At 31.8% G+C, this 133,272-nt stretch overlaps 2 protein-coding genes across 3 annotated transcripts; both read right to left on the minus strand.

Annotated features, from left to right (window-relative positions):
* Positions 1 to 61,511: 61,511 nt before the first annotated feature.
* On the minus strand, positions 61,512 to 65,973 carry LOC127711440 (uncharacterized). Its single transcript, XM_052217490.1, has 2 exons — positions 65,269 to 65,973; positions 61,512 to 62,708 (listed from the first exon to the last, which is right to left on the minus strand). Exons 1-2 carry the CDS (start codon positions 65,351 to 65,353, stop codon positions 62,194 to 62,196), a joined length of 600 nt encoding a protein of 199 aa, XP_052073450.1. The 5' UTR covers positions 65,354 to 65,973; the 3' UTR covers positions 61,512 to 62,193.
* Positions 65,974 to 69,287: 3,314 nt separating this feature from the next.
* Positions 69,288 to 120,357, minus strand: LOC127710471 (sorting nexin-14-like). 2 transcript variants are annotated; one of them, XM_052216345.1, is made up of 33 exons: positions 120,194 to 120,357; positions 114,533 to 114,601; positions 112,561 to 112,612; positions 111,323 to 111,405; positions 108,902 to 108,980; positions 108,314 to 108,357; positions 107,755 to 107,842; positions 106,743 to 106,827; positions 106,319 to 106,475; positions 105,019 to 105,094; positions 104,646 to 104,690; positions 103,547 to 103,627; positions 102,212 to 102,323; positions 98,694 to 98,849; positions 98,069 to 98,126; positions 96,947 to 97,013; positions 96,073 to 96,131; positions 95,137 to 95,172; positions 92,939 to 93,006; positions 92,059 to 92,120; positions 84,150 to 84,345; positions 82,254 to 82,287; positions 81,815 to 81,864; positions 80,004 to 80,107; positions 79,379 to 79,481; positions 78,860 to 78,891; positions 77,930 to 78,000; positions 76,885 to 77,102; positions 76,125 to 76,289; positions 74,963 to 74,993; positions 74,557 to 74,621; positions 71,374 to 71,465; positions 69,288 to 69,625 (listed from the first exon to the last, which is right to left on the minus strand). In XM_052216345.1, exons 1-33 carry the CDS (start codon positions 120,289 to 120,291, stop codon positions 69,566 to 69,568), a joined length of 2,796 nt encoding a protein of 931 aa, XP_052072305.1. In that variant the 5' UTR covers positions 120,292 to 120,357; the 3' UTR covers positions 69,288 to 69,565. The 2 variants fall into 2 exon arrangements, with proteins under 2 accessions (XP_052072305.1, XP_052072306.1); XM_052216346.1 differs by lacking the exon at positions 95,137 to 95,172.
* Positions 120,358 to 133,272: the final 12,915 nt, after the last annotated feature.

The raw sequence follows: 133,272 nt of genomic DNA on the forward strand, positions 1-133,272 counted from the left end.
TTAAATTGACTTCTAAAATTAACAACGGGCTTTAGCTGACAAGGACAAGGGACACGTAGTGTTATAACATATATATTGCATATTTTAACCCAAATATATCATTTCGGGAATTAGGTTACCTTTTACCAACATTGAAATCGGCCAGACCTTAACAACAATGCACATGACATTGTTAATCAAAAGTTAATCAGTTTGTTTTATAAAATCTTTCTTTGCGAAACCGCATCGTCACTAAAACAATATACCAAAAGATTAACAATCAATATCTTGCAACACCTCTGAATAGGGAAAACGGAAGATAAGTTTATTTAAGAACTTGGAAATGCGACACCATATGATTGCATTGACAAAATTAAAGGAATAGGCATAAGGAAGAGGCTAGTAGTCCTTCCTGCAGCAATGTAAATGTGATGAATATTTATATGGTCAACTATGTTCCTCTACATAGACCTAGATGTGTACATTGTCATTATACAACACAAACTGGTCATGCTGTTAAATACATCTTTCATTGATACAGAAGCTGTTGGGAATTCATCACATCTATTTAAGCTTTATTTACTACTCCTTCAGAATATTCATTTTCTATACAATTTATGGCTAGAAACAACTGTTACAAATTCACATTTGAACCATAAAAACAGACAGCTATCATTACAGTTATTGCCAAACTTATCCTTTGCCTACAAAAGTCTAAGTGCCAACAATTAAGGCTTTATCCTTCATTAGAATCAGTTCAATCGAAAATACATCCCTACTTTAAAGTTCAGTCTATTTTTTATGATAATTTTTATCTATACCACACTAATTGCGACTAATATTTTCAAAAATTATTATAAAAACGTTCTGCAGGATCATAATATTCACAACTCCAAGTCTAAACTTGCTGATTGCACATTTGATAGTGATCCAAATTCATATATAATCCGGCTGGACACTTTATTTCGTGTGACCTGACCATTGTCAAAAGCACCAAAAACCCTAAATCAATAAATCTGAAACCCAACTTCAGTGTCATACGATAAAGTAGACGTGAGTATCCTGCCTTTATTTGGGGGTAAAGCTGTGAAGTTGTTGATACAAATTGTAATACAAAAACGAAATGGGTCTGTATACACGCATGTTTCATCTGTCTTGAAAGACATAACTGTTGCTAAGTCAAATATATGTCCTACCTCAATGAGAAATATGTGGTTGTCCCCTCAGTTATAGCCCATATCAACATCCTGTATGTGAATCACATTACAAAAATATATCTGATAACCGTATGAAATATTAACAGTTAGATTCAGAAACTTTAAATATACTCCCATTAACACTTACAAAGAGGAAATTTTGATTAATCAAAGGTCTGTATCCATTTGACGTGGTTCTGTACTTATACATCCCGTCATTGTGTTATTGTGCCATGGTAAATTTTTGTATTCTTGTCTTTCATTTGTGCTTTGTCTATATGCCTTTTTGTGCTTCTTTGTTACATATTTGTTTGTTTTCATAGTGATTAAGATTATAACACAATGTTGACTGATGTACCCCTATTTTTGACATTTTTACCTCTTATGTCTGTTTGTTTTGTTCATACATCGTTGTCAATATAATGGAATTTTATGCGACTGTCATACAAGTAAGAGGTTTAGCTAGCTATAAAACCAGGTTTAATCCACCATTTTCTACATAAGAAAATGTATGTACCAAGTCAGAAATATTACAGTTGTTATCCATTCGTTAGACGTGTTTGAGCTTTTGATTTTGCCATTTGATTTTGGACTTTCTGTTCTGATTTTTTCTAAGAGTTCAGTAATTTTGCGATTTTACTTTTTTCTATGTTTCTTTTAAATTTCAACCAGAGATAAGGAAGTGGATCTTCCTTGACTGTACTGGATACCATAATTACACAAGTGTCCTTACAAACAACGTTATGTTGCTGGTCTGGCAAGTGCTCACAAAACCTCATTCCAAACCACAAAGTCGTAGCAGAGCTTCAAAGTTACTGTGACACAACTTCTTTAGGGGCGGTATGAATTACATATGGATATTGAATACAAAAACGATCTGTTAGAGTACAACAATGTAAGCCTCTTTCCTCTAAACATTATAATAAAAAAAAATGTGGTATTAGTGCAAATGAGACAACCTTCCATCCAAATCACAATGTGTAAACAGTAAACAATTATAAGTCAGAGCACGGCCTTCAACATGGAGCCTTAAGCCTTATCAAGCTTGCAAGGGCCCTAGACTCCAGATTTTTTAGTTTTGTTGTTTAGTGGACTTTTTTTGTCTTTTCGTCGTCTTTTTTCTTGTCATTGCCTTATCAGTTTTCGTTCGACTTATGAGTATAGAAACGTCATGTGAAAGTCCCCTTGGTATATGCCGCCTATTTTTAATGGAATGTGATCTGCTGAAAGGAAACTGTATAGAAATGTGCCCAGAAAAACACACCCGTTATGATTGGAATTATTATGTTTGCAAAAATGTATGTGATTTTTTTAAAAGATTTGTTGACAGTGTTTTTTGTAAAATTATCAAAAACTTTAAAAACTATGTTATGAGGACGAATTATCAAAAGATAAAATTGAGAATGGAAAAAAGAGACAACAACCCGACCAAAGAGCAGACAACAATCTTTATTGTTCCAATCTTTATAAAACCGATCATTGAATATTACATCATACTATATTTTAAGAAAGAAGGTGTTTGTAGATTATCCGGTACTACAGAACAAACAAAGCAATTTTCCAAAAGAATTAAACATAACATATGATAGATGATGAACCTTTTGTCATGATATATTATTATTTTTGGTACGTTTATTTATTTGAAAAAATAAATAGTTGAATTGATATAATTTTATACGTCATGACATATCAAACAGTTTTTTTTTATGTTCCAGACTATATTGAGTTTTGGTTTGATACTATCCACTGCCATCGATCAGTCGACCTACCCATGAATGAATCATACAACAAGCATATTGATCCTCCAATTATTATAGTTTTTACTGGAATGGATAAATACGAAATGGTAATCTGAAAATGTTGAAATATTTTTCTTAATTTATATCAGATAAATGATATAGGCAACATATTTCGATAACAGCGGATATGTTCCAAAAATCGTAACTACAAATCTGTCCCCTTTTCCCCCGAATGTGACCTGCCGAATTAGAATTATTGCCGGATTTGTAATAACATAAGCAACACGACGGCTGCCACATGCGGAGTAGGATCTGTTTACCCTTCCAGAGCACCTGAGATCGTCCCCGGTTTTTTAGGGGGGATCGTGTTGCTCAGTCTATAGTTTTCTATGTTGTTTTTTTGTTTACTATTGTGTGTCTTTTGGTCTTTTTCTTTTTTAGCCACAACCTTATCAGTTTATTTTCGTCTTTTAGATATATTCAGCAATGCATAAATTTGCCTCAGCAATAATTACATCAAAAAACATGTTACATTGGGAAATAATAAAAATTATGATGTCCAATCATCAGAAGAAGCGATTGAACGTAGCCCTTTTTTATGTGTCAGAATTGACCAACATAAAATGGCTTTTAACATTAGAAAAATGCATATCTATATTACAGTTTGAACATTAGAGGATGTTGTATGATTTATTAAAAACTAAACTACTGCCACTACCAATTAAAACAGTATTCCAAAATCTTACTGAAATATTATTAACCGAAATTAACATTTCTTCATATGCGTTTGTTGTAATTATCTTTCTTAATAAGAATTCAATAAAAACGAACATACGATATCTCTCTCGAAAACACAGAGTTAATTGTTTCTCCGCTCGTATATTTCGACTTTATTCACTGGTTTTCAATTAATACGCAAAATCGACAAGACGCTGAGATGTTAAAAGTTTAAAAAGAAAACACATTTATGTTACAGACAAGTGCATGTTATTGTAGTGCTTTTATCATTTGTATCCAATATAGCAAAATCTGATTAGAAATCACATTGTCAGTCAAATATTATGTTACATATTCATTTAAATATGTAGCCTTATCAAACACATATAAAAATAATTGTATATCTGCTATCATTTAAACAAGCATTTACATTTTTTCCGACAGAAGTTTTCTCCATTTTGTTAGGAAGTTCGTCTGCACAATTTGCATGTATCACCCAGTTTGTAGATACAATTAATACATTAAAAGGTCATTACAAAAACCTGACATACATACTAATTATATTGTTGTATTGTTACTTTGTAGAACAATTTGGAAAAGAAGACTATAGAGGAAAGGAAAAGGGAACTACAAGACCAAATAGGCATGGTGTTTCGGAAAAAAAGCAAATATCATCACTTACGGAAAATATTTTTTTTATCAAATAAGACGAGTCTTGACGAAAAATTTGAAGAATTACAACTGGAAATATCAAATAGAGCAATGGAAATGCGTAACTGGGGCGAACGTATGCCGTTAAAATGGATTCTATTAGAGCATTTGATTGAAATTAATAAGAAAAATGGAAAGAATTTTATTAACATTTCTGACATGGTCAGTATGGCTACACATCAGGATATCAAAATACCAGATATTGAGGACGTAGTTGTGTTTCTGCGTTTTCAGCATGAGGTAGGAAACATTATTGTCTTTGTAGATATGCTGGATTTCATAATACTTAATCCACAATGGATAGTTGATGCTTTTCGATGTATAGTGTCACACGAATTTGATAGTAAACTGCAGCACCGTGGGGATTGGGAAGACTTTCAACGTAAGGGGCAAATAACTGAATCCTTGATAATGGAACTCTTTGGATCAAAAAGTGAGTTTTTAGCACAAAAAGAACATTTACTTAAAGTAATGCAAAATTTTGACATTTTGGTGAAAATAGATGAAACAGATATATATATAATACCAAGCATGATGCAGTCGTCAACGTTTGAGAAAGTGTGCAATATGAATGGCGTTTATGAGCCAAACTGTAAAAGGAGTTCCTGGCTCTGTCTTAAATTTGCATTCCTTCCTCCTGCTTTTTATAACCATTTTACTGTATGGTTTATCAAAAAGTACATACAAGTAGCGTTATTCCGTGGAATTTGTATATTTGACATTGATAAGTCTGGTTGTGAAAAGCTTTTGGTTGCCATGTCTACTGATACAATAGCACTTCAGTTCTTGTCTTTTTCCACAATTGAGAAAGAATTCGGAGGCATTCTTAGCAATATCCGCAAAGACTTGATCGAAAGAACTGAAGCAATAAAAAGTAGATACAAGTTGACAATATCGTATGAACTTCATTTCAAATGTAGCACAGGACATTATTATAAAGATACTAAGTCATTTGAAGATTTAAAAAAATTCAAAGAGTATCAATGTATGCAGCATATTGCAACACATAAATCTGAAGACTTGTATTTGACTTGGATGATGAATGTCGATGAGGTAAGTTTATGAAAATAAACTGAAAAAATACTGTGGTTAAAATTTTATCAATCATCAGACAAAACTAATTGTTCGTCACTTAAAAACTATTTAATATTATCAATTATTTGCTCACATTGTTCACTAATATTTCTTACATTGGTACCGGTGAGTTATCTGATTTATCCAATCGAGATAGTTAAATTGGCGATGACTTTTTAATTGACAATTTAATTATCGAAATTGGATATAGCTATAAGAAGATGTGGTATGAGTGCCAATGAGACATCTCTCCATACAAGTCACAATTTGTAAAAGTAAACCATTATAGGTCAAAGTACGGTCTTCAACACGGAACATTGGATACATCCGTTAATTCCCAAGTAACTATGTAAGAACTTGTTTCTCTACTGAATATCAAATAAATTTTGAGTGCCTTCCAAATTCTACAAAATTGTCGATTTCATTAACACCTGTTAGCACATTTTGATTCATCAAGTGAGCTAATAAAGTTAATGACCCTTAAACTCATCCAATCATCTTCTGAGATCATCGGCAACCACACGTTGATTAATGGTTTAGATTGCCAGAGAATTAGAAATTATCAAAGAACACTGTGGTATGAATTTATTTTTAACATCAGATTGATGATTGTTGATTGTTACTTAACGTTTATTCTCGAGTGTTTCATGGATAATCAAATCTTTAATAAATTAAAACATCGTAGTCTTCAAACTGAGACGCCAGGATAAAATTTAGATAACCATGGTATTCAATTTATATATATGATTTTTATAATGCCAAGACTTGAGCACTAGCAAACTTGCAATTGGCAATCTTTACGACTGATAGTCCACTAGGAACGTTCACAATACCGACTAAAGGTAGTACCAAACATATACTTGTAATGATTTCAGCTTTTAAAACACGTGTCTCACGAATAAAACATAAAAGGGATGCTTTAGTATAATAATTGATATGGTTCGAAATCTAATATTACACAGCCTTAAAAGGCATTATCTTTTTCCCTCACTTCATTTAAGCTAAAACTTTACAGTTAAATAATAAAAAATGGATGCTTAATTTGCCTCCTGTCTATAGGCTATGCGGGAAAATTCAAGCAAGGGAGTGCTCCGTCATCTTGGATCGCAAATCGTTGAATATGATTGATTGCAATTGAAATGCGCAAAATTTGATGCAGTAGTGCAATCTATTTGTATGACTCTGAATATTATTTCAAAGCAACATATTTGTATAAAGATAAAATTAACAAAAATACAGAAAACGTTTTGGTTACTTTTAAAAAATAAGTATATTGATGAAATGGATATTTATGAATCGATTTACAAATCAGGTCGGAGTAAGGACGTTAAATCAGACGAATCATGTTGACATACTTCTGTGCTGTCGTCAAGTTAAAGAACCCTTAAGACAACTTTCTGAGATGTCCATTGATGCCCTGGTTTTCGGTAAAATTTATCTCCCCATTTAAATATTTAATCATTGTCAATTTGTTCTTATGAACATGCATGCAATATGTTATACATGTTATATGTAAGTAAACAACAATTAATCAATCAGTAATATGTATTGTACATGTACAGTGTAGTTACACTATGTTCAACCATTGTTTATTTGTACATTTATGCTTATTTTGTATTGGATAAAAATATCTTTCGTTTTCAGGATAAAAAGATTCCAAACGATAAAGCGAGCAAAAACAGTCAAAGGAATACCATGGGTAATAATTAATTTTTATTTACACTCAAAATCTACTTATCTATCTTTCCTCTCGTAAATCCATTAAGTATATAACAATCAAGAGAGAGAAAAAAGAGAAAATAAAACATTACTAAAAGCGAAACCAAGAGCGTCTTCTGCTATCAATGTCTCATCCGGCTTGAAAATCCACACTCAGTTATAAAATTTCATAACAGGGAAGAGCGCGGTAAATACACAGGGATTTTCGAGTAAATAATACTCATTAATAAAAATCCCATGTGAGTTGACACGCTATCAAATTTTATCTCTCAACGAATTCTTTCTGTTCACCGGCATACTGGTTTCGTGACGTTTGCAGTTGTTCTTCAGAATCCTTCTGAAGCAGTTGTTGATACAACGAAAAGATCATGTTAAGGAGGCACTAAAATGGCCACATACATGCACGTAACGTATTAGTTGATATATGAAAAAGCCATAAAATGAGATCAAGGGTATTTTAATGCTGAGAAATGGGAAGTTGACCATTTGAAAGTTAATATTGTCAGTTTTGTCTTGTTCGAACCCTGTCATCTGTGTCAACATCAGGGTAAAGATCCAAGTATGAAACATACTTTCTATTTTCTATGGTATAACCATAATGGTAAGTAAAAATTAATATATCAGATATAATCTCTCAATGATATGTGTGTTACATCACTGTTGATATATTTTAAAGTGAAGTAAAATAATTTGGCAGGAGGGTTTTTCTATTAGTGGTTTAGAAGATTTTGTTTGAAATCAGCTTTAAACAGGAGGCGGCAACTTTCGGTGCATCATAAGTACCAATTGAAAAAAGGACTATTGTCTATTGAAATGTCAACTCATCAAATATGTTGTCAATATAGTCCAGCATTTTGATGGTTTCGTGGTCGGTAAATTTTTTTTGTCACCTTAATCAAGAAACTAATTTCTACATGAAAAACAAGGGGCACATAGTATAGAATGACGAGGCATTTGGTGTAGGAATTACAGGTGAAGTTTGATCTGGACGTAAATTGATAATGTCTTTGTACATACATTTGATAGAATATATTGCTAATTTTGTTTCATATACATATTCATATTAGCATAAAAAAAGTGAATAAAACAACACCAATATTAAAAAGCGAAAATAGTAAATACAAGTACCAATACATATTAAAGATAACCGATATCCTTCATCAATATAATAATGATGATGTTAAATGAATCTTCTCTTATGGTTGTGGCCTGTTATCTATTTCTTGCATGTAGTAATAATTCAATTCTCGTATCACTTTGCACGGAGTGTGATATGAAAAAGTGATACGAAAACTGCTTTGATTTGATTGGATTATCTACGTTTATGATACGATTTAAGGCATTTCTATTGGCCATTCGTAAGGTCATTGATAACTTTCAAAGGTTAATGTAAATTTATCTTAGAACATTTCGTCCATCGCAATGGACATGATGTGATTTCTGCAATAATATAAAAAACACTCAAACTTTTCACCAGGAAACCTTCTTATTATCAAATTTAATTACATTCTGAAGCGTACAAAAAGTTTTAAATTGTTTGATATTAAAATTTGACGCCGAGAAATTAAATATGACGTCATACTATTATGTGCAAAAGACTAGATCAACGGTTCGCGGATTTTTTTATTTAACACAATAGAGTGTTGACCATAAGAGAAGTAGGTTTAACAACTCTTGAAAATGGATATCGCTTGATATTAACTGTCGTTATTTAATTTAGATAGTAATAATAAACTCGCCGAAGGCTCGTTTATTAGAATATTGACACTCAATAACGCGAGTTGATATGAAGCGTTATATATTTTATCACTCGTACTGAAACGTATAAATATCAATCTATTCTGATTTAACTAAAACAATCTTTATCGTTCTATAAATCTAATACCGAACCACGCTTCTATAGTTCAAAAATTGTAATATAAGCCTGACAATTCTAACATTTCACAGGAGACGAAATTTAAGTTAATACAACAGAGACTGCGTAGACATACATCCTAAATGAATATCACTTTACGAATTGAACTGGTATAACTTTATATTTCAAAGATTACAAAGGTTACATAATTCCAACAGAAATTATGTACATGTTCAGGACCATACGCGTATATAATTTTAATAGTATGGTCCGGGTAATTAAAACGATAATCGTTGGTTAACTACAAACGTACCTTAAAAGTTAATTGAACCATTCATAGTGTCATAAATTAAGAAGCATTTAAATGATTCATAAGGTTCTTTAAACATTTAACACAAAAGTTAAATTATAGCAAACACATTTGTGCATGGTCATGATTAATTTTTCCTGAACAGTTAAACCATAAATCAACTGTTCTACGCAATAAACATGCATATATGTTTTGGAGTTTAGTGTGACATCCATTTTCACTGAACTAGTACACAATTTTATTTAGGGGCCAGCTGAGGACCACCTCCGGGTGTGGGATTTTCTCGCTGCATTGAAGACCCATTGCTGGCCTCCGGCTATTGTTTGCTCTTTGGTCGGGTTGTTGTCTCTTTGACATATTCCCCATTGTCATTCTCAATTTTGTATGCGTTTATGTCATTGAACCATATTTTTATTTTTCTGATTTGTGTGTTTCAATTTTATATATTAGTAAATGAAAATTTCTTAAATATTTCATATGAATTCTAGTTCAATGATTTAATTAGTGTACTCTCCTATTTCAATTACACGATTTTACAGTTACAGTAGTTTTGAACCTGCAACCCTTTTATTCTTGCGTTGACAATAATTTGTATAAATAAGAATATGAACACATTAGTAAAGTGAGAATAAGTGGAATCAGAAGAAATAAAATAAAAACTAATCTAAACGCCAGGGAAAAAAGACACATGTGCATGCTCCAAACGCATGACCGAAATTGTCGACAGCGTAAAGAAGCTTTAGAAAACAAAACAACATATTAAGATTCAGACAATATGTCAAAGGCAAAGAATTTCAGTTAGTAACTTGTATCGATTTGGGTTAAAAGAACGAGTCATGTGTGCCTGTGAAAGAAGTTAGAATTTATTACTAGTATAAAAATATCTATATGGTCTATAAACTCATATGGTCCTTCAATACGTGTATGGTCAGACCATGTGAGTATAATCATATGATTATGACCATACGTGTATGGTCCAAGTACTCATATTGTCCGGAACATATACATCCCAAATGAAAAACTCTGTTCGATTTTAACTGGTATTATTTCCACAATTTCATAGTTGACGAAGTTAAGGTAGATATTTATATATATATATATATATATATATATATGACTCCAAAATGCAATGTTCAAGAAAAATATAATTGTTTTTGCTAAAGTAAGAGGGAATAATAATAACCAGTTACTAGTCTTTGGTTATTAATGTATCACATATGTCTAAACCTGCAGTATATTTAATGGAGAATATAAGTTTACTAAGTTAACGGTTAACCTTAAAGGGGCACTAGCTATGAGATATATAGAAAAATTAAAATACGATTTGTTTGGTGCAATCATTAATGAAAGTGAAATAGTGAAATAATTCGCTTTCAGCAGCCTTACGGTTTAATTTTGGCAAAACCTCATTGAATCCGTATTCATGTGACTTTCAATTAAACCCCTTAGCTAGAGATGAATTTCACATAAATTGTGCATATTCAGTTATTAAAAGGAAAAGAATGTCAACATTGAAAGTGAAAAAAACTGTGATTTGATTTACTGATTCGATCCACTAAAACTCATTCTTATACAGGTACAAACACCGATTAACATATATTTTTTTACATATGATTTGAAATTAAACAGACATAAAAAAAATTTCCAATTGCACATTGATTGATTGATTGATTGGTGGTGTTTTAACGCCACTTTTAAGCGCCACTTTTGGGCTATTTCGTGGCGGCCAGTTTTTATTGGTGGAGGAAGCCGGAGTGCCCGGAGAAAACCACCGACCTTCGATTTGAAAACTGAAATCCTAGTCAATTAAGATTGGAGTCGAGTGCACCCGCACGAGCGGGGTTCGAACTCACAACCTCAGTGTTGACTGGCTAGTGATTACAGTAGTAGAACTACTTAGACCACTTGGCCACCGAGGCCCCTCCAATTGCACAATTTTGCTATCTATTTATATCTATATTTATGTTTATATCGCGTATATGACCGTCGACAATCTTCGGTGTCAACTCGATAGTTAATTAGAAGACGTCTAGATTGAATAACACACGATACAATGATACATATTATCGAGCACATGCCTTATGAATTGTTTATTTTGGACTTTTTATAATTTAGTTATACGTTTTAGTATGTTATAAATCAAATATGAGAATTTGTGTCAAATCCGTGAACATGAATTTCACAACTAATGCCCTTTTAAGACATAAGTATAAGCGAATATTGCATTATGTCAAGACTTGTTTTTTTTTTCATTTCGATTTTTGTCTCGCCTTGACGGAGTTAAAAAGCGAGACATAGGTATGCTGTTTCCGGCGGCGGCGGCGGCGGCGGCGGCGGCGTCAACAATGTATTAGTTTGTGATTAGGTCTAGTTCATGGTGAACCACTAGTGATAGGTCAATTATATTTGGTATGCAGTTATATTAGCATTAGCACATCTCATTACCATGGAGATAATTTGGCCCCGTACCCTCAGTTAAGGTCTATTGACTTTGAAACTTTTCATAGTTAACATGTATTAGTTTGTGATTAGGTCAATTTATAGGGAACCACTAGTGGTAGGTCAATGATATTTGGTATGCAGTTGTATAAGCATGGGCATATCTCATTTCCATGGAGATTATTTGGCTCCGCCCCCTTAGTCATGGTCTATAGACTTTGAAAATGTTGCTAAGTTTACATGTATTAGTTTGTGATTAGGTCAGTTCAAGGGGAACCATTAGTGGTAGGCCAATGTTAATTGGTGTTCAGTTGTATAAGCATTAGCACATCTCATTTCCATGGAGAATATTTGGCCCCGCCCCTCAGTCATGGTCTATTTACTTTGAAACTTTTGCTTAGTTTACATGTATTAGTTTGTGATTAGATCAGTTTAAGATGAACTGCTGATGTTAAGTCATTGATATTTGGTATGCAAATTTATTGGCATTTGCAAGTATCGTTTCCATGGAGATTATAAAGCCCCACCCCTGATCATTGTTCATTGACTTTGAAACTTTTACATAGTTTACAAGTAAATGTTTGTGTTTAGGTTTGTTTAAAGGGAACGACTTATAATAAGTCCATGGTATTTGGTATGCAGTTGTATTAGCATTGGCACATCTTATTCCATAGAGATTGTTTAGCCATGTACCTTCAGTCATGGTTCATCGACTTTAAATATTTGCATTACTAACATGTTAAAGTATTGCAATTTCAAATTTCAACATTTGCATTATCAAAATTACAAAAAGGCGAGACATATCTCTGTGATAACAGTTTATCTAAATATGTACAATGTCATAGCCCTTCACATATTGAAAAGAAAATATCATATGCTGTTCGGTGTGAGCCAAGGCTCCGTATTGAAGACCGTACTTTGAACTATAATGGTTTACTTTTATAAATTGGGATTTGGATGGAGAGTTGTCTCATTGGCACTCATACCACATCTTCTTATATCTATAGATCTGAAAGGATCTATTTATTTTGGTACATGTGGTTTAATAACTCACAAATCTCTGTCCTACAATATTAATTCTTTGTAGATGCTTTGGTATGTCATTGTAAGGAAAAAAAACATAAACGTTAAAATACTCCTTTCATCGTACATTTTGAACCTCAATTGTCAAATTTAAACGGAAAGACTCAATATTGGAAACGTCGGCATGTACAGCTTTTCTTACCTTTAACTGTGCATATTCGAAATTACTCCATCCTGCAAAGTTTATCACTGAAACAATCCATTTATCAGATGCTGGGCATAACATTTGAATTATCTTTTTTCTTATATAATTGTAATTACTTATTCATCTTTGGTTTTCAAACATTTGGATTTGACTCTTCCTGATGAAGGTTGGTCGAATCAAATACAATATCGCCCCGGACGCATACAATTTGAAGGTATCATAAGCACAATAGTCAGCACTTCGGTACCAACACGTTTTGTTTTACATACATTTCTTAAATTGTCTGTTTATGAAAAATAAACTATTAGGAAACTACGGTTCCAAACTCCCTCAGGCAAAGTTGAATTTAGATGGAGTTTGCTCTCATTTTAAGTTTTTGTGTCATAAAGCTCTTCACGTAGTACTAAATAGATATAAGAAGATGTGGTATGAGTGCCAATGAGACAACTCTCCATCCAAGTCACAATTTAAAAAAGTAAACCATTATAGGTCATAGTACGGTCTTCAACAGGGAGCCTTGGCTCACACCGAACAGTAAGCTATAAAGGGCCCCAAAAATTACTAGTGTAAAACCATTCAACCGGGAAAACCAACGGTCTAATCTATATAAAAAACGAGAAACGAGAAACACTTATGAACCACATCAACAAGCGACAACTACTGAACATCAGATTCCTGACTAGGACAGGTGCAAACAAATGCAGCGGGTTTAAACGTTTTAATGGTACCACACCTTCACCCTTTTTCTGAAACAGTAGTGCAACATCACAATATAGAAAGACTAAATCAGCCGTTCTTATCACAATGTCAAAGATCGTGAAATCGTAATTCTTACAAGTAATACAAAAAAGTAAAAAAAAAAAAAATAGCGAACTCCATGGAAAATTCAAAACGGAAAGTCCCTTCTCAAATGTCACATCAACAGCTCAAACGCATCAAACGAATGGAAAACAACTCTCATATTCCTGTCTTGATACAAACATTCCCTTATATAAAAGATGTTGGATTAAAATTGGTTTTATAAACCTCTCGCATAAAATTTCATTATATTGACAACAATGTGTGAACAAAACAAACAGACATAATACAGCAATACCACCCTCTTAAACACATGTCGTGTGGTCAGCGTCAAACTTTGAGAAGGTGGCAAAAGCCGTTAGATTTATGACTTTTGTTGAGGAAATCCTCTTAAAAAGAACTGGTGTCAATTGTAAGATCATTTCGTTTCTTGATATATACGCATTGGTCTTTGAAGCCGTAAGATACATACATGTTTTCATGGAGAACATTTACAGCGTTAATAATCCTATCACACATTTTAAGTAACAATATTTATTATACATCACGTTGAAAATGCAAGATTTTGATTGGCTAATACGAGGGAGACAATTTACTCTATTCCATGGCTCAGCGAGACACAATTTTTTGAATGTCACCTTATCATGCAGACAAAGCGATAATTTAAAGGACAATGAATTGATTTTACATCGACAAATAAAAAATAATGCTCAATTTCTACGTTATGGCCCCGGTGTCATATGGTATTTTGAACCCCATGGTAAATTGACCCCGGGGTCAAAATACCGCTATGGTCAATTGAAACCCCCCCCCCTGGTAAATTGAACCCCCCCCCCCTGTATGGAAAATTGACCCCCCATGGTAAATTGAACCCCCCTGTTTTTCATTTTAGATGATTATTAGAACATTATACATTATTCTAAAGCTTACCATAGATTAAAAATCATTCATACAAGAAGGGGAGGTCAATTTTCCATGATTGGTTAAAAGAAATATCTTTGCTTGGTATAAGTGCTCTGAAGTCCATGAAGTCTTTACCAACAAAATTACATTCAAAAAACTTCTTGAGGCATTATAACTAGACCATGTAGCTTGAACGCTTTAATTATTTGAAATTATAACATATACAAATATATATATAAGGATAGTTTTAATTTTCCATGGTAAAAAAGGGGGAGGGGATCAAATTACCATGGGTCAGTTAAATTTCAAAAGTAAAATTTTCAAAACATCTTTTCCAGCATGTTAAATACATACAACTTCTTATTGGGAGTATTATAACAATTTAAATGAGTAACAATAGCTAGAATTTTGAAATTGGAAGTGTAAAGGGTGGGGGGTCCAACATACCATGGCAGGGGGGCCAATATACCATAACTTAATTAAATTTTTATAAACATCTTTTCAAGCATGTAAAATACATACAAACTACATATTGGAGTATTATTACTATGTTAATGAGTTAGAATACCTAGAATTTTTGAAATTATAGGTCTATAGTAGGAGGTTCAATATACCGCAGGGGGGCGGATCAAAATACCATGGCTAAGTAAAATTTTCAAAACATCTTTTTCAGCATGTTAAATACATACAAACTACTTATTAGGAGTATAATTACTACATTAAGGAGAAATTTTCAAAACATCTTTTCAAGCATGTAAAATATATAAAAACTACATTTTATTACTATGTTAATGATTTAGAATAGCTAGATTTTTTTAAAATTAAAGGTTTATAGTAGGGGGTTCAATATACCGCAGAGGGGTCAAAATACCATGGCTAAGTTATATTTTCAAGCATGTAAAATACATACGGGGGGTAAATATACTATAGCTAAGTAAAATTTTCAAAACATCTTTTCCAGCATGTTAAATACAAACAAACTACTTATTGGAGTATAATAACCATATAAAGGAGTTAAAATGGCTAGAATTTTTTTAATTAAAGGTCTATAGTAGGGGGTTCAATATACTGCAGGGGGGTCAAAATACCATGGCTAAGAAAAATTTTCAAAATATCTTTTCTAGCATGTTAAATACATACAAACTACTTATAAGGAGTATAATTACAATTTAAATGAGTTACAATTGCTAGAATTTTGAAATTGTAGGTGTAAATGTGGGGGGTTCAACATACCATGGCAGGGGGGTCAAAATAGCATACCTAAGTAAAATTTTCAAAACATCTTTTCAAGCATTTAAAATACATACAAACTGCTTATTGGAGTATTATTACTAAGTTAATGAGTTTAGAATAGCTAGAATTTTTGAAATTAGAGGTCTATAGTAGGGGTTCAATATACCGCAGGGGGGGTCAAAATACCATTGCGAGTAAGAATTGCCAGATATTTGAAATTGAAAGTGTAAAAAGGTGGGGGGTCAATATAACATGGCTAAATAAAAATTTTATGGTATTTTGACCCCCCTGCGGAATAAATAAAACAAAATACCACGGCTAAGTGAAATTTTACTTAGCCATGGTATTTTGACCCCCCCCCCCCCCCCCCCCTCTGTGGTTTATTGAATCCCTACTATAGACCTATAATTTCAAAAATTCTAGCTATTCTAACTCCTTTACATAGTTATAATACTCTAATAAGTAGTTTGTATGTATTTTAAATGCTTGAAAAGATGTTTTGAAAATTTCACTTAGCCATTGAATTTTGACCCCCCTGTGGTATATTGAACCCCCTACCATAGACCTCTAATTAAAAAAATCTAGCTATTCTAACTCATTAACATAGTGATAATACTCCAATAAGTAGTTTGTATGTATTTTACATGCTTGAAAAGATGTTTTGAAAATTTTAGTTAACCATGGTATTATGACTTCCCTGCCATGGTATATTGAATCCCCCCCTTTTTGCACCTCCAATTTCAAAATTCTAGCTATTCTAACTCATTAACATAGTAATAATACTCCAATAAGTAGTTTGTATGTATTTTACCTGCTTGAAAAGATTTTACTTAGCCATGGTATTTTGACCCCCCTGCGGTATATTGAACCCCCTACTATAGACCTTTAATTGAAAAAGTTCTAGCTCTTCTGACTACTTAATATAGTAATAATACTCCAATTAGTAGTTTGTAAGTATTTAACATGCTGGAAAAGATGTGTTGAAAATTTTACTTAGCCATGGTATTTTGACCCCCTTGCGGTATATCGAACCCCCTACTATAGACCTATAATTTCAAAAATTCTAGCTATTCTAACTCCTTTACATAGTAATAATACTCCAATAAGTAGTTTGTACGTATTTAACATGCTGGAAAAGATGTGTTGAAAATTTCACTTAGCCATGGTATTTTGACCCCCCCTGAGTTATATTGAACCCCCTACAATAGACCTATAATTTCAAAAGTTCTAGCTATTCTAACTCTTTTACATGGTAATTTTACTCCAGTAAGTAGTTTGTATGTATTTTACATGCTTGAAAAGATGTTTTGACAATTTTACTAAACCATAGTATTATCCCCCTGTCATGGTATATTGAACCTCTCCACCCCCCCCCCCCTCCCCCCCCCCCCCCCTTTGCACCTCCAATTTCGGAATTCTAGCTATTCTAGCTCCTTTACATAGTAATAATACTCCAATAAGTGGATTATATGTATTTTAAATGCTTGAAAAGATGTGTTGAAAATTTCACTTAGCCATATGGTATTTTGACCCCCCTGCGGTATATGGAACCCCTATTATAGACCTCTAATTTCAAAACATCTAGCTATTCTAACTCATTAACATAGTAATAATACACCAATAAGTAGTTTGTACGTATTTTACATGCTTTCAAAGATGTTTTGAAAATTTTACTTAGCCATGGTATTTTGACCCCCCTGCGGAATATTGAATCCCCTACTAAAGACCTCTAATTTCAAAAATTCTAGCTATTCTAACTCCTTTACATAGTAATAATACTCCAATTATATATTGTATGTATTTTAAATGCTTGAAAAGAAGTTTTGAAAATTTCACTTAGCCATGGTATTTTGATCCCCCTGCGGTATATTGAACCCCCTATTATAGACCTCTAATTTCAAAAATTCTAGCTATTCTAACTCATTTACATAGTAATAATATTCCAATTATATATTGTATGTATTTTAAATGCTTGAAAAGATGTTTTGAAAATTTCACTTAGGCATGGTATTTTGACCCCCCTGCGGTAAATTGAATCCCCTACTATAGACCTCTAATTAAAAAAATCTAGCTATTCTAACTCATTAACATAGTAATAATATTCCAATAAGTAGTTTGTATGTATTTTACATGCTTGAAAAGATGTTTTGAAAATTTTACCTAACCATGGTATGATGAACCACCTGTCATGGTATATTGAACCCCCCCCCCCCTTTTTGCACCTCTATTTTCAAAATTCTAGCTGTTTTAGCTCCTTTACATAGTATTAATACTCCAATAAAGAGATTGTATCTATTTTACATGCTTGAAATGATGTTTTGAAAATTTTACTTAGCCATGGTATTTTGGCCCCCCCTGCGGTATATTGAACCCCCTACTATATATAGACCTTTAATTTAAAAAATTCTAGCTATTCTGTCTCCTTAATATAATATTAATACTCAAATAAGTAGTTTGTACATATTTAACATGCTGGAAAAGATGTGTTGAAAATTTTACTTAGCCATGGTATTTTGACCCCCCTGCGGTATATTGAACCCCCTACTAAAAACCTCCAATTAAAAAAAAATGATAGCCAACAAATTGTAAATTAGATAATCTGCAATACTATTTATCTAAAACAGGGGGTTTAATTTTCCATGGTGGGGTTCAAAATACCATATGTGAAAAATGACCCCGGGGGCAAAATACCATGCGGTATAATGACCCCGGGGTCAATTTTCCATATGGTATTTTGACCCCGGGTTCACTTTTCAGGGGGTTCAAAATACCATATGACACCGCAATCGTCTCAAAGAATGTTAAATAAAATAATACATTCATCTGTTGTTTTTGTAATAACTATTAGGTTGTTATGTACGTGACGTCATATTTAAGTACTTATTTTAAAATTAACAGTAAAAGATAATAATGGTAGAAAATTCAGTAAAATGAATTAAATAATACATAGATTAGAGGGTGATAGAGCAAATTATTTATTTATTTAAAAAAAAAAATGTTGAACACAATATTGTAAATTAAACTATGCAAAATTAAAAATCAGTTCTTATCAATATTTTGCATAGTTTTAAATGTCGTACACCATTCATTTACACCACTCCCGATCGCACGTTGCACCATTACATCATTCCACCATTCCCCTTACACCATACACCATAGCACCATACACCTAGCTACCAATGCACCATATGCCATACACTATTACACCATACACGTTTTTTTGGGAAGTTTACACCATCCAAGGGCTGTATCTGAATACGTCACACAACACTTGCCAGTGTTTCAAGCATGGTCCAGCTATAAATTATGCCATTTCTATCTCTGTTTACAGACCCCTCTCCGTCCAACCAATCAAGCATGTTGATATCATATAACCCAGTGTCGTCCATTTGCATTTTAACCATTTGTTAGTAGTCGCACATGGCATGGAAAATCCATATAGTTACTATAAGGTTTCATACTTGAGTGAATGACTCAAAATGAGAGTAAACGCATGCATTAAGGAACCAGGATCACATAATTGGACCACAAACACCTGAACAGCTTGTTTGCACTCTCTCTTAACATGATTAATACCTTAGAATTTTATGGATAGCTAATTGGTTGACAGTAATAGGATGGTGGATAGCTGAATAATAATCATGCAGTGACGACTGTCACCACATTTGATTTAACACCCATATAACCGTAAACACCTTATTCTGCGATAAAAGCTCTTGGTAATCCTGGTAATCAAGATTTTAAAGCAAAATCCCATGATATGTATGAATAGATGCCACACCGCAGGTATCATTGAATAGCTTAACAAAATTGTAAAAGTTGGGGTGAATGTGAAATGATACATCTGGATGTCTTCAAATCTGCAGTGACAACAAGATTCAAATGTATTCTACTGCCTTTTTTATGCCCTCATTTGTAGGTGCGCTCGAGTCTATTCGGATTGACAGTTTTCCGGTCCTCCTTAAGTTACAAATGTCCAACTCATGCAAACTTAAAAGGCGATAATTTTAGGAACTGCGCATATGACTCTTTCCTTAAAAAAGTTAACATTCCAATCTCCGGTATAATATGTCCTTCCTTTAAATGCAGTGAACTGTTGGTAGCAACCTCTTGGGTTAGCATATTTAGTCGTTATTAGAACCTTCTTAAATGTTATTTTATGAACAGCTTCCTTTTAGGTCTACTGTTTCTTTTAGTCATTATATTTTACGTCTCAAAAGGACATTCATTTATATATTTTGCACCTCTTATTCGAATTAAAGGGTCATATTTTTTCTTTCACCTTCATAATAGTTATCCCGTCACCTTACCCGAACGTATGTTTTGATTTTGTTTTTGTTGCCCAAGCATCTTTATTCATAACGTCTTTTATGCCTTCCTTTCCACAAGAGATGCAGTCTAAAAAAAACAAAAACGCAGTGTATCCTTGGAACTTTAGCGCTTGCTATCCAATTATACGGCCACAGACGAATTAATATCTGCTTTCCTAGCCCGTAGTCAGTTCTTACTTATCGTAAACTTTTGATTACAGTCACTGTTGTATGTATAGTATTAAAAAAGAGCTTTTAACCTTTTCGTGCTGATGAGCGCTACAATATAACTTTCATCTTTTAGAAAGATTGTAATAAAAAACACTTACGTTACCCATTATTTGAATTATCTGAACGAATTATATATAATGGGTCTCTCCACCTGTGTCCTAAATTCAAAAAATATGCTTTCTCTTATAAAAAAAATCAACAGTTCCAATATTTCAAACATATTACACTATTAGAGTACAAATTGAAAAAAAAAACTTCAATGAAAACGAACAACTCAATTTGGAAATGTAGATATTTGTCTAAACGCTTATCATCAGTAAAAACAAATTCAAACAATAATGATATTAGAAATGTATCGCTGTATAATGATGCCCAAATCGACACATAGCAGATTATGTTAAGAAACTGCACCATATAACAAAAATGTTATTTCTAAAATGGTAAAAATTAGAATAAGTAATAGCAAATTACTAATAGAAGTTGGTAGATATACTAGAACAATTTTAGAACAGAGAATTTGTCCACTTTGCAAGGATGGAATTGAAGATGAATTTCATTTCCTCATTAAATGTAAAGCTTTAGAATTTAATAGAAATATACTCTTTTGTAATTTAAGTGATATAGTTCTTTTGTTAATATGTCTGACCAAGATAAATTTAGTTTCATTTTGAAAAGTAATGATACTGACATTTGTACTGTATGTGTAGCTGGAATAAGCGATATGTATGATTCGAACATTCATTTAAAGCAAACATAATGTTGTTAAGAACTGTTGTAGTATTAAAGCTTATTGTAATAGCTTGAAGTGATAATATAGTATGAATAACACCTCCACGCAATGTAGATATAAAATATGTGTATCTTATCATTGAGAAAACATATCTCTGTATATTTGTTTTTTGTTTATTTTTGTCTGTTTTTGTATTTGTGTTTTGTAAATGTCAGCTGGTATCATTCCTGTATTGGAATTTACACCAATAAAATTATTTGATTTGATTTGATTTATCACAGTTCAGAGTTTTGCAAGGCAACACATTTCAAATTTTACATTTTTATACACATGAATTTCGTTATTGTTTTTATTACAAATCATGCTTTTAAACAATATTACATAAAAGATGTCAATTCTGATTTCCGTACATTTTTAGGGATAACGTATTCAAACATTATGTTTCTATTAACTTATCAAAATAAAAACAGCTAAAAAAGATTCATAATGGTACCATTAACAATCGATAATTTTCTACCCATGTTGGATAGTATCTTTTTCCATAAGCTTGTTTAATGTTACGACTGAAAAGGTTGAATGTATAGTGGTTGGTATGCATTGATAGCCATTGAAGCCCATAGTCTAATTATTTGCTCAAGAACACAGACGCATTGCACATATCATTTACCATAAATTTTTTAAAGGAAATGATAGTGACTTCATAATCTCTTATTGATATAATGAATTTCTCAATGCAGATAACATCGGCTTGGACCACAAACAGTCCGAATTAGAGTAAGTACAACCTTTAATTATTATAATTAATATAATAATATTAATATTGTTTTGTTATCTCTTTTTCTTTGTAATGTTAGCCCCAAATGATATAATATTGATTAATTGAGTTTTAAGCATGAGAAGCTAAGCACATCAATAATGATATAACTTTATTTAGCTTAACCTTGACCAACACACTATTGTAAACATTAGTAGTTCGCAATGAACTATGAGGATTTGGATGGGGTTTACAGAATAAAGAATAATGGCAAAAAATACCTACTAGTAATAAAATGGAGAATAATAGGGTGCTAAAATATTTAGAATAACTATGTAAAAATAAAAAAAATAAATACAGATTACAGAAATAAATGATTAACAGAATAATGCGTTTTTGTGCATAACATTTATTATCGATAATTGACAATTGACTATTAGATCATTTGGTATATAATGTCAAAATGATCATAGTCGGATTGATCTAAGCAATGCCAGATCTATACATTCTTGAGCACTGGAATGTGTCCTCCGAAAACACGATCTTACACAAGTTAAAAAATATCAAAGTATCCTTCCGTCTGCTAGTGCATATGAAGTTATTCCTTCATCACATCCTTCTCCTGTATTGTGTCAACAATGATATACATATTGCAACACCGATAGAACTGTATGTGAAAAGGTTCAGACACGGATAACTGGATAACCATTGAAAACAGAAACCACTGCAATTAAGGGAACATGATTCCTCCGTCTGAGTTTCAAAAAATAAAAAGCAACAACAAAAAACCGCAAAATCCCTCACTGATTGTGACTTAAGGGGAACCCATCACTTTGACTAAAATATATTTGGACAGATGAATTTGGAATAACCCTAGGTTTTTGTTTGGTTTTGTTTTGCTTAGTCTTTATTTGCCTATGTGGTGTTTTGTAAACTTGTTTGTTAATTTTTTTTTCCCATGGCAGTTTTAGTTCGTTTCGACTTATGAGTTAGAATTTCTCTTTGAAACTTCTACCTCTCTATCATAATGACTATGAGGGAAGGATTTAACCAAAAATATTGTATGAAAAGAGAACCTGATTTGTTGTTACAAATATCAAAATATACCCCCAAAAATAAAAAAAAAATATCCTAAAATATTTCAGGGCCTTCATATTTAGATTTCATGGTATCATGCAGTATTTCAGGACATTCATTATTCCTGAAATTGGATTTCTGTGGTCCTGAAATTGAATAATGGAGGTTGGGAAATATTTCGGAAGGTCAATAATGATATATGGATTTCCTAAATTAGAATTATGGAGGCCTTAAAATATTTAAGAATCTCCTTGAATAGAATACTTTTGACCAAATCTGTGCCTCATGAATAATTAAGCAAAACATTTTTTTTCACTTCCAATAAATGTTAAATATATTTTAATCTTCTCCCAAACAACTGATTGATAAACATCAATTGGATATTTTTTTGACTTTTAGATTTTCAAGGATAAAATCTAGTTCAGATGATCGATTTCTACTTTCAGAACAGATATAAAAATTCTCAATGCAAACTTGTGTGTGTGTGGTTCTTTTAAATCGGTGAAAAGTTAGCCTTTTTAATTTTGAAATCTCTAACTATCAGATTCCACATTTCTCTTAAGTCGTATGTCGGTTTACTACTGTCTGTTATAAAATGACATAGTTAGGATGTTCAGCTTCACAAAACTATAACCTCGTATCACTAACCAAATATGATCAAATATACCTAATTATGCTTATGTAATTTACTCTACTGCTTGTTATCCCGGACATCCAAATAATTACAAAGAAATTAAAATAATTTTAATTATGTCCGTCTTTCGTTTGAATCAGATATGAATCAAAATGGATAAACGGTGTTCTTGTTTAGTGCAATGACGGATATTTAGGGATGAAGGTAGGTTCGCCATGCAAGAAATTGACTAGAAAATTACAGAATAAAGAAACCGTTAAAAGTCATCTTTTAGAACACAAAGCATAATTTAAAGAGAAATTCTGACAGAGAATTCTCAGAAACTATATCATCAGAATGCGTTATTTTGTTTATCACCAACATTTTGATAGTTTCATGGACCTTGTTTTCAATGAACATATGAATTTTTCTTCTCTACTATTTGTTCAATCATCCGTATGAGGCTGATCTCACATAGTGGTTTCTTAAAGAGCATTTTATTACGATTCGTCGATTTATATATCGTGGCAGGGTATTCATAAATCCCAACAGCATAAAAACCACTGAGTACACATCTGAGAGTACTCGCAGTGACTGACAACTCGTTCAAAGCAAATAGCAACTAATAAAACAATCATTTACTTGCATGTGATTACCATTTAATAGATTTTCCATGGCTTGCATTCAAATAAAGGTAAATTAAAAGAGGGTTGCTGGTCGTTAGGAAGCTATCGAATACGAATACGGTTTTGAACATACGCATTCGTAAGACTATAGACATTTTCAAGTGTTCCTCAATTATGATATCCCAATAGTGACTTATGATTATATATATATATGCCAATATCGTAACGGCTACCACAATAAATACAAACACTTGCTACTTTTACGGAGCACATGGGTTAGCCCTTGGTTTGTTCCTCAATCTTTGGTTTTCTGTGCACTGTTGTGTTCTACTGTTGTTTGCCTTTTTGTCGTTTTTTGCTGATAAGTTGAATGTGTTCTCTTGTATTTTTGTTTTTGCCGCTTGGAATCTTTATCGCTTTAAATGCGGAGCGAAAAATAACAGTGGGACATTCAAATTTATATGTCGAAAATAAACAGACTACGCCATGGCTAAAAGAAAAAGACCAATATATAAGCAATAGTACACAAAACACAACATAGGAAAATAAAGACTGAGCAACACGAACCCCACCAAAAACTGCAGGTCCTGCTCCACATGTGGCACTCCTCGAGTTGCTCATGTTATTACAAACCCGGTAGCAAGTCTAATCCGATATGTCTCATTCGGGAAAAGGGTACGGGATTGTTGTTACAACATTAAGAACATATCCGTTATCCTCTGTGAAACGAACATTCACTAGCGGTCAACCAAGTGGTGATGGCGTCCATAAAACTTACGAAAGGATGATTTCAAATAGGTATTGACATTGAATTGAATTAATTGGATACTCAACATATACTCTTTTTATTTAAAAAAAATTGTCGACGAAGATACAAGTCTGTGGGATGGGTAAATCGTACTCTGTAAAAATCATTCTTAATCAAACAGAAAATTCTGGAAAACTGACATTAACAAGATGCTTGATTTCTTGAACGACAACATATGTATTACGTTTGGATGATGTGATTTTCCAAAAGCAATCGGCATTCCCATGGGAACCAAATGTGCTTCTCTTGTATCGACTTGTTCCTTTATTCATATGAGGCTGACTACGTACAGGAAATTGTTAGGAAAAAGAAAAGAAGTAAATAATATCCTTTTATATAAAACTATTGGCAACTCAAGGCCTTCATCAATAAGAAAAAAAAACCCATACTGTATAGTCGGCTTTACAAGGCATCGACATGAACAATATGAAACAATTCAATTCCAAAAGCTAACGTCCTAATTCATACAAAACAATTTACGAAAAACAAATATGACAGACATTAACCAACGACAACCACAGAACTACAGGATTCTGACTTGTGACAGGCACAAAAAGTGTTGTTTGTCTATTGGTCTTTTCCTTTTTTAGCCATGGCGATGTCAGTTTATTTTCGACTTATGAGTTTGAATGTTTATTTGGAATCCTTTGCCACGCTTTTGAAAATTAGCCTAACACTAAAGATCTTTACAATATATCCCATTTAGATAAAGAAGTTTATCTTAGATGGTCTAATTTAAAATCTAAGTTTTTAAAGAAAGTAGAAATGAATAAAAAAAAATCTAAATATTATTTTTTTAATTGTCCTAAGAAAGTTAAAAGCATTAAGTTTTATTCTTATATATCTTTGCATAACAATTGCCTCCAATTAAATCTTTTTACAAGGAATCGTCAATTTAAGGAGTATACTGTCAAAAGTGGCAAAAAAGGGAGTAACTCGAGTTTTTTTGTCAAACATCTTTAAAATATACAAAATATTTATGACCTTAGACTTAGGTAATTGGTGTTTATTTAACGTTGTGTTTGACTCCAAAGCTGTCAAATGAAGCCATGCACTTAAAAGTTTACTAATTTTGACAATTACCACTGCTAGTTAAACTTCATGTCCAGCAGGAATTACGAATTTGCAAGTGTTACAAATGAAAATCCCTTTTGAAATCTATCATTTCATACTTTGAAAAACTCAATTCACAAAAATACAGATAAAAACGGGTCAAATGCTGAAATCCGGATTATTTGACCCTCGCAACTAAAGAAAAATTTTGGGTGAGCTCATAAAAATACCTGGGCAACAAAATCCGGTTCAAATATAGATAAAGTCAACTAGTGCGGGAGTTCGTGTGTTCAAACGCCGGTCGGGTGATACAAAAGACTTTCAAAATGGTATTTGCTGCTTCCCTACTAAATTGTTGACATTGAAGATTAAGAACAAAGACTTGCTGGTCATAATATATCCTGATAGGGTGACATGTTTTTATGTAGACTATTACCTCGTGAATAAGCACGTTACAAATCCAACACAGCGTGTCAGTCTAGAACAACGCAGGGTTGATATTCGCATACATTTACATTTTCTCGCCCTAAATATGTATTTAATTTGTCGTTGGACATTAAACAGGCCTTTATCATCATTTATATTAGGTATTTTGATAATTACAGGTTTTGATTAGGAACGATTATGTAGTTTGCTTTTGAATAGTTTATTTAACTTAGCTATATATATTGTATCATTATGTAAAGATTTTATTCAATAAAGTATTGTTTAAATAAATAAATTACCAAAGAAAAAAGTAAAAAGAAATATTACTTAAAAAATGAAAGATTGAAAATCCAACATAAAATCAGGGATGAATTTGGCTTGGCTATCCACCACATTACCATATTGGTATCCTTTATAATACTTAAAATATATACTTGTTCTTTGTTCCCCAATAACAGTAGACTTAAATTAGTTACTTTAGATTTATATCTTCAACATTCAGACTGTTTTAGTAAACTGAAGATTACATCGTTCTGTTTTGCTATGTGTTACAATAAAGTTATTATCACTGATATTCAAAAGTTTCTGTTCTGGTAGCAGGTTTACAATGAGCACTTTAAGTAAAAATGAACTTAATCTCTAACAAATGTAATCATGTGATGGTAGTGTTTTCAATTGCCATGTGATGGTATTGTATTTCACTGGCCATACTTTTTCCTATCACACATTTTTTTGTATTTTTGAAATAAATTTTGTTTTGATACTTTTTCAGCATAATCATTAGATGTCTTCAACCATTCCAAAAGCAAATACGTGTTTCTATTCTAATCATACATTTTGCTTTAAAATGAAAAAAGAAGCTTTTCAGAAACCCATCATTTTTATATAAGCAGCATTATCCATGTTACAGGATGTTTTTGCGTTGTTATACATCTTGTTCTTTGACACAATGACCCTCAAGTCCAATATACACAGTCAAATCTGCCTCTTATCTTGACTTTTATCTAGAATCTGACATCTACAATGTAGGGTCAGTTGGGAACAATATACGACAAATAAGGATTTCAAATTCCCAATTGTAAACTTACTATGTGTATGAAAGATTATTCCAGCAGTGATTGCGATTGTATATGGAGTATATATCTCTTAGTTTACTAGTATTCGATATTACAGGACATATGCATGTGTGTCTTATCATGACTGGCTGCAAAGAAGGTTGCAGCTTACAAGAAACCAATTGAACCAAGGATTCTAAGTGGTTACTTTAAAACTTATACGGACGTCAACAAGAGATTATTATTAAGCCTTCTGCATTAATTCACAGAACTGTTTTACCCTAGAAGAGATTCTGACAGCTCTATCGTAAACCATATATGGAGAGTTATACTAACAATATAACCAAGAGACAAAACAGTGGTAATTCTTAACAGGTTTATTTGTTAAGAATCACTAGTATTCCTCTTTGTCGAAATATATTGTCAAAGCAACATAACTGAAAAAAGACACCGATTTCCTGCTTGATAGTTTATATATTTTCTTTAATTACAGTAAAGTTCTCCATTTTTTTGGGCACAAAGCTTTGAGGAGTAACAGAGTGAAAATTCTGAAGAATTTAGACAACCCAATCAATGTGGCGGAATATCTTTTCAGTGATGGCATATTTACCTGGGAGATGCTAGAAATAGTACTGGTATGTTTTACTGTCACAAAAACTATTTTTTAATTAAAAAAGATGAAATATGAATTTCAAAAGATGTTTTAAAATAGGAGATGTCAGTCATATAAACATGAACAAGAAATTAACCAAACGACAAAAATAAACAAAAATACATCAAAAGGGCAACATACAGCCATAAAAAATGGTGTTTATACATTTAATATGTGAAGCTCTATATCAAAGTATATAAAAGTGTTTTTCTTTGTTTAATAAATCATTAGATTTAGCGTGTGTCCTCTTTAAAACATGAACCTACCAATACAAAAGTATGATAAGAATATTGCCAGTATGATAAGTACGTTCAACGTTTGAGGAAATGAAACATTGTGAAACATTCGTTTGCAATTTATTGAAAGATGTTTGACAAGTTGGATATCAATCTGATATCACTATTCTAAAAATTAAACACATGTAGTATATGTAATGTCTCTATAAATCCATATCATTTTCACTATTCACACGGAAAATAATATACATAGTTAGTAGTGTGATGTATGTCGATTGTTTACTGTTTGTGATGGGACGGGTTGAACTCCTTTGAACGTTGATAAACGGAGTCTGCAGTCCAAGATGGTCAAGTGATTTTGTTGCAAATTCAGGTTTTCAAGCTACCCACATTGTCAGTTTCTGGAAGTGATCCTTGGTATGATAAGAATTAGATGATTTTTTATGCATTCTTTATTTCCTGTTCAATTTGTTAGATTCAACAATGTAGTCAACTTTTAATTATTCAACGGGAGGGTATTGTCTATTACTGCAGCATTTAAAGTTAAAGGGTAATGCGAGATTCAATATTGAGAATATCCTGTATAAAGTATGTCTCTGAGATATGTTTGAAGAATGCGAGTAGAATTGGGTAGTGAATAGGATAATTATACATAATAAGTATAACAGAAATAAATCAAAAATATTTGAAACTACAATTAACCACTATATATCTGTTTTATAGTTGAGTTGTAGCTTTCTTACATTTTTTTCTAGGATGAACATGAGAAAGAAAAGAAAACTCGACTTATTTTGGATACCCTTGATCGTCTGGGCCACCGCAGTGTTAAATGTCTTTACAATGCTTTCCAAGAAACTGAAAATGGTACATTAGCCGATCTGTTAGCACCGTATGCTCGAACTATTTACAATAAAGAGGATTTTAATGACCCGACAGGTACATATGATATGATTAGATCGGACTATAATTACGAGTCCATATTTGCCTTGTAAAATCCCTATGATCAGAGAGAACAATGTCATCACACTTTGTCTGTTTTTGATTTACCTTGTTATAACTAAAGTATATCAGACGTATAGGTCCTTTAGAACTAATATTAACCGAACCATCTTTAAGATGAGTTGCTATAAATCTTTCCACATGTTTGTTGTGTCTTACAAACATAGCAAGTGTAACGGAAAATAGAACATAGCATACTAAAATATATTTTTTTTTGTGTTAATCTTATTGAAATTTATTATTGTTTTTGTTTTTTGTTTTACTGGGTTTGTTCAAATCCTTCTGTGACATTAACAGAAAAAAAACAGTGTACAAATATTCCCTTTGTTCGTATTGCGGCATTTACCAAATACTATTTGTGTAAAAAAAAACATCAAGTATGAACATTATTTAAGATTTAGATAATGTTTGCAAATACACAGTTGCTCTAAAAAGGACAGCCTAAATCAATAAACCCAATCACAATCCCTTATATGAACTTGTCTTCATTACAACCAATACACAAATGCTAAAACATATGAGTGAATATAATGCAAAATACATACCAATGATTATTCCAATGAAAAACTCATATTTTACATAAATGATCTGTAATAATTGATAATTGACATATTCTATTCAAGAATGGCCACCTAGTGAAACCGAACAACAGCAAATGGAGAATGACAAAGTTTTCAACATAAAAAACACAAAGAGTGGTGTAATGCATGATTATCTTAAAGAAGTAAGTCATAGTATTTGCTCAAAAGTTAATAATTGTTATTTATAAATTGAAAATCAAAATGAAATTATGAAGAGATGTTGTCTTATTTTGTATTTTTCTTATAATCACACGTCAATAAGAAATATTTTATTTAGAAAAAGTCACCAGCTGTCGACCAAACACTGCAAACAAATTAAAAAAACGAGGTCATGTTGTTTATATGACTGACTGATAATAACGTCTTTATACTAAATTCATTGGATGTTTTATGTGTACTGATTGATATTTTAGTCTTAGATGTATGTTTTTTTTTATTAGTTGTTTTTGGCTTTGAAACAGCTGTCTGAAACAGGAACTACCCTCAGATCTGTACTTATTCTCTGTTTATTGTGGGGATGTAAAGGTACCCTGCAACGTTCGCTCTATTTGTGTTGGATATATTTCTGCTTTGTATCGATCTAATAAGTTGAGCCCTTTTCAACTGATTTTTATAGTTTCTTTTTATGTTGTACTGTTACACCACTGTCACAAGATAGATAGAGGGTTGGCGCGCCTTCAAACTAGTATAAGCCCGCCGCATTCTTTATGTGCCTGCTCCAAGTAAGGTGCCTGTAACTCAGTGGTTATCGTTTGTAGCTGTATAACATATTTGTTTTTCGTTCATTATTTTGCGTATAAATTAGGCTGTTAGTTTTCTTAATTGAATTGTTTTACATTTGTCAATATATGGCCTTTTATAGCTGACCATGCGCTATGGGTTTTACTCATTGTTGAGGCCATATGGTGACCTACAATTGTTAATTTATGTGTCATTTGGTCGCTTGTGAGAGTTGTCTCATTAGCAATCATACCACGTCTTGTTATAGTTATAAGTGTGATTGTTTCGAAACTTTATATCTTTCACCGATGAGAGAAAAAGAGGAGATAAATGCAAAAAATACTCCAAAAATATAAGCTGTTAGATTTTGTAGTTGCTGTTACTTAGGATGACAAGTTTTGTTCATTGTTCGAATTTAAAAATGAAGATATGTTTTCAAAAATTTCTTTTTAATGTGTCATGTGTTGTTGCTATTATTTCGATTTATTTTGCTATCTTTGTAGAATTTTTAATAATAAATTGTGCCCAGGACCAATTTTTAATTTAATATAAAGTAAAGAAGTGATATGATTAATGGGACTTAGACGTGAAGAATAACAATTTGAAGAGATAACAAAATGTAAAAAAAATACAATTTAAAGAGATAACAAAATGTAAAAAAAAACAATCTAAAGGGATAACAAAATGTGAATAAAAAATTGAAAGAAAACACCCAAATGTCTGATGTATACTACAACAATAAACAAAACAAAAAAGCAATTATGACAGGCAACAACTATCCCCTCACATGATTGTATACATGCTTGTGACAAGAACATAAAGAAGTTAGCAGGTTGTTATATGTTTTACCATGTTTCAACTCCTCTTATCTAGGACTATAAGATATAAAAACAATTTTTTACAGGATGTGTATAGACTTGATGGTGAAAAACGTGGGAAAGTATTTATGATAAACAATACTTTTTCACACACAAAACACCAGAGTAGAGAAGACTCGGTCTTTAATGTAAAAACGTTGACAGATTTGTTTCAGCAACTGCATTTTGATGTTGTGCAAAAAAACGATTTACCAGCAGAGGTAACAAAACCATTTGATATTTTTTACTGTTATTCTAAAATTTCTTTTGGAATTAGGAATGCAGAGTTTAAATGAATCTTCTGTTGTATTATATGAATTTGAATGCTGTAACAGAGTATTTACGCACTTTTTTAGTACGATTTTTAACAATTCTGATGTAATGATCATCTTCAATTTAGCGTAAATGTACTATAAACATGATAAATTTTAATATTGTAAAGACATTAATGTCGATAATCGATATATTTTGTAGACAATGGTGAGATTTTTAGAGAAAGAACGGGATTCTATAGTCGACTGGGCGAAAATTGGTTGTATAGTTCTTACTATAATCAGTCATGTAGAAGGTCAATACATTTACGGCAACGACAACTTCCCAATTAAGTTAACAGACATCATAGAAGTGTTTGATTCTGCGCATTGTCCCGGTTTAGATAAAAAAACCCAGATTGGTATTTGTACAAGCTGGTGGAATAGGTAGGTATTAAAACTAATAGGTCATTCAATATACAGGTTTACTGTTATGAATGAATTTATTATTAATATCGTTTAATATCTATATTGTATTTGTGTGTTCTCCGGGGGGAATTTTCAGACTCCGTTTATGATTGTTCTTCCTACAAAAATGAGAGTCATGTTTATTTTTGTTATGACCTCGTACGTCCATTACAACTCTAAAGGTACGCTTCAATGGTCGAAATACGCATCTGGTGCATTAAAAATTGGTATCGTGTATGGTATTACTACTACTGCGTCGAAACCTCTGCTGGTAAGACTGTTAGTCCCAGTTGGTATCACCAGCCCAGTAACCAGTACTACTTCGGTATTAGCATGAAAATTTGAATATTGTTCAAATTGAGGAATATATATCCTGCTTTCAAAACTTTGATTCCTTGTCTGGATTTAGCTATAATACTTTGAATCCATTTCAGCACTTCAACATTTTTTAGAGTTATAAAATATTTTTGCCTCGAGTATCATTGAAGATACATTAATTGTCGAAATACGCACCTGGTGCAATAAAATTGGTACCATTCATATTATTAGAGTATATTTTTTAGAATGCATTATATTTTGAATTGTTTTGTTGAAGTGTTATTTTCGTTTACATTAACTATCTATGGTTCGATAATGCTGTTTTGGACTCAGAGGGGTTAATCACTTCATAAGAAGTCAGATCTCGGTACTGATATGGTTCATGCATTATTTTTGACTCCAATCCTAATTGACTAGGAGTGTGAGTTTCCCTTCAGGGGACCGGTGATTCTCTACGGGCACTCTGATTTCCTACAAAAATAAAAACTGACAGCCACGAAAAAGCACATAAGGCAAATAAATGGGATTAAACACTAATCAATCAATACATCTTTAGGTTTTTTAGTGAAAAAATAAGGTAGTTATAAGGAATCTAAGGTTCCAAACTCCCTCAAAAAAAGATGACCAGCGATGATTTTTGACTAATCTGTAAAGTTACAATGCTCTCCATGTATGTATGTATTTATACTACTTTGGCTTTCAAATGTTAGGTTTTTTAAAAGTGTTTCTGATGGAGGTCAATCCAGTAAAACGCGTCGGACGAACGGCATTTATATTATTATAACATGTTATTTTCATTTAAGATAACTCAGGCTGAATTGCATAATTTATTTTACTTACTTATTTATAAGAAAGGTCATTGATCAGGAAATTGGGAAGTACATGATTAATTTGGGATGAACAGTTTTAGCAGATGCAATTAATTTTTATAATTTGAAAAACAGACATTTTTTAAAGCTGCGGGAAATATGATTGCAAATGAAAAAGCCATAGAATTTTAGAAAAATTAAAACAATCAAATTTTATTAAACACCTATTAGTTTCGCCTCTAAAGTTGTTCGTGCGATTTGTCGAAATTTCCATGGTATCTGTTTAAAATTTGACACAAAAAAATCACATGCGTTACTTCTTATTAATGCTTTCTGTTAAAAAAATTTAAACGAACTTCTTTGACTTTGTGTGCAATAAAAACGGACAAAAGAAATGGGTGGTGTTGGTATTACGATTAGTTTTTTTTTTTTTTTTTTTTTTTATATATAGTTTTACGAGATTTAACTGTGATTTAAAGTATATACGGCTGCCTATATAATGTTTCCTTATTGAAATCAAAATATCGAGATCCAAATACAAATTAAATATCATAATTTTTGCTCTTTACCGGAAAAAACAGGCGGTTTTTGGTATCATCTTCCTACATCTATACAAAGACAGTAAGTTCTGTTTTAAAAAACAGTATCTAATATACTGCACTATAATAACTAATCAGATAGATTCGGCAAAATGTCTGATACCTGTTATCGTTGAAATAATGGCATGCTGATTTATCATGTTGAGAGCCTTTTCTAAAAAAAATAAATGAAAATAAATGGATTTTATATTGAAACAATGCCATTTTTTGTCGATTATACAACTTGACCAAAACAAAGAAACTACTATGGGGATTTTTCAAATTCTGTTAAATAGTCTTTTTCTTTTCTTTAAAATACTGTTGAAATGTTCATTTTTATCACCAGCTCAAAATCCATTTGAAAAGCAGGAAGTTCATCCAAAACCTGGTGATCAACTCGAATTAGCTGATTGCTCGAATACAAAACCAATAGAAGTAAAAAACCCACCAGTAGACTTTTTAGTTGTGTGTTCAACACGGGAAGGTAATGTTGAATATTTAACATACCTTAAAAAGGATCATTCAGTTTGTGATATGATTTATATAAATTGAATTTTAATATATATTAGATTGGAATATGGGCAAGTTATTAGACATTACTATAAATTATTAATTTTCATAGTGTAAATAATATCAAGGAAATATTACGCATCATTGCATGTGTGGAAGACATAAAATATGCTTGCAAGTTTGTGTTGAGGTCGTCTATGGTTAAGTTAACCATCCGGTTTTTGGTAGGGTTCGTGTTGCTTAGTCTTTGGTGTTCTATGTTATGTTTTGTATACTGTTTTTCAGTTTTTGCCATTTCGGTGTCAGTTTGTCATCGACTTATGAGTTTGAATATCCCTTTGGTATATATTCCGCCTCCCTCTCAAAACCTGTTCATAATATAATGTTCTCATATACGATCATATATCAAACACAATTCAAACGAGATAGGATATTATTTTATTGCTAATGTGTACTCGCTGATAATGTAAGTTACAACAATTTGTCTTCCGTTTAGTCATCAGAGAGAGTAAATTATCTCTCACGTATTAACCAATCAAAACTTGGCATTTTACGTAATATATAATAATAGAACATAGAACTAAAAAAAATCGCAATACATACTTATTTATTAATGGTTATTTCAGACTTAGTGTAGACCAGACTGTTCTCTGTTAGTCAGTACCGTCTGTAAAAGTGGTCAATGTGAAACATGTGTAACACTTTTAAAATCAGATTAAATATGACATATTCACACAAAGATATACTTCTTATGAACTCAATTTGGACAACAAACGATACAACATAACAAATTATTCAATCAAAATGATAATTAAAAACACCAAAAATAAATACATAAAAGCTGGATGTACAAAATATCGAGACACGTCCTATAGTAGTGTAAATTCACTGTCCGTATAACAGTGATATTCGGGTATAGGTCATGTTCGGTACTTAGCAGACAGCTGAGTCAGCTGTTTTTCAGTGGTTGTCGTTTTGTTATTTTATCCTTTTTGATATAACCATTATATCAAACATTTGTACAAATATTATCTTATTATCTTAAAGTTATTACAGATTAGACCCGAGTACGTCAGTACCTGGAATCTATACTTCAAGGCCATCGTGTAGTATTTATCAAGCTGATACGGAACATTTATCAACAAGGTCTTGATATCTTCCGATGATCTATTTTAGAAAAAAGAACTAGACGTTCTTTGACATATCATTGGTCCTTCAGCTTGTGCTCAGATAATTGTGAACAAAATTGTAAATGTGTAGTAAGCAAATTTGAAAAGCTTACTTAACTGATAAAAGTTCATTTGAGCTACTACAGATTGAAATCTACATACTTGTATATGTTGGTTCATTAAGATCCATCTTTAACATATTGAAACAAAAAAAAAAGTTGAATGTCTTTTTGCGAGTTATTTGTTGTTTTATCTTATCAGGGACAAATCCGTACAGCAATAATCACACAGAAGCTTGGTTCCTCAATGCAGTTGTTTGGACGTTCAAATATCATGCTAAACATGAGGAGTTACATCATTTGCTTACAAGAGTAAGTATAGTATACTCTTTGATTTCCTTAGTTCATTCTTTTTAAATAAGCCCTAAAGAGAATTTTAATTGCACTGTTTGTAATTTACCTTATAGAAATAATAAGCACCTATGATGCCTCTTCATGCAAAGTTACAATGAACGCTCTGTTCACGCCTTTAGGTTTTAATGATCGTAAACGTTTAAATGGGCGCTTGAAGGATATTCATGAAAAACCACTAGTCGTATACACTTAGTCGTATACCGACCATGGTATATGCTTTTAAACTTGTAAATTACCAAACGTTCCCGTTTTGATAAATTACTTATCAATATTTGCGCATTTTTTATATTTGACTGTGTAGCTTTTTTAATGAATTTTAAAATCCTTGTCGTGCAATTTCCGTAGAGTAGATACCAAATAATGGTATGAATTACTGCACAAGTTACATGTTTATGACTGCGATGTCACTTTTTGGTTAATAAATCATATTTTATCTTCATTTTGTTTTTTCTTCAAATGTGCACATCCACTGTTTCCTGTCTTGGATGTTTCTCTAGTGGTCTCATAGGATGAAAACTTATGCCAATACAAACATCAAAACACAAATGTATCAAAAGGCATAATAAATGGGATAATGTATCTTTGAGGTGACCTTTCAAATGTTTTGATTCAAGCGCCACTGAAGACTTTTGTGTAGACAAAACGCACATCTGCCGTACAATATTATAAGCATGGTATATTTAAGAGATTTATCAAACACTCTGCTGTCGCTAGTTAGCACTTTCTATTGAAGGTTTGAACATATGCTAAATAAAAAATGGGAAAAGATTTTAAGAAGTCGATGTTTTTGTATAATCATCGAATGCGTTCAATGCAAATAAATAAATGTTTACATTCATTGTTTTCAGGTTAACAGGTTAGCTGCAGGAGGAAGAAAACAAAATACGAATGGCAAAAAAATCACCGTATCAGAGGTTTATTCAAATCTTAGAAAGAGGTTGTACTTCTTTCCTGGTGTTTATGGTGAACCTCCAAAGCTTTTTTAAGAATAGAAGAAATGTACATGTTGGATGGCTTCTTGAAGTAGACAGTGAAGTTTCAAATTTTGATTGGTTTCGAGAAGCGGATAGCTGATGTATATCCTAATGTACTTAAATGTCAGATAACATACTTTCTATGACATGAATGAGTTATTGCATCAGACAACCTTTCAACAGTATAAATAGGTGTCATGTACTTCTGATACTTATGTATCAAATCAACATGATGATGAACTAGTTATGCGTCATGAGAGGGTATGAAGAACTTAAATATTAGCAATGTAAAGATTTTAAATATCAGATAGTATTAATCAACGTTTTTGGATATATGATCTGCAGTTGTTTGTAGCTGAAATGTATTATCCTTATACAGATTCTTAGTTCACCCTTTAATTTTGTCCTCTTTTGTGATGCTTCGTTCTAACGTTTTCTGTATAATGTTTAGGGAATTGCTGTTTCTTTTATGTTAAATTTAATCTTTTATTTGTCATTGTTCGATTGATGGATTTTATCCCACTTTATATATCTTCTTATTTTTTTCACAATTTAAATACAATATTTTGTTTATGAAATGTAACCTTAGAGTCAAGCACGGCATGGTTTCATTTCATCTAATTAGTTTCTATGCAATTCATGTTGCTTTCAATAACTGTGCATTAAATTGAGCTCTAGTATTTTAAGCCTTTTATATATGTTATTACAACATACATGTATATCAAATCTAAAATAAGCAATAAGTTTTTGATTAAAATTTACTGTTATTGACACAGGAAAAGCAGGTTTCGTGTATGAACATGACATAATAAATACGCATGATAAGATAGACGGGGCAATCGAAAATCAAATAAAGTCAAATAAAGCATGGACAACATCACAATCAAGTATAAAAATCCACAAAAAACATACAACCTTTGAAAAACATTACACAGAAAACAATAGGTTGAACAACACGAATCCAATCAACATCCAGAGATTTTGAGGAAACGTTAGTTTTCGCTTCATATTTGTCAGCCGTCATGTTGCTCATGCAATTTTTATTCCAATTAAATGTTAAACTGAGTAAATATAGTATAACTTAAATTATATGTTTTTCTGTTCTGTTATATAGTTTTGTATTGCTATGTTTTGGTGAATTACCTTTTATATTTTAAGGATTTCTACCACAAAACCAGGTTCAACCCACCTTTTTTTTTAAATGTCCTGTACCAAGTCAGAAAAATGGCCATTGTTATATTATAGTTCGTTTCTGTGTGTGTTGCATTTAAGTGTTGTGTCGTTGTTCTCCTCTTATATTTGATGAGTTTCCCTCAGTTTTAGTTTGTAACCCGGATTTGTTTTTCCTCAATCGATTTATGAATTTCGAATAGCGGTATACTACTGTTGCCTTTATTTTGGACCATTTAGCTATTTTCATTTTTGAATTTCAACTTTTTACAAAATAGTTTCTGGTGGACATCTTAAAAAATCATTTTAGTGCATGTGATGTTAAAAATATTTACAATAATTTACAGACATTTTTATGTATATGTTGTATACAAGATGTAAGTTTGTAAAAATTATAATTTCTACAGGGTCCTTGTTCAAGTTATAAGTTTTTGAAACATATCTTTTTGCACCAGGTGATAAAAGCTCCTAAAAAGTATCATTTTACTGTCTATAATTCAAATTTATTTACTTCAATCTTACTTTTAGTGAAATTCTCCTTGTCTTCAAACTGAAAATAAGGATACCTGAATGGTTTAAAATCTATTTTTGTCGAGCCTGCGACTTTTTTCGCAAAAGCAAGACTTAGCGATCCTACATTCCGTCGGCGTCGGCGGCGGCGGCCACAAATATTCACTCTGTGGTTAAAGTTTTTGAAATTTTAATAACTTTCTTAAACTATCCTGCATTTCAACCAAACTTGGACAGAAGCTTGTTTATGATCATAAGATAGTATCCAGAAGTAAATTTTGTAAAACAAAATCCTGTTTATCTGTATTTTACTCATAAATGGACTTAGTTTTGCTGCTAGTTAACATTACATTCACTCTGTGGTTAAAGTTTTTCAAATTTTAATAACTTTCTTAAACTATCCTAGATTTGTACCAAACTAGGACAGAAGCTTGTTAATAATCATAAGATAGTATCCATAAGAAAATTTTGTAAAAAAAAAATCCTGTTTATCCGTATTTTACTCATATATGGACTTAGTTTTTCTGCCAGTTAACATAACATTCACTCTGTGGTTAAAGTTTTTCAAATTTTAATAACTTTCTTAAACTATCCTGGATTTGTACCACACTTGGACAGAAGCTTGTTTATGATCAAAAGCTAGTATCTAGAAGGAAATTTAAAAAAAATTTATTTCCTGTTTTTCCGTATATTACTTATAATTGGACTTAGTTTTATTCCAGTTAACATTACGTACAGTCTGCAGTTAAAGTTTTTAAAAAATTTATAAGATTCATAAACCTTCTTGGATTTTTACCAAACTTGAACAGAACTTCTTACAATCAAAAGATAGAATCTAGAGGAAAATTTTTAATAATTTTTCCCCCATGTTTGTTGAGCCTGCGACTAACAGCAAAAGTAGGCGAGACACTGGGTTCCGTGGAACCCTTACGAATTTTTATTTTTCTCCATTTATCAAAATCATATCCATAAAAAGTCTTGTGTTCTTATAATATTTTTTGTATCAATGTTCAGTATCAAACTGTATCACGTAGTCATGGAAATATGACATAAATATGCAAAACAAAAGACTTTTTGCTTGCATCATCCATTTGTGTTAAGCAGTTCAATAAACAATTATAACTTGTACAACAAATCTGTACAAATTATTATTTGTACAACATTACAATTTGTACACAATATATATATCGCATCTAATATTTACGACCAATTTGTAGTTGAATATTAACTTAAGTAGGTTAAATTGTGATTTATCGTACAGATTGGTTATCTTATCCGATATCCAATTGTTAAATCTACATTTATTTGTACTTCCAATTTGCTTAAATGGTTATAAATTCGACCCAGTTAAATACAATTTATTCACAAATATGATTCAATAGCTAGTAAATATAGAATGTGACCAAACAACAGTGTAACAATGATAATAAAAAGCGAAATAATTTGCTAATCATAAAACAAGGTTCAACCCACCATTATAAAATACATTGTTTAAGTCTCAAAAGTAAATTGTAAAACATAACCTTCATACATTACAGGATTATCGGAGTTTGGTGCTTTTCCAATTATCACCTCTAATTGATGCCATTTCCAGATAATTACTAGATTTCATTTGAAGTTATACTGAATGATGTCCTTATTGTCAGACTAGGTATAGGAGGAAAACAATATTTCTGAGAGAATCATATTTTATTTGTTAGAATTAGAAAAAAAGAGTACTGAAATTCCTAAAATTCCTAAAATTGTCAAATCGAAATCTGGAAATATATAATCACAAGGAATACAGTTTTGATACTGTTGTCAAGTAATTAAAAATGACATTGTTTGAAATTAATATTTATTCACATCTAGGGTCTTTGCATTGGAAATAAACACATTTATTCGAAAACCAGTTGTTGACCTGATACGGATTATGTTCTTCTTGTATAATTTATGATAGTATGATACTTAACCCCGAACGGGATGGATTGTGATGGATTTTCATATATATGATGAAGACATACTCTTTTTTAGTCAGTTTAATTGAAGTTTTGAGTCATGTGTGTTTGCTTATTCCACATTGGCTAGAGGTTTAGGGGAGAATTGAGATCTCACAAAACATGTTTAAACCCGAAGCATTTATGTGCCTGTCACAAGTTAGGAACCTCTAACCTTGGTTGGTCTTTTTTTTTTTTTTTTTTTTGATTTATTTCATTTCGTTTGTATGTTTCAAAGTTTAGTTTAGTGTCCATTTTGCTTTACTAATATACATTATTGTTTAGGGGCAAGCTGAAGCCTGCCTTTGGGTGCGGGAATTTCTCGTTGTGTTGAAGACCCGTTGGTTGCCTTAGGCTATGTTATGTTCTTTGGTCGACTTGTTGTCATTTTGACATATTCCCCGTTTCCTTTCTCTATGTTAATACCCGTATGAAAATTTCAACAGGAGTTCAACTGGACTCTAGCTGGACTTGAGACGTATTCCAGTCTGACTTTGAAAAGTCCAGTCTGACATGAGCCGTACACGTACTTTTTCTTATACTTGGGTTATTTGCCAGCCGGTATTTTCTTAAAAGTCCAACCGCACTTTTTGTAATGCTTACAAGAAAATAAACACGGCTGGACTTTTGAGGAAATTTATTCCTTTCTGTAGAATGATCAGCAGGATTTTTGTCTTAGAAAATTTTACATTCATTTATGAGCAGGAATTTAGACATAGAAAATTTTCATCAGCCAAATCTACCCTTACAGAAATAAAAAGTTTGCCTCAATAGATTCTGTTCTTTGAAAGGAACAATTTTTTCAAAATGTAAAACAGTTAAAAATGAAAGTTTGCAAGTAATTAATAATAATGATAAAATATTTTTTGGCAATATACTTTTAGTTCAAACTATAAGATGTGATACTTTCCCTAGATTTTCAATTCCATTATGAAATATTTAACATAGACTGTTGATGGAAAGTTAAAATTTAATTTTGGTGACTTTTGATTGAATTGTATCCAAGTTAATATGTTTAATATACAGCAATTATTTAACATTTCTACTTTTTTCATAAAAAAAAAAAACACTAGCAACATCTGTTACAGGTCAAATTTATACATTTTTTAGTATATTTATATTTAATTAGATGAATGCATAAAACTAATAATTATCATTCATTCTTTAACATCAATTAGAAACTTGAGCAATATAACAGTGATTTAATAGCAGTTAGTCTTGTAGAAATGTGCCATCTGTTTTCAATTAACCTCAGTCTGGACAGGTCACAGGAAGTACTATCTCCACAGATATTGAGGCCATATGTGGGATAACACATTTCAAAATACATATTTCTGCAATCACTATCACTTTTATTAAAAATTTCATAATTAAACAAATTAATAATTGATTTTCTTTTTTTAATATATCACATATTGAAAATTAAGGCACATGCAATTAGTCATAAGAGGAACATATTTAAAACAACTCCTTAACATGTTAAACAACCTCATGTATTGCAATACAACAACATTTGAATTTGGAATAAACAGGAAGATGTGTCTTCTTTCTTGAACAAAATGAGAATTTTACATATCATTGGATGTAAAGCAAATGTTTGGAAGTAGTTCTTTTCACATTAAATAGAGAAGATGGATCCTTCTGACTGGCATCAATGACAATTTAGGAAGATTGCTGTTTGCATGTGTTTTGGATTGCATAATTCTGGTAAGTACAATAAATTAAATTCCACCATTTTGGTGATATTATCTGATATGCTCTTTTTATTCAACATATTAATAAAATAATTACAACTTTATAAATAGCTTAATTATTTTTGAAGAGTAAAAAGAATAAAAAACCTACATCAAATATTTATATTCATGCAATAATTTTCATCTTGTCTGTTATGTCACTGTCACTTCCTGTTTTGAATTGTTGTGTAAAAAAAAGTATTGTTATATATAATTTTGTATTCCCTCTGTATTAAGGAATGGTTATTATTTGAGTTGTTTTGAAAGTTTTTTGATTTCTACACTTTAAGTGATTTTCAAAGCCAACTTTATTTTATTTTTAGCCACTTTAAAATTATTTAGGCTATTTAATAACCACAAATTTTTAGAAGTTATCATTTAGCTTCTCAATTCCCCATTTCTTGGTTTTGCCAGTAAAACAGTACAAAAAAGAAAAAGAAATAACCAGTATATATGCATAATGTCATCTGTTTTTTTTTCTATTTTCAGATTATAGCAAGGGATGCATGATGCAAATTAAATCAGAAGAATCAACCATCTAAAGAAAAACTGAGCAGTGGCGGATCCAGGGGGAGGGTTCCAGGGGTTGGAACCCCCCATTATTTTGACGATCAATGCATTTGAATGAGGACATATGGTTGGACCCCCTATCCTGAGTTAGGAACCCCCCCCCCCCCCCCTTTTGAAAATAGCTGGATTCACCCCTGCTGAGATCATCTTTAAAAGTCAAACCACACTTTTTGAAGTCCAGCTGGACTTTATAGAGTTCAGCTGGACTTTTTAAAGTTCAGCCGGACTGTTTAAAGTCCGGCTGAACTTTATAGAGTCCATATTTTTGCCAGAAATGCCGGCTGGATTTTTTTTCAGACGTACTTTTATTAAAGTCCAGCTGAACTTTATGAACCGGACTACTGCTAATTTAAATATTTCGAGCCGGTTTACGGCTAATTTCGCTGAAAGTCCAGCCGGGGTATCTATTATAAGCAATTCAAAGAAAAGTCTAAATGAATATTATAAGTACGGTTCTCAGTACGGCTACAGTACGGCTCCTGTCCGACTGGAGTACGTGTCATGTTTTTCATACGGGCTGAAACTCATCATAGATACCAGGATTAAATTTTGTATTTACGCCAGACGCGTGTTTCGTCTACAAAAGATTCATCAGTGACGCTCGAATCCAAAAAAGTTAAAAAGGCCAAATAAAGTACGAAGTTGAAGAGCATTGCATGATGAGAAACAATCCCGTAAGGTATAAAAGCTTCTGACATATTATTTCTGATGAGTAGCATTTTTAGGGCGTCATTATCTTACAACACGGAAGAAAAAAAAAAGTCCAATATATTACTCCTGTGAAACTTGCCATACTTAAATAGTTGTATGACATATTCAGGTGCACATTATGTTTACCAATCCCACAAATATGAAACTTTTGTTAGTTATTAAAAAGAGGTACAAACTCTTTGATTTAAAAGAAACAGAAATATGTACGGTTTGCACTGAAACCAAGGAAAGAAAGCTAAATTCATATCTTTAGGGAAAGATATTTGATTGCATTTCAAAACATATTATTAAATGATTAAATTGTGGACTTATCCTGAAACAAATAGATATAACATAAACAAGGAATGATAATTTTTGTACTAGGAAAAAGTTTTACCCATATAATACAGTTCAACATATATATGATTTTGAAACATCATATATATACATGTAGCTAATATAAAAACTCAGAAGAAATAACTGCTGTAAAAGGTAGTACTGAATATCTTAAATATTATATAAGAATTGAACTAGTTGCGACTGATAATTCATCCCCTACAGAAGAATACATATATAAAAAAAATGTTTGTCACTAGAAACTGTCCTTTTTGGTTTAAATATTACATAACTGGTTTTTAAGAAGTTCTGTTATATTTTGTATTGGTTACTAGAGTTGATGTTATAAAATTCTACTTTCATGAAATATTTTAAATACCATACTTGAAATTGTAGACATGTAATCAAGATCGATGTACGTATATCTGTATTTATATAAAAAAAATAAACAAATAACAAAAACAATGAAACTTCAATTCGAATTGTTACTGGGAAATGGTGTGCTAGAGACGACAGATATAGTTATAGAATATAACATATACACAAAACATACATATAAGATTGCATTCATAAATATAGCAATGAAAATCAAATACTATTTCTGCCAAAGACAATAACTAATTTTACAACGAATCACAGTGTGGCAACAGTCAATTTTTATTTGATAATATAAGCTGTTCAACTCAAACAACATACATATAATAAGATTCTAAAAATCAAACTTTTTTAAAAATACTAAAGTATCTTTATTTAAGGAAATTGATGATATTATTGTGTATCAAATATTACCATACCGAAATTCCAATTTAATAAAACTAAGGAGATGTGGTATGATTGCCAATGAGACAACTATCCACCAAAGTTCAATAGAGAATTTATTTTAGTATACTAGTATTGAATATTCAACAAATTCCTCTTATACACATGGGTCTGATTCAATTCAAAAGCACCAATGCCTAGTCCCAATTTAAAACAATGTTATCAATCTTGAAAAGTTGCTGATACAATGTGATACTGAAAGAAGTCTTATATAACACATACAAATAAACAAAATAACGAATGTGGTGTCATGCTACGCATATCTGCACTATTTGTGTCATTTAACAAGAAGTAGGTGTCTGACAGATCCCAAAAGTGCTCACATCTAACAATTCATCTATGTAGAGAAATGACAAATCATAAAGTAGCTGTGTTCAGTAGTAACGTCCCTGCAGGCACACTTTGTTGAATCAACGTTGAATCTTTGTTGATTTTAGGTTATACATTGATCAACAAATATTCAACATTGATTCAACGTTGACAATGCAACGTTGAAATTAGTACATTGTTTCAACGTTGAATTAACGTTGTGTTGAAATACCAACACTGAATCAACGTTGGCTAAACAATATATAAAACCCAGTAGTTGTGGATACCAGAATTGTCAAAAAAGAAGTATTGGGCGCATCACAATTCTTTTTAAATTGACAACGATATTCACATAAAATAGAATATTTAGTAGATTTATCACTGATTGTCGTGGTGATTATAGAATTATATATAAAACAATCGCAGTGTATATATAGTCTATATAAGCATTCAATTAATCGTGAACTTTGCACCCCAAATAATAGAAATTCCAAAATTACACCCCAACCCAAAACATAATAATAGAACCAGCTTGTATACAGGATCATACAGTAAATATAAATATTTGTGAATAACCCCTTTCCCTTAAAATATGCCCCCCCCCCCCCCCCCCCCCCCCCCCCCCCCCCCCCCCCTTTTCCGTGACTGCTGATGTCAAATATCTTGTTTTCATTCCTTTTTTTTTTTCTTTGCTATTCTTTTTATCAATCCAAAGAGAAAGACGTATACATCAGTACATAAACAATGGTTGACAACTTGTAATATAAACAACCGATAGATCTATTGGAATAGTGATTTAAATTTTCGCGGCATTTTTAACATTTCTATTTTAAGAAAATTCAGATATGCGCATGCGCAGTTGTTTTGTTGCCAAAGTTTGAATATCCGCTAACGAGACCACAGGGTGATTCTACAGAGTTTTTATCAATATCTTTCCTGTATACAGCTTTTAATTTTTATCGTAAGTATTTATAGTAATTGTTGTGATTACGGTATCGTATTTTAAAAATGTGAGCATATCATGTTCATGTTGTTATGAAATCTGTACTGAAAAGTGAAATTTTACACGAGAAACAAAGGGAGATGTTACCATAATTTCCCAAGATATCTTGCAACGTCTCATGAATTTTTATCATTGACTATTTGAAATCATCATATGATTGAATCAAAAGTAAAAAGAAATTTTAATCGTTATTTACCTGATCAATTCAGTTACACGAAATCTCATAAAAAGGGGGGCTTGTTTACAAAATTGGGATGGAAAGGTCAGAAGCTATATGACTTAACCAAGTTGGACCTTTAATATTTTACTGTCAAAATTGAAGTAGAGTTTTGGCAAGGTAATTAAATATGAAGGGTATATGAGGGTGGTAAAGTGTTATTTGCGTTTTTGGCCTTTTTATTTCACGTGTTTTGTGTGTTGACATTTTATTTCTCGTTTTCTTGTATTTGGTTGACGTGCGTTATTTTTGTTTCCCCTTATTCATTTTACATGTTTCGTGTTGGTACTCTAAATTTCTCGTGCTTGTCCCACATTCAAGATAAAAAAAGTAAACCGGGACTGAATTCGAAGTCAGTCTGAAGATTGTTTTAACTTATGTGTTCCCAGGATATTAATTGCGATCAAGTTATGAATAAATTTTTTTTTCCTGAATCCGATGCAACTAGTGGACGCGAAAAGGTGACCGCAGGGTCTTCGTGTCCATTATCATGAATGTGTGATCTCCAAGAACGACTGATTAATTACTTCTAGTACTTTTTTCCTTAATATTTACGATTTTATTTCTCGTGTTTCGTTTACCCCAATTTGTATTTCACATGTTTCCCTATTAAGAACCCCCCTTTACCACCCTCATATATGTCAGCTAGACAGTTATCCATGCAGCAGCACAAGTAATACAGAATAAGACATAAGTGGATAAACCTTCAATTTGTTTAAATTAAAATGTAGTATTTAGGATTTTCTTGCAGATTATACCTTCTGGTCTATATAAAAGGAAATGTAGTTGAGGCTTCGAAGGAAATTTAACTGTCATTTAGTTTTCACAGGTTCTTATGCTTTTGATTTATACTTTAAAATAATATCATTATGAAGTTATTAATAGTTAAATGTGTTGAACAGAATTAAACTTGACAATGTTATAACTTTTGATTTTGTAGATGTCATCATGAAGACCTAGATGGAATCACTGAACAACAAGTGTTTGACAAAACTACAAACTTTCTAAAATGGGCTCCAAAAAGACAAGGTGTGAGAAGAAAGAAGTTGAAGTTTTCACTATTAACATGATTAATAAATAAATTTATTTTAATTTTATGGTATTGAATATTTCTCTATAATCAGTGGTTGGACATTAGAATACATGGGGTAGGAACAGCAAACTTTGTTTTATATTTTGATCACTCAGACATTTCAAATAGACATTTGGCAAAAAAAATGTGTTTTAAGGATTTTGTGCTTTCGAAAATTAGGATAGTTCAATATCGGAAATTATTTTTTTGCTGATTTTTTCAATAATTCTCTTGGATGATAATTTGTGTTGTTATATGCATACCGTTGAATGTTAAAAAAATCCGGAAAGGGTAATCAGATCCTGCTCCAAATGTGGCACCCTTCGTGTTCCTGAAGTTAGTACAAACCCGGTAATAAGTTTAATTTGGTAGGTCATATTCGGGGAAAAGGGGACGGGAGTTGCTGACCAAATATGAAGTCATTCTGCTTTGCTGAGCACAAAAGAATGTGATGAAAATATTTGGACAAACGAACTAACGACGGAAAAATGAACGGTCAAACAAAGTGTATGCAAAATAGCACCCACTCCTAGAGTGCGGATATTTTGGAGTAAAAGAATGATCATATGGTTTTCACCAGAGACATGTGTATATATGTCTCTGTTTTCACATATCTTTTTCTACAAAAAAATGTATTTATACATGTTATATACTATACTCTTTAGATGGTGTTGGTATCTGTTTCAAAATCACAAACAATATCTACATTCACATCTAAAATATACTTAACTACATTAGAAACATTGAAAGAGTTATTGATTTGCCAAGGCAAAGACATACATGGCAACCGTGGTATGGGTAACATTAGTGTAAAATGTATAAATTATCTTAATATCTTAAAAGCTAAAAAAAATGCTCATCAGAAAGTAACGAATTACCTACATCTTATTTCCGCAACAATTATTATAAAGGACAAAAAAAAACCATTATATTATATGCCCTTCGGATAAATCAGTTTAAATTAAGTTGAAATTGGTACAATGGTTTGATGGGAGATTTTTCAATAGGTTTAGAACGATGACGGACACCAAGTGAGGTCAATAGTTCAAGGACTCATTGGGACATGTGAGCTATATTTGATTGATTAATGAATGGATGCATCAGATCCAGCTGAAACCATTACATATATATCCAGAACAATTATATGTAGAAAGGCATGTCACCTTACAACGACATCTTTTCTAACTCTAAATTCTGACTTGTAAATTGAAATAACGTATGTGTGAAATACATTCTCCAAAGCCGCCCATCACATCATCATGGCGGTTAATGTACGAATAAAAACAGACCTCTTTTCTCTGTTTGATTAATAATTTTAAAATAAAATAAAATAGAATAAAGAGTTCCACAGAACCTTATGTTTCGCCTGCAATTGCTGCTGTCAGTTTACAAGTGTATTGTCGGCTGCAAAAAAACTAAGTCAAATTATGAGTAAAATTCAGAAATGTAAAAATAAATCAGGGTTTTTATTCATATGCTAAGTTAACAGCCAAGGTGTTTCAATTAATTCGTAAAGTGTTCACTAGAACCCTGTGTCTAACCTTCATTTGCTGCCGTCAGGATAATAGTTCCAAGAAATAATATAAAATAGGAAGATATAGTATCATTGCCAATGAGACATGTACAGCTTTCCACAAGAGACCAAATGACATAGATGTTAGCAACTGTGGATCACCGTACTGCATTGAAAGCTATAAAAGGTCCTGACATGACGAACGTAAAATAATGCAACAAGAAAACTAGCGGCCTTTATAATTATGTATACACGAAACAAAAAATGAATTAAAAAAAATGAATTACAGGCTATTGATTTTAGACAGGCGCATGCGGGATATAAAAAAAAAATGATGGCGCCAAACCCTCCCCCTGACCTAGGACAGTGGTGTAACCTCACAACATAAGAACAAACTATAACAATTAGTTGAAATGGGCTTGACTAATTAGATCGATACAAAGCACAACAACAACTAATAAAAACACGAACGACACAAAGTACTGAGCTGAAAGTACTCGAAGTTACTGAAAGCTAGTTTAAAGCCGATAACATACTAATGAAAATATCATCTATCAAAAAAAATATCAACCAGTACACATTCAATGGATTTCGAATAAAGACTTCATTAATAGTCTAGGAAAACATGACATTGGGCAGTGTCTAAATATAAGAATCACCAGGGAGTAAACCCGTAAGTGTTCATAACTGAATGGCAATACATATTTAGTGATGTTTTAATTTATTGATTGATAGCAAAATCAATGTTAGTAACGATAAAAACAACATTCAAAGATTACAATGCTGAATTGTTAACCTTTTAGAATTGTTTTATCAAAAAGATCGAAAAGCTTACATGGATCGTATCTAAGTTTACATGCTCTATAAATAACATCGCCTTAAAAATAAGGATATAACATCCCGTTTGTAACAAGCTTTCTACTGGTAGAGCTAAACTTCCAAACCAAATATTTGTATTATTTCTTGGTGGCTTTACTTAAGTAATTTGTGGTAACGGAATCATTTGGGTAAATTTCGGCAGTATATTTAGAGTATGTTTGATTATTCAACGGCAAATGTTGTTGAATTTATCAATCAAATGGAATTTAGACGGGTCTTTACTGAGTTTGGTCATAAATAGGTAGGGAACTACTAGTAGTTAAAATCTGACCAAATCTGACGTATTTGTTTTTTACATCTACCGGGTTTATTGTATGTATATGTTACAAGCATTTTCTAAATTTAAACATTTTGTAAAATGACTGAACTTTCAGGCAATTTATAAAATGCCTAACCTTGACAGGCATTATATAAAATGACTAAAAATACCTAGTCATTTTGTAAAATGACTGAAATTTTGAAACAAAATTCAACAAACTGCCTGTTCAGTTTCAGGCAATTTGTAGAAAAAGGGTGTCATTGAGATGCATATGACAAAATGTGGACAAAAACACAACATCTTGCAAAGAAAATAACTAATGGTTCGGTAGAATTGATTTATTCTTCAGAAACCAGCTGGGAAGGTTTGTATGTCATATGATATGTTCTTTTTAGTGAAACTATGTTAGGTATGTACTCAGACATAAGACATAAAGCTTTATTAAGAGTCGGTATGTGCAAATACAAGTATAAAACATAAGCTCTGAAGAGCTTTTAAAACCGACAGAGCAACAAATAAGACAAAACATACATATCTAGTCATGCACACATAAATTAAACATATAAAGCAAGAGTTCATATCAGTATATAAACATGCAGCACAAACGTTCTTAAAAGCATCTTACAAGTTAAACACACACTGAAACATGCACTTGTGAGATAAAAGCACAAAAGCAAAAATAAATTGGTTTGCACATTAAAAGCACATATAGATTAGTTAGTTACTAAAACTAGCACAAAGCAGCAGAAGCACTATAGTAAAGATAATAAAATAAAATTGCCATGCTGAAGATAAAGCATTACCAAAAAAAAATGAACAGAAATTAACTGGTTTTGTAGGCAAAACATTGGCATGAGCTGCCAGACCAAGAATTTATCAACTTCTTGAATTGATTTAAAGATGATTGCTTACGTAGCACATCTGGCAGCTCATTCCAAAGCTTAGCACCTGCATACCTTAAAGATTGTAGGCCGTATGCAGTTGTTCTTACATGTGGTATGTCGGCTGTATTCTGGTATCTGAAAGAGTAAGTGTTTTCCTTTAAGTGTATTAAATCATGGAGATAAACAGGACAATCTTTATTAATAATATTGAAAACTTCAATAGCCAATGATCGCATTCTTCTTATTTTTAAAGATGGTAATTTTGATTTGCAGAGTAGATCTTCATAGATAAACCTTAGTGCTCTCTCTTGAATTTTCTCTATCTTTTTTGTATTAACCTCCCCACAAAAGTGCCAAACCAGTGGGCAGTAATTAAAGTTGGACATTATGAAAGAATAATATATTGTTAATTTTCCGAGTTTAGTCAGGTGTTTTCCTATTCTTTTTAATACATTTAACTGTTTGGATGCTTTTTTACATATTATAGAGACATGTTCATTGAAATTTAGTTTAAAATCTATTGTTACGCCTAGAAGTTTAACGTTATCTTCACATTCTATTTCATTAACTTCTAATTTCAATTTTAGGTTTTTGTCTTTAGTTTTTTTACCTACAGCTATTGCTTGAAATTTTTCTGGATTTGCTTTCATTTTATTTATTGAGAACCAATTTATCAAAATTTTGCTTTCATCTTCTAGAGTATTAATTAATTTATCTAAATCTTTATCTGCGTATGAAAGGGTGTTGTCGTCTGCATAATTATAGAGTTCGCTTTACTCACTCTGTAATTCAGATAGTACTAGTACTAGTAGTAAATTTATGATTATTTTGTCAAAATGGCAGAAGGACAAATAGTTCTTTTAATAGAACAAAATTTACAAACAAATTTTTAGAAAATCTAGATGAAACAGTGAAGTGAAACACATGAGGCAGAGAAAAAGAAGTTTGTTTTAAATTTACTGATTGCTGTTTGGTTGCTTTCAGTAGCAAATATTTCATGCATTTTTAAGACGAGAACAATTTGGTTATAATTCATATAGGTTATTTTTGCAGTGGATTGACCTGGATGAAGGACAGGAATTTCGACTGCCGCTTGCAATCACGGAAAATGCGGCAATATATACTGGCGGACTTTAAAAACGCAACACTAGATTATTCTTCTTTATTCCCAATTTAAAATAGGCAGTTTTTGTAAAATAAATGTATAAACATAAATTTTATCCATTTCTGAAGTGTCTGTAAAAGTAAAAAGTTTGCAGTTTAAAAGTTGAACTGATGACGTCATTTTTAAAGTTCAAATCATGTGGTATGCACTAAAACCCTGGATTTCCCCTTATCAATGGATGTGTCACCGTCGAAGGCAATGACTGCCTGCAACCAACTCCAAAATGATTGTTAGAAAGGTCAACCGATTCTGTTGGGCATGTTGTGAGTTCTGTTTTGTACCTTCTGATTTTGCCTCTGTCCCATGCATTACAGTGTGTTTTAGCAATTAAGTGGTTTAAACTTTAGTGCTTCAAATGTTTTTCTGCAGTCGATTCTTTGGCATTTCAGTATATGGGAAACATTTTTGGCATGAATCTGTCTGCCATGGCATTCGTCGACTTGATTAGTAGTTGACGTTTGGGCCTTAAACATGTTTCACGAATGACGTTAAATAATCGAATTTTATTGATGTTACGTTGACACTACATATTGATTTGGTCATGGATGGTCATCAACAAATCCCGTCTGCCTGTACCGTTGTCGCAAGGACAGTAAAACAAGTTTCTGACGTGAAATTGTCTGAAAACAACACATTCATGAAATCCTGCCTGCAATATTCGTATGGCCTGATTCAGATTTTCATTACTTAGTCTCGGCAATATGGAGGTGCATCATTTTTTAATGATTCAAGTGTGGGTATGGATTGAACGAATTGTTTCACGAAAAAAAAATCCTTAAAAAAATCATTAATGGGTTTCAAATTTTCGCTTTCAGAAATTCGTGCGACTTCAATAATCCGGTATGTTCAATAACCTCAGGTAAGTCATGTATTGGATTTTTCAAACCATAAAGAAGTATGTAAAGCATGAATAGTAGTTCTATGGGGATCAATCATGATTTGGTAAAAAAAATCACCAAAATGTGTGTTGGATTTCTAAAGTCCGTCAGTATATTTAATGTCCCCATTCAGAATTAATCAGAATTAATACATCCTCATCCAAACAAATTTCCTTCTATAGCATGGGTTTGGTTGTGATTCAAAGATATGAGTATCTTCATCTTCACTACCTCAAAGGAATTCCTGGGTCTTTGGAATCTGATGAATTAATGAGACAGTAGTTAACTGTGGTTAAAATCTCGAAAATCGACCAAAAAGAGACAAATAACGGTGCATTGACAGGGCAAGCGTCTCCTGCTTTAGATGCTTCACACGTCATAGGCAGATCTGCTTCATTCCGTTAGAAGCTATAAGCCAAAAGATAAAAGTAAAACTAATCATGATAATGTACTTTGAATCTTTTGGGAGCACATGAAAAAGAAGATATTCCTATGTGACGTGTGTGCTTATTGCGACACCCATGTTGTCGAACGTTAAGTGTTTTATCAGAAAAGGTAATGAAAGAGCTAAATGTGTCATGATCCAAGTTTCTCCGAATGTGGTCGAAGTGCTAAAACCAGATTTTTCGCCAAACAATGTATTTGCAAAAAATCAAGACAAATGTTGTGTAACAGTTCTAGATCTGTCATCCAAACATTTTAAGAAACAAAAAATAATTGTCGAGTTCTGTGCTTGTGTGAATTTGGAATAACTCAGTAACATTTACTTTTGATTATTAAAACTCCTAAAATGCAAGCTTTAACATTCAGTAATTATCATAAATAAAAATGCGCTGTTGTTCAAAGCTTTCAATTATTTTTTTTAACATTTCATTCTATAAAATAATTTCAAATATTAAAATAATTTAAATTACATAATGAATAATTTTTCTATTCATTATGTAAAATGACTGAATCTAGCAGGTATTTTAGAAAATGCCTAAATTTAGAAAATGCCTGTTATATATACAAAACAGAAGGGGGTTCATAATGAGGAATAAAGTGTTGAATGGAAGAGTCTTTAAATATATTAGTAAATAAATTGACAAAATCAATATCTCTGTTAATAAATCTAATTTTCAGAAAAATGCCGTTCATGATCTTCAGGTTTATCGATACGCGGGAAATGCCTACGGCCGGACAAAACGCTGTAATTATTCAGCTAGTTGAAATCGAAATTGTTTTACACTATACATGAAAATATCATGTAATTTATTAATTAGTATTTGACCAAGTTGGCATAATTGATGACTATGCCATTGTTTTTCAACATAGATAAGAGATCATCAAGTGTATATGTTGCACTTTGTAAATACAGCTGTTTCACAAGCCACGCTTCTTTTGGGGAGATATATTATATTCATAGATATTTGGTTTTGTTTACGTACTGCCCTCTATGTTTCATCTCATAGAGAAATAACTTGGGAATGATACCAGTATAAAAACAATTGGTACCGATGAAAAATGAATTCTGAGGAAGACCCAAAGTAAAGGTAGGGGTAGTACAAAATTTTAATATAAGTTTAAACTCTTAGAAGTTCGGGTCATATAAATGTTGAAAATATGCCGCACAACCCTTTGTTTTGAACTTTGAATAAATAAATGTGGAATGTGTCCATGGAACACAGATGATGCCCCCGCTTGCATATCATATAAAATTATAAACGGACATAATTGAAGAACAGTAAAAGTGACCCTACCCAAATTTGAACTTGATCTGAGTTTTGCGGTAATAAGGAATTGTGTTTAAGTTTCATAAAATTTGGTTGAGGCAAACTTAAGTTAGAGAACGGAAACGAAAAATTCAGCAATTTTTCCATTTGTAAAGGGGTATAACTCTAGAACAGTTAAAGTGACACCACCAAAATTCAAACTGATTTGTATTTTGTGGTAATAAGCATTGTGTATAAGTTTCATAGCATTTGGTTGAGGCAAACTAAAGTCAGAGAACGGAAACGAAAAATTCAGCAATTTTACCCTTTGTAAAGGGGCATAACTCTAGAACGGTTAAAGTGATACCACCAAAATCCAAACTTGATCTGTATTTTGTGGAAATAAGCATTGTCTATAAGTTTCATAGCATTTGATTGAGGCAAACTAAAGTTAGAGAACGGAAACGAAAAATTCAGCAATTTGTCCATTTGTAAAGGGGCATAACTCTAGAACGGCTAAAGTGAGGCCACCAAAATTCAAACTTGATCTGTGTTTTGTGGTTATAAGCATTGTGTATAAGTTTCATAACATTTGGTTGAGGCAAACTAAAGTTAGATAAAGTTAGAGAACGGAAACCAACTTTGGGACGTACGGACGGACGGACGGACGTACAGAAGGACAAGGGTAAAACTTAATGCCCCCTCCGCTATGGCGGGGGCATAAAAAGTAGTGCATATCAACCTTCCGTTCTATGATATAATTTTTCACGAAACTTCATAGTAAAAGTGGCACAGCTTTAGCTGCAAAGTGAGTTCCTATGGGAAATTGCATTGTCTATATTTACAGAAGTGCAACCTATAATTTATACGATGATAAGTTCGTTGAGGAAGCTCTTATCCCTGTGACTAAATAATGGCATCTTGAGAAACTAAATTCCTCATTTATCTGAATATATTCCTAATTCTAGATAAATGAAGACCGATTAAACTAAAGACTCCAAGAAGCCTAAATTGCTCAAATGGCATTTTTGCATAAAACTGTTACAATGTCATAGAAATATTTCTGCATGTTTTTGGAGGAAAGTAAAAATGGGTAAATATTGTCATTCAGAGGCAATATCACCCATAAAGAATTGACTGATGCTTTAGCCCAGGTTGAATTATCAGAAGGTCTCATTCTGCTGATCTTTTTTTGCTGTTCACAGTTTCTCTATATCTACAATATTTCCAACAAAAATTACAAATAAAAGGGTTAAATTCTTCTTTCAAGCACAAACACTCCTATGAAGATAATATTGACTTATTCGTAGATCTTGTCCTGCTGATCATTTTTGCCATTTAAAGTTTCTATTTTCTATGATAGTTTTCAAGATAATAGCCTAAGTCGTAAAATCAGTAAAAATTTTCATTTAAAGGCAATAACTCCAATAAGTAGTTGTCCAACAGTTTTGGCCAAATGAACAGTATGTAAATGTTTACATTTGAAAATATTGGTTTCTGTCAAATTTTCTCTTTCTGAATAATAAAGGCAACAGTAGTATACCGCTGTTCGAAATTCATAAATCGATTGAGAAAAAATTCGTAAGGGTTCCACGGAACCCAGTGTCTCGCCTACTTTTTCTGTTAATCGCAGGCTGAATAAAAATGAGGAAGTAAATCAATAAAAATATTCCTCTTGATACTATCATTTGATTGTAAGAAGCTTCTGTCCAAGTTTGGTAAAAATCCAGGATAGTTTATGAATCTAATAAATGTTTAAAAACTTTAACTGCAGACTGAATGTAATGTTAACTGGAAGAAAACAAAATTTCCTTCTAGATACTAGCATTTGATCATAAACAAGCGTCTGTCCAAGTTTGGTACAAATCCAAAATAGTATAAGAAAGTTATCAAAATTTTAAAAACTTTAACCACAGAGTGAATATGTTGTTTCCTGGCAGAAAATCTAAGTCCATTTAAAAGTAAAATACGGAAAAAATGGATTTATTTTTTTACAAAATTTACTTCTTGATACTATCTTATGATCATAAACAAGCTTCTGTCCAAGTTTCGTACAAACCCAGGATAGTTTAAGAAAGTTATTAAAATTTTAAAATCTTTAACCACAGAGTGAATGTAATATTTCCCGGCAGAAAAACTAAGTCCATTTATTAATCAAATACAGAAAAAATGGAATTTTATTTTTACAAAATTTACTTCTGGATACTATCTTATGATCATAAACAAGCTTCTGTCCAAGTTTGGTAGAAATCCAGAATAGTTAAAGAAAGTTATTAAAATTTCAAAAACTTTAACCACAGAGTGAATATTTGTGGACGCAGCCGCCGCCGACGCCGACGGAATGTAGGATCGCTATGTCTCGCTTTTTAGACTAAAGTCGAAGGCTCGACAAAAAACAAATCCGGGTTACAAACTAAAACTGAGGGAAACACATTAAATATAAGAGGAGAACTACGACACAACAGAAACACAACATTAAAATGTTACACACAGAAACGAACTATAATATAACAATGGCCATTTTGCTGACTTGGTACAGGACATTTTAAGAAAAAAATGGTGGGTTGAACCTGGTTTTGTGGCTAGCCAAACCTCCCACTTTTATGGCAATGTTAAATATAACATTAAAATGACAACATTACATGACAGGACTACAATACAAATAAATGGGAGAACATATAGGACAGAGAAACATACGAATAATAGCTAACAAAATGTACCAGGTTTAAAATTTAATACGCAAGACGCGCGTTTCGTCCACACAAGACTAACCAGTGACGCTCAGATCAAAAAAGTTAGAAAGCCAAAACAAGTACAAAGTTGAAGAACATTGAGGATCAAAAGTTCCAAAAAGTTGTGCCAAATACGGCTAAGGTTATATGTCTGGGATAAGAAAATCCTTAGTATTTAGAATAATTCATACTTTTGCAAAGAGTAAATTTATAAAAAAATGACTATATAATAGATTTACATGATAACACCGAAGTGGTGACTAACTACAGAATAAAAACAGATACATAAAACAACATAAACCAGCACATAAAAATTCACAGCCGAGTTAGCCAAAGAGATCAACGCAAAAAAAAAGGTGACGTCACATTTGAATTTCTGGAATTTCCCCAAAATAGGATAGGATTCAAGATCTGGTTTAAAATACTCGTATAACATTAATTAATAACAATGAAAATTACAATACTAATTAATATAAAATGTGGTAGTAATTAGATAATTAATAGTATTATCTAGCTATGTCGGTGTTTCTTCTAAATCAAACTGTAAACCAAATATATCGTATAAATTTAGTTGACCCAAACTAAAATCTAATTAATGAACTGGGTGATTAATTATCTTTACCATAACACACGAATACAACAGAAAATCAAAGCGCGAAAGCGCTGTAAAGGCAGTTAATTACAGGTTGTGTGTATTTTTAGTCCAGTTATATCATTATCTTGCATAGTACAGTGTACTTATCAGAGGTGGCTTTCAGTATTTAAGATTTAGAGTTCTCTAATGATATTGAACAAGTTTTATGAATGTCATATTCTGAGCACTATATGAAGGCGATTGTTCTCACTTGTTTATGAACTAGTGCATTATGTCCAGTTTGTACCTTTTTTTATCTATGTTTATAGTCAAATTAGTTATCAAAGGTACCAGGATTATAATTTAATACGCCAGACGCGCGTTTCGTCTACATAAGACTCATCAGTGACGCTCAGATCAAAATAGTTATAAAGCCAAACAAGTACAAAGTTGAAGAGCATTGAGGACCCAAAATTTCAAAAAGTTGTGCCAAATACGGCTAAGGTAATCTATTCCTTGGATAAGAAAATCCTTAGTTTTTCGAAAAATTCAAAGTTTTGTAACAGGAAGTTTATAAAAATGACCATATAATTGATATTCAAATACTGTTTAAAATAGTTAGGCATTTTCTTTTTAGTAATAAGTAAATGTTATCAACTGTATTTTATTCAACTCTGCAAATGTGGTTTGTTACTGGTAAGTATGGATGATAGTTGTTTCATTGGCAATCATAACACATCTCCTTATTTATATAAGGATCTATATTCAACGACCTCAGGTACAAAAAAAATGTATGTAACTAAACTGTGATGGGAAACCTTTGACTTCTTTCTTTTATATACACTTTTGATTTGGTACCATAGAACTACTAGTATATAGAATAAATGTACATTGCAACATGTCAACTCTTTCAATGACAATACTTTTTTAGAAACTATAACTCCAAGCAAAATTATATTTCCAAGTTTCAAGTAATTTATGAATGAAAAAAGGAGTTCTTAATTAAGAAATAAACTGATTCGCTGAGCTCAGCTGGATACACCCGCAGAGGTCCAACCTTGAACAGTTGGGGCAAAAATGGACACAATATTCAAGCTTGATACAGGTCTGAATTTGGATTGTAATTAAATATTTGACATATTATAGTTTCTGAATAAATGTAGTCAAAGAACTTGAAATAGGTTATATGAATTGAATTTATATTCAATTAAAGATTTCTTGCTGTTGTGCAATAAACTGTGCTGTTGCGCAATACTTAATAAATCTGTTGCCAGACTATAAACAAATAAAGTTCAATTTCTTCTCAATGTCATATTTGAAATTTATGAAAATCTATAGGGAGATTACATCAATAGCTATAAATAATTCACCAAAGTTTCATGCGAACTGCTTAAAGTATTTTTGAGTTGTTGACAACAACAGTGCACACGCTGAAATGTCTCGCCTTCTTTACTAATCACTGATATTATGTTGATAGTCCTTAATATAAAGCTTTATTACAACTGACATTAACCAAGAAAACTAAACATTGACCAATGAACCATGAAAATGAGGTCAAGGTCAGATGAACCATGCCTGGCAGGCATGTACAGCTAACAATTCTTCCATACAACAAATATAGTTGACCTATTGCTTATAGTTTAAGAAAAACAGACCAAAACACAAAAACTTAACAGAGCAATGAACTGTGAAAATGAGGTCAAGGTCAAATAAAACCTGCACGACTGACATAAAGATCATAAAATATTTCCATACATCAAATATAGTTGACCTATTGCATAGAGTATTAGAAAAAAAGACCAAAACTCAAAATCTTAACTTTGACCACTGAACCATGAAAATGAGGTCAAGGTCAAATGACACCTGCCAGCTAGACATGTACATCTTACAATCATTCCATACACCAAATATAGTAGACCTATTGCATACAGTATAAGAAAAACAGACCAAAACACAAAAACTTAACTATAACCACTGAACCATGAAAATGAGGTCAAGGTCAGATGACACCTGCCAGTTGGACATGTACACCTTACAGTCCTTCCATACACCGAATATACTTGACCTATTGCTTATAGTATCTGAGATATGGACTTGACCACCAAAACTTAACCTTGTTCACTGATCCATGAAATGAGGTCGAGGTCAAGTGAAAACTGTCTGACGGGCATGAGGACCTTGCAAGGTACGCACATACCAAACATAGTTATCCTACTACTTATAATAAGAGAGAATTTAACATTACAAAAAATGTTAACTTTTTTTTCAAGTAGTCACTAAACCATGAAAATGAGGTCAAGGACATAGGACATGTGGCTGACGGAAACTTCCTAACATGAGGCATTCATATACAAAGTATGAAGCAGCCAAGTCTTCCACCTTCTAAAATATAAAGCTTTTAAGAAGTTAGCTAGTGCCGCCGCTGCCACATCACTATCCCTATGTCGAGCTTTCTGCGACAAAAGTCGCAGGCTCGACAAAAACTGGAAAATCCCATTAAAACCCCATAACTCAGAAATGTAAAATCTAAAATTTATAAAATTCTAAAGGGAGCTTACGGATTGATAATTTAGTCTTAGATGCAAGATTTTTTTATCAGTTGTTAGTGGCTTTGAACTAGCTGTCAATAACTGCCAGTACTCTCAGATCTGTACTTAGTGTCTTTTTGTTGTTTGGATGTACAACTACCCAACCACGTCCACTTGTATTTGTATTTATCCATCTGATGAGTTAAGCCTCTTTCAACTGATTTTTATAGTTTGTTCTTATATTGTACTGATACACCACTGTCCCAGGTTAGGGGGAAGGTTGGGATCCCGCTAACATGTTTAACCCCGAAACATTCTGTATGTACATGTATGTGCCTGTCCCATGTCAGGAGCCTGTAATTCAGTGGTTGTCGTTTGTTTATGTGTTGCATATTTGTTATATTCGTTCATTTTTTGTACATAAATTAGGCCGTTAGTTTTCTTGTTTGAATTGTTTTACATTGTCATTTCGGGGCTTTTTATAGCTGACTGTGCGGTATGGGCTTTGCTCATTGTTGAAGGCCATACTGTGACCTATAGCTGTTAATTTCTGTGTCATTTGGTCTCTTGTAGAGAGTTGTCTCATTGGCAATCATACCACATCTTCTTTTTTATATTTACATCAACAGATATAAACAATTCATCAAAGTCAAGGTGAGACAACAAAACTTAGTGGTAAGATCTCTGAAATTTTTTACACGGTACAAGTTTTTCTCATTATTGGAGACTGTACAGTGACAGTAACACCTGTAACTGCTTAAACCCATTTCTTATGCACTTTAGTTCGATAAACTCACTGAATATCATACCACATCTCCTTATTTTTATATGCATTACAATTTACATGTGCATGTAATTATAAATATATATATATCAGAACAAAATTCATTGCGTCACTTTTATTTCTGCATCCTTTGGCACAATACAAGTTCTAAAATTACACAACATAAAACAACTAAATGTTATTTCAGATGAAAGTTTTGTTTCAGTTCCATTCATAGGATTTGTGAGAATTTTGTATGTTTTGCCAAGTCCAATAATTCGCTCTATGTGCACATGTTAATTGGAGACTTTTCTATCCCGTATAAGAGTTTTGGAACTAATTCTGTTTCTTTTTTTGAAAAAAGTTAGCAAACAAATCTTGCACATTTAAACCTTTGTCTGCCATCACACTGTCACCTGGATCACATAATTGAACTACATTTTGTATTCTACATCTTTCAACTATTTCATAGTCACTGGTAGAACCAACATATGCATTAGAGACATAGTTGACTAAACCACCAGGCGTTGAACATACAAGTATTTTCAGTGTTTCTGTTTTTATATGATGAAAAGGTTGCCTGAGCTCTAGGAGCTTTAGGTTTTATCACGGGATATTCTGTGCTGTCAATAATAATCCAAGTCGTAGGAAACTTTAATTTGAAGTTGGATGGCGAAAAATGCCTGACTAAACCACTAGATGGCCAAGTGTTAGCCTCACACCACTGTTTAGGCATAAAAACAATCCATCATCATGTATACACAATATTTTTAACACTAGATTCAATCTAGAATCTAGAAAGTTCAAAGTTGGTTGTATAATGCCTCAATTTCATCAAAGTCATAAAAAAACTGATTTTCAACTGACACCCTATCAATTTGAAAATATATGTATCTCAAACAATGTGCTGTTGGACAAAGTGTGGTCAAAACAAATAAAAATTTAGTATACAACTCTAAACCGGTATAAAAATGCATGGCTGTGTCACGTGTCTTCATTTCAAAATTCTCTGCTGAAAACATAGACATTGATGGTGTTTGCGTAATTCCATCTTGGAAGCTCAACATTAGCTCGTCAGTTGGTGGTGGACAGTCATAAATCCTTTCTGCAGTATGAATGACTTCTTCAGGAAAACCAACTTTACAATCAAAACTTTCCTCTAGATTTCTACTACAATATTCATCAAGTTTAGTTCTTTTGTTTTCACAGGAAACTGCCCTGATTTTTCTTTTTGCGGACGATTCAGTCTCTTGCTTGGTCCAGAAAAATAGGCTGGGAATGGCAGTAGACTTAAGTCTCTGTATGGTGGGTTTGCGCCCTGAAAAAGGTTATAAAACATTAGTTTTTTGATAATTAAATGAACTTCCATTAGCAATGTATACTTTGTTTTACCTGGCGAAATATTAACTAGATTTATTCATTACAATCTGGATAAAACTATGTTTGCCTGATTCAATGTATGTTATGTAAATCCAAAGGACAAACAATGAGAGACTTATGCAACAAACGTACATTGTCTGTACCTAAATAACTATAATATAGATGAGAGCATGTCACTGTTTTGTTCCTGTTAACATTGTCATTGATATTTTTCAAGAAAGTCTATGAGGCATAGCTTATGCATTCCTGTCATTACTACATTAGCATAATAGCTGCTAAAATAATTCTCAGTATGATATACCTCTTGTAAGAAATCATTATAATTGTAGCAATCACCAAAAAATCTCACACAGATCACATTGAATCGTAATCCAAAAAATTATGACGTCTTGAATTAACCACCCCCTTTAATACACCTAATCGCTATTTATTCCATTCCGGATAAGTTCTAAAATTACACAACTTTTTCATCCAGTTGACGCTATCTGGGACCCTGTTTAAACAATGCACCATGCATGATACTTTTTAATGAGACCTGTTTAAAACATCGTAAATACTTCAAACACAATATTTTTTTGACTATAATTTGAGTTTGGAAAAAGTTGATCAGAATCTATCAAAGTTTCCTATTGATCGCTTTCTAAATTTTTCCCTCCCTCAGCTCGTTACTGATGACCTTTGTTTGCGGCCTGTTGACCCACCAGAAAATTACCCTGACTGTAGAGACATCCTTATCACAATCAACGGAGTAGAAAAACAATTGAGAAACCTTAACCCACACAAAGCCGCTGGACCGGATAACATCAGACCAATGATACTCAAAGAACTTGCCAGCGAAATCGCTCCCATACTTACCATCATATTTAATGTTTCAATGGAGACAGGCAAAGTTCCAGATGACTGGCGGACAGCTACAGTCACACCAGCATACAAAAAGGGTCAAAAGTACATCCCAGCAAATTACAGACCAATATCTCTTACATGTATTTGCTGCAAGATCATCGAACATATTGTTACCAGCCATATTATGAAACACGCAGAGGCAAACAACATCCTTTATCCACTACAACATGGATTTCGAAGTAAACGATCCTGCGAGACGCAACTCTTAGAATGCATTGATGACTTAACGAAGTACCTTGAATTGGGAAAACAGTCTGACCTACTGATACTAGACTTCTCAAAAGCATTCGATAAGGTATCCCATAGCCTGCTCCTACATAAACTCAATCACTATGGAATCAGGGGAAAGACCAACAGCTGGATAGAAGCGTTCCTGACAAATAGAACCCAAGTAGTAGTAGTTGAGGGTGAACAGTCAGACAGAGCAAAGGTAGAATCTGGAGTTCCACAAGGTTCAGTCCTAGGCCCTAGTCTATTTTTGTTTTACATAAATGACCTAGCGAATGACCTAAAATCAACAGTTCGTCTCTTTGCTGATGACACAGTAGTCTACTTAACCATCGCCTCAGATACTGATTGCCGACACCTACAGTCAGACCTTGATAAACTGGCACTATGGGAGGAAAAGTGGAAGATGGAGTTTCACCCAGAAAAGTGTAGCGTACTGACTGTCTCCAGAAAGAAAAAACCAATCAAATGGGACTATGTATTACATGATCATGTACTAAAACATGAAACATCAATTAAGTACCTGGGCTGCACCATCACAAGCGAACTAGACTGGGGAGAACACATCAACAACATTACCAGCAAAGCCAGCAGAAGCCTTGGTTTCTTCCACAGAAATCTACACATCGGCTCTAAAAGCATCAAAGAGCAAGCTTACAAAACCCTAGTAAGGCCCCAACTAGAATATGCCACAACAGTATGGGACCCATATCATCAGAAACATATTGACCAAATTGAAAAAGTTCAAAGGAGGGCTTCGCGATACGTCACCAAGCGCCACAGAAACAGATCAAGTGTCACGGACATGATTAATGAATTGGGTTGGAAAAGTCTCCAAGAACGACGCAGAGAGGCCAGGCTCGCAATGATGTACAAGATCGTCAACGACAAAGTAGCCATCAACAAAGACATGTACCTCCAGAGACCAACCAGAGTATCCAGACATACACAACAGCATGGATACATGGTACAAACAGCAACCAAAGACTGCAGGAAATGGTCCTTCTTTGTGAACACCACCAAAGACTGGAACAAGCTTCCCCCGGAGATCGCCACAGCACAGTCATTTGAGACATTCAAATCTCAAATGACCAACCTTACAAAATAAGATGAACATTTGTTTTTATCCTGTTTTTAACCATGCAGAACCAATTTGCCAGTATATTCAGAAAGTTGAATGTGGGCAGTATATGGAAGAAGAGAAGAAGAAGAAGAGAAGTTGTCTAAATGACTGTTTTTTCCGGATTGGACTTAATAGGGATAAGGTGTATTCTAAAACGATAATTGCGGTTGTAAACATACTTTGGTTTATTCGCATGGCGATTACATATATAACTATATATTTCAAAAAGAAAATAGAGTTTTACCATGAATAGTTTCCTGCACGTAGTCTTTTTCAGTAAAATGTGCCTTGCAAACAACAGCTGATTGAGATGGACTCCACGATTTCATCGTGTTCTCGTCCAATCTGCGTTTGGGCCATGGCGTTGATCCAACTTTTCCTTCTTTTTAAGTCATTTGGAAATGCATGTCCTCCTCTTAAATGACATCCAGGAACACAACAACAAGTACTTGGCATCGTTAATTAAGAATGTAACTGAAATAGTTGCACAGTGCAGAAACCGGAAGTTGAGGAACAGGATCGGCTACCACGGCGCCACCTATTCAGGAACGATAATTTGCTACTTTATATAACTGCGAAATAACAATAACGTTAGACGGGTTCACGTGCATAGACAGAAATGCGCTTTAAATTGTATAATATAATTAATGTTCTGTCGACTCTTAATTATTATATCAACGACTGAAATGATTTATAAACATCTAGATTGCAGATAACACTCGAAATTAACCCGAGCTCTTTCCACACGGAATTCAAATAATTCTAGTTTGTCAATCGGTTGACTGCTTATAATGCAAAATACAAATATATCAAAAGTTTTTAAAACTAACAAAACACAATGATCGTTTCTCTATTTCCCAATGTAAATGAAATGAAACAAAAACATTTTATATCACAATAAGAAGAGGAGAGAATTCAACATTTCCGGATCTACTTGGAGCCTAATGACCCCCCACGTAGATAAGTTGGATATATCGCGGAAGGAAGGATTAACCCGGCAACTAGAAAGGCATTAAAGCACTGCCTTTAAAAATAAGATTTACAACTACAAACTATAAGACATTTGACAAATTCCGATGAGAATAACAAATATAACATCAAAACTAAATACATGAATTTTGGATAGAAAGGTACCGTGACACGTCTTATAGCAATGCGAATTCACACTCAGCAAAACAGTAACAATCGGGAGTAAGTCACGTTCGGTAATTAAAAGACCATACAACATAATGTCAAACCACAATCTAACACGTGGTAAAAATGTCCTTAGTTAGTTTGGACAAAGACACATCATATGGATCGACCAATTCGTGAAATAGTTTTAAAATAAATGGGGAATGTGTCCATGGGACACAGATGATGCCCCCACTTGCATATCATATAAAGTTATAAAGGGACATAACTGAAGAACGGTAAAAGTGATGCTACACAAATTTGTATTCGATCTAAGTTTTGTGGAAATAAGTATTGTGTATAAGTTTCATAAAATTTGGTTGAGGCAAACTTAAGTTTGAGAAAGGAAACGAAAATTCAGCAATTTTTCCATTTGTAAACTGGCGTAACTCTAGAACAATAAAAGTGACAACCCCAAAATTCAAACTTGATCTGTATTTTGTGGTAATAAGCATTGCATATAAGTTTCATTGCATTTGGTTGAGGCAAACTAAAGTTAGAGAACAGAAACGAAAAATTCAGCAATTTTTTCATTTGTAAAGGGGCATAACTCTAGAACGGTTAAAGTGACGCCCCCAAAATTCAAACTTGATCTGTGTTTTGTGGTAATAAGCATTGTGTTTAGTTTCATAACATTTGGTTGAGACAAACTAAAGTTGGAGAACGGAAACCAACTTTGGGATGTACCGATGTACGGACGTACAGATGGACAAGGGTAAAACTTAATGCCCCCTCCGCTACGGCCATAAAAATTGACAATGCATGGGTTTTGTCCCCTTTCTATTTTTAGCCTTGGTGGCAATGTTGATTAGAAGTTGGGATCAACTGAAAGATATTTTAAACATGATACCCAATGGATGATTGTGATTGAGTTTAGTTCCATTTAACCCAGTAGTTTTAGAGGCAAAGATTTTTGTAAACGTTAATGAACAACAACAGACAAAGGAAGCTAAGTGATAACAAAAGTTCACATCCAACTATGATAAAGGTAAGCTAATAATAGATGGTTGAATTTGTGATCTTTCTTGATTTTCACATTCTCAGCAAATTCATATTTTTTTTATGATTGATTGCCTTTTTGGTAATTGGTGTACCAAGAACTTACCACCTTCCCATTAAAAAAACTCAATAATACAAAAAACAAAAACAGACACATGATATTTTATTAACAAATTTAACAATAAATTTCATTACAAAACCTCACATAGTTTAACAATAACAACTAATACAATTATACACACTGTGGCAGCAATATACATGTATTTCTATTTGATAAATAATTTTTTTAACATAGATCCTTAATATCGGTTTTTGTTTTGTTTATGAAATTGTTTTTATTCTTTTCAAATCCTCTATTGAGCAGCATTAATCCGTCAAAAAATAACACTGAATAATCACAATACATGTATCATGAATTTTTTCTCTTTTTTATAAGTTTTATGCTCAAATTCAGTAAACAGCATATTGTATCATAAAATATCTATTTCAGGTCATGACATTAACCTTTTTCCATGTAGGCAAAAATTATTATCCAAAAAAGATATAAGATTTTCATGAGAAATTTTCTTAATATAATAAAACATAAATTAGGTAAACATTTATGAAACAGCAACCCCACAACTCAAATTATAAAAAAAGACATCTAAACCTACAATAAGGACTAAAAGAAATGATAGTTCGGAAAACAATAACTGTGTCAATTTATAAATTTACATTTGCCAAAATAAAAAATAAAATATTGTGATAAAAGAATACAAGATGATCTCTCCCCTCTTCACATTCTTGTATAGATTTACTGTGAAATGGTCACATTAACTGAATCTTTGTTTTGTAGGTTGCATTTTTCTGCATGATTTTATTGGCTGAATTATTTGGTTTTCATCATAATTGTTTAAATATTTCAGCCATCAAGATCCTGAACACTACATTGTACATGAATTGTTTCATGTATTTGTACTTATTTGGCAATCACATAAAACACATTAAAAATATCTCCATCCCAAATTGTTTGTAGAAAGCAATATTGTTTTGAAGAGCGAATTAATTATTTATGCGACTAAATCTTTTGCAAATGGTATAAATAAAGTCATGTTCTTTCTAGATAGGGACAATGTAAATGGGCATAAACAACTGAATTGAGGAGTTGCAATTTTTTTTGGGTTAAAATAACCAGTCATTTAGCTTATTATGGAATGCTTGTGTAACTTGCTTAAATCCATCACTTTAATTTAGAAAAGGCCTGATATGAGAGTAACCTACCAATAGGTCTAATGATCATCATACAAAGAGATTTGTCAAACAAATCAAGGTATAAAGATTACAAACAGAAGATGGGGTACCTCTGCAACAGTTATGTTGCCATCTTTAACACTATTTTAGGATATCAATAATAATAATTTTGTACATAAGCAGTATGAAAATAGCTCCTTGACCAATACTTTTTATCATACTTTTGAAGAAAAAAAATAATATAAAATACATTTTTGAACAGTATTAGAAAATTTGATTGATTTAAATTAAGACCCCATCTACTTTAATACTTGAAATGTCTTTCAAATCCCTTATTGATGTCACTTTATCTCCCTTTAAAATTCTAAAATCTGCAATTATTCAATAAATAAAAATAACCCCGACATACTGTATCCTTTTTATTCTTTTCTATAAGTCAATCATAAATTGACCTTTCTCTCAGGTAAAGATTTTTCATAAGTAAAAAGTGGCATCAAAAACTAAATTTTTTAAATTGAAAGGTAAAAATCAACATTTTAGTGTTATTTTACTGCTGGGGCAATGTGTTAAATTTTAGACATTATAGTAAGAACATGATTTTTACATTAAGTTTGATTAACTGCAAGACATGGAAAATATTTCTTATTTTTCACAATATTATGTGATTTTAATGATTGCCAAATTCATTCCTTGTATGAAAATCATAAAAAAAATCGTTTTAGTATCATGATTGTATTTCAATACAAGTGTCTGTATTAGCTTTTGATTCACTGTTTTTCAAGGAGTACTAATTTCTAAGATTGAATTGATATATAAAGTGGACCATGCATTTCAGGATTCAACACAATACCATATTTCTTAAGACTTCCATGCAGTACTGTCAAAACTACAGAATCAAATGTCCACAAAAATACATTTATCTTTACACAATTGAATCCAATGAGTTTATCAATAATCATGCCTGAGACTCTCTTTTCACATGTAATCATGAAATATTGTAACTAAAATTCAATAATTGATCAAATTAATAAGTCTCAATACTTAGTAGTATTGTAAATGTTACAGTGACACAGAAAACATAAATAAATCTTTGATTGCACATAAAGTAATCACATGAACACAACAATAATTGGTCAATTTCATCCTCTCAGCTCTGGGAACAGTTCTTGTATCAAAATATCAAGGAACACATATGATAACTGAAAATAAATCAAAGCATCGTTGATGTTGTGATCCAGCCAAATTCATAGCTAGTCTGATATTCTTTCTGACCATACTTTTTTCTAAATTTGTTCTCCTTTCATTTCCATTCATACTGTAAAATTTCTTGTTATTGTCCAAAGGTAGGGAATTTCGCAATATTGATGCAAATATAGATATATATACTGATCTTTCAATTTTAGACTCTGTCAGATTTTAATTTTGACAAGAATGGAAAGGAAAATCGTCAAACAATTAATATATTTTATATGTCACAAATAATAACAGGTTTAATAATTTCCAGAAAGAGGCCTTATAAATGCACTTTCTCAACAACAAAAATTAAAATTAAGAAAAAATACATTTCCTGTATTAATATTCAAATCTGAATGTACAAATACCTAATGCTAAGATATTTCCAATTACTGTTAAATAGCAATATAATGGGATACAAATGTAAAACAAACAAATAAATTTTATTGCAGAAAAGGCTCAGGTGAGAGTTATGCAATTTTGTTTATATTTCAACCAAATTTCTGATAATTGTAACTTATTAATTAGAACTTGATTATTGACTTATGTCAGATGATAATGGCACTGATTTTACAAGTAAAATAAAATTTGTTTGCATTTTTTTACATATTTTTTTCATTTTAAGTATTTTCTTTGAAAAAAACCACATCAGATTAATCATTCAGCTAGCTAGCAAAATTAACAGAATATTTTAATGTAGTGTAGATCACAATAAATAATACATTTGTAGGTTTACTATTGAGGTCAAGAATGTGTGTATTCAGTTAGGTGTGTAATAAATTGTGTCTATTTAATCATGTACATGTAACAGGTCGTGAGATATTAACTGTTTTGAATTAAGCCTGGGTTGTTTCTAATTAATACTTATTTGAAAATCATGACAGTTAATAATCATTTTGACTCTTACTATGGACATAATTGGAGTAATACCATTTCAAAAAAGTGTGGGAATCAACTTAGATATATTAATACACATGTTGACCTACATTTCATTGAACAATAATTTACACAAGCACAATATACTAATATAGTACTTTCAAAATTCTTATCAACTGATTCAATTGATATACAAATACTTTTTCAAATTAATTCATAAAAAGTAAATCAACATAAACTTAGATTTAGAAAGGAACTATATGCAAGTGTATATCTAAATTAAAGTCACTATTCGACCAATCTTTTCTTAATTTAAGGGCAAATAACATGTCAAAAGTTTGCAGTTGATGATTAAAATGGTGTAAAAAGTTTCTGCAAGTCATAAAAACATATAATTAGTTTCATGATATGTCTTCAACTTACTAATCTGCACTATCTCCAAAACCAGAGTGATCGCATAGATCCAGCATGGCTGAATCAAAAAATAATCATGAGGTCTTGAAAAAAAATCATTTGTTGTTGAATGACCTAATTAAAAAAAATCTCATCCTTCAGATCGAATAATTATTATTTTTGTTTGAAACAATAAAAGAGTTTTCAAATTTCTCACTACAAAGATCTGTAGAATCATTGTTTTTTAACGTTTAACTATTTGCTGGAAGGTGTTACTTGATCTTGACCTCCCATTTGTATTGTGCAAAACTATTACATCAGCTTACAATGTAGTTAAAAGTTAAAAATATGAGCAATTCATGTTCCATTCCTTGCCATTCTGGATTACATACTAATTTGTTGTGAGTAATTAAGAACTTAACATTTTACATGACCTTTCACCTACCTGTTTATTTAACTTTGGTTGTTGTAAAATATCAACAATTAACTTTGTTCCATGTTCAAAGTTAGACTCTCCTACCACTTTACTGAATGGTTCTGAAAAATATTTATGTAGAGTATCCTAAATATTACCATTTCAACAGAGTTTTAACAATTTTACTAAATGGCTCTGTTTTATAAGTTGGTGTTAAATGATATCAAAATATGCAGTATTTTGACAAAATAACAAATTTATTATCACTTTTCAAAAATGAACTTGCTTAAAAGATTTTGATATACTTGTAAAGGTATACTTAAAATATTCTTTGACTTTTAAGTATACTTTACTTTCTTCAAACGCTTTGAGTACACACCTGTGGTAAAATATGAAAAATATTGTATGTCAGCTGATCAGCAACATCATGATTTTTGTGTGCTGTTTTGATCATACTTCACTTCATATTCTTTTTTATGAAAGAGTTACCTGAGGTTAATCGGTGTTAATGATGTCATTGAACAATGACGTAAAAATATAAGCATTCTATACATACATGTGAACCTCCCGGCGGGAGTACAATAATCCCGTTTTCAGGGGTCTCTTCCCGACCTCCCGTTGAAGAGAAAAAAATCCCGTGTATGAAATATTTCATGAATAAAAAATTTCAGCCCAGCATATCTGGTGTAACTGACATTACCTGAAGTTATATTTTACCTGTAAATCAATTAACATGCATAATTATATGGCTTCACTTGTCAGCTTGGGTGTCAAACATACTGGTAATCAACGATTTTTACCTCAGGCTAACTGCCGTTGTGTAATAAAAACTTTGTGTATTTAAAAATAATTGAAATGAATCGTGGGTTACTTCCCTTGATTTATCCTGTTTTAAGTTACTTTCCTTTAAATAATGTAAATTTAAAAAAAAATATAAATAAAATATATATTGAACTAATAATCATAAAAGGATGGTAACTAAATGATTTTAAATGTCTTAGGACAAATAAAAAAATTATAATTTGAAAATTATTTGAGGGTTCTACACTTCCTTTCAAGGCTTAAATTGAAATTTATATAAAAACTATGACCCTCAATTTTAGTTTAAATGTGTTTCTTAACATGCAAATAAAATCATCATTTGACTAATCGAATAATAATTGTTAAATATGTCATTTCAAACTTCACAAAGTAATCAACATGTCAGGAAACTCTGATGATGTCTGATGATGGCAGTGAAACACACCAACAACAGCCCGTATTATCTGGTGACATCTTTACCATTTTGCATTTGTTAGAACACCAAACCGCCGACTGGGTTTTATCAGCTCGGAATGGATGGTACAAACTTACTGTAAAATGGACACCTGGGAAGATAGCGGAAAGAGAGAGGTCATCAAAGTCCCGTTCTGAAAGGAATAACCGCAGACTGAGGGCATTTTTGGCCAAAAGTCCAAGTCAACTGCAGAGATTGGAACTCCAGCTCTAATGTTAGACAATGACTACTCAAAACCTGATGAGCTAGGCAATACCGCTCAACCAATAGAGACAGACTCGTCAACGGAAGCACCGGCCGAGGAAATCTCTAAGAAAGATAAAGGTCCTCCACTACCAACAGCCACATCATCGCCAAAAGGCCCCGCTTCCTCTGTAGGTGCCGAATGTAAATCGACAACTGATAGAGAAAGAAAGGAACGCCGCAAACACAAAAAGGGGGAGATAATAATACAAAAAATCACACTAGACCTTCCACAAAAGACTTACTTACTGGAAGTGGAAGGAGAAACAACAATACTTATGGCACATTGTGAGACCTTAAAAGAACAAGGACTAATAAAGAAACAAGACAATGAAGCCTTCTATAAGGATGTGAAGAGAAGCCATGACCATTGGTTAGATGTCAGAGATAAGAGAAACTTTCTCTACGCAGAACAACGTGTGAAAGACATCGAAAAAATTGCAGAACAGAATAATTTGTATCTGAATTTATTTAAATAAAGGGCGAGATAAGCCCAGGCCCTATTAAATTGTTATACATTTTTTTTGTTAAGGGGGCAACAAATGCCTACCCCAAAAAAAAAAAAAAAAAAAAAAAAAAAATAAAATCAACTTGCAGATAGTTAAAAAAATGTTCTGAATACAGTGATCATGGTGATTGTTCTAAAAGAAATATCAAATAAAGAATTAAAGAACATACTGAAAACAAAAAGAATGTTAGATTGAACATTTTGAATAAAGATAGAGAAAATAGAGAAAGGTACAAGGGTACTATAAACATAATACATTCAGATGGAAAGTTGAAGAAAAAACACTTTAAAAGACAATTTCTACAGCACACGGTTAGGCCAGACTAAAAAATATTTCAGTTTGCCCAAACCCTACCCAAAGGTAGAGACAGTGGGTAGGTAGGTAGACATTTTCTTTTTTTTTTCGGCAAAGAAAAGTTGAAGTATCAGATATGTTTTAGTATACATGACTATCTGATTAAAAAAAACCTTTTCAAATCAGGGCAATAAAAGATTTTGAGTAGGCAGCTATTTTCTGGGTAGGTAGGGTTAGGGCAAACAAACATATTCTTTTTTATGGCCTTACATTTACGACAAAATTTATATATTAAAAACCTCCTGATCTGAGTCCTAATCTCCTGACCAAAATTTCCCAATCTCCTGATCTGAGTTTCACAGTCCATCACATGTATGTCTATAGGAAAATGAACGAATGTGAAACTGAAAGTCATCAATCACAGAAACATAAAAAACGATGATAAAAATTTGTTAAAAGCCAATTTTCTCAAATAAAAGTAAGATAATCATTTAACTTCATCCAAACTTGTCTAAGTATGTTATTGTAAATGGTTTAAGCATGTCACTAATTCAGTTTCCTTTGTCCTTTTTTTCAATATCAATAGTGTGTTTAATTACTTAATTACGGGAACAGCAAAAATTTGCCTTCACCTAGAGCACTTCGACCCATAAGAATAGATGTCTTTGTCCTATTTGAATTAAAATAATTTTTATGGGCTTGATTTTATACTGATTTTACCACAGGTTTGTCTTTTATGCTGATATTTCAACCCTCGCTATTACTTGAGGTAAAATATTTAGCATAAAAGGCCAAAATATTTAATTATTTTTATATTCTATTCAAGTCTTTTTTGAACAATTAACATTTCTTGAGGCACTAATTAATTTCCAAACTGACATTAGTACTTACTTGGTAAAAATTTCAAAGCTTCAGCTAATGTTTTATGGTATCTCTCTTTCTTCTGTTCATCAGTTCTATATACAAGAAAATGACAAAAATCTAATAAATTCTGCTATAAATAAGTCAGACGACAAATAAGAAATTGCAGCCAAAAGTCTGTTGAGCTTTTAATGTATGGGTGCAGCTCATTTTGGTACAAATTTAACCATCGAATAAGATTTTTGATTAAAGACGAAGCACTTTATTAGAAAGTTAATGTTATTTCCTTAAACATGGGAAAAGAAAAAGCATTCGCACTAACCTGAGTGAGTCAGTATGGGAAAAAAAATGGAATTAAAAAAAAAAGTTATCACTCATTTATCTAAATTAATGAATAAAAAGATGTATCTGAAAATACCATATTATTAAAACTCACCTAGGTGAATCTGTGTCAAAGAACAATGTATCTGAAATCACAAAATAATCATAAGAGAAATGGTATAATAGGTGTAGATGATAAAATAAAGGAACAAGCATGCATCAATAAATAACTGAGAGGCCCAAATAGTTTCCATGACTAAACGCTGTTTGCTTCACACATACATTTGTTAGTTTTTTTTACTATTCAGCATCAATATCCCTCTTGGTTTTCCCCAAGCTATACTCTCAAATTTTTTTACACAAATCCCTATTTTGGAATATTCTTTTTAACATTTAATTAGAATGCACCTTTGCAACAATGTTTTGAAATTCATATCTAATTTTTTTTTGATAAAGTTTAACATTAATTTGATCCAAGACAATTCATATGAAAAATCCAGAAGCATCTAGTTTCTGCCAAAAGTATAATTATCTCTAAACAAATGTATACCAGCTACAACCCTGTGTCATGCATGTATAATGAATGATGGTAAACATCTTTACCTCTAAAATTACCTCTTAGTACAGGTAAAGTAGCAATAAGTCTGTCTTAGAAAATGTATTAAAGGCACAAATTTGTGCTTTGCCTACATAATAACCTCTAAGTTAATGTATAGTAACCACAACCCTTTACCTTGTCTGTTTAATGACCTCAAAGTAAATTACAGTAGTCACAGCTCTGTGTCTTAGAAAACGTTTAATAGCTACAACCCTGTGTCTTGCTTGTATAATTACCTTTAAGTAAATGTATATTAGCCACAACCCTGTAATTACCTGAGTAAATGCATAATAGCCACAACCCTATGCCTTGTCTTTATAATTACCTCTGAGTAAATGTATAATAGCCACAACCCTGTGCCTGGTCTTTAGTAAATGTACAATCGCCACAACCCTGTACCTGGCCTTTAGTATATTTACTTCTTAGTAAATGTATAATAGCCACAACCCTATGCCTTGTCTTTATATTGACCTCTTAGTAAATGTACAATAGCCACAACCCTGTGTCTTGCTTGTATAATTACCTCTAAGTAAATGTACAATAGCCACAACCCTATGCCTTGTCTATATAATTACCTCTAAGTAAATGTACAATAGCCACAACCCTATGCCTTGTCTATATAATTACCTCTAAGTAAATGTACAATAGCCACAACCCTGTGCCTTGTCTATATAATTACCTCTAAGTAAATGTACAATAGCCACAACCCTATGTTCCTGTGTAACAGTCCCTATCTTATAGTCGATGTACCATTCTAAATAATTCTCTAAAGTATTTTTAAACAACATTCTGGCAGTGAATAATAAATGGTGGAACCAATCTGGTATCTTATATACATATCTGGCTGAAATATCAAGGACAAAATATTTCAATGATTTTAATGATAAATTATGTATGCATATACTTGGTGAATATGAAAGGTAAATGGGGGAGGGGCTGTAAATAAAGATTTTATTCATTGGACTGTTTACTGTAGAAACAATTTTCTCTACTTCTACATGCATTTAAACTGGATCTTACCTCTGAGTAAATGTATAATAGCCACACCCCTATGTCTAGCCTGTATAATTATATCTAAGTAAATGTTGAATAGCAATAACCCTCTTCCTTGCTTTTAGTCAAACCAATTTTATACCATACCAAAGCAAAAACTTTACCAAATTATCCAAGCAGAAAAAGAAGTTCTTGTCCTTAGAGCTTGTGTTGTATATTTAACTTATGCCGAATCAAAATAAATTTTTCTTATCTTATCTTATATCTTAACAGTTTGAGGAATTTTGATAAACCACACTTGATTAGATTTTCTTGTTTAATTTCCTGCAATATCTATTCAAAAACAAAGCACTCTGCATTTGAAAAAAAAACTAAAAAAAATAACTATCTCATACAAAATCACAGAAAACTTCAGTCTGATCACATGACCTTTATCAAAATCTTACCAATATATATCAGTACATCAAATACACCATCTAAATCCTGGTAATCTTCAGTCTGATCTTCACCAATAGAGGTCTCTGACTTCACACTTCCTTCCAGACTCCATGCTGAGGCTAAGCTATCTGTGGAGTATCCAGCATTGTTTTCGTATACACTGTTACACAGGACTTCACTGGATGTAGATCTTATAGAGACATCTGATCCTCTTCTCTCTGGTTTACTGAGGAAAACAAATCAAAATACAATAACTGCATGAGAAACAGAAGTGAAATGTGCTTAAAGTCAATCTATTCATTTGTTTATCTCGTTCTCATCAAATCATTTTGAGATTTTGAGTTGTTTAGAACTATAAAGCACAAAATGGTTGACGTGAGAGTCTTGGAAAGTACAAATTAAATAAAAATCTAGCCAACCCTATAGGTCATAAAAAGGCTTAAAGCTATCATTTCCCCAAAACAAGTTAAGTGATGAGTAAATAATATGCTGCATAAATACTTAATGATACTGATTTTTCCTAAAACATTGTGACTATCTCTCTGTGTTGAATTCTATGATATTACCATGATTTTTAAGCCATGATTATTATCTGTCTATTTTTTGTGCCATTGGGATTTATGTGCAACAATTCCTTTTATTATTGAACATATTTCTGAATTAAGCTATATAATTGACATCAGCTGTGTGAATACAGAGGCAGATTGGGGAGGGAGAAGGGGACCCAGCCCCCTTATGGAGCTTCATATATGATAAATGCATAGACTTTTTATAAATATAACACCAACAGTAAGTTTGCCAGGGGGCGGCTTTTTCAAAATCCTGGATCTGCACGTGGAATACCATGCAAATTCAAAATTTTGAAGCTGCAGAACCAGCTGAGATGATTCTTCTTCCATTTCAAATCATCTTGAAAAGAAACATTAATATCTTTATTTAATGCATTTGTGTATACCAATATATATTTATTTCATTTTTCTTACTGGGAGATACAAACAAAATGCTAAGGACATTTCCAAACACCAGCATTGATCAAAGACAAGATATAATTACCCAGATCTTGGTTTCTCAGCAATAGTTGACTGTTCTAATGTCTGCAGGAATGTTTCTAAGTGTTGACCTTTCTGGAATCACAAAAATAATTCATTGCTAAAATGTGACCACTAATAAAACCTTAAAATCTTAGCATTCACAAAATGAAGGGTCTGTTTTGATATGAATTTTGACTTAAGAAATTTCATCTTAAATTACACTCAAGGTGGTACATAACACTAGAGGGAGATAACTCTGTAAAAATTAGCTGAACGTTTAAATTACTTTCTATTTTTAAGGAAATATTAAGCTTCTGAATGATTAAAATTAATGTTTGTTTTAACTGCTACATATCCAATGAAATTTTTTCGATAAAGTGTGTGGATCAAGTTTTTTGAAATTTTTATATTTTTGTCAAAATTTTATGAAAATTAAAGGAGCCAAATTAATTTTAGTCCAGGTGTTTGGTACCACCTTAAAAGAAATTGAACTTCCCCTAGATACTATCATAACCATCCAATAAACGAAATCCATATATTATACTGCCCAATATAATTCCTGTTATATTTTATTTGTATTTTCAAAATAGCGTAACAAAGAAACACTATTAAACCTAACATCTGAAAAGAACAGTTAAACAATGAAAAAAATCTTTTTTTAGATTTATATCATTAAGTCCCCCTTCTAGGGTGATTATTCAGTATGCATCAATTATGAATGAATAAGATCAGAGTGTGTTCGTGTACCTGAGGTTATGCTTTCAGGAAAAGTATGAAGGATAAGAAAAACAGAAAATTTAACAAAAAGATTCTTCAACTGAAAAATTATTTCATGCAATACATATTAAATGTACTTCATCTAAATCAAAAGATAGAGTGTTATTTGTATCAAATAAAATTTCTTGATCACAATGAATGTATCCCATCAATTACATAAAGCTCAATAACTCACCTCTTTCACAATTATGGATTTCATCATTTTTCCTGCAAAAATAAATTTAGAATCATATTGTTTTTTATAAGAGTTATCTTGTATGAATTTCTGTATAATTTTACCATGGCTTTTTTTCAAGAGCTAGGAATCAATCTCAAGTTTAGTATGGATACAGTAGAATGTATCCCTTTGTTTAAACTTTTTGCAACTTTATTTTTCTTTAGTAAAATATGTGTTTTTACATTTACCAATCACCCTTTTTTAAAGTGAGCATATCTAATTGAAGATCACTGAACTTAAAATTACGAGGTAAAAAATATATGAAATGTCTAGCTATCAAGTTTTCTCATATTCAAAGCTGCCAACATCTGATTGGCCTAGATATGACTTCTATTCTGCTACATTGTTTAGAACAAAAAAATAAAAACATGTTGAAATATTTCAGCAGTTAAGATACTAGGAAATACAAAACAAAATGACCTATAAATATTTCTTTATATTCTGTTGATGTCACACTAACATCATGTTAATTCATACCTAGTTTGATGTCGGGAAGGAACTTTGTGGTAAATTCATCTTCTGATGTTAAGAAATTATACAATAGCTGACTCCCCTTTAGATAAGGCTTAGTTAACAGTTTCTGTAAAAAAAATCAATGAACATATTATCAATAATTAAATACATTTTAAAGACTATCGTACTTTAAATACATAAAGTTCTAAGAATTTCTCCTCCTTTTACCATTGTTTTGACAATAAATAGTTGAATGTGTGAATTTGATTAGTTATTGATAAAACTTTGTTCAATAAATCATTGAAAAATGATGAGGGTTTTCTATCGTACCAACCAAAATGACAACATAGAAAATCCTTTACTTTTATGTGGCTGTTACATTGTGAAAGTAGAAAATCACTGTTTCCACTGTTTTGTACATAATTTATAATATAGATCAATTTTGAAGTTGTTTTTAGAAAACTGTAGCATATAATCAAATTTTCCAATAAATCATATGAATTAAAATACTTTTGCCATTTCAGTATTTTTTTGAAAATTTGTTTTGTACATATGTCTACTTCATTTATAAGCTGTAACCACCAAACAATATCAATGCAAACATTTCTTGTTTTTTTTTGGAGTAATCCTACATGTAAATAATTCTTACTTGTAAATATTGTTCAAACTGGTCCCTCTTGCCATCTATAAATTCATGTTTACTGGTACCAAAAGATTTTTTGGCTGGTAACTGACAATCCTGCATCAATTCACCTGTAAGAAAGAAATTTACTTGTAAACAATAGTTTATAATTGAAATGGTTGACAGGTTAGGTTAGCATCAGCATCTGTAAAATATGAGCTGTGTCAGATAGAAATCAACCTTATGCAAATGAATATCGATACATCTGTAAACAGTCTTTACGCTTAACCACAAGTCCTACAGCATTGGCTTGAAAATTGCTTTCAGGCTTGTAAAATTCATCTCTACAAGCCAACAGAATGCAACTAAAATTTTTTTAAAATTGAGCTTCTGGCTTGTGGACTCAAAAGTTAAGTGTGAAGACTGTGTAAACTTATTTCGAGTTGAAAAATCTCTATGCACAGTCTGTAACTGTTTGAAAAATGAGTTGATATAAGAACCATACAAAACAGACAAAAATTTATCTTTTATTTCGTATTTGAATGTTCAAAAATCAATCAAAGTCTTATACATGTACATGTATATGTGCATTTGCATAAGGTCGACATTTATATGATGCAGCTCATATATAGTTTAAACAATTTGTCTCTATCTTGACTTACTCAAAAAAGCATTACTTTACTTCTTTTGAGTTAAAATTTCAATAACATTAAAATGAATATTAGGTCTTACGGTAATTAGAAATAATTCAATCTGTTCTGTTGTGTTTTATAATGTTTCTATTCCTCAAGAAAGCTAAACTTTTTCAAGTTGCACTTCGGTAAGCATTTCATAATCTTAAAATTTAACTATCAAGAGCGAAGAAATATTTAAACTCATGGGAAATTTAATAAACAGCTGCGCCATTAGCGCATGATACGCCAGTCGCTTTTTCAAAGAAAAAAGTTTAATGACTTCTCAATGCCATTTCAAAAATTAATAAAAACTAAAAGGAGGTTATTTTAATAGATAGAAACAATTCACCAAAGTTTCATGAGAACTGCTCAAAGCATTTTTGAGTTATTGTCCGAAAACTGGAAAATCCCCTTTTGTTAATGAATAAAACCCCACAACTCGGAAACCTAAAATCTAAAATTCATAAAAAATGGAAAGGGAGCTCACATCAATAGATATAAATGATTCACCAAAGTTGCTTGCAAATTGGTGAAAGTGTTTTTGAGTTATTGTCCGAAAAATGGAAAATCCCCCTTTTTTAATGAATTAAACCCCATAACTGGGAAACATAAAATCTATAATTTATAAGAATAGAAAGGGAGCTCACGTCAATAGATATAAACAATTCACCAAAGTTTCATGCAAATTGGTTTAAGAGTTTTTGAGTTATTGTCTGACATGTTGACGATGAACGGATAGACGGCAACGGAAATTGGTATACCATAATACGTCCCGTAAACGGGCATATAAAAACAATTAGTTCCCGTCATGAAATTTTCTTTCTTGTGTAAAACCCAATACATTGTTTAAATTTATCCATGTAACTTCCTACCGAATTCACTAGTAGAATAGTACTTACCAGGAGAATTTCATTAAACTATAAAAGAATCATATTCTTCCAATTTACCCCTAATAATTATAATCTTGATAATATTTCTCCACTCTCAATAATTAAATTTTCAACATAATTTTTTTATATGATAATCATATGGTTGATTCTATAATTATAGTGCAAGCCTCCAAATTTTAGCTTTTTTTTTTTTAAATATGATAGTCAGCACAGTGTTGTAGATTCTATATGTTCAATTCAGTTTACTATCTATGAAATAAATATTATATATTACCATGGAATTCTAAAAGTTTACTCTCTAAAGCATAAAATTCATTGTATCGTCTGAAAAGGAAACAAAACATATCAATAAAAGTCTAATAGATGCAATTAGGATTTTTTTTTTTAGTTTTGAAATACCTCAAGAAAGTAAATGATTTGTTTCAATGATTTTTTCACCATTCTCACAATTGCAATATTGAAATAGGTTTCAAACTCTCATTTACATTTTACATTTCTCATAATTGCAATAATTTATCACACATTTGTATTCTTTGATCAACAATCTCCATAATAAATGGACACAAATATTTCTAAATTACAGTTCTTGTTATATCCTATTTTAATTACATAAAATAAGCTACACAAAAAAATACATATCAAAGAATTAAAAACCTTAAACTATGGGAGATAGTTAAATTAGAGATTTTTTTATTGAAATTATTAACTGTTACCTTGCTACAACCCAGCTTGCTCTTCCTGATTTATCTGTAAAATAAAATAATAGACTTTTAGGCTATCTTATACATACAATACAAATGTAGAACGAGACAATAGTTTTATATGTGTCATTTGTGTCATGTACAGAAGAAAAATATAATTTTTAATAATAATTAAATATGCTGAATAAAATGGTATAATCAAAGTTTTCTGACTTTGTACTAAAACTTCACTGAATTGAGAGGGGAGGGTTAAGTATTCACAAAACTGGTTGAAATGTGCCAGAAAATCTGTGTCAGTACAAATTTTGGTACAGGTATGTCACCAGTGTATATATCTTCATGCATTTTGTTTGTCTATTGGTGAAAGTGATGAAGGTACAATGCATATCAGGATGAGAACATATGTGATTTGAAAAAAAAAGGCCCTATTTTGTATAAAAACAGTACACTGAGCTAGATTTTTAATGTGCTAGATCAGGATACAGGAAGACATGTCACCCTACATGAACAAATTATTCTGAATCTCAAAGTTAACAATTCTTTGCTCTTACTCCTAAAATGTCGGGTGCTAAGAAGATAAGCAACAAATACAATTTTCAAGTATTTGAATTGACTCTGCAGGGATTTGATCATATGACCTCTATTGTTTTCTAGATTTACCTTTAGATACATCATCCACTCATCTGATATCAATGATGAAGACAAAGTATTGTTTTCTAGATTTACCTTTAGATACATCATCCACTCATCTGATATCAATGATGAAGACAAAGTATTGTTTTCTAGATTTACCTTTAGATACATCATCCACTCATCTGATATCAATGATGAAGACAAAGTATTGTTTTCTAGATTTACCTTTAGATACATCATCCACTCATCTGATATCAATGATGAAGACAAAGTATTGTTTTCTAGATTTACCTTTAGATACATCATCCACTCTTCTGATATCAATGATAAAGACAAAGTATTGTTTTCTAGATTTACCTTTAGATACATCATCCACTCTTCTGATGTCAATGATGAAGGACAAAGTATTGTTTTCTAGATTTACCTTTAGATACATCATCCACTCATCTGATGTCAATGATGAAGACAAAGTATTGTTTTCTAGATTTACCTTTAGATACATCATCCACTCTTCTGATATCAATGATGAAGACAAAGTATTGTTTTCTAGATTTACCTTTAGATACATCATCCACTCTTCGGATATCAATGATGAAGACAAAGTATTGTGATCTAGATTTACCTTTAGATACATCATCCACTCTTCTGATATCAATGATAAAGACAAAGTATTGTTTTCTAGATTTACCTTTAGATACATCATCCACTCTTCTGATGTCAATGATGAAGGACAAAGTATTGTTTTCTAGATTTACCTTTAGATACATCATCCACTCATCTGATGTCAATGATGAAGACAAAGTATTGTTTTCTAGATTTACCTTTAGATACATCATCCACTCTTCTGATATCAATGATGAAGACAAAGTATTGTTTTCTAGATTTACCTTTAGATACATCATCCACTCTTCGGATATCAATGATGAAGACAAAGTATTGTGATCTAGATTTACCTTTAGATACATCATCCACTCTTCTGATATCAATGATGAAGACAAAGTATTGTTTTCTAGATTTACCTTTAGATACATCATCCACTCTTCTGATGTCAATGATGAAGGACAAAGTATTGTTTTCTAGATTTACCTTTAGATACAATCTGATGTCAACGATGAAGGACAAAGTATTGTTTTCTAGATTTACCTTTAGATACATCATCCACTCTTCTGATGTCAATGATGAAGACAAAGTATTGTTTTCTAGATTTACCTTTAGATACATCATCCACTCATCTGATATCAATGATGAAGACAAAGTATTGTTTTCTAGATTTACCTTTAGATACATCATCCACTCTTCTGATATCAATGATAAAGACAAAGTATTGTTTTCTAGGATTGTCAGGATCAGGTCTGGCCCCTATCCTGGGAATGGATACCCTCCATGTACTGAGATCTGGAGGGTGAAATTCCTGGAATGTACCATCTACAGCCATACACTCAGGAATCTCATCGTCTAATGAACTACACGACTGAAAATATATACGAGGGACATTTAAAATTTGAAATTATATCTGTAGAATTTAAATAGTGAAATTTCTAATTCTGCTACAGCCAGTCAGAGCTCTGACATAAACAAGTCAGAATAAAATGACTTCCATAGGTCAGATATAATTTGATGTAAGTGTTGTCTCCCTTCTTGCACTCAACAGAATATGACTTGTACAGGTCAGTTTATGTCAGTCTTTAATTTATCATAAAATGACTTCCACAGGTCAGCTTTTGCACAAAATATTGTGACTTAATATCTTCATATTCTAATAAGATTTATGCCCCTTTTTAATGCATTTTGACTTCGAGAGGTCATTTTTGTTCTGATTTGAAGCAGTCATTACTACCACTTTGTTATCAATCTCCATAAAAATATGGTGATTACTAGTTTCGAATTAAAGAGTTTTAAAAAGTGGGGCTCATCTGACATCATACCTTCTCCTTTCCAGAATCTAAACATAATATATTTATCTCATCACTTTCAATTATTTCAAAATACAAAGAAAAACCAGGTGAGAAAAAATGGATCATACAATTTTCTGAATATCAAAAGATTTACAAATTACAATATTGGATACATTTACTAGTACCATGACAATACAAATCTTCCAAGGAAAAACAAGACACTAACACTTATTCATGATAAGACTATGTTTATAAAAGATATATTCTCATCCACTTTAAGCTAAATGTATTAAGAGCAAAACATTTATTATTTTAATATTTCATTGAGGTAAATACTGTTGTGCAAACTGACTCAAACAAGTCACATTATGTTCTGACTTACTAAACGTATTACAACTTTTAAGTCTAGTATTGTCATATTGATTTAAAAATGTATAGGTAAGCCAGATAAAAGACTGAGGAAATTAGGTCCCCATAAGTCACAATAATGAGGACTATAAAAAAGTTTATTTGCCCGAAATTGGTATATTCAATATTAAATGTATTTTGTTTTAAACAGGTCAAATCATGTTCTGACTTAAACATGTTAAAAGAGTCAGTCCAAAACTAAAATAAATTTATTGAAATATTTAAGCCGGGCATTGCCATATGATATTAAATGAATGTATGGGAACGTCAGATAAAAGACACAGGAAATATATGTTAAGATCCCCTAAAATAAATAACCATTTGACTTAATTGTTTCTAAAAAATTATCAAATAATAAACTCGAAAATGGCAGATTCAGAAGCAGTCTGAAAACAAGGACTTTCTTGGATTAAAGGAAGTACACCTAGCTTTGATTGGAAATTTTGTTCTGTAAACTGACTTTAACAATCATGTTCTGACCTCAAAGAGTCAGTCAAAACTAAACTTATTACAACTTTTAAGTCTAGTATTGTCATATTGATTTAAAAATGTATGGGAGAGCCAGATAAAAAACAGAGGAAATAAGGTCCCCTAAAGTCACAATAATGAGGATTATATAAAAAAGTTTATTTGGTATATTCAATATTTAAATGTATTTTGTTTTAAACAGGTCAAATTATGTTCTGACTTCAAAGAGTCAGTCAAAAACTATACTTTAACTAATTATTGCAACTTCTAAGTCTGGCATTGTCATATGCTTTTAAGAATGTATGGGAAAAACAGATAAAAGACACCCAATAATAAAGTCACAATAATGAGGACTATAAAAAAGTTTGTTTGGTATATGTAATATTCAAATGTATTTTGTTTACAAGTTTCATCAAATTATCTTAAAATTTTATTCTTTTTCTGTATTTTCATGACTTTTCTTTTCTGTTAAGTTTACACATAAGCTTGTTGTTGCCAAAAAAAATAATATTTTAATAACCATTTGGCTGAATTGTTTTTAAAAAAACTTATCAATTAATTAACTCAACAGTAGCAGATTCATATTTAGGAGGGGGGGGATTAGAGGAAGAACACCTAGCTTTGATTGGAAATTTTGTTCTGTAAACTGACTCAAGCAGGTCAAATCATGTTCTGACTTATAAGAGTCTGTCAAACACTAAATGGATTGCAACTGTAACAGTCGGGCATTGTCATGATTGTGATGTGATTGTTAGAATGTATGGATACAAGTAGGAAAAAAGATCACAAATATTAAGTCACAATTTTTAGAACTATATAAAAGTTTATTTGATATATATTTGATATCTTAATATTTCATTGAGGTAAATCCTGTTGTGCAAACTGACTTGAACAAGTCACATTATGTTCCGACTTCAAAGAGTCAGTCAAAAACTATACTTTTACTAATTATTGCAACTTTTAAGTCTGGAATTGTCATACGCATTTAAGAATGTATGGGAAAATCAGATAAAAGACACCCAATAATAAAGTCACAATAATGAGGACTATAAAAAAGTTTATTTGGTATATTTAATATTCAAATGTATTTTGTTTACAAATTTCATCAAATTATCTTAAAATTTTATTCTATTTCTGCATTTTCATGACTTTTTTTTCTGTTAAGTTAACATATGGAACTTTTGGTTATAAAAAATATTATTTTAAAAACCATTTGACTGAATTGTTTCTAAACAAACTTATCAATTAATTAACTCAACAGTAGCAGATTCTGATTTGGGGGGGGGGGGCTTAGAGGAAAAGTCCAGTTTTGATTGGAAATTTTGTTCTGTAAACTGACTTTAACAGGTCAAATCATTTTCTGACTTCAAAGAGTCAAATAAAACTTAACTTATTACAACTTTTAAGTCTAGTATTGTCATATTGATTTAAAAATATATAGGTGAGCCAGATAAAAGACAGAGGAAATAAGGTCGCCATAAGTCACAATAATGAGGACTATAAAAAAGTTTATTTGGTATATTCAATATTAAATGTATTTTGTTTTAAACAGGTCAAATCATGTTCTGACTTAAAAGAGTCAGTCCAAAACTAAAATAAATTTAATGAAATATATAAGCTGGGCATTGCCATATGGTATTTAATGAATGTATGGGAACGTCAGATAAAAGACACAGGAAATATATGTAAGATCCCCTAAAATAAATATCCATTTGACAAAATTGTTTCTAAAAACAAAATAATAAACTCGAAAATGGCAGATTCAGAAGCAGGGCTTAAAGGAAGTACACCTAGCTTTGATTGGAAATTTTGTTCTGTAAACTGACTTTAACAGGTCAAATCATGTTCTGACTTCAAAGAGTCAAACAAAACTAAACTTATTACAACTTTTAAGTATAGTATTGTCATATTGATTTAAAAATGTATGGGTGAGCCAGATAAAAGACAGAGAGAATAAAGTCCCCATAAGTCACAATAATGAGGACTATAAAAAAGTTTATTTGGTATATTCAATATTAAATGTATTTTGTTTTAAACAGGTCAAATCATGTTCTGACTTAAAAGAGTCAGTCCAAAACTAAAATAAATTTATTGAAATATTTAAGCCGGGCATTGCAGGGCTTAAAGGAAGTACACCTAGCTTTGATTGGAAATTTTGTTCTGCAAATTGACTTAAACAGGTCAAGTCGTGTTCTGACTTTAAAAAATCAGTCAAAAACTAAATTTATTGAAATTATTAAGTAAGGCATTGCCATTTGATATTAATGATAATGTATGGAAAAATCAAATAATAAACTCAACAGTTTCAGTTTCAGAAGGGGCTAAGAGGAAGAACACATAGCTTTGATGGGAAATTTTGTTCTGCAAATTGACTCAAACAGGTCAAATCATGTTCTGACTTAAAAGAGTCCGTCAAAAACTATATGGATATGCATAAAATCTGGTTCATAATTTTTGAAAAGATGGAGAGATTAATGAGTCTATATTTTGTTATTCCGACTCACAAATGTCACTATGTGACAAATTTCGGGAATTTTTCTCTCCTTTTGACTGATTCCTACATGTTGTATGGGTGCCATAACTATCACTACAACATGTACAAAGTCAGCACATTCTAAGGGACGCCATCAAAAGACCAATGTAGGATAAAAAAACTTAAATCAAATAGTTTGGGGGTGGGGTTAAAGTTGCTGCAAGTTTTGTTTATCCAAAATCGATTTTACATAAATCCATATTGGTCAATCAATCTTTCCCAAATTAAGTTAAGAGGGGGGGGGGTCAGTGAAAAAACTATGTGATGTGAATTAAGTTTTTTATCCTACATTGAACTGTTGATGTCGTCCCTAATGACTTGACCTATTACAGTATTTCTGTCTGAATTTTGTATGAATATTCTGTATTTACTAATTTAACTACATGTATGTGATTGCAAGTGTATTAATTAGCTTTGTTTATTACTTATATTAAACTAAACCTCTATTAATCAATTATCTTTACTCTGGTTATTGATTATATAAGAAAAACTCTGCCTATTACTATATGACTGTAATCTAAACTCTGATTGTTAACATCCTGGATTGCATATCTGCATGACCATTAAACTCATGGTATGCCCATTTTATTTGAGGATATAAAAGTATTGTTTTTTCAATATAACATTTTCAGACACATTGAATCTGTGAAGACAACTTTCAATTTGACTTTAGAAATTAAAGAGTTTGTAAGCAAAATGTTGGGGAAATTTAATTATAATTAAGAATGTTTAAAATTTAAGTTAAGAAAAAAGCCGACATTATTAATGTTAAAAAAATTTTGAGGAGAAAAAACATACAAATTCAGACCAAATATGGTGACTTTGTTGTCCTTCAAGAAGCTGTACATATAATCCATAATATTTTCACTGTTTTTTAAATACATGTAAAAGTTGAAAGATAATTATCTATTGATTTTTTTTTAAATAGCTTTTTTCACAACACTTATAACTTTGTAATTTATGTTCCATTGTACACTTGTTATTCTTAATATCTTTAAAAATTGTTGTTTGGGAACAAAATCTTGTCAGGGTTTCTTATGGTACTAGCATGACAAGTGCATTCATAGTCTAAAATACTCTAAACATTAAAAAAAGTCAGTATTTTCAGATCATTCTGAGTCTTTCTGACCTTATTAAGTCAGAACATTCAGACTTTTATAAGTCAGAACATTCTGACTTCCAATGTTCTTCTCACTTCTGTAGAAACAAAGACTATCTATGTCTCAAATTAGAGGTAAATGCTTCATGTGACTAAGCATCTGTGGTAAGAATTATAGATGTGTAATTTCAGAGGAAAACAAATATGCCAAAATATATTTTTTTTTTTATATAGATTAGACCGTTGGTTTTTCCGTTTGAATGGTTTTACACTTGTAATTTTTTGAGGCCCTTTATTATAAGCTTGCTGTTCGGTGTGAGCCAATGCTCCGTGATGAAGGCCGTACCTTGACCTATAATGGTTTACTTTTATAAATTGTAACTTGGATGGAGAGTTGTCTCATTGGCACTCATATCACATCTTCCTATATCCATGTAATTAATAAGATGTGATGCATGTGAGAGGAAAATAATACTGAATAGACAATTCTGTTTGCACAAACACTGATAAATATAATATGTAAAGGTGGTCTCTCAGCAGATTAAAATAAACAAGAAATAATTGTAACATGATGCTGTTACGAAGTCTCCCAAACAAAGCTCCCATAATTTGTCATTCCCATGGTTGCCTGACATTGGGCAAGTTCCAGTACAAATTGGTTTTGTCTAGTAAAGTGATATGCATAAGTGACGCCTATGGTTTGACCCTGCATGTCATTCAAATCTTCTTGAAATGACGAACAGGAATATCATATGGTTTACCTTTAGGGGTGGTGATCCAGAATATTTCAAAAAGGGGGATGGGGATGACCCCAATGGACTTCCCCTATATTTCATTTGATTTGTTTTATTGTTCTGTGCAAGAATGTATATGGTTTATGGGTGGGGATCTCGACCGTTTACAAGTTTTCAAACATGAGGGGGTGGGGTGACCCTCAGGGACTTCACCTTTATTTCATTTGATTTGTCTTATTGACCATTACAAGAGTATATATGGTTAAGGGGTGGGGATCCCGACCATTTACAAGTTTTAACACAGGAGGGGGTGGGGGTGACCCCAAGGGACTTCCCCTATATTTCATTTGATTTGTTTTATTGTCCTATTCAAGAAAATACATGGTTTAGGGGTGGGGATCTCGACCGTTTACAAGTTTTCAAACAGGAGGGGTAGGGGTGACCCCCAGGGACCTCCCCGACATATCATTTGATTTGTTAAATTGTCCCATACAAGAATATATATGGTTTAGGGGTGGGGATCTCTGCCGTTTACAAAATATAAGAACATTTGCAAATGGCAGGGGGTGGGGGTAAACCTGGAGACTAGCCCGGTATATTTCATTCAAATCAATTTGACATAAAGAGGAATAGAGAAATGACAGGGATAGGGGTGATCCCTGGAGACTTGCCCTACATTTCATTTGATTTGTTTTATCATGTCCCATGATCATAAATGAAGACCAGGTGTGTGCATCACTTATTGTTCTCAAGTTATAACTTTAAAATAAAAAAAAAACCTTGGGTTCTTTAGTTAAACCCCTCCCTTCCTTTTTCTTAAATTAAAATTTTTCCCATTTTCGTTTCATTATCATCATATCAATATTCACAATGATCGTTTTTCTCATAGGGAGAAACGAATCAGAAAGGTTAAAAAATCAATTCGTGATTGAGTTTAAAAATAGAAAAATCACGTGACGATGTTCAGCTCGAAGCAATAATTTTACTTTTTAAATTGCACTGACTGGTTAATAATGTTAATATTGTTTAAGACAACACGAGTTATCTCCCGAAAATAACAATTCATTATCATAACAACATTTTCTGACCTGAACAAGTCAGAATTGTCAAACACCAGGTCATCTCAAAGACCACGCGTCCGTATTTACAGGTCGCGCGCCTTCATGAAACAGCAAAAAAATCACTTGCAAGGAACTTCTTTAAAGGCAAAAAATATAAAAATGCCCATGAAAATACGGAGGTAATATGAATTACCTTTCTAAAAATGCCCACAATGACCTAGATTTTCACGAAAAATCGTAAATAATCAATATAATATTCGATGACTTCTCGTTTGAGACACTTCCAAAACAACGACTCTCAAACACGTGATCTCTTGCAAAAAACCACGTGATCGTATGTGTCGTAGATCGGCTGCAAATTCAAAATAACTTCTGGTTTGACGGGCTCGAGTGAAAACTACGCAAAACAAATATTGACGCATACAGGTCAGAATTTCAAAACACTTTCTGACTTGAAGAAGTCATTTTATTCTGACTTGTTTATGTCAGAGCTCTGACTGACAGCTCCTCGAAAAATCATGTAAAGTAAAAGAAAAATTACAAAAAAGTCCCCCTTTTTTGCCCATTAAACTAGACAATCAAAATCTTTTATATTTTTATCAAATATCATCCTTCAGATATTCAGCAGACTAATTTAATCTGTCAAAGATTAGTTTTTTAATTTTGTCCTACATATTTGCTGAACAACTTCATCATCATGCTTTAAATGCAAAACTGGAAAAAAAAATGTCAAAAGAATCTTATTGACATCAGAGGGACACCACAACTTCAATTCTACTCTGAAGAGTCGATATTTTATTTTATTTTTATAGAATTGAAAAATGTTCGTATTTTTAAAATTTCTGAGTCCAGGTAATTGCCTTTATATACCATCTCCTTTGTTGATATCTTCAGAAGACAGTATATATTTTTGTTCCTAAAGGTGAATCCATGAAAAATAAACTATTGAAAATGAACATATTGCATTATAAACAGATAAAACTTACTGCAATAGTGATTGTATCAGCTTCATCAAAGTTGTCTGCCTCTGGTAAAGGCCTCATGTCACCTAAAAAAAAAAATGTTTGTAAATTTAGAAATTATTGCGATGTTGTTTTTAAGTGAATAATGGGACTGAGTGAGTATTCCATTAATCACAACTAGCATTTTGATATCTCATACATATACCTGTGGCTGTATGCAGCTTTTCCAGAAATCGCAATAATTATTATTGAATTTTGTTGGTCATGACAAAATTGCAATAATAAATGCTTGCAATAATTTAAAAATATATGTTATTCTAGTATGATTTGCATAACTAGGAATCGTTTACTATGACTAGTTACCAGCATTTACACAAGAAATTTTTTTTGGCAGGTTAACTTTTATTCTGTTCATCTATCTACTTTTTCACCCGAGTATATTCATACAAGATACATAAAATAAGGATTAGCCACCTATTTTCTGGAGTTCAGATGCGTTAACTGTACCAGTTCGTTCACAATCTTCACATAACAGATTTTGTTTCATTTGACAGTGAATCTGTCAAGTTTTAACATCAATAAACTTAAGGAAAAAGAAGTTTAGTCCTAAAACAATCTCTATTAATTCTATTCATCACAAAACAAACTCAAGTTCAGTTTTTAACATCCTTTAATACCACAAAATCAAATATCCACGAAAATAAAAGTCCCTATTAACGAAATTTGAACCCACAAAAACAAATGAATTCACAGTATACAACCACAGTAAACTGTTTCACTTTGGTCAATATAACAAGTTAGGCTTATTGAGTGAAGCTCTGTTCCATGCTGAAAATGTCTTGTAAAAGAACCCTTTTTGACAGCTATAACACAAAATAGGTCTAAATAGAAATATAATACAAACCAGTTTTATTAAACACTCCTTTTATCTTAGTCCCAATGTTTGATAGTCCAGATTCCTTTTTCTTTGGTCTAAAAAAAATAATAATTCAATAAGATTAATTTGAAAGAAAACACAGTATAATAACACATTTTCCTAAAACTAGCGATTTTAAAAAACGATCCCTGTATGAGGCATACAAAGAGCTCAGCAGTTTAACATGGGCTAATGAATATTTATGATACATAGAAATTATATGCTAACAAAGTTGGCCTCTCCCAAAATCCGTTCAATAATTCTTTCAAAATAATTCTATAATAACAGTTATCTAGTAGAAATGAACTCTAATGTGAAAAAAAACCCAAATTTGATAAGTAATTATTACCTATGACATGAAGTAGGATGTTGAACATACTAAGAAATCTATTATAACAAATGTTTTTCTTACTCTCAAATATAGATTGCCTCTTCAAAACTTATCAAATACTTTAACAAATTTCTTATTTATATAAACAAAATCATTTGTATGTTATTTATGTGGTCCTTGATTGCATAAATCTATTCTCATTTACAAATAAATTTCAAAACTGAGCAAATTTTTTTTCACTTTTAAAGAAAAATCAAATTTATGTCATCTCTTAAATCTCTGGGAATATTCATTATATTTTAGCATTAATAATGGTTAAGGCTTAGCATATACATATGTAACATTTATTATGATAAAGGCTTAGCATATACATATGTATAAATCATTTAGATAAAAATATCACATGATTTTACATTCTTCATTCTACAAGGCAACAGAATGTGTGTACAAGGAAACACACCTCTACCTTATAGGTTGCATTTCTGTAAATATAGACAATGCAATTTCCCATAGAAACTTCTTTTACGGCTAAAACTTTACCACTTTTACATGAAGTTTCGTGAAATATTATATCTTAGAACGGAAAGTTTATATGTACTACTATTTTTTTCAGATGTCAAAATATAGGGATGTGCAGCTTATTTTCAACATTTATTTTCCTCAAACTTCTAAGAGATTAAACTTATACTAAAATTCTGTACTACCCCTCCCTTCACTTTGGGTCTGCCTCAGAATTTAATTTAGCCACTATCCATGTGTATTTATTCTGGTAACATTCACAAGTTATGTCTCTAAGAGATGAAACATAGAGATCATATTCGGGAACCAGTAGGTAAACAAAACAAAATATCTATGAATATTATATATTTCCACAAAAGAGGCGTGGTTTGTGAAACAGCTGTATTCACAAAGTGCAACCTGTAAGTAAAACCTGTGGTTTCCATAAAACAATTATATTAACATGCTGTTAGATCATAACAAACACACAAACAATCTAATGTTTACATCAAAGAAAATGGTAAACAAAGTTTGTCAATAAAACCATGCTCAATAACACAGAAATAAATCATCTTGTTAACTTAACAATACCTATCTTTTTCATTGTTACCAGAAGAGAAAGCTGTGTTAGGAATTTCAAGATTTACTCTGTATCAAGAAAAACAAAAATATGAAAGGAATCTTATCTTTAATCAGTAAACAAACTGAATACTGAGAGTCACGTTCTGTCTTCCCCCAAAGATTTACTGTGAGACCCATTAACTTTAAAAACTTGTTTTCTATAAGATTTCTGTACTATTGATTACAAGAATTACTTTCAATTTGTTGGTTGCTCCTTTTCCTCTTCCTTGATCACCTGGAAATCATTTTTGTGGTACATGGATAGGTTTTGCTCATTTTTGAAGGCTGTATTGTGACCTATAGTTGTTATTTTCTATGTCATTTGTTCTTTTGTCTCATAGGCAATTATACAACATCTCCTTATTTTTTGACATAGCAGTAAATATATTTTTCCCTCAAAAATGTTTTGGGAGCTGCAAACTCATGTCAGGGTTATATTCATGTTGTCTATTGAAGGTGGACCCTGTGTTGGTCAGTTGGAAGTGACTCCTAATTAATTTCACTTGGGTTAATATATTCATGCTAGATTAAATCAATATTAGTCTTTTGGAAAGTTAACTGACAAGCAGACAATGTAATTTAAAGGTTTTAATTACTCAAAAAAATGTCTTGTGCATCCTTTAAAAAAAAACTAATAATGTTTTAAATATTTAGAATACATAAACTATGGTATACTATAACTAATACATATAAAAGTCTAGTTAATATAAATAACAACATACACATGCAGTGTTACCTGTTATTGTTTATAGATCTAGGCTGTAATTGTAAACTGAAATAAATCAGGACATTGTTACATATTATTGATAACAGATCTAGGCTGTAACTGTAAACTGAAATAAACCAGGACATTGTTACCTGTTATTGTTAAAAGATCTAGGCTGTAACTGTAAACTGAAATAAATCAGGACAAACTTCTCTTATACAACTTCAATAATTTATCAGAGTTTTGATTTAATATTGGTGTCTGGGGAAATGATGGGCTACTGGCTAGTGATAAACAGAAACATAAGATTCAAGATCAGAATGTATGATCCCAATAGTAGCCAGTACTGTGGCATTGATATAAAATAATACATTTTGGTTTTTAGTTCATTTGAGGATATTATGAACTTGAACTATAACTAAAGCTTCCCCTCACAAGGGCAATATTCACCTTAAAGAATTTTGACTGTGCTGTCACAGCCCACTGGTTTTGTACTCACATAATCATGTACTGTAAATTCAAAAATTATTGCAAGGTTTTTCTTTGCGAATAAGGCGACTGGGCGAGGATCGCAATAATAAGAACTCACATTCTGATATCTTATACATATATCTTTATGCAGATTTTCCTTAAATCGCAATAAATAATCTCACAATTTAGTCCATTTTCCCAAAACGCAATAATAAAAGCATGCAATCGTATTTCGAATCCAATTCTTTAGTTAACAAGCATGCCTTGAGAAGGGTATTATGAATGTTACCTATTATGGTTTTATTGAAAAGTCCTTAAGGGAACAGGGAGTTAATACTTACATGTTTTTTTTTTTGCATTTTACCAATAATCCTTACACAAACAGACTAAAAAGTCAAAATATCAAAACCCAGAATTCGATTCAATATTCTACGGAAGATGTAATAATGATTGTAATTTAATGTTCTAATATACATGTATTATATAAGTACTAACTTTGTTGTAGATCTACTTGTTTGTGATGGTACTACTGTTCCACAGATCATCTTATAATACTGAAATAAAACAATACAAAATCAAATCAGAGATCAATTAGGTGACTGTGATTAAAACACTTCATAATAATACTAGACATCCAGTCCAAGCAATTTTCAACTATAAATATACTAAAAGTGTTTTGACTGGACTTTTTACAGATGTAATTTTCAAGGTCAGCTGATTTCCAACTGGAAATTTGGCTATTACTTAACTTTGGAATGACCGAAGATGATAGATTAATTTTCATTTTTGACATACAAGCTAGAAGACTTATTTTTCCTAAATTTTCAAATTGAACATTCATAGAAGTACTGCAAATACCTGACTATCTTGCCAAGATACTTGGCTTCATTTATAGTTTTCAATTAATTATTCCTTATTACCAGGTGTGACGACCAGATGTCAAGTTTTATGACGTTAATTGTTTGTAAGGTTGCTGTCTCACTGACTTTATCTAAAATTTCTCTGTTTATTCCAATCCATGATTTTTTCATTAGTTAAATTACATATCTTTTTCACTAAGACATGATTTCTATCATTATTTTGTTAACTATCATATACATGCTTTTACTTAGGTCATTTTTTTTGGTCTAACACAGTGTGACAGTGTGCACACAACTTAGTATCCCAGAGAAAAGACAAAAATGAAAGATTAGGAAATCTAAGACAAACTAGCTTTCTTTTCTGCAGCTTATCCTTGACAACTTGTACTTTGAATATTTAAAATTTGTGCTTTCAAGCTTGTAATAAATAAATTTGTTTTTGGTTTTGTTGTGGTGTTGGGTTATTGTATCATTGACATCTTTGTCACAACCCCCTTATTCATACTCACATCATCACTTTGGTGGTACAGAGGAAGGAATGTGTTCTCTAATAAATCATAGGTATGCTCATAGGCCCTAAAATAAAAATAATACATGTCAGTCTAGGGTCACCACAAAGAAAGGAATATGCTCTATAATACTTGTAGCTATAGACTATTAATGAATAAGATAAACAATGTTGTATAAATATATGCTAACCTCTAACAGACTTAACTGGGATGTTTCATTAGAACCTATTTTCATGGATTGAGGAAAAATCTTATTTTTATGGATACTTGATTTTGCTGATTTGGAAATTTCAGCTTTCAAGGCTATCAGAAATTTTTTGTTTGCCACAAAGTAACAAACATAAGTTCCTACAAATTAATATGAAACTAAAATACTTAAGGAAAAATGATGGTTTACAGTAACAGTGGTTCCCAAGGCTTTGAGAAATCAACTGGACATTTGGTTCAGTAAACCATTCTTTTTTAACTAGACCAGACTCTTTTTTACAGGACATTTACACATATAATTTGGACAGAATTAAAAACTTTACTGGTCATTTATTCCAGTAATGCATATAACTTAACTGAATCAAACCAATTTTTACTTGCCTTTGCCCAATGTCTGGCGACCTTTGGAATGATTGCAGTAATATATAGAATAATGGCATTTTTGTTTTTGATACTGACTTTATCAGCAAGAATATCATGCGAGCTGCTGGTCAGTATCACAACATAAAATGCCGTTATTCTTTTCATCGGCAATTTGTCTTAACTATATGTTTTTTTTGGTTGAGAATATGAAGTAAAAGAAAATAGTTAGTAAAACTACTTTTACGTGTACAAAACGTTTAGTTATTTGGTTGTATGAATGAAGTCGCGTCCATTTCATTGATAAATTGAAGGCGATGGACTTGAGCAATTGCTGCACTGATACATGACGTCATTGCCTAATATTTGAGTATCAAGTCCTGTCCATGATCTTAAAAATATTAGGCAGTAAAATCAAAGGGAATATGTACAAACTGCCAATAAATGATCATCTTTGCCATGTAACCAAATATGAGATACATCATGGAAAAACTTAGACGTTCACTAGGTATTATTATGTATATCTAGTTAAGCACTTATCTATATATTTCTTACTTGAAGAGAGGTGTTGATGTTCTAAGTTTAATCACTTGGTCTGATGGTCCTTCTACAACTACAATACAAACCAAACTTAATAATAATTCATTTTTCTTTTTTTTCCACTATCTACAGGTCTGTTAGATGTGAAATTATGTCCCTTATCAACATAACTTCTTTTTGCAGAGGCAGTCCAAATTTCCTGTCCTCCATTTCCATCAACTAAGTTCAAAGAGCTTACTATTTCCATTTTTTGTTTAATATGTTTTCATAATATAATGCAGGTGTTACTTGTGAAGGGGAGGAAGTCCGTAAAAATGATTCTTATAATACTTAACATTTTTGCAAAATTTAAGGTACAAAAAAATGTACTCAGGTTACCAAATTTTTTTTTTCATTTCACAAATTATGACAATAAAAAATATTTGAAACACTCTTTAATTTAAAAACTATCTGTAACTTTAATTTTGAGATACTCTTCATCATTGGCTTCATGACTGAGGGCTTGACAATAAATAACTCTTTACCCTCTTTGACTTTTTATTTCTGAACAACAACATAAAACCAAAAGTGCATCTAATTTAGAAAATCATTACTCCCAAACAAGACTCCAAGCCAGTACTCTTCCACCAAAATCTCTTACCTTCTCTGAGTTCATTCACAATATCTTCATCAAATTTGATTCTGTCCAGAGCTGATGGTGAACAATAACTTCTATATAACTCTTTAGCCATGTTGTGTAGCTCTACAAGGTCACCTTGGGAAAGGTCTGGGTTCAAAATCTTCTTGTTAAAGTCATCTAAAAAAGTTTATTTCAGTAAATACTTGTTCATATAATTGTACTGAATGTTTGATTAAAAATGTGTTGTACTAGCATAAAATGTAATATCAATAAAAGAACAGCATTCCAATGGCCTTGCACATATTTTATCTATCTCAGGTACAAGGGCAATAACTAAAAAAACACTTTTTTTTTATTCCTAAAACAATCTATAAATATCTTAAGAGAAATAAAGGCTTCAGAGCAAATGTAATGTGATTTCTGTTATAATTTACTTTTCCAAGGTACATAACTCTTTTAAAAATAATTGATAGGCACTAATTTTCGAACTCGTCCAAGATATTGGTAATATAAACCTATGGTATAAATTTCATAAAAATCTGGCAAGAGTTATACACATGAGAGAGCTAACGATGCTATTTTCCATAGAACTAATGTTTCTAAGGGGCATAACTCTTTTAAAAATAATTGATCTGCACTGATTTTCGATCTCCTTTAAGACATTGCTAATATAAACATATGCTACAAGTTTCATAAAAATCTGGCAAGAATTGTACTCATGAGAGCGTTAATGATGCAATTTTCCATATAATTAATGTTTCTAAGGGGCATAACTCTTTTAAACTAGAGGCTCTAAAGAGCCTGTGTCGCTCATCTTGGTCTATGTGCATATCAAACAAAGGACCCTCTCCAACATTGTAGACGAGAATAACAAAAATCTGTATTTTGTTGATCTTGTAATACTGATCTTTTGTCTGTTTAGTTTCTCTCTATCTTATTTAATTTTTGCTCAAAACACAAAAGAGGGTAAAATGATTCTCATTTAAGGGCAATCACTCCTATGAAGAGTGACAGTCTACTAACTATATCGGCAACATTTGACTTTTTAATAGATCTTGCCTTGCTGATCATTTTTGTGATTTAAAGTGTCTATTTATCTATTATAATTTAAATCATATAAGGCATAATATATATCATAGTTTTCATGAGAAACCGCAAAAATGAAAAAAAAATGGTAAAATTTGTCATTTATGGGCAATAACTCCTATAAGAATTTGTCTAACAGTTTTGACATATATGGACAATTGGTAGAGCTCACTATTCTGAACATTTTTGCTCCTTTCATATTTTCCCTATTTATAACGGTTAAAAAAATAATAGACAAAACTTGCATTTTACCCCTATGTCCTATTTTTAGCCATGTCGGCCATGTTGGTTGGAATGCGGGGTCATCGGACACATTTTTTTAAACTAGACACCCTAATTTTGATTGTGGCCAATTTGGTTAAATTTGTCTCAGTAGTTTCAGAGAAGATTTTTGTAAAAGATAAAAATTTACAAAAAATTGTTAAAAATTGACTATAAAGGGCAATAACTCCTTAAGGGGTCAATTGACCATTTTGGTCATGTTGACTTATTTGTAGGTCTTACTATGCTGAACATTATTGCTTTAAACAGTTTATCTCTATCTATAAAAGTATTTAAGATAATAACCAAAAACTGCAAAATTTCCTTAAAATTACCTATTCAGGGGCAGCAACCCAACTACAGGTTGTCTGATTTGTCTGAAAATTTCAGGGCAGATAGATCTTGCCCTGAGGAACAATTTTACCCTGTCAGATTTGCTCTAAATGCTTTGGTTTCAGAGATTAAAGCCAAAATCTACATTTTACCCCTTTGATCTATTTTTAACCATGGCAACCATCTTGGTTGGGGGACCGGGTAAATGGACACATTTTTTAAACTATATACCCCAATGATGATTGTGGCCAAGTTTGGTTAACTTTGGCCAAGTCGTTTCAGAGGAGAAGATTTTTGTAAAAGTTAGCGACTGACGATGACATCCGATGACGGACGACAGACGCCAAGGGATAAGAAAAGCTCACTTGGCCCTTTGGGTCAGGTGAGCTAAAAAGTAGATCAACCACCATTATAAAAACATGTCCTAGATATTAACCTATAGTATAAGTTTTATAAAAATCTGGCAAGAATTGTACCTGTGAGAGTGCTCACAAGACCAGAAGGAGGTCTGGACATACGTCCGGATGGACTGACAAACAAAGCCCGGTATTTCTATGTCCCCAACAAAAGTGTGCGAAGGGCACAAAAATACAAGCTCCAAGGAAAGTTCAAATAAGGGGAAGTCCCTATGCATGTGATATCATTTTACTTCATTTCCATCAGGATTTAGAGAAACTCCACGTTGACATGAAATAAATAAAAAGTACCGTATTAGGGCTTATGTTTGAAGGATCTTAAGCTCAAACAAAACACATGCATCAGTATGGAACAAATAACCAATTACGTTTTGTAGTTTATACATCCTAAGCTGGTTCTCAGTTGACTTAAATACTTTTTTCATTCTGTTAAATTCATGCAGATTCCAGTTTATTGTAAGCTATGCAGTGAAAAGAAACGAGAAATTTGTAGTGAAGCATTAAATTTTAACATTTATCAGTGTATATTTGATATTGAAAAAAAATAACATATTGATATATTAGATTAAGTAAAACAAGTGAATCTGTGAGCAACTGCTCACTAATGATACCTGCCCCGTGTAAAGTATAAGGTAATGTAGTTCCTGAGAAAGATGCGACAAAAAATATTCATTGGATGGACAGACAGACTGATGGATGGACAGACAGAGGTTAAACAGTATACCCCCACTTTTTTAATAACAAATATGGCGGAATGTAAACAAACCACCTCACGAAATCGAATTTTTTCTCTTATTTCTTGCTTATCATACTCTATAGTCCGCACCTATGTCTGGCAGGTTCAATTTACAAGAATAAAACTGCGGACTATTCAAGCCTTAATTCGGTAGGTATATCAACTCAAAATTTAAATTTTCAAAGCATGGTATAAACTAATGGCTACCATCACAGCATAGAAAAGACTTCTCAGTTCCTTACGGCTAAGGAGAATATATTGTTTTGCCTTTTGTATAATGCAGTGTGCATGAAGTGCCTAGCAATAAAAATACTGGGTACATATATCAATCAATCAGAATTAATCCTGAATACCATGTTATCTTCATAAAATGGTTGTGCCCATAATATCTAATGGTTGAGGGGCCTCGGTGGCCGAGTGGTCTAAGTAGTTACTACTGTAATCACTAGCCAGTCAACACTGAGGTTGTGAGTTCGAACCCCGCTCGTGCGGGTGCACTCGACTCCAATCTTAATTGACTAGGATTGTCAGTTTTCCTATCGAAGGTCGGTGGTTTTCTCCAGGCACTCCGCCACGAAATAGCCCAAAAGCGGTGCTTAAACGTGACGTTAAAACACCAAAAATCAAAAAATCAAATCAAATCTAATGGCTGATTTTAACCTTAATGCATGAAGACATTGTCACGGCCTGAAGATATATAAACCTACCACATTGCAAACAAAACTGTAACACATTAACGGCTGCCTCTGACTTTAGGAATTGCATGAAGGAATATAAATGTTCTGGCTTCATCACTTCACTCAATTCTAATCTTAAACACTGAAAATAAATATAATAAAATAGTTTATTCTTTCTACTGAAGTTAGTTATTGCTTTTAATGCGGTAAAAACCAGACCATAATTAGAGTTATAATACCAGTTACCAGATTTGTTTTCTCTCAATCCATTTGTGACTTTTGAACAGCGGTATACTACTGTTACTTTGATTTATCAATGCCTTGTCAGTGGTTGTCTATTGTCTAATTATATGCTTTTTGTCATTTGGGGAAATTTGTGTTGATTGATAATCCATGTTAAATCTAGTCACATTTATTAAATCAGGGCAATAAAGAGCTTGAAATATTCTTGTGCTGCCCTCTAGAAGTCTTTTGAATTTTTTGTTGTTGGCTTGTTGCCTATCTTGCCTATGGACATTATACCCACATCTTTTAATCATGCATGTAATTCATAGTATGTTTGACTACTTTTTGTATACTTTGTACATTAAATTCTTAATAAGATCATGTATATTCTGATCTACAAAAATAATTTTAAAATTCTATCCATGACAGTACATTTTCAAATTATCAATTATCAGATATTGAACTTCCACGGAAATTCTGTAATAGTTATCCTATGAGGATGCTGTGTGTCCGTAATAGTTATCCCATGAGGATGAGGTGTGTCCCCGATAGCCAGAGGACAGACCAAGTCCTAATGAGATAACTATTTTACATCCCAGCTGTTCTAGATTAGATAAAAAAACATTTACACTTCAAAACATCCAGTTTTACTAGAATGCCACACCATCATTGTAATATACTTTATATATTACTATGTATATGTAAGAGAATGGTATATACCCTTACGGAGTCAGGACACAATGTATTAATATGTTGAATTAACAGAGAGTTTATATCCAGTCGTCCTGGTGTAGGGGTATGAATTGTGGGTCTATATTCTAAAGGTCTTGAGCTTGATTCCCAGCAGAGACACTGGATTTTTCTACATAAATTTTGATAGTTTGTCTTTTTTGTACAAATATTTCTAAGGTGTGAATTTGACATTTCCACCAAAATTTTACAGAACAAAAAAAAGTATTCAGAACAAAGAAACAAAGAAAGATCTGGTTCAGATCACCCCTGGTAGAACGGGAGCTGGGATGTAAGTTAGAAGATAGCTGACTGCCATTTAACCAGGCTAACAGTTTTGATCTAAAACAATAATATTAAATGAAAATCATACTTTTGATTTTTTTTAATACTGCAAACTAGTTTACTTACTGAATTATTTTTGGCCAGTGGCTGTGCAAATGTTCCAAGAAAAGCTACCAAAGGAGCTGGTGGCTCTGTGGCTTCAGGTGGCTAATAATAAAAATGAACAAATAATTTTAATAAGATATAAAACTTATAAGTTGATGTCACTAAGTTGATGTGGATGGTATTCATGGTATGGTATACATGTATATGCAGAAATAAAACTAAGGCCTGTTCCTGGTGGCTCTGTAGCTTCAGGTGGCTAATAATAAAAATGAACAAATAATTTCATAAGATATAAAACTTATAAGTTGATGTCACTAAATTGCTGTGGATGGTATTCATGGTATGGTATACATGTATATGCAGAAATAAAACTAAGGCCTGTTCCAGGTTTAAACACATAGGGGAGGTACTGTTTTTAGATCAAAGCCTCCCATTATATAAAATTTACATTTTTCTAATAATTCTTACAAAATTCTAAAGAAAATTCAACCACCCACAATTTATTAAATTTGAGTGCTCCCATCCACCCATGTATTTAAATCTGGAACAGCTCTAAGCTTTATTCTTTTAAAATAAATCTACAAGTGCTCTATAAGGGTAAGAATAATTGCAATGTCACCTAATTTCAGCTCCAGGCAGCCTTAATGAAAACAAGAATAAGTCATATATGTGCCCATAGGACATCTGTTCCACTGGCTTGGTCACATTGTTCAATGCCAATCAGTGAACTGTGAAATCTGGGTCAAAACCCTAATTTGGCATCTAGTATATGAAGTTCACATTATAATCTAAATGTGTTCTAAGTTTCAACTTGTTTGACAACAACTTCATGGTAAACAGCCATAAACCAAAACTTTAAACTGATGGTGACATGAAAACAAAATGTCCCCTTACTGCTGTAATTTTTAAAAAGTCATCTTAAGAGATTCAATTGTAACACTGCTGTTGATAAATAAGACAATATTGTTTCGTGAATACATAATTTGGAATTAATTTTCCTTATGTGAGTTTAAGTTTACGAACAACAAAACAATTTCCTCTGAGGCATAAAACTGAGAAAAAAATATTTCAGAATCAGTTTTCAAATGAAGGAAAGAAATTTCCATGACTAAACACTTACCGGAGTATTATCAAGAAATATCAACAGTAAATTATTAACCATGTCCTGAAAATAGAAAACAAATTAAAATACTTGGTTGTATTTAGTGATTTATTTTACATATTGCTCAGCCAGGTGGTTTAAAATGATTTAAATCAGATGTGGATCAAAATGTATCTCACAATAAACTGGTAATTGCACTGCTTACCCTTCCAGAGCACCTGAGTTCACCCCCGATTGTAGTGGGGTTCGTGTTGCTATATCCATATATAGTGTTTATATGTAAAATAATGTTTTGTTATTGTTAATTTATATGCACAAGAAAAAAGGGAAAAATTCACAGTACTAGTCTCAGGAACAATTAGCATCTAAATAAAATAAATGAAATACTCACAGGATTGGCCACTGCATCTAAAGCAGGAAGTAAAATGCTGTTGGTCAAAAGCTCTCTGATTAATGAACATGTACATCTGTAATAGAAATGTTTACATGTAATACAATATCACCATTGTCTCATTTTGTTCAGAAATATAAAGTTAAGGTGGTACCAAACACCTTGACTAAAATTAATTTGGCTCGTTTAATTTTCAGGAAAGTTTTGACAAAATATTTACTTTGACCCTTTGACAAAAATACAAAAATTTCAAAAAACTTGAACCACACACTTTATCGGAAAAATTTCATTGGATATATAGCAGTTTGACAAACACTAATTTTGATCATTGAGAAGCTTAATATTTCCTTAACAATAGAACGTGATTAAAACGTTCAGCTGATTTTTACAGAGTTATCTCCCTGTAGTGTTATGTACCACCTTAAGATAGTATCAAAGATATTCTGAGCTGATAGTCAATTTCCTGAAGTGATAAAAAAGACAAAAGCTATTATGTGTATTTCTTATTTCATTAATCCATTTTTGGAAGGAATATGCGTAAACACATACTGTGCATTGAGTAACAAATAATGAATATTAATTGAAACAAAAATACCATCATTAGGAAGCATAAACCTTCAAATGGATACATTTGTATCAAATCATTTCCAATTTTTAAAATATTTTTAGGAGAATTTTTATTGGGGATTGTATTAGCACAGTGGCTTTCCATTACTTAACAACAAAAATGAACTTGAAATTTCTAACCCTCACTTACTGATACAAATGGCCTAAAACTATCATAGAAAAATCAAGAAAAAATGGCAGCACAGATGCCAACTGCTGCTCACTGTTACTTTTTAACGAATACATTTTTTGACCTTATGATGAAAAACAGGCACTTATTTTAAAAAATAATTCTGATTAATTGTTTCAGAGACAGTTTATTTCAAGGTATCAAGATTATGGTTTGAGTAAATAATGTATGCAAGTAGTATTAAAGTCAGGAGTTATGAACAGAAAAAGAGTAATTTTTGTTATTGTGGAAACCCACCTGAAAAAGGTCACGCCAATTATGCTGACAATTGATTAAAGCAAAAACAGCTATATTGTTTCCTTTTAATAAATGATATTAAAGTCCAGAAAGTACATCTTTATTATGTTCAAGGAGTTAACAAAAATAGTTTTTCTGCTTTAAAATTAATCAAATGTACATTGACTGTTTCTGTCCAGTTCTAGAGAGGTTAGAACAGAGGGAAAAAGAGATATTTCAGAAAAAGAAATATCTAATCGTGTTATGATAAGGAAACATATGACTTACTTGGAATGTAAACCCTGTGGTTTAAGAATATAAGGAAATAATGATTCAATCATCCGTCTGAGATATTCTAACTCTGCCTTTCTACTGAGCATAGCACAGTGTAGATTTGGTCCTAACATCTTCAAACTCTCTAGTTGTAGATCAGACCCAGAAGGTGCTGTCAAATACAAGATGTAAAATTTATAAGCTAAGGTGTAGTGAAATAGTAACATAAAAATATTTATTGGTACAGTACTAGTTTGAAGACACATTATTTCGGTATTTAAGTCATATAAAGCACATACTCCATTAGGTATAATTCATCTATAATTTGAACAAATAATAAAGTCTAAACCCTTCATTTTCAGTTCTTTTGTAAGAATGATACAATAGTAAACAGTGGACAATTCCTTATTTTTATATGTGATACACATTTAATAGTTACCTGATCTTTTAGCCTTTAAATACACATGTAAATGTAAGAGTCCAGCTCTTATTAGTTTTTCACTAACCATCTTTGCAATATCAACCTAAAAAATAATTTGCAACACATCAAAACAAAAATAATGATGAGAGGTTTGTAGGTTTTATCCATTTTTGTGTTTCTAAAATATATTTTGACTTACTACAAACTATCTCATACCTGTGAACTTCACTTAATACAAAGGAAAGATAACATAAAATGAAGCTTAAAATCTGGAAGCATTTATAGTTTTCTCAAAAGAGGACAACTAACATCAACTATAAAGAAAACTTTACATTGACTTGTACTCTGTTTTTGTGCACTTTATGATTATGATTGAGAGTACAAAAACAACAGATGAAGCAGGACTCAACCATAATCTTCTTAAAGACAAAAAGAAAAATCATCTTTTAAAGTTACCGGTACTTTAACTTTCAGATATATTGATAAAGCTCTGTCACTGAATAACCCATATTTTAGTGAGTGCTGGAGATAAACTACTGAAACTAAAATGTTTGCTTCATTTCTTGATGTTTTCATAGATATTACAATGTCACAGGTTAGGGGAGGGTTGAGCCCTCACAAACACGTTTAACCGCGCCACATTCTTTATGTGCCTGTCTCAAGTCAGGAGCCTGTAGTTCAGTGGTTGTTGTTTGTTCATGTCTGTCATATTTGTTATTCATAAATTGTTTTGCTATAAATTAGGCCGTTAGTTTTCTCAATTGAATTGTTTCATATTTTAACTGTCTGGGCCTTTCATGGCAGACTATATGGTATGTGTTTTTCTCATTGTTGAAGGCTGTACGCTTGCCTATAATTGCTTACATCCACTTCATTCGAACTTTGATGGATAGTTGTCTCATTGGCAATCATAACACATCTCCTTATTTTTATACAGATAGACAACTTCAAACTAGAATCTATGAAAAACTGCATGAGGGTAACTTATCAAAATGCAAGACGACACATATAAGCAGTCGTAAACACCTACCTTTTTAGCTCTCCTGAGTACAACAGATGCAAGAAATCTGAGACTTGACTTCAAGTCATCTACAAATTCTTCATCTTTGCTTAAATCCCTGAAAAAATTAAATATCTGCATTGAGTTTATATGAATTTACATATTATGCATGACACTGGTTGATTCTAGTCAATAGTTACCTAATAATATTAATCTAGGGCTGACAATTGTCTATAGCAAACAACTATCATGATTTCTCAGCCATTCAAATTAGCACAGTACCAAATTTTTGGTGGGATTGCGCTTTCACTTGACCTTTATCAGCAATTAATTAATGTAGTATTCTACACTATTTAATATCAAATAAAAGGTGCAAATCTCCACAAGCAGCAAATTACAATTGGAGGAAATTGACCCATGGTCAGTACTCAATATAAATTTTGACCTTTAAGATAATTTTCCAATTGAAAAAAAATTATAAACCTCAAATAAACTTTAAGGGAAGGGAAAAAATCCCTTCTGACACCAGCTTGCAATAAAACATGTGACCTCTCACTACTCCAATGTCTTTTTACTACAATAAACTTACTTGTACCATGTGTACAGATGTTCCTTCAATACAATGTTTAGAAACTGAAATAAAATAGTAAATAATGAATATGCATTTTGTACTATTCAATGTTTTAATGGAAAATAATCTTCAACAGATTACAAAAATAAATGCAAAACCTTTCTATCTAATAAAATGTAATTAAAACAATGATTAAGTTTCAAGTTCAAGAAAATCTTGATAAATTCTATTTGTTTACATACATTGTATAGTTCTAGCAAAAGTTTGAGAATTCAATCTTGAAAATCCTACTTTCATGAAGAGTATAGATTCCTGTATAAACTATAATGGTACTAGCAATGCATTTAGGTTAGAACTTTTTTAACAGGTTTGAAAATATTCAATCCAGTAAGATTTGAACTTTTCTAAATATTTAACCTTGTTTTTCCAAAGGAGAAGAAATTGACAGAATTTATAATCTTTAAATATTGCTCAATAAGAATAAAAAAAAATCCTCTAACAGAAGGTTATATATGTTTTCCTTCAGTCTGTCATGAATCCGAACCACATGAGGACCATGTATAGATAAACTTTGTTTTATTTGTCAAAATCTAAAAATAAACTTACTTCCTCTACTGCATCGTTCGTTTTCCCTGTCAGTTGTAAATTGGTCCATGGCTGGAACGCCAAAATATTCAACTCTGGTCTGAAATGAAATTTTCTAAACACTGAATGATCTATTGACATGTTACAGATGCTGTCAAGCCTTTTGTAGTTTTGAATGTACTTTTATGGATTTTTCTTGTCTGTTTCATGGTAAAAAAAAATGTATTTCTTTTGTATAAGTATATTCCAACATTTAAGCTTTTTATTTTAAATAAAAATCCCAGCAGATATCACTTGGCTGTATTTTTTTAGAAATATTAATAAAATTGAGAATAGAATTGGGGAATATGTCAAAGAGACAACAACCCGACCAAAGAGCAGACAACAGCCGAAGGCCACCAATGGGTCTTCAACGCAGCGAGAAAATCCCGCACCCGGAGGTGGTCCTCATTCCTTGTTTGTTAAATTCCTTGTAATTATTTTGTTTCGATCACAACAAACAATAGTTATTTTTTACTGAATTCATTTCATACATTTTGTCCTACAAACTAGAGGCTCTAAAGAGCCTGTGTCGCTCACCTTGGTCTATGTGCATATTAAACAAAGGACACAGATGGATTCATGACAAAATTGTGTTTTGGTGATGGTGATGTGTTTGTAGATCTTACTTTACTGAACATTCTTGCTCCTTACTATTATCTCTATTTATAATGAACTTGGCCCGGTAGTTACAGTGGAAAATATTTTGTAAAAATTTACAAAAATTTACAAAATTTATGAAAATTGTAAAAAATTGACTATAAAGGGCAATAACTCCTTAAGGGGTCAATTGACAATTTTGGTCATGTTGACTTATTTGTAGATCTAACTTTGCTGTACATTATTGCTGTTTACAGTTTATCTCTATCTATAATGATATTCAAGATAATAACCAAAAGCTGCAAAATTTTCTTAAAATTACCAATTCAGGGGCAGCAACCCAACAACATGTTGCCTGGTTGGTCTGAAAATTTCAGGGCAGATAGATCTTGACCTAATGAACAATTTTATCCTGTCAGATTTGCTCTAAATGCTTTGGTTTCAGAGATATGAGCCAAAAACTGCATTTTACCCTATGTACTATTTTTTTAGCCATGTCGGCCATCTTGGTTCGCGGGTGGGGTCATCGGACACAGTTTTTAAACTAGATACCCTAATGATGATTGTGGACAAGTTTGGTTAAATTTGTCTTAGTAGTTTCAGAGGAGAAGATTTTTACGAAAAATGGTTAAAAATTGACTATAAAGGGCAATAACTCCTTAAGGGGTCAACTGACCATTTTGGTCAAGTTGACTTATTTGTAGATCTTACTTTGCTGAACATTATTGCTGTTTCAAGTTTATCTCTATCTATAATAATATTCAAGATAATAACCAAAAATGGCAAAATTTCCTTAAAATTACCAATTCAGGGGCAGCAACCCAACAACGGGTTGTCCAATTCATCTGAAAATTTCAGGGCAGATAGATCTTGACCTGGTTAACAATTTTACTCCGTCAGATTTGCTCTAAATGCTTTGGTTTCAGAGATATAAGCCAACATCTACATTTTACCCCTATGTTCTATTTTTAGCCATGGCGGCCATCTTGGTTGGTTGGCCGGCTCACCGGACACATTTTTTAAACTAGATACCCCAATGATGATTGTGGCCAAGTTTGGTCAAATTTGGCCCAGTAGTTTCAGAGGAGAAGATTTTTGTAAAAGTTAACAACGACGGACGACGACGGACGCCAAGTGATGAGAAAAGCTCACTTGGCCCTTTGGGCCAGGTGAGCTAAAAACCATTGCACACAGCACCAAATTCAAGATAAATCTAAATCTTCAAAAATACAATGATTGTATGGAAAAAAAACCTAAAGTGCATTATCAATTTAAGGACCCTATTTGGCATTTAAAAATTGAAATGTAATCTAAGACCCTATTTGGCCTTTTTAAAAAAGTTTAAGTGTTATTGTTTGACCTTTAAAAATTGAAATGTTACACAATTTTGTGATTTTCTGCATAAAAATTATGTATAGGTAAATGTAAGCCTTAATTTTTAAATGCAAAGTATTTCAAATATAATAGCAATTCACCCAGATGTTTCAGTCAAAATATAGCATAAATTGAATTTTTCTTCATGTTTTGACAAATATGCATAATTTTCACATGAGTGAGTCTACATGGTCTAGTGAATCTGAAAATGTTAATTTTCATTCCAGTGTCTAGAGATAAATTTTGGTTATATGTACTGTGTAAAAAAACAGGGTTACAGTTCTGTTTATTTTTAAAGCACCTTAGTGAATGGGGGACATTTTTTCAATGTAATGTATCTAGCTGCAAGAAACACTTATATTACTTCACTATTATTATTATATACCGGTATATAAGGTACAAATCTTTACTTATAGAATATAATATTACCTATGCCTGGGACATTTTCTCTGTCCACATACAGTGCATACTGTCTTCATCAATGTCAACTCATCATCTGTTAAGTTACCTGTCTGAAATAGATAATTTTTTACTATTTTTCTTTTTCATAAAATCCAAAGTTGAAAGTTGAAATATTGTCACAGGCAACATGAACCTGTGTTTCTCTACACTAGAAAAAACTTGTGTCAAGATTGTCTGTTTCAAATACATGAAATAGACAGCTATATATACATACAGTCAAACCCTTTAATTAGCCTCTGTTGAAAGAATGCCATACTACATGTATACATGTTAGGGAAATTGAGCAACAACATTTTGTGTGATACTTATGTGACATTTTGTATGATACTTATGTGACATTTTGTATGATACTTACGTGACATTTTGTATGATACTTACGTGACCTTTTGTATGATACTTATGTGACATTTTGTATGATACTTACATGACATTTTGTATGATACTTACGTGACATTTTGTATGATACTTAAGTCACATTTAGTATGATACTTACGTGACATTTTGTATGATACTTAAGTGACATTTTGTATGATACTTACATAATTACGTGACATTTTGTATGATACTTATATAATTACGTGACATTTTGTATGATACTTACGTGACATTTGTATGATACTTACGTGACATTTTGTATGATACTTAGGTGACATTTTGTATGATACTTAGGTGACATTTTGTATGATACTTACGTGACATTTTGTATGATACTTACGTGACATGATACTTACGTGACATTTGTATGATACTTACATTTTGTATGATACCTATGTGACATTTGTATGATATTTACGTGACATTTTGTATGATACTTACGTGACATTTTGTATGATACTTACGGGACATTTGTATGATACTTACGTGACATTTTGTATGATACTTACGTGACATTTTGTATGATACCTCTGTGACATTTTGTAAGGCAAAATTTCTGACACCATCAAATATGCCATCCATGTCAAAATATATTGACTTTTGAGATTCAATTATCTTTGTTAAGAAGAATAATATGTAAAAACTGTTGATTTTACTGCTGTAGAATTCAGTGCTCTTGCTAAACTAATTTAAATTGTATGTTCTTTTTTGTTTCTATTTTTATTTTTTCACTTTTAAAAAGAGAGAGCATAGGGTCTTTTTTATGTTATTGGGTTGCTTCACTAATGCATATCAACATCTTCTTATATTCCTACATGAATGTCACTCACCTTCTTCTTCCGTGTGTAAGTAAATAACAGATTTGGTAATAATGAAGATGAGCTGAAATATCAAAACAGAATATACTGTACACATATGAGAAAGGGACAAAAAGATGTTTAATTGCACAGTTTATCATTGCTATGGACATGAAATGTATAATCTAATTGATGATAAATACAAAATATCTAAAAAAAAATATGACGGACAAGTTCTCAAAAATTTAATATGAAAAAGATGCAATTGAAAATTCTTCGAGATGTAAACTTTATTTTTTAAATTTATCAAAATAGCATAGAATTGTATGCTGTTTATACCAAATTAAAGCAAGTGACGATCATGTTTTGCAAGAAGCGAGGAATTGTTGCTTAAAATTCTCCTTGCTTTCATTTTGTATAACTAAAATCAATTGTGTATTGCCATATAAACTTTTAACAGTAAGTTTGAGGTACCTACAAACATATAATAACACAATATAAATGAAAATTCACATATATACTGTGACCTATTGTTGCTAACCTTTTACGTCAGTTGGTCGCTAGTGGTTAGTTGTCTCATTGGCAATCATTATAAAAATCATACCCTATCTTATTTTCATAATCATTTAAATGCAGTAAATAGTCCTGAGTCCCCTGTCCTCAGTTCTAATGACTATTTCATGAAGGACCTAAATTGGTTTTCAATTTGATGAATTGAGTACAAAAATAATTTCATTACTACTGACATTTCTCTGAACATTTATTTGAATTGAAATTAAAAGTAAACTGAACATGTACAACATCTGGACACAAATAGCAGAAATATAATTTGATGTAAAGTATATGTGATCAATGTACATATGTATGTATACACAGTGTTCTCCTTAGAAAGATCAATGTACAAATGTATGTTACATACACAGTGTTCTCCCTAGAGAATGCTAGAAAGATCAATGTACAAATGTATGTATACACAGTGTTCTCCTTAGAAAGATCAATGTACAAATGTCTGTTACATACACAGTGTTCTCCTTAGAAAGATCAATGTACAACTGTATGTTTACACAGTGTTCTCCTTAGAAAGATCAATGTACAAATGTATGTTACATACACTGTGTTCTCCTTAGAAAGATCAATGTACAAATGTACCATGTATACACAGTGTTCTCCTTAGAAAGATCAATGTACAAATGTATGTTACATACACAGTGTTCTCCTTAGAAAGATCAATGTACAAATGTATGTTACATACACAATGTTCTCCTTAGAAAGATCAATGTACAACTGTATGTATACACAGTGTTCTCCTTAGAAAGATCAATGTACAAATGTATGTTACATACACAGTGTTATCCTTAGAACGATCAATGTACAAATGTATGTATACAAAGTGTTCTCCTTAGAAAGATCAATGTACAAATGTATGTTACATACACAGTGTTATCCTTAGAAAGATCAATGTACAAATGTACCATGTATACACAGTGTTCTCCTTAGAAAGATCAATGTACAAATATATGTTACATACACACTGTTCTCCTTAGAAAGATCAATGTACAAATGTATGTATATACAGTGTTCTCCTTAGAAAGATCAATGTACAAATGTATGTATATACAGTGTTCTCCTTAGAAAGATCAATGTACAAATGTATGTATATACAGCTGTGTTCTCCTTAGAAAGATCAATGTACAAATGTATGTATATACAGCTGTGTTCTCCTTAGAAAGATCAATGTACAAATGTATGTATATACAGTGTTCTCCTTAGAAATTTCTTATATAATCATGGTAAACAGGAAATTATAGCATCACATCCATAACACAATCTATAACAAAATAAATTCAGATAGCATCACATTGTAGCAATATAGCATCACATTTGACATTACCATGATGCTAAAAGACCCTGGGGAGAACACTGTACATGCTGTATATATGTTACATACTGTATATATATTCTTCTTACATTCTTAAAAATATTCCTAAAAATCTCTTGGTCTTACCTCAAGCTGTAGTATGATAACAATATACCCAGAAGGAATGACCATAGCATTAAAAACAACTGGAAATATCTGTAAGAAAAAAACAATTCAAAATTGTAAAATGATGAAAAGAATAATGAGACAATGAAACGTTTTTTTAACAAAACAAAATTCTGTTTTGAAATATATTCATGAGCAATGAAAATGTCAAACAGACCTAAAATAAATGGGGAATGTGTCCATGGGACACAGATGATGCCCCCGCTTGCATATCATAGTTACAAAGGGACATAACTGAAGAACGGTGAAAGTGAGGCTACCCAAATTTGTACTTGATCTATATTTTGTGGTAATAAGTATTGTGTATAAGTTTCATAACATTTGGTCCAGGCAAACTAAAGTAAGAGAACGGAAATGAAAAATTATGCAACTTTTATGTTTTTAAAGGGCCACAACTCAAGAAAAGTAAAAGTTACGCTACCCAATTTCAAACTTCATCTGTATGATGTGGTAATAAGCATTGTGTATAAGTTTCATAACATTTGGTTGAGGCAAACTAAAGTTATAGAACAGAAACCAACTTTAGGACATACGGACGGATGTACAGACGGACAAAGGTAAAACTTAATGCCCCCTCCGCTACGTCAGGGGCATAAAAACATGTCATATAGAAATAAACATTATTCTTTTATCAATATAGATGTTTACATTTAGGTCATTTATTATACCTGCCATGACCATGATGACTGATATATATACAAATAAGGAGATGTGATATGATATGTTGTACATGTTGTACATGTAGGAATGTGATGCAAGTATATTTCTTTTAGAAAAGCTGTTGCATTTTCCATTGGATATAAATACTCTCACTTCCAATTTTCTTCAAAAAAATTTATAAACAGGTTGGGACAAAACAGTTAATATAAATCTTTTGCGATACTGTAAAAGCAGAAATTTTCGTTGGGGATTTAATTTTGTTTATTTCGTGGATAAGAATTATCCACGAAATTAAAACCCCAACGAAAATTTAACTGTAGATTTACCAAACCTGAATTCAAAATACCAAGGACGTATATTATGTTAGTTATACGCCCTTGAAAATACGTAAATATTTACACTATTTAATGAGACAAAATCATATTGACATTATATAAATGATGAACATAAATGCATAGACAAAAATATTAAAACGTTTTCTTTCAGTCAGATGATAATCCTAATCTTTTGTTTGTACAGTAATAAATCACGATCAAGAATTGTCAATCAATGTCATTTAACAGTCTAATGCGTCTGTAATGCCCGCAAGCCGAAATCCATTTATTACACAATCATTGTCCTTTGATAAAACATCAAAGGCATGTAAAAGCCAGTTAGCGTGTGCAGGTTTGATTGCACTAATCCGAAGATCAATAGTTACTTTTTCAACAGGTACACCTTTTTTCAAGCTGAGTAGACACTCGATTGGAATACCATTGCAATTGATAAATTTAACTTAATTAGTGCTCAAGGTCACTATTAAATGCATTATTGATTTTACCCAAAGGCGAAAATTAAGATTAGTTTTATTGAGTACTGCCAATTATAAAGTGACATTTACATAATTTTTTTCGCAACTTGAAACCAAGAAAATTAATCCCCACGAACTTACTTTTGGATACGAAAATTAATGTTTATACAGTATATACATCATGTACATGAAATATCCCAAATAAGAAATAAATTTACTGTGCACAAAGCAACCCTTTAATTTATTTACACCACAAGACGATACTCCTCTAGTAGTCAATACTGTTCAATTAATTACCTATAATCTAGCCAAGTTTGCTAGACCTACTGGTGTTAAAATATAATTACTAAAACAAAAAAGCCCCCAATAGACAATGAATGTTGATATATAATCATTGTGAACAGTCAGGGATATAACTCTATAGGGTTATTACAGAAAAATAACATACATTTGTTATTGTGGACTAAAAAATCAAAGAACTGTGATAACATATGTATGTTACATGTTTCAAAGGGACAATATACATCATTAGTTTAGTTAAAATGTATAAAAGTTCTATTGATATTACTTTTTTCTATATGTATACTTAACTATTGAAAGATATAACAGTTCATAGTTTGCCAATTTTGCATAGTACACCTATATGTTATTACAGAAAAAATATGCCTGTAATAACTAAAGGGTGTTATCACAGCTTCTCTATATCACTTCAAAGCATTTGCTCAGACATACATCATGCTTAATTACAATGTATTTTAATTTATTGTAAGAAATAATGACCAGAGCATGTAATGAGGTTCTGCGCAAGTTTCTCAGTAATTCCCAAGTGTCTTATATAATAAGTTACATTCCTTTAATAACCTAGCCTTGTTATCACAGCTAAATTTATCCCTTAATAGCCTCGTCTTATTGATTTACCATGGTTAATCAAAAATGAATTTATTTAATTAAAAAATTAGTTATCAAGGCTATGCATTTAGTTTCTGCGCAAAGTCTCAAGAGTTCCCTAGAGCCCACTATAAATGAAATAATTTTACAAATAACAAACATATGTTATTACAGATTTAGAAAATTTAAGGAATAAAGAGTAGACAACTCATGAAAGTGTCTGTAATAACACACGCAAGTTATTTTCTGTAATAACCCTATAGAGTTATATCTTTGACTGGTGAATAGTGAGGAAAAAGTAATACAGTGACATCTGAAGATTCCTGAAACAATAAAATATTCCTGTCACTCCAACTGTGATACAAAATGTTTGAAGTACCAATATGACAACACTTCATGAGACTGCAATTTTATTTAATACTGGTGGACATATATGTTTTTGCCTGCCAGGCAGGCTTCATCAGGACAATTTACATACAGAAATTAAATACTGAAGTATCTAAGGAAGAAAGGTATGACTTCACTCAGAATATGTAGAGTGCACATGGTACAAAATTAGGAAACCCCTGTTTAAAAAGATCATCAAATGTTCTAAATGAAGTGGATCAAATATTATTTCATTTGATAAAATTTTACTTCTGAGAACACGTTTGCTAAATCCTAAAGTTATCAAGATTTCAATCAACATGATCAACCAATTCATATGGGTCGGGACCAAAAAATGACTTTTAAATTCATGCATTTCATGTACATTTCCTATGCCACAATGCTTATTACAGTAAGAATCAATGGTTCAATGACATCATTTGTGCAATTTGATCTTAGGTCAACCCTTGTCATGCTTGTTACTCAATCATATAAAACAACTCGAGATTGGTCAATAAATGTAATTACGGCTAGCCTAAGTTGTTTTAAAAGTTACCTCCTCTTATCATGTCATGTACACAGAATGGTACATGCATGTAGCTAGGACCATTAGAGATACAGTTATCATGGTTATGCAGAGCTACAATTTAAGTCACAAGTCAAAACGTATAACTTCAGAGGTTAATGAAATAGGTAAATTTTTTTTTAAATATTTCAAACTATAGTACCGACTTTATTAAAAATCCAGCACATGTTATTAAGTACATGTAGTTAGAATACACAATAAAAAATATAAGACATTGGCTACGGTTACATTGAAATTTAACAATTATAAAAAAGTGATTGTTACATTGGAGACTAATTGCCGGAATGCAAGGTTGGGAAAGGAACTGATTAGTTACGAATGTAACATTAATATTTGTGTCTACGGTTACATTGTGTTATTGTTACGTTATTAGATATTAAACTTTAACCTTCTATAGTTTTGTTGCTTAATTCTTCAATATGTACTTGATAATAATGATACACCAATAATGATATTATAATAATAATAATTATTATTATTATTATTATTAAACAAATAGTGTTTTAAAATAGTTGTAAGTATAAATTGTTTTAATGTTCTTCAAGATACTACCACAGTTTAGTACATTGTAGTGCTAAAGGGAAAATATAGTTCAATGGTTCGATGTTAAGGAGAAAAGTGTTCACTTCTATGTATTTAATTGCACACCTACCCTTATAACTGTCATTATACTTTGAACAATGGATGAAGTGATTCCTATTATCAAATTTGTTTTGGGTGAAAAATTAAAGCTTTAGATGCAATTATATTTAAAGATAACATGAAACAAACACTCATGTTTCTAACAAAAATATTGGAGGAAAATATAAACATCGCAACAGTAAAAAAATATTTTTCACTTGAATAGAAAATGGAAGGAAATGGAGTAAATGTACATGGGACAAAATCGCACACAATACATAGAAAACATAGAAAATTATCAATGAACAGGGCTTTTATTCCTGTTCTTCATCTTGACAGTTGATGTAGGGTCTGAAGCATGGCAGACATTGAAAGTTTCTATAACTTCAAAAAGGGATACTGTAGAGTGGAATTGTAAAGTCTGCAAAACCGATGTGCACAATGTCATGATTGTTGCATCATTCGTTTGTGATGGCTGCCTAGAGTGGTTTCACCAAAAATGCGTCGGACTCAAACATGCTCCCAAAACAGCATACTTGGTGTGTAGAAACTGTCATTGTAAATAAAAATTTGAAAAATGTATATGCAATATTGTTAAATTCAAATAAAAGTTTGCAAGTTTTATTCTAACACATACAGTATCACTAGTCCCAGCATACATATGTACATTGTGAAGTACATTAACATAACAATATAACAATGTAACCATAGACACAAATATTATTGTTACATTCATAATTAATCAGTTCCTTTCCCACCCTTACATTCCGGCAATTAGTCTCTTATGTAACAATAATTATTTTATTATTGTTACATTTCAATGTAACCGTAGCCAGTGCCAAAATATAAATAGGTTTGTTGTTTTAAGTTTTCTTAATATTCTATTTATAATGACTAATGTTTTAATTGGTTTAAAAACTTATACCAATTGATTTAAATTACCCTTTTTCATGTAGTTTTTGATGTTTTATAATTACAAGAATTACAGAGAATTCATTACCCAAGCTGTTTATAAATCCACAGATGAAAATCAAAATAAAATTTAATCTTTGTTTTTTTTTCTACATCTCCTGTATACTTGCATGGTAATTTTAATGTGGTAAGCATGTTTGTAGCACTACTTGTATTATGATATCTATTGCAGAATTACAGAGTAACTCGTCATTGGACATCTCAAATTTGGATACCAATTCAGTTGTGTGAGGGTCCCAAACAGTGTAAGAATATGTAAGTTTGGGTCTGATGAGTGTTTGATATGCCTGGGTTTTTATATGTGGGTTTGTTGTTTTTAGATTGCGTTTTAGAAAACCCAGTAATTTGTTACCTTTGGGTGTTATGTCATTTATATGTTTGTCCCATTTGAAGTTTGACTGTACTTTGAAACCAAGGTATTTAGCTGGTGCAGATTAAACTGTATGATTATTTAAAATGTCCCTAATAAAAAGGTTGTTAGGCCTTCTTTTACTTTAGTCTTTAGGATTCATTTATGGTTATGGTCAGGTTAGGGTTTTTTCTAGGTTATGTTTATGTTTAAGTGTTAGGGCTAGTGTCAGTGTGAGGTTTTGATGGTTAAGTATAACTCAATATGGGTTGGTTTACCTTTATTACTATTAGGCTTTAAAGTAAAAGAAGGCCGATTCATTATAAAATTTTATGTTTATGTATGTATTTTATCGTCAATATAACTTTAAACTGATGCATAAATCCGTACCTATAAAATAGTAAAGTAAGAAACAACAAAGAAGCAGTCCCCACACAGAACTTCGTGTGTTTCTTAACATAATACTTCAGGATATACCACGGAATCATGTTTATCCTTTTGCTTTTCTCGTCATCCTCCCATTGATTATCTCCCCTACTGTTTATTATTTTTGGATTAGCCTAAAACCCTTTCTACATTTCCGGAAATGTAACATGATCAAGCGATCTAGATAAGCTAATTTGCAAGTTTTAATTATTTTATAAAAGATAAATCAGAGAGGTGTGTTATGTATTCGCAATAACATAAGTAAGTAAAACAATATTTTGATTCGACATATTGACAAACAATCTAAATGTAAGCTCTGATCAGGAACACTGATACATACTGATGAGAATTGTGATCCAGTAGATATAGGAAATACAACCTTAAATTGTTTAATGTATGCAGATGCTTAATTTTAATGTCTCACCAACGAAGGGCTACAAAACTGTTTATCCTCATTGGAACTTTGTTGTAAAAAATGGCAATTATCATTGAAGAGGGGGGGGGGGGGGGGTAGGTCCTTTATCGGGACTCCGGGATCGGGTGTTTTTAAGCTCGGGATTTCGGGATTGATCCTTTCGGGATCCGGGAATTCTTTTTTCGAATTTCGGAATGTCGGGATTTAAATTTTTTAAATTCGGGACCTCGGGATTCCATGTTTTTAAGCCCGGGATTTCGGGATCAGGACCCCTCCTATCCCCCCTTATTGAATATAGAAAAAAACTCGAATAATAGTGCTGAATAAATCAGGTAAATTATTGAAAGACTGTAATTTTTATTTGGTCAAAATCTCATCAAAAGTGCTCAAGAGTATAAATACCTAGGTATTGTAATGGGAGCATCAGGTTCTTTCAGTATTGCAGTTGAAGATCTTAGTAAGAAAGCGCTTAAGGTAATTTTCATGATTAAACGTAAATTTCATTGTTCACATAATAATACACCTTTGCTCTTAAAACTTTTTGACTCCTGTGTTAAACCTGTACTTCTATATGGAGTGAATTGTGGGGTCTGTACATTCTTAACCTGGACAAAACATTAACACCAGGTTCAAATGATGATTTAGAACAAATTTTTTTCAAATTTTGCACCTGAAAAGGTTCACATTCGATATTGTAAATTTGTACTTGGTGCCACTAAATATGCTTCTAATATTGCCACTATGGCAAAATTTGGTCTTTATCCAATATCTATATTTGTTATTTTGCAGTCTCTTAAATACTGGCTATGTTTGTATAAAGGCCCTCTTTAGAATTTTTCAAAATTATAAGTCAATCGAAGATGTTGATTGTACCTTTCCATGTACCTTTAACAAACACATTTTTCAGTTTCTAAAATTCATCGGTTTTGACCATGTCTGGAATAATAAAGGAACACTGTCAGAAGGAAAACTCATATCTGCAGTGAAAAAAAGATTACAAGAAAGATATGAAAAATATTTTTTCTCATGTTTATCAGGTGAAAACAAAAACAAATTAGTATACGTACATATTACAAGCTAAAAAAGGAACTTATACAAAGTTGAATATCTCAAAACAACATATTATACAGTTCTGTAAATCAAGAATTTCTAACCACAATTTACACATCGAAAAAGGCAGACATAATAATACGCCTTTGGGTCAAAGAATATGTAAACATTGTATTGATAACAAAATTGAAGATGAGTTTCATTTTATATGTGAATGCAACCTCTATCAAAACGATAGGAAAAAGTTTAATGATGACATTGTTAATATTATACCATGTTTTTGTAATTTAGATAATTTTGATCAATTTAGATATTTAATGAACTGTTCGGAGACTGATGTTCTCAACAGATTTCTTTTATATATAGACAAATGTATCATGATTTGAAATTCATCAGTGGGAATAATCGCATAATATTGATGTTGGTGTTTTGTCTATTGTTTGTTATACGTCACACAATTACTGTCACTTTTTTTTTCTATGTTTTCATGTATTTCAGCGATGATCCTTTTGTACTGGATTTTATACTGAATAAAATTAGTTAGTTAGTTATATATATTGATATACTGTTCCCAGCCCTGATGAGCCGTTTTCACAGAATATAACATGATAACAAATACATTCAATGTGGTCTTGGCTATTATAGTATAATAGTCCCAGATATGGTACACATAGTATGTGAATGAGTTCAAACATTAATGGGGAGGAAGGGGGATAACACGATTAATGTAAATTAATTGATCCTATGAATAAACATATTCTTAAAGCTTATGATTTTGTTTTTGTAAAATAAAAAAACATAACAAATATATATTGCTTTCAATGATATGCACAGTTATGAGAACTGAAGAACCGCTACATCCTTTCGATACGGTCTACTCATATTTTGGTATTGCATAAGGTCACGCGTTTTAAGACTGTTAATGACGTCTTAGGACTTAATCTGTTGGAAATGTACTAACTGATACTTTAGTCTAGGAGATCATGATTTATTTATTAGTTGAAAATGACTTTGAACTAGTTTCAGTAACTGCAAGTACTCTTTTTTAGGTGCTTTATGTCTTATTGTTTAATGTTACTTGTGTTTGTGCCTCGTACCGATCTTTTGAGTTAAGCCAACCGCACCTAATTTTTACAGTTTATTATGATTTTGTGCTGTTGTGCTGTTACACCACATATGACCAATGACTAGAGGATGATTGAGCGCTCACAAACCTGTTTAACAAGCAACATTCTTTCGGTGCCTGTCCAAAGCCAGGAGCCTGTATTGCACATGTTGCAGCGGTTGTCGTTGGTTCGCGTCCGTCATATTTATTTTTTCGTATTTTGGTTCGTTATAAATTTGGCCATTAGTTTTCTCGTTTACTTGTTTCACGTTTTTCATGTCGGGGCCTTGTATAGCCGACTATTATACGGTATGGGTTATTCTCATTGTTGTAGGTCGTACGGCAACGTCATGAACAGTACAAAAAAGCATTATCTTGTGGAATACCCAAAATCATGTACAATGTGCACAGAGAAAAATATTTTTAGTACATAACATATATTAACTTCAAATTATAAATTAGCTAATTCATCTTTGTCTCCAAAAATTCGCATACTTTTTTTTCTTTTTGCTCTTTGGCGTCTTTGGCATTTGTTCTGTTGTTTTTGTTGTCAATTTGAAGTGCTAATACTGAATGATGTTTCATAAATACTTTCACATATCGTACTAGAAAATTCTAACATGCTTGTACACACATGGTACATGCCAGCATGCACAAGTGATCGATATAAACGCCGTGATTCTTACACCTCTTGGTACAAAAGACGTTTCTCATAGGACACACACCATACCAATGCATATACCCACATAACATTAAACAGCATGTATGCAACACATGTAAACAAATGCTTGTTTTGGATTTCTGTATTTACGACAAAGAACATTGCTCAAGGTGGCTGGGGGGTCTTCATTAAGTAACATCCATAGAATTTTCTAATAATTTGTCAAAATGAAGTTTTTATCATGTTTTTTTTTCTAAAAAAATACAATAAAAAGTATAGGTCACCGGACTTTTTTTCGCGCTACAGGTTGTGCAAAATTGTCAGATTTTGTATAGATTATGTATGAAAAAATCCAATTTTGAGTGATAAAAAGAAAACTACACCATAGAATTAAAAGATAAAATGTGAGAAGATAGCTCTTATAACATGCCATCAGATAAGAAAAAGAAAAAGTGGGGTCACGGGACTTGTTTTCTTGCTACATATCAAAATAGGTAAATTTACAACAGAAACTTTATCTGAGTTATCTCCCCTACTATCTGAGTTATCTCCCCTTATTTGGCAAAGTTAAAAAAAATTAATCAAACAAAAATATTGTGTTTTTTAGAAAATACAGCCGTAAATATGATAAAACACATAATTTTCTATGTTAACATTAAAAGTCTTACATATGAGTTACATACTACTCTCAAAATTTGCACATTTCATTAAAGATCTAGACCAATTGTTATCTGCTTCTTCAAAGTACAAGATGGAGGAAGACACCCAATCTACCTTAAACTCAAATAATTCAATTACCCTATGGTAAAAACAAATTATTTAAATGCCCAAAAAGGCACAAGCCAGGGCCGACCGTGCGAGGGCTGTATAGCCAGTCAAGGTCGTTAAAAACTCCCATCATCATCATCATCATCATCTACCTTAAGAATCACAGTCACGTCTCAGTCCTTACAGCTGAAAGGACGATCAGCTCCTGATTATCCGTTAGCAGGTTAGCTTCAACATGTTACGCTGCTCAGATGGTTCAAAGACAAACTAGTTTTCGAGGCTCCCGTACAATAAACCCGCGTCAGCGACACTCTGAAACCCATTGTGGATTGGTGAGTGTCACATGCTACCCAGACGTCCGAGGGCTATGTGTGTCGTAGTTTTAGTGCAATTTGCAGTCGTCTGCTACGGAGTCAATGATTCATCTACCAGCAACACATCGTCGTTGTTAGCGGGTTGCCCAGCTGATCAACCTGGCCCTGAAAGCAGCCGTTGTGGAGTCCATACTGCAAAGAAACATCATGGAAAAATAGTAAAAAACCAAAATCAAAACAACTCACGTAAACCAAGATGGCCGCCTTCCAAAATGGCGCCTTCCACTTGTTCCTGACCAACTGCAACAGAAAATATTTAATGCTCAACAATCGCCTCCGGGCACGAGCCGACCGTGCGAGGGCTGTATAGCCAGTCAAGGTCGTTAATTATCCCTATCATCATCATCTACCTTGATGTTGATGTAGCATTGATACTTTGAACTGTCGTTTAGTAAACGATATATGTTATGAAGTTATAGAGGAGTTTTTACCAGAAATGGCTACAGCTGAGATGATACAAAATGTTACTAATCATTATGATATTAACAATATTGTAAAAGGATATAATATTTTAAAAGTAATATTACCTAAAGAATGGACTGAAATTATTCATAAATATGTTCATAGAAGAAATGTTTCTCACTCTATAAATATTTTAAAGTTATTTTCAAAGACAAATTGTCAGAGTTTTCTATGTGTTCGACAAAAGAATTGTATTTATTACTTACAAGTAAACTACAATGTATGTCAGCATCCTATTTGCTATAAAAAGTGGACGGAAGTTTTTGAGATTGAAGAGAATGATCGTTGTAAAGTGTGGAAAAACATCCATTTTTATTGGAAACCATCTATATTAATGGATCTAGATTTCAAAATAGCACATTATTGTATTTTCACTAATTCTAAACTTATGACTATATGAAACTTATAAATTACAATGTATGTGATGTATGTGAAAAAGAAGAGAACAGATCACTTATGTTTCTGCAACAAAAGTTGTCAGTTTTATTTGATAATGTTGATTCTGACAGAATTAATAATGTAGTGTATGAAAAAGTATTCATGTTTGGTTTAATTGGATCTTTCAAAGGCGTAAATGTAAGTTTTGTAAATTTCATGTTATCTATAGTGAGATATTGTATCTTCAGAAAAAAGGAATTTACTTAAAAATTTAAACAGTAATGTTGATCTTATCAGACTATTTAGATACAATGTAAACCTGTGTGAATATTTGTGTGGTGTAAGATGTATGAGAAATGTTTTTGAGAAACACTTTTTAAAGAACAATATTCTGGTGCAAAAAACTGAAGGTGTCATAGCATTTAATTTTTGATTATTGTGTTGATGATATATGTCATTATACTTTAAAACATTGTTTTGTGATATTTTTGTGTAATATATTTATTCGTACTTTATTTGGCCTTTTTAACATTTTCAGTTTATTCGAGCGTCACTGATGAGTCGTTTGTAGACGAAACGCGCGTCTGGCGCAAATATTTTAAAAATTTCAATCCTGGTATCTATGATGAGTTTATTTGTATATAAATGTTGAATGATTGAATAAAGATAAAAAAAAAACTGTCGTTTAGTTCTTACTTGGACCAAGGAGGCCAAGTTGTATGAATACAACCTCCTCGATAGGACCAATAATCAAGCCTAAATTGAATCATGGGGGTGAAACAAAGACCAGCACGGTCTATAAATTTCATCTTGGATAGCGTAAAGTACAAAATATTAAAACAAATAATAAATGTGTGTGTATAACTAATGAGGTAACATATCTCAATAAATAAAAACAAATATGGAGGTGTGGTATGATGGCCATGAAGATAAAAAAATCTATCAAAAGAAAAAAACGAGAAAGTAGACAAATGCAGGTAATCGTACCATGCGTACGACCGTAAAATATGAGCAAAGCTATACTATCGTGTTAGCAAGCTATAATTACATTTACTTATCTGATTCTAAAGTTGTATCCTTCTTAAATATAGCTGTGACTATTATTAACATCAAATCTTAATAATATGTAAACGACGTGGTATAAATTACAAAGGAAGGTCATACTTTTTTGATTCAAAAACAAAAACGCATTTTATTTGCGTGTGGCATTTAAATGGCCTTTTTTTTTTTTTTTTTAACATTTTACGTAATTTTTGTACTTTAGGAATCTTTAATTGACATATCTTTTTAAGTGAAGAATCGACTTTTCCAGACTGAAAATTCAAACTGATAAAATAATTAAGAACTGGTTGCGTGTATGACGGCAACAGGACAAATGAGTGTCTTTATTCGTGGTCTATGATTTATAGTCGCACTGGCTACGGTTACATTGAAATGTAACAATAATAAAAAAAAAAGTAATTGTCACATTGGAGACTAATTGCCGGAATGCAGGGTTGGGTAAGGAACGGATAAATTACGAATGTAACAATAATATTCGTTTCTACGGTTACACAAATAAAGTTCAATGGTTCGATGTTAAGAACAATATTTTTTCACCTGAAGAATGGCAGACATTGAAATTAAGGTTCTATAACTTTAAAAAGGGATATATCAGAGTAGAATTGTAAAGTCTGCAAAGCCAACGTGCACATTGTACACTCGTGTGTGATGGCTGTCTGGAGTGGTTTCACCAAAAAGGAGTCGGACTGAAACATGTCCCCAACACAACTGGATGTGTAGAAACTGCCATTGTAAAAAATAAAAAAAATAAAAATTGTATGCAATATTGTAAATAAAAAAAGTTCTCATTTTATCACATATTACTAGTTCCAACATACATTGAAGTGCATTAACGTAATAATAACACAATGTAACCGTAGATACAAATATCATTGTTACATTCGTAATTAATCGGTTCCTTACCCAACCCTGCATTCCGACAACTAAGTTAGTCTCCAAGTAACAATCACTTTTTTTATTATTGTTATATTTGAATGTAACCGTAGCCAGTGCCTTCTTCAAATTTTTTTGCCATTATTCTCTATTCTTTATATTTTTGGCCGTTATTCTCTATAGATGTCGACCACAGGCGAGAATAGTCAACACGACTTTATTAGATTAAAACGATTAGAAACAAATCTTTTTGATTTCCAAACCCCCCTTTTTTTTAATAAAAAGAGCGTATAACACTATACTTAAGATAGTTATGCAATGATTCCACAGAAAGAAATTATGCCACACAAGTGTGTTAGAGTATTACCTTTTCAGTCTCTCTCACACACGAGGCCTCGTTGACCAAGTGATCTAAGTAGTCCATCTACAGTTATGACTATTCTGCCAAAACGTGAGGTTGAGAGTCAATTTTTCTGCCGAAGGTCGGTGGTTCTCTCCGGACAATCAATCAATCAATCAATCAATCAATCAATTGTATGTGTTAAACAATCCTTTAATTCTTAGGAAATAATATGTGAAGCATTATTACCTGTGTATTTGTATTTATATAAGAACAAAACTGATGAAGCAGTCTAACTGTAGTAGCATTTTCAAAGCTTCTGATTGCCTAAATATCACATGTTGATAGATTAAAGATAATGAATACTTTTACAAATTCAGACATTTGGAATTATAATTAAAGCTTGTCAGCGGCTTGACCGCCAGTATTTATGTATCCAGTATCTTGTTTATTTTAACCATGTGCAATATGAGTATGTCAGCATTTTCCTACAGTTGTAATCTTGCACTTGTTGTCATGTAGTTCAGTTATGATATTTGACTTGAATAGTGAACATCGATAAAATGTAGTCTCTTTACAAAGTCTGGATTATTTAGGTTCCTTATGGAACCACACATTTGTCCCCAAGTTATAACCAAAAGGTGCCACGCAATATCGTATAGCCGGGATATACATGATATAATGAAAGCTTTAATTTGACTTAACATACTATTTAGTATTAAAATATCATTTTATTTTCGATTATTATTATATTGAGTGCATAACTTTTTAAGATAAAAGAAATACATTAAATGTTAGCAAAACGTATATTAAAAGGTTTTATTAAAGAATCGCGATTCTTGTGTTTTATATAGATTCTATTTATTGAATTTGAGCAAATGACATAATGTCTGTCCTACAATTCAGTATCGTCCCTGAAGTATATAAGAATTTTAGAAATAAATTAGCCTCAACAAAAATAGAATACAAATTTATTTTATGTGAAATTAAAAAGTAAAATGACCTTCCAAAGTCTATGTTATCAAACTTTTCATCCCAACATGCTGTCAGGGCTTTGTATATAGATACTCTCATTTAAAAATCCTTTTAAATACTATTTACATAGTTTACATGCATGTACTGTAAAATGACTCTTCTGTGTCTGTGTATTTATCAGAGATTGCGGTTAAAAGGTTTAACTTAATTTCTTATGACGCTTGAATGATAACCTTTTTAAAACCTGGGTTGAAATGGACGGAGAATTATTTTAACAACATTGGATGCTCTCTTATCTCAAGTTTTTTTTTTAAATTAGTATACTATGTTGTCCATGACACCCGGTTTTTCCAATATTGATATAGTAGTTTGCATAATAAACTAGTCAGCCACGAAGATATGAGTCGACTACATAGCCAAAACTCCTTGAGCGGACCCCTACCCCTATTGTCGTTTTATGTTTTTCTTTCTTTATCATGTGCTTGTAAACGTTCTTTTGTTGTTTATTTTTGTATGAACAAAAAATCATACTCTGAATAAGTAGAAATTTCTCAATTTAGTTTCTTCTTTCACTCTTTAACATGGGAAAGTTTCAGTTTGAAAATGCAGAGTGATCTTGTCGAACATATCAGATAATAAACATTTAAATTAGATAACTTCAAATGCTATGATGGGACAGTGAACTTGTGTTGTCTTGGGACAAAACGTATCCAAAATGACCCCACTTATGCGGATAACAGATTTTCCTACATTTTTTTTTGCGTTTCTTTTTTCTTATACCTCAGGCCAACGACCAACTCTTTCATCTTTCTTTTTTCAATGCCCGAATTTACCAGTCGTTAGAAATGCTATCCAGAACTATACCATGAGCTAAAAGATAGAATAATAAAATTCATTACAAAATGAATAAATGGGGAAAAAATAATGACAATCGTAAAAATGAATAAATGAAAGTGAGGGCGTAATTCCAGAAAACTGAACATATACCGCCGAGCGGAACTCGGCCAAAAACAATTTGGAAGAATGTATGCTAAAAATCATATAAATCTTGATACAGATGAGATTCTTTTTTTGGCGATCAATTGGGGCGTACTCCTTCAACATCCCCGGGATCAGCCACTGCTCGCGATTACGTAGGACAAAGCTAGCCTTTTCAGTATCACGCAACGTATCAATTCAACCCTCAACCGATATTTTTATCTCTTGAACCTTGAACAGAACTTTCGGGGTTATATAAATTCCTCGGGTTAATGCGGGTGTGATATTGAAAAAAAGCATGCGATATTACTATTTATTATGCTGAAATTCCATAAAATATACAAGTATTGCATCAAAAAATCCTTTTAATTTTGTAAAAGAAAAATCCTTATTAATTTTTAGACGCATTGAATAGTATAGATAAGAGAATGGAAACGGGGAATGTGCCGAAGAGATAACAACCCAACCAGGGAGCAGAAAATAGTCCAAGGCCACTGCATGGGTCATATGCGCAGCGTAAAACATCATGCACCCGGGGCGGGCTTCAGCTGACCCATAAACAATAATGTGAATACTAGTTCAGTGAAATTGACCCCTCACTAATCTCCTAAACATACAAATGAACCAAAATTAAAACAAAACAACCACACAAGACTAACAAAAGTGCCTGACTTGGGACAAGCGCAAAATGCGACGGGGTTAAACATGTTTTGTGAGATCTCAACCCTGTCCCTATATATCTAGTCAATGTAGAATAAACAAACAAACATTGATTGAATTTGGAATAATGTATTGAAATTATGCAAAACGTTGAAATCTGCGTAATGATTAATGAATTGAACGTGTTTAAAACTTTCGTGCAAATATATTCTGTTTGATCTTTATGTACAAATAATCATTCCATAAATACTTGTCAATGTATACATACTTTACAATAAACTGTGAATGAATGACATATCTGAGGGTCTGGATGGGTTTATAGAATAGAGAATCAAGGAAATGAACCAAGAGTACAGAAAAAATGGGCCAACAAATAAAGAATATAGACAAAGTTAGCTAAAAAATAGAGAAAAAAGAATAATGGCGTGCTAAAATATAACAAATAATGAGAACAATTTATAAAGTAGAAAGAAAAATTGTGAAGACCAGTTTGAATAATAAAGATAACTTATTAAAAAAAGTTATAGAATAAAGAAATGAAGGACACCAAAACAGACCCTCATATCTTCTTGTAATAGACCACTAGTATCATATAGGGTGAAGGATTTCAATTTTTCCTGAGTGGACAGGAACTGGAAGAGATTACAGCTTATCTCGAGTGGAACTCAGAGATATTGAAGCTGATCTCGAGTGGAGTTAAAAGAAATTGATGCCGATCCAGATTGGAATTCTAAAAGGTTAAAATTGATCTCGAGTGGAGTTGAGAGTGATTGAAGCTGATCTCAAGTGAAGTTGATTTGATTGAAGCTTATCTCAAATGTTTAAGAGTATCATTTTCTATGTTGTCTAATACACTCAAATTTCTAATACTTATAGAACTAAGGGTTGGTATCGCTTTGAGGTGTATTAATACGATGTCTGATTGTATAGGTGTTACAATATACAGACTAGAACACATTCAGTCATCTTAATAAGAGAAACCTGAATGTTTCAAGGGAGCTTTAACAACGGTCAAAACTGTTTCAGTTCTATATATTCTAGAAAAATTAATTTTTATTACATTAAATACTTGGTAATTTTTTTCTAACTCCAATTTTGGCTAATTTAAAAAACAAAACAGTGTTCCATAAAGAATCAAGTACCTTTTTAAAACTGTAAAGCACAAACTTTAAACTTAACAAATTTTACAAAGGAGCAAACAAGTAAGAAAAAATTGAAATTGAGAATAAAATCAGATTAGAACATAAAGGTTGTTTCTACCTAGCAATATTAGATTATATCTTATATTTTACTTCCTTACACGCAACTAGATCAATTTCAGTTTTGAATTTTATTTGTTTTAGAATATGAGCATTATATATCACTTAATCACTGCACAGTAGAATACACGGAATTTTCAGAATGCATTATTTCATTTTAAAATGGGATTGACACTTATGAATACCATTTGTTGTACCAAAATATTTGTCTTTCAAACAGAATAATTTTATCTTACTAAATCTTTTTTTTTTTATCATTATTGATGCACAAATCTTTATATACTTAAGGGGCGGATCCAGCCATTTTTAAAGGGAGGGTTCCAAATAGAACGGGGGGGGGGGGGGGGGGGTTTCCAACCTATGTCCCCATTCAAAAGCATTGATCGTCAAAAAAAGGAGGATTTTCAACCCTCGGACCCCCCTTCCTTTTTCCCTGGATCCGCCACTGGACTTTTATATGTTTGTCTGTGTGTGTAGTATCGTTGTTTCCAGACGACCCTAAAGGTACTCCGGGCTTAAACATATTTACGTTTCCATGACTCCATCATTATTTTCCCTGGACAAATCTTTACTCTGGTCAAATTACAACAAAATTAACATAATGTTAATGTATGTTCATGACAAGATGGAGAAATGATTATCTCGGATAATTTATTCGGTACAGTAGGCATGTGAAGGAATATGTCCTTTAATACATCAAATCTAATTTATTTACGTCAAATGAATGTGTTATACGATAGCTGTTACCACTTCATCTTAAACTTAAAGACTATTTACGTAGTACATGCTTTGTAAATAATGCTAGAGGAAATTTATCAACATTAACAATGAATAGAATATTGAATTGAACCCGTGGTGGAAAGTTGTCTGATTGGCAATTATACCACTTATTATTCATATACGTCTATTTATAATATGTTAAATATGGATGCGAAGATTTTATCCTTGATACAAAATTGGACTCCGAATAATATTATCATGCATTAGTGCATCTTGTTCTCGGGACAGTTCCTTTAAAACATATCCGTTACATTTTTTCCCCCATATTTTAACTTGGTTTACATTATAAGTACATACATTCTAATGCTAAAGATTGTATTTTAACATTTAGATTTCTTTTGGTTTCGTTGTGTTGTTTGTTTTTCGTCTCCTTGATGAATGTCCTTCGTCTCATTTTATTCTAACAAACAAACATCCAATCACGCGAATACAAAAAATACAATAAATGACGATAAAATGAGCCACTTTTCTCCAAAACATACCTGTAAAACCGTCAAATAGTTTCGAAATGAAGATAAATCTTGAGATCCCAATTTTGCCCCACTTCGACAGTCAATACAAATTCATATATGGCCCTGAGACGATAAAATATTAACATGTGTAATATTTAAAGCAAACTTTAATCATAAATGTAAGTTACTATACCATGACAAATTTGCAGTATGCAAACTCTCGAAACAGGTTAAATGTAATAGGTAATTTCAGTGGTATACTGAGCAATTAAAGTAAGGCGTCAGTGTTTTTTAAGCTACAACATTAATATCAACAACAACAACAACAAAAAAAACACTCTAGAAATTTGTTTAATATTATAAAAATGAACTCGTGTTTTCTCTGTTTTGATGGATGAAAAGAAAAGACGTGATGCGATGTTGTTGTTTTTTTTTATCCATGACAAAAATC

Source organism: Mytilus californianus, unplaced genomic scaffold (assembly GCF_021869535.1).
Source record: "Mytilus californianus isolate M0D057914Y unplaced genomic scaffold, xbMytCali1.0.p SCAF_8, whole genome shotgun sequence".
Lineage (NCBI taxonomy): Eukaryota > Metazoa > Mollusca > Bivalvia > Mytilida > Mytilidae > Mytilus > Mytilus californianus.

Bases quoted from the DNA above. Each gene is read 5' to 3' on its own strand.
- LOC127711440 (XM_052217490.1), bottom strand. From the start codon at position 65,353: ATGAAATCGTGGAGTCCATCTCAATCAGCTGTTGTTTGCAAGGCACAT. The intron at 62,709-65,268 runs GTAAAACTCTAT...AACCTTTTTCAG, and splicing joins CGTGCAGGAAACTATTCATG to GGCGCAAACCCACCATACAG.
- LOC127710471 (XM_052216345.1), bottom strand. From the start codon at position 120,291: ATGATTCCGTGGTATATCCTGAAGTATTATGTTAAGAAACACACGAAG. The intron at 93,007-95,136 runs GTAACACTGCAT...TATTTTTTTTAG, and splicing joins AGATCTATAAACAATAACAG to ACCAAAGAAAAAGGAATCTG. The intron at 84,346-92,058 runs GTAAGTTTTATC...ATATATTTTCAG, and splicing joins CTGATACAATCACTATTGCA to TCGTGTAGTTCATTAGACGA.